General features: G+C 45.2%; 4 protein-coding genes and 1 long non-coding RNA gene across 12 annotated transcripts; 2 read left to right on the forward strand and 3 right to left on the reverse strand.

Moving 5' to 3' along the window:
* The first annotated feature begins 8,674 nt into the window (after window positions 1-8,674).
* Window positions 8,675-47,718, forward strand: FBXO10 (F-box protein 10). Its single transcript, XM_081893921.1, has 11 exons — window positions 8,675-8,824; window positions 13,198-13,788; window positions 16,461-17,318; window positions 27,406-27,555; window positions 30,392-30,528; window positions 33,582-33,652; window positions 35,187-35,339; window positions 36,132-36,407; window positions 37,530-37,840; window positions 43,605-43,786; window positions 43,951-47,718. Exons 2-11 carry the CDS (start codon window positions 13,204-13,206, stop codon window positions 44,126-44,128), a joined length of 2,901 nt encoding a protein of 966 aa, XP_081750047.1. The 5' UTR covers window positions 8,675-8,824; window positions 13,198-13,203; the 3' UTR covers window positions 44,129-47,718.
* LOC309360444 lies at window positions 32,284-33,601 on the reverse strand. The gene is made up of 2 exons (XR_014164155.1): window positions 33,513-33,601; window positions 32,284-32,917 (listed from the first exon to the last, which is right to left on the reverse strand). It is a non-coding gene; the product is annotated as an uncharacterized lncRNA (long non-coding RNA).
* A 2,147-nt stretch (window positions 47,719-49,865) lies between the features above and the next one.
* On the reverse strand, window positions 49,866-69,698 carry POLR1E (RNA polymerase I subunit E). 2 transcript variants are annotated; one of them, XM_081894475.1, is made up of 13 exons: window positions 69,311-69,698; window positions 67,819-68,004; window positions 66,830-66,933; window positions 65,144-65,220; window positions 64,226-64,311; window positions 62,034-62,089; window positions 60,917-61,061; window positions 59,479-59,586; window positions 57,680-57,776; window positions 56,056-56,189; window positions 53,423-53,504; window positions 50,704-50,835; window positions 49,866-50,152 (listed from the first exon to the last, which is right to left on the reverse strand). In XM_081894475.1, exons 1-13 carry the CDS (start codon window positions 69,315-69,317, stop codon window positions 50,005-50,007), a joined length of 1,362 nt encoding a protein of 453 aa, XP_081750601.1. In that variant the 5' UTR covers window positions 69,318-69,698; the 3' UTR covers window positions 49,866-50,004. The 2 variants fall into 2 exon arrangements, with proteins under 2 accessions (XP_081750601.1, XP_081750602.1); XM_081894476.1 differs by having other exon boundaries at window positions 69,349-69,696.
* Window positions 69,699-70,174: 476 nt separating this feature from the next.
* On the forward strand, window positions 70,175-78,842 carry ZBTB5 (zinc finger and BTB domain containing 5). Of its 7 annotated transcripts, XM_081894133.1 has the most exons (4): window positions 70,175-70,480; window positions 71,096-71,472; window positions 72,907-73,087; window positions 75,113-78,018. In XM_081894133.1, the coding sequence occupies exons 3-4, from the start codon at window positions 72,975-72,977 to the stop codon at window positions 77,142-77,144; spliced, it is 2,145 nt and encodes a 714-aa protein (XP_081750259.1). In that variant the 5' UTR covers window positions 70,175-70,480; window positions 71,096-71,472; window positions 72,907-72,974; the 3' UTR covers window positions 77,145-78,018. The 7 variants fall into 7 exon arrangements, with proteins under 7 accessions (XP_081750259.1, XP_081750262.1, XP_081750261.1 ...); XM_081894134.1 differs by lacking the exons at window positions 70,175-70,480; window positions 71,096-71,472 and adding an exon at window positions 71,905-72,621 and having other exon boundaries at window positions 72,652-73,087; XM_081894139.1 differs by lacking the exons at window positions 70,175-70,480; window positions 71,096-71,472 and adding an exon at window positions 78,278-78,842 and having other exon boundaries at window positions 72,960-73,087; window positions 75,113-76,893.
* An 807-nt stretch (window positions 78,843-79,649) lies between these two features.
* Window positions 79,650-92,485, reverse strand: GRHPR (glyoxylate and hydroxypyruvate reductase). Its single transcript, XM_081894831.1, has 9 exons — window positions 92,327-92,485; window positions 88,246-88,370; window positions 86,528-86,600; window positions 86,110-86,226; window positions 84,372-84,460; window positions 83,036-83,140; window positions 81,767-81,902; window positions 80,574-80,704; window positions 79,650-79,868 (listed from the first exon to the last, which is right to left on the reverse strand). The coding sequence occupies exons 1-9, from the start codon at window positions 92,416-92,418 to the stop codon at window positions 79,747-79,749; spliced, it is 990 nt and encodes a 329-aa protein (XP_081750957.1). The 5' UTR covers window positions 92,419-92,485; the 3' UTR covers window positions 79,650-79,746.
* Between the last annotated feature and the right edge of the window lie 34,722 nt (window positions 92,486-127,207).

The raw sequence follows: 127,207 nt of genomic DNA on the forward strand, positions 1-127,207 counted from the left end.
CCCTGCACCTCCCACGCTACGCCACTGGCTGTTTACCTTCCCGCCGGAGCGGTACCTATTTATCTACTTGCACTTTGACGTGCTTTCGAACTGCTAGGTTGGCAGGAGCTGGGACCGAGCAACGGGAGCTCACCCCGTAACGGAGATTCGATCCACTGACCTTCTGATCGGCAAGTCCTAGGCTCTGTAGTTTAACCCACAGCGCCACCCACGTCCCGTAACACCCCATACACCCCTTTTAAAACTGACAGAAGTTAAAATACTGTAACAGATTAAAAGTTACTTTGACTTTACTAAGCATCTGGCTGCATAGGCTTGTCTTAAACAGGAATGTTTTGAGCAGGTGCCGAAAAGATTGCAGCAAGAGTGCTTGCTTGATCTCAACGGGCAGAGTGCAGGTGTTGCAACACTGAACGATCAAGTTCTTACAAATGTGGAATGGGTATTTATGTCACCTGTAGTGGTGCCAATTCTGAGCTGGCGCATGTGAGGTAAGGAGGTCTCGTAGGTAAACTGGTCCCAAGTTGTTAAGGGCTTCATATGCTAATGGTAACACATTGAATTTGCCCCAGTAGGAAACTAACAACCGGTGCAGAGTGAGTGCAGCTTTTATATGCTGACAAGGTCTCACTGCTGTCAGTAATCGTGCTGCAGCATTATGCTTTGCGAGGTTTCTCTCTCTCTCTCTCTCTCTCTCTCACACACACACACACACACGATCTTATTGTCTACAGCAGTGTTTTTCAACCACTGTTCCGCGGCACACTAGATGTTGCCTGGTGTGCCGTGGGAAAAATTGAAAAATTTGAAAGATTTAAAAATAAAGTATTTTATAATTTTTCATATTTCTGTTTACTTACTATTTCACAATAAAGTAATTATAAAATACTTTCTTTGTGTTTATTTGATTCCTATTCAAGAGAATTACTTTATATATAGTCAATATAGGCACAGAGTTAATTTTTTTAACATTTTCTAATGGTGGTGTGCCTCGTGATTTTTTTCATGAAACAAGTGTGCCTTTGCCCAAAAAAGGTCGAAAAACACTGGTCTACAGGGAGTCCCCCCCATAGCAGTGAGCAGTCCCTGTTTACACAGTTAGTGGTGATAATGTGAAATGCATGAAACAAAATTATGGTGGGGCACAAATATTTGTCCATCTGTCACAAAGGCCCAATTTTAAAAAAACAAAACCAGTTGAATTACTCCATTGGTAAAGTATTTCACTTCTGTAAAGTCTGTGTTGGCGACTCAGTTTACTCGCTACTGAGGAGAATGAAGAGTTAAGAAGTGAAATCTTTTATTACTTGATGTTCTAGGATAAGCATGAACTTTAGCTTTTACTGAGCCTTGTGTGTTATCTACAATTAATCTCCAGCATTGCTAATGCAAGCATTATTATGTTTCTCTTTAATTCTCTTCTTTTGATCAAGGGGCACAGGGTCCAGTCCTGCAAGTTCTGACTAATACTAAGAAGAAGGAGGAGGATAGTATTTCGAAGAGCAGAGTCTCCACTGTTGTTTCTCTTTCCTGCTTGTCTTTACAACCAGAGACTGTTTAAACAAGGCACAGTTCCAAATCTAAATTAGTCCGCTGTCTTCAGGAAGACTGAAACTACCAGCAAATAAGTTTAAGCACCAGATATTCTCCCAGAAACAGTCTTTCCTTCCTTATAAAGCATTTCTGGAGCAGTCAAACTGAAGACGAAAAAGTGTAATGCAAAGAATAATCCCAAAAGCCTCACAGACTACTCAAATGGCCTTGTTCTTTGTTTTTTGTCTGTGACTTCTAAAATATTTCCTCCAAGGTCTTCATATGTATTTATTTATTATATTCAGTGCTTTTTTTGGGGGGGGTTCGCCTACACGTTTTGTGAATCTTTGTCCTTTTGACCATTTACTGTATTTATTTCCCCCGATTCGAACTATAAAATGGTGATTTTCTTGAATCAAAATGAGAGTGCCCCTAAACATTTTTAAAAGAAAAAAAGCACTGATTATTTATGTTCTTTATACAGTGGTACCTCGGGTTAAGTACTCAATTCGTTCCGGAGGTCCGTTCTTTAACCTGAAACTGTTCTTAACCTGAAGCACCACTTTAGCTAATGGGGCCTCCTGCTGCTGCTGCGCCGCTGGAGCACGATTTCTGTTCTTATCCTGAAGCAAAGTTCTTAAGCTGAAGCACTATTTCTGGGTTAGTGGAGTCTGTAACCTAAAGTGTATGTAACCCAAGGTACTACTGTACTCTGCCTCACCATAATTATATGTGGATCTGCTAACAAATTGAAACTTGTTCAAAGCAACGGCAACGAACACACTGAAAATGAATGTAACAAACATAAAAAGGAAGGTTAACCAGTTTGTCTTTTACTTGCAGTTTGTACTTACTGCCTTTTGCGCATGGAAGTATATTCTAGTTTTTCCAGTTTAACAAGTTAAAGCATGGGGGTGGGGAATAACACTTGCGGTCACCATCAACAAATATCAGCAGAGTAAAAAACCAAACCAAACTGGTTAACCTTCCTTTTTAAGTTTGTTACAATCATTTCCAGTGTGTTCGGGCAAACCAAAAGACAGTTAATTTAGTTTTATCAGGCAAAAGTGGGATCTACAAAAAAAAAAAAATTGACACTATAGAATGCTACTGTTTCAGGATCAAGACCCTCAATTCCATTTCCCCTTCTTCCTCTGTACAGCAGCAGTCAGCTGAGCAAACTCAGTCCTCACTGAGCTGTTTTCCCCCTTAGGGAAAACACCCCTTACCCATAAATATTTTTAAAATTAAAAAAGCACTGTGTATCTCTCAGCATTTCCACCTCAACTTTCTGCTGAAAAACACACTTATCGTTCATTGAGACCATTTTAAATGAACAATGAATGTAGACTATAAAAGCAACAAACAAAAGACCAGATATTCTAGCGAAGCAGTAGGGCCAAATGCCTCTTGAAACAAAACCACCTAAAGGAAAGTAAGAAATGAAGACAGGTGGACATAGGTACCATGAGAGGGAGGGCACTTAAACATATTGGTGTCAAAACTGAAAAGGCTGTGCTCTTTGTAAAGGTAAAAGTAAAGGGACCCCTGACCATTAGGTCCAGTCGTGGCCGACTCTGGGGTTTAGGTATGCTTTGAAAGCGAAGTGTGGGGAAATCACAAATTAATTTTCCTACAAACCCCAGTTTTCTGTTTTCATTGCTACTGCTTCGTTTTAAAGAAAGCAAGAAACCTTATGGTGATGATGATATGCCTGCAGGTATACAGAGGCAACGGATGCCTGGTGACTTGAAACCAGGGGAGAGGCGGGAGAAGTTTTTCAATGGTCGTAGGTTTGGTGTTTCAATACCCTTCAAATATCCTGGTCCTTGTCATTCTCCATAACTAGTAAGGAAAAGGTAAAGGGACCCCTGACCATTAGGTCCAGTTGTGACAGACTCTGGGGTTGCAGCGCTCATCTCGCTTTATTTGCCAAGGGAACCGGCGTACAGCTTCTGTGTCATGTGGCCAGCATGACTAAGCCGCTTCTGGCAAACCAGAGCAGTGCACGGAAACGCCATTTACCTTCCCGCCGGAGTGGTACCTATTTATCTACTTGCACTTTGACGTGCTTTTGAACTGCTAGGTTGGCAGGAGCAGGGACCGAGCAACGGGAGCTCACCCCGTTGCAGGGATTCGAATCGCCGACCTTCTGATCAGCAAGTCCTAGGCTCTGTGGTTTAACCCACAGCGCCACCTGCGTCCCTTGTGCTCTTTGTTCTTGTTGCCATTTCCATTGGCAGAGGAATATCCTTGCAATGAATGCATGCCCACATTTTCTTGCAGCTCTGCATTGCATGAGAAGATCGGTCGTTTTGAAAAGCTCAGTTATACACCACTGCTAGTATACTTAAGTAACCCCCGGTACACTTCTGTGGACTCCTATATTCATGCGGAACACAGTTTGAAAACTACTGCTTTAGAATTGCATCATCATGGCAAACTTTATTTTTATTTTTTATTGTAATATTTTTTATCTGATTTTACAAGTACAGAGCTACAACAATACAAAATACATATCCATATTTGGAGATTTCTCTGAATCTCCAGACTTCCCACATTCCCCTCCATTGTGTCCTATTATAAACCTTTTCAACTGCATATTATTTCAGCATCCAAATTTCATGTTTCTCCTTTTTATCCACAATATCTTCTGCATTACAAGTGTTACTGCAATCCTGCTAATGTTTTCATCTGCTTACAGTGGCCTCTCCAGTAAATTATAAATTTTTCCCATTCTTTAAGTTTTGGTCTTCTTGGTTCCTGAGCTTTCCGGTCAGTTTTGCCATAGCTTATTTTGCCATTCTTCTCTTGGCAAACTTTACTACCACAATTCTATCAGCACTTACATAGGGATTATAACATCTTGGACAGAGCTACCTTGATTTCCAGTTTTGCAGGTATTAATCCCTTCCTACATCTCACGTAATCAATGCTGATCAATCAAGGCGATGAGGTTCTGCTGCCATCTGATGGCTAAGCCTCTACATTTCACAATTTGCGCTGGTGCCCACACTTCATAGGAGCATCGGAAGCTGCCCTGAACTGACCCTCGTCAGTGCAGGTAAGAAAAAAACTTAATTTTACTTTTTATCATCTACAATACTGTCTTATTTATTTAATAGTACAGTACATTATTGCTTTCATATTATGGATTAATGGTCTTGTTAGATAGTAAAAATTGTGTTAAATTGCTGTTTCAGGGGTTGTTTTTAAAAGTCTGGACGGATTAATCCATTTTGCATTACTTTCTACGGGAAAACGTGCCTTGGTTCTGGAACGCTTTGGTTTTGGAATGGACTTCTGGAACGGATTAAGTTTGAGAACCAAGGTACCACTGTATTACAAATACATACACTGATATTAGTCTGAGAGACATAAATTACACTACCAGCTTCACAGTATGTTCTCTTATCTGCTAGATATTAAGCGAGATGAGCACCACACTCCATAGTCGCCTTTGACTGGACTTAACTGTCCAGGGGTCCTTTACCTATTTTTTTTAACCTATTGGACACAACACTTCTCAAAACCTAGATTAACTAGGTCTTTACAACACAGACTTCTCCACCCAAGTCTGTCCAATTCAACAAGCTCCTAACAAGCTCCATCATCAAATTGGTCATCAGAATGTATTTGTATCTAGATAGATAAAGGTAAAGGGACCTCTGGCCATTAGGTCCAGTCGTGACCGACTCTGGGGTTGCGGCGCTCATCTCGCTTTACTGGCCGAGGGAGCCAGTGTACAGCTTCCGGGTCGTGTGGCCAGCATGACTAAGCTGCTTCTGGCGAACCAGAGCAGCGCACAGAAACACCGTTTACCTTCCCGCCGAAGCGGTACCTATTTATCTACTTGCACTTTGACGTGGTTTTGAACTGCTAGGTTGGCAGGAGCAGGGACCGAGCAACGGGAGCTCACCCCGTCACGGGGATTTTAATCACGACCTTCTGATCGGCAAGCCCTAGGCTCTGTGGTTTAACCCACAGCGCCACCTGCGTCCCTTATAGATAGATATCTAGTACCAATTCCTTTACTCTGATGACAATAAAGCAGAGCCGCATTTTGAGTACAGAGAAGGCTTTCATAAAAGCATGTTCAACCCCATGAAACGGAAATGAACTTGCACAACAACTTCACAAGCCCATCAAAAAAATATGAGAGAGAGAGGAGATCCCAGCAGACTTTAGGGATGCCAAAATTTCAATCCTTTTTTTAAAAAAAGGTGACAGAACGGGTTGCAGAAACTATTGAGGCATCTCTTTATTAGCTGCCTTTGACCAAATTCTTGCAAGGATCTTAGCAAACCATCTCTTAACAATATCTGGGCAACCCTTCCTGAATCCCAAAATGGTTTTAGACCTGCTAGAGCCAGTGTGGTGTAGTGATTAAGAGCGGTAGTCTTGTAATCTGGGGAACGGGGTTCAAGTCTCCGCTCCTCCACATGCAGCTGCTGGGTGACCTTGGGCCAGTCCCACTTCTCTGAAGCCTCTCAGCCCCACTCACCTCACAGAGTGTTTGTTGTGGGGGAGGAAGGGAAAGGAGAATGTGAGCCACTTTGAGACTCCTTTAGGTAGTGATAAAGCGGGATATCAAATCCAAACTCTTCTTCTTCTTCTTCTTCTTCTGCTAGGGCAGGTATGTCCAAAGTATTTTTTTAAAAATAAAAGTTATTTTGAACATCCTTTTCAATTCATTGTATATCATTTCCCAGTAACCTTACTACAGGACTGCCACATATGATGAAAAGAACCCTCTTTCTAGTTACATTTCCAACACTTGTTCGATTTAGATTTACAGTTGTACCTCTACTTACATTCACCTCCGGTTACGTATCCTTTGGGATACATGCACAGCAAACCCGGAAGTATTTTTCCGGGTTTCGTCCTGTGTGCATGTGCAGAAGCACTAAAATGCACTGTGCGCACGTGCAGAAGCAGCACCTCCAGATATACACACCTTGGGATCCGACCGGAGCTCTGGAATAGATCCCGTGCGCAACCAGAAGTACCACTGTATACATTTTTGACCGTTTATGCGGTGTTAGATACCAACGATGTATCATTTTCATATTATTTTCTCTTAGACCATAACATGCTGTCAATTTTATATCCCACAATCGTTCCCGTGCTTCCATACCTATATTATGACCAATATAGAGAACAACAACTACCAGACTTTTAGAAGACGTCTGAAAGCAGCTCTGTTTAGGGAAGCTTTTAATGTTGGATGCATTACTGTATTTTAATATTTTGTTGGCAAGCCACCCAGAGTGGCTGGGGAGGCCCGGCCAGATGGGCGGGGTATAAATCATCATCATCATCATCATCATCATCTATTGCCCAGGACATCATTGAGTGTATCATTATCATCTGTCTGGCTCTGTCTAGCAGTGTGTTTCCCAAACTTGGGTCTCCAGCTGTTTTTGGACTACAATTCCCATCATCCCTGACCACTGGTCCTGCTAACTAGGGATGATGGGGGTTGTAGTCTGAAAACAGCTGGCGACCCAAGTTTGGGAAACACTGGTCTAGCAGATTTGGAATGAAATGTCTCAACTTCAGTTGCTTGAAATTACTTTCTTTTGACCCCCAAGTGCTCAGGGGGGAAAAACCCTCTCAAAACCTACACTGAGTTAGGTATTTTTATTTATTTACTTGATTGTGGGGGCAGCAGCCCCGTCCCCAGCTACGCCCGTGCATAGCTGTCAACCGTCCCTTATTTGGTGGGAAACTCCCTTATCCCAGCGCCGTGTCCCGCTGCTGTCCCTTATTGATGATGTCCCTTAAATTTCCCGGGTTTCATGCTCGCCCGGCTCGGGAGGGAAGCAGCGGCTCGGGGTCCTCCTCAAGAGAGAGCGCACGCACGAGCTGCCGCGTCTTTGTCTCTCCCTTTCCCCCCTCAGAGGTGCGTCCTGAGGAGACGGGTGGCGGCAGGCGGGCCAGGGGAAGCCAGAGGCGGTGGCTGAGGAGGCGGCCTGAGGGAGGAGGAAGAGGAGGGATGGGGAGGGACGCAGAAGGGCGGTGCTTCAGCGGCCGCCGCAACCGCCTCATGCCGGACATGCGGGCGGCGTGGACGAAAGTCTCTCTCCCTCCCTCCCTCTCTCTCGGGCGGGGAAGGGCCGATGGAACTCCTCGCGCCAGGACGACGGCAGCCCTAACGTGCTGCTTAGCATCCCCTCCAAACAGTGCAACATCTTAATGTAGTGATTTCCCCCTCTGCGTCCCTTTCATAACTCTATTTTTATAAATCATTTGTCCATCCAAAGTTCAAATTTTTACTACAAGTTTTCTGTCAATCCTACCAATGTATCAGTTACAGATAGGTAGCCGTGTTGGTCTGCCATAGTCAAAACAAGACAAATTCCTTCCAGTAGCACCTTAAAGACCAACTAAGTTAGTTCTTGGTATGAGCTTTCGTGTGCATGCACACTTCTTCAGATAGGAGTATCTGAAGAAGTGTGCATGCACACGAAAGCTCATACCAAGAATTAACTTAGTTGGTCTTTAAGGTGCTACTGGAAGGAATTTTTTTTGTTTCTACCAATGTATGTAACTCTTGACAATAGCTTTTCAACTAAATGATAAACTTTCCCCATTCTTTATTAAAGAGGTCCTCTTCCTGGTTTCTAATTCTGCCTGGAAGCTTTGCCATCTCGACGTCGTTCATCCGTTTTGTCTGCCCCTCTTCTTGGGTGGGAGTTGTAGACCCTTAGGATCATCTAGTCCAACCCCCTGCAAAACACAGTCAGTGGCAGCCAAAGCAGCATGGCTCCATCAGTGCCGGATTTCTGTATAAACTAAGCCAAAATCCCTTATTTTGGCTGCTGATCCCTTATTTTCAAGGCTGCTGGTCCCTTATTTTCAAATCTGCAAGCCGACAGCTATGCCTGCCCTATCATGGAAGTGAGTTTTCCGGAGACTGCCCTGTGCACACGTGACGAGCCTGAGCCCCCGAGGCTACTTAGAAACAACATCGCCAAAGATACACGCGTGTGCGTGAACGTGGCTGGGCTGCAAAGACATTGGCGACCCCGCTTCCTCCAAACCAGGCTCCCCCCCTCTCCTCCCCCCTTTGCTGCAGCCGATCTCTCTCCTCCAGGACCCCGGCGACCATGTGATCGCCATGATCTTAGTGCGCCTCCCTTCCTTGGGAAGATCTCTATGATCGGCGCGGCCGTGCGCGCCGGAGCCGGGGGAGTGGCTCCGATCCCGGGGTGTTTCCAGCAGCCTCCGGGCTCGGCTCGTTGGCGGAGAGGCGCTTTCTCGCCGGAGACCGGGATGCCGTCATAAGGTAACGGAACAAAAGAGCAAAACCAGATCGGGAAACTCATGTTTGGTGGTGCGTTTTTTTGTGTGCACTTTCTTAGCTCTGCTAGCAAGCGGGGCTGGGGGGCGCACGGTGCAACCCGCTTGGCTTTTGCAGATCTTCAGGGTCGGCTGCATGCATGGTTTTTCCTCGGGATGTGTTTTTCTGCATGCATAGTTTTTCTTGGTGTGTGTTTTTCTGCATGCATAGTTTTTCTCGGGATGCGTTTTTCTGCATGCATAGTTCTCCTCGGGGCGTGTTTTTCTGCATGCATAGTTGTTGTTTTTCTCGGGATGTGTTTTTCCTGCCCGTGCACACACTTCTTCTCTTGGAGCAAGTCCCCTCGGGACAGCAAACATGGAGCGGGTTGCACAACGCGCTCACAAAATGCCATCTGTGGTTGTTGTCCGGATGTGCTTCTGATTTCTGGGTGGTTTTGGGTGATATTTTTGGAGGGGAGGAAGGCGGGATTTCCCCCCCTCCACACAATGGCTTTAGACTTGTTGGCTTCGCTCTTTGTGCTCAGAGCATCAATCCCTATGTTTGAAAACCCGGTGGGCTCCCCACTTTTTTGAGGGGCAATAGCAATGTATATGCACAAGGTTTTCAAGTGGTAGATCTGTGCATAGGATGTGCTTTGCAAGACGCACATAAAATGCGTTTGATTAGTATTTTTTATTATTATTAATAGCACAGGAGATAATAGAAATGCAATTTGCAAGCAGATCCTAGGAACCTAGGTGAAATATACTCTGAGTCGAGTGTGAATTTCATGCTCTTTATTCAGCTCATAGTAGCAATGGATGAAACTTTCCCCCAGAAACGTCTAGCTATATATACATTATTTACACAATGGGCCCCGCGTGATTGGCTAATTCCGGGGTGCTCCTGTAGGCCAATCAGGTTGCGGATCCACCACCTCCAGAAGCCTGATTGGCTGTTCCTGCAGGCCAATCCGGTCGCTAATTCACTTCCACCTGGAGCTGGATTGGGTGGCTCTTGCGGACCAATCAGACTGCTGCACTCTGGATCCTATTGTTCTAGGATTCAGCTCAGTAGATAACACTAGGAAAATGCTTTATAGTAAACCAGACCAGTGGTCCATCTAACTATAGCCTTGGTTACTGTCCCCAAGCCCTGCCTGGAGATGACAAGGACTGAGCTTGGGACCTTTTGCTCTAGCACTGAGCTGCCACCCTTTCTTAAAATGTTACCGTGGTTTACCTGCCTTGGAAGAAGTCTGGGTGCTTAACAGTTCCCCTACAACAGGTAGATTATGATCCCGTGGTACATCACTGGACGTCTTCTTTGGTAGATTGCGGTAGACCTCCCCCCCCCCGAAAAACCTTTGGCTCTCCCCAGATAAGCTCAGCAACTTTGCCTCGCCTAAAAAAAGCTCAACAACCTTGCCTGTCAATAACAATGGGTAGCACATTCTTTCCTTCAAAGAATTCTGGGACCTGTACAGTGGTACCTCGGGTTACATACGCTTCAGGTTACATACGCTTCAGGTTAGACTCCACTAACCCAGAAATAGTGCTTCAGGTTAAGAACTTTGCTTCAGGATGAGAACAGAAATCATGCTCCAGTGGCGCAGGATGTCCCATTAGCTAAAGTGGTGCTTCAGGCTAAGAACAGTTTCAGGTTAAGTACGGACCTCTGGAACGAATTAAGTACTTAACCCGAGGTACCACTGTAGATCACAGTCTCTTGGGAGTTGGACGTGCCTGCCCTACAATAAAGGAGCGAGCTAGAGAGAGACCTTGATGTTAAGGAAGCTGATCCGTGTTTTAGTTTGCATTGGTAAAACACTTTTCTTTCCACCCTTAGGGGCTCATGCGACTGTGTGGCCTTTGCTTTCCTCTTAGGCTTAATTAGGCTTCCAATTAACCATCTTGCTATACTTGCAGTTCCGGATAATGAAAGGGTGCGTTTTATTTTTGCACACAGTGTGTATCCAGCATTCGAAATTTGCCAGGCGCATTTTGCACCTGCCTATCGGCCACATGCAACCAAGTGAAGATGCCCGGGCGTCAGGATGGTGTCTGAAGTCTCCACCATCTGGAGCTGCATGCCTTCAAGATCCTTGGATTTTTTTTCTTTTTTAAGCAGCTACATACAAATTCAATAAAACAGAGAATACAGCACAAAGCAATACATAGTGTTACAATAGCATTTCCAAAGCAGCTCCAAAAACCAGCCACAATGTGTTGATTAAAAACCAGAGGAAACAAAATAGTTTTTCAACTACCTGCCTATATTATACGAAGCAGGTGCCAAATTTCATTTTACATGGATCCTTGGATCTTGACTACTTTCACACGCTAGCAGTGCACCCTGCAGAATTCTAACCATTACAGTGGTACCTCTAGTTACAAACGCCTCAGGTTACAAATGCTTCGGGTTACAAACTCCGCAAACCCACAAGTAGTTGCTCCAGGTTGCGAACTTTGCCCCAGGATGAGAACAAAAATCACGCGCCAGTGGCGTGGCGGCAGCGGGAGGCCCCATTAGCGAAAGCGTGCCTCAGGTTAACAATGGTTTCGGGTTAAGAACGGACCTCGGAACAAATTAAGTTCGTAACCCAAGTTACCACTGTGTATTTTATCGGCACAATCAAAATTGATTTCAAGGAACCAAAACGTCGGATTGAAAAATGCAGATTTTGAGCTGGTCTGGTACCAAAATGGCAACTGGACATTCTGTTTTGGCAACTGCAATTCTGATTTAAGGACCCATTTGGCGCCCAGTTTATATACCTGAGTTTCTAGCACTAATACAGTGGTACCTCAGGTTACATACGCTTCAGGTTACAGACTCGGCTAACCCAGAAATAGTGCTTCAGGTTAAGAACTTTGCTTCAGGATGAGAACAGAAATTGTGCTCCGGCGGCGCGGCGGCAGCGGGGGGTCCCATTAGCTAAAGTGGTGCTTCAGGTTAAGAACAGTTTCAGGTTAAGTACAGACCTCTGGAACGAATTAAGTACTTAACCTGAGGTACCAGTGTATCTGGAGGGTTAAGTGGGACATCTACCTTGCTTTAATGGTGTTGCATGTGGATCCTGGGAGCTGTTGAGCCGTGGGGTATGTTTGAAATGCTGATACCCCACAAGCCACCACTTTGATTAAAGTGGGACTAATAGCTGCTTTCAGGAGATGTGGGCGACTTCAGTCTAAAAAGCAACGCCTCCTTGCCCAGCACCACCTGCTCTGAGCCAATTTGGCAGCTTTGAGCTTTTTATTTTTTATGTAAAGACATTGAGATGTTCAACAATAGATCTCCTGCTTCATGTGTGGTTCAGCTCTGAATGTGCATGTCAGTGGTGGCCTTGAGGAACTGCTTTTAGCAGAGCCGAGAAACTACAGTATAGCAATTTACCTCCAGCTTTAAAAAAATAACAATTTCCTTCCAGTGAAGCTAGTGATTCATGTTCTTTTGAGCCCCCATAGAGCGGCAAAAACAAGAAGGGGGGGGAAAAGGATTCCACTTTAGAGGGTGGGGGGGTGTGAGTTCCCCCCTGAAAAAATGAAAATGAAGGCTAACGGTCAATGAGATCAGAAGGTGATGGTAAAAGAAAGTACTTGGTAAAATTCGTTTGGCAGTAATGGAAGAGAACGTACACAACAAACTGTCAATAGTGTTAGAAACTCGGATAGATAATTTAGGCTCCGAATGGCTCCTTAAACCATGGTTACAGTCACCAAAATGGAATATCTAGTTGCCATTTTTGGGCAAGACGGCTCAAATCACGGGCTGACTGCGATGGATTATCAGTTCAACATCTGGCTAGTACAAATGACAACCTTGAGCTGGGTTAAGAACAGGCACCCCCAAACTCGGCCCTCCAGCTGTTTTGGGGACTACAACTCCCATCATTCCTAGCTAACAGGACCAGTGGTCAGGGATGATGGGAACTGCAGTGCTGAAACAGCTGGAGGGCCAGGTTTGGGGATGCCTGGTTAAGAACTTTGAGAACCGAAAGAATAAAAGTCTCTTTATCCAGGAACAGTCCACAAAACATAAACAACAAAGACAAAAATCACAGGAACCCATTAATATATTATCAGAACTAGCAAATAGACAAAACCCCCATCAAGGTGCTGTATAATAACAAACAGTTATATTTTTATCTGCACAGTCAGAATGAATTTCTGGAACCAAAATGCTTTTTCCCGTGCAGCCTGAGCCTGTTAATCTTGCCAGTTCCACCTACTCCATCATTTTCAAAAGCCATTTACAGTTATTTGATTCTCTGGTCCCCATCCCTCATGCAACCTTTGAAAGGAAGGGGCAGAAAGAGGTGAGCATCTCCTATTAAGTCCAGAGAGTAATGAGTCTTTGTGCCTTGCCGTTCATAGGTGACGATGGAAATCAGTGGCTTGCCACTGGAGTTGTGGCGCCTGATATTGTCCTACTTGCGCCTTCCGGACCTTGGCCGCTGCAGCTTGGTGTGCAGAGCGTGGTACGAGCTCATCCTCAGCCTGGACAACACGCGGTGGAGGCAGCTTTGCCTCGGCTGCATCGAGTGCCGTCACCCAAATTGGCCCAACCAGCCTGACGTGGAGCCCTGGTCGTGGAGAGAAGCCTTCAAACAGCATTACCTCGCTTCGAAAACCTGGACCAAGAACAGCCAGGACCTCGAATCCTCCAACTGCTTCTACCTGTTCAGAAGGAAGAAGGACCGGCGCGTCCTTTGCGTGGGTCCCGGCTGCGAGTTCGAAAACCTCCGGAGCGCCTTGGTTTCGGCGTGTGTTTATGACCGGATCGTCCTGTTGCCCGGAGTGTACGAAGAGCAGGGCGAAGTCTTCCTTAAGGTCCCTGTGGAAATTATGGGGAGGGGCAAACTCGGAGATGTAGCTCTCCTGGTGAGCTTCGACCAGCACTGTCCAACCGTGAGGTTATGCAATTTGGTCTTCATGCCGGCTTGGTTCACGCCCATCATATATAAGGTGAGTGCGAATGGGTTGGAGGCCTGTAAGGTTCTCCAGATACCGCTGGACTATCACGCCCATCATCCTGATGACTGGGGCTGATGGGACTTGGAGTCCAACTTGAGAGCCAGTGTGGTGTAGTGGTTAAGAGCGGTAGTCTCGTAATCTGGTGAACCGGGTTCACTTCCCCGCTCCTCCACATGCAGCTGCTGGGTGACCTTGGGCTAGTCACACTTCTTTGAAGTCTCTCAGCCCCACTCACCTCACAGAGTGTTTGTTGTGGGGGAGGAAGGGAAAGGAGAATGTTAGCCGCTTTGAGACTCCTGAAGGGGAGTGAGAGGTGGGATATCAAATCCAAATCCAACATCTGGAGCTACCACCACCTTGTCTACCACTTACCTTTGCGGATCAAGCAGTGAACTCTGGGCACCACTAAGAATAACTATGGGCAATGAATGGATCTTAACCAAGTGACGCAGTCCATTGAAGGTTCTCCTGCTCAGGTTGTAGCACATTGAACGAGAGCTTCGCGAGAGCATGATGGTTTCTGTTTCAGGCATGAAAATGTCAGATCGGTCCGGCAGCAAGGGTAGGTTGGGATCATGCTTCAGTCATAGGTTTCTGCTCCCCCCAGGACAGGTAGAAGACCAAGAGTCAACTGGGAGGTCCTGTGCTTATGACTATTACTTTTAAAAATATGTTTTTATTAAAAGGTTTTCTTGGGTAACAAAGGTACACACAGGTTCTCAGTTTTCAGATCATAGAGTCCTTTGTACAGAGACATTACTGTTGTAGGCAGTATGGGGTTGGTGGGTGAGAGAGGTGGGGAGAGAGGGGAGGAAAAAGAAGGGGAGAGACAGTAAAGATCCATTCTTGATTAATAAATTTATTTGGTTTTTCAAATTAGAGTTTTACAGTCACATATCCAGCATACAACATGAAAACTAGATTCCAAAGAATCTCCTGGACTTTTCTCCTCCCCTTGGCAGGTCCTATTATTAATCATTTTCTCCTGCATCTTTTATAATAATCCAAATCTTTTACATCTCCCATTATATCCAAAATTCACCGTTAAACTACAAGTGTTATTCCAATCCTACTAACAATTTTGTTTACAATGGTTTTTAAGGTAAATCATAAATTTCCCCATGTTTCATTCTTTTACATAGTGTACAAGTAGAAGTTTTGTGTTGGCATCACTTGAGTAGGTATCTTTATTTTTTGCTGGCGGTGCAAGAAATCAGGAAGCCCAGCGCATGGCCAGTTGTAGCTGGTGGGTTGCAGTGTGTTTTGTTTGCGTGTGTGTGATGGGAATGGAACCATATCAAATTAGCCGTATTGATTTGTGTGCTGTTGGGGGATCAGTCATTGTCTTGTTGGCCTACATATGTAATAAAGGGGAGCCACACCGGGGTGAAGGCATCTTCCTTCGTTTGTCCCCATTGGTTAGCTACTGTCAGGGAACTGCCATTGGAGCCAGGAGTGGAGGTAAGGCTCCCCAGCGATGCCGGAGAAGGGCCCAGCAGGGAGAGAGGGAACTCATCCACTGAGAAAGGAAATCAGCATGACACCAGGAAGAAAGGGGAGCAGGGAAGGACTTCGGAGAGATGTCTCCAGGACTCTTCCACAGAAACTAGCGGGGAGAGCACAGGTCCTCCACTGGCCACGCCCACCCTGCGCAGAAGACCTCCGCGCAGAGAGGCTAGGCAGAGACTTGGCGTCAAAGAACTTTTATGCTGGAAGAAGTTCAGGAAACGCCCACTGACGGATTCTGCCAGTGACTGACACAGCCGCGGAGTAAGGGCTGTGCAGCCAGGGAAAGGTTTAACCAGGCAACTTTCCCAAGAGTAGAGGCAACTTGCGCACAAGCAACCCCAATTCCCATTACAGCTACCTTTCTAGTAGAGCAGCTTCCCATGCAGTCTCCCTTGTGTTCGTTTGGTAATCTTCTTGGTGTCTGTTGTGAAATTGTTTTGTGACTGTGAAATAGTAGTACAGTGGTACCTCGGGTTAAGTACTTAATTTGTTCCAGAGGTCCGTACTTAACCTGAAACTGTTCTTAACCTGAAGCACCACTTTAGCTAATGGGGCCTCCAGCTGCCGCCACGCCGCTGGAGCCCAATTTTCTGTTCTTATCCTGAAGCAAAGTTCTTAAGCTGAAGCACTATTTCTGGGTTAGCGGAGTCTGTAACCTGAAGTGTATGTAACCTGAAGCGTATGTAACCTGAGGTACCACTGCACAGTCATACCTCAGGTTACAGACACTTCAGGGTGCGTGTTTTTGGGATACGGACGCGCCAAAACCCGGAAGTACCGGAATGGGTTACTTCCAGGTTTCAGGACTCACAGATGCACAGAAGCACTAAATCGCGCTTTGCACATGCACAGAAGTGCCGAATCGCAAGCTGCGCGTGCGCAGACACGGCGCTGCGGGTTGCGAACGTGCCTCCCGCATGGATCACGTTCGCAACCCGAGCGTCCACTGTAGTATTATTAATAATAATGATGATGATGATAATCATAATAATCATAATAATCATAATAATAATAATAATTTTATGCCACCTATCTGACTGGGTTGCCCCAGCCACTTGGGCGGCTTCCAACAAAATGTGAAAAACACAAGAAAACGTCAGCCATTAAAAACTTCCCTGAACATATATTGATCTGGTGTTATTCTTTTTCTCTAGACAAACTCGGGCCACGTCCAGTTTGACAACTGCAACTTTGAGAATGGACAGCTTCAGATCCATGCCCCGGGCACTTGCCAAGTTAAATTCTGCACTTTCAACCAGTCCACCATCAATTTCCACAGCGTAGCCATCTGCCTGCTGGAAAACTGTGAGTTTGTGGGCAGTGAAAACGCCTCAGTGACTGTGGATGGCTGCCCATCTGTGGACAGGAACTGGGCCTGTAAGCACTTGAGCACATTGGCCAAATCCTGCTCCGCTTCGCTACAAACGCCGGAGCCACAGACGCATTGCGGCGCGTCGAAGCTGGAGAGCCGGGGGCCTCTGCTGACAAGCGTACGGACCTGTGAAATTGTGGTGGGTGGGGACCCTGGCAACGCGCTGCCTGCTTCTCACCCCCCAGCAATGCCGAAGAAAGGGTGCGAGAAAGGGAGCGATGTCGCTGGGCATCTGCAGGGGGCCAACAAGGAGGAGGCTGCGACAATGGAGACGGATTCTAGCGACAGCGAGCTGAGCATGAGCAGCGAGAACGAGGAGGACGACGAGTCGATGTGCCGGCTGCCTTACCAGGCCCACAGCCTGAGCCACATGCTGGCCAAAGTGACTGACGGCAGGCCGCAGGCCGACGGATTGGCGGCGCTTCCGAGCGACTACGAGCTGAAAACTCTGCAGCAGGAGCTTCAGAAAGACAAGGAGGCACAGTCTCTTGCCAACGACATGCAAGGATGCCTCATTCGGAAGTGCCTCTTCAGGGATGGCAAAGGCGGCGTCTTTCTTTGCTCCCAGGGGCAAGCGAGAGTGGAAGGGAGCATCTTCCGGGACTTGACCTATGCCGTGCGATGCATACAAAACAGTAAGGTGCCGTACAAGACGAGGAGCAAAATCTTGCATGCCTGGGTTAAGTCGGCGGTAGCGTTCGGTTGGTTTGGGATTTCCTTTTATAGGCAAACATTTTATAACAATCTTGAGCTTCACGCCTCTTAATAGCTGGGGATGTCGGCCTCCTAATTTATGTTGCGACTTGGAATAATTTATGCCTGCCGTTCCTCCCTAAGGAGATGAGAGCGTTGTGTGCTGGAAACAGTAGAACACCGCAGAATACAGTCATACCTCGGGTTGAATATGCTTCGAGTTGAGCGTGTTCGAGTTGCGCTCCGCGGCAACCCGGAAGTAATTGAGCGCGTTACTTCCAGGTTTCGCCGCTTGCGCATGCGCAAATGCTCAAAATGATGTCACACGCATGCGCAGAAGAGGCGAAAACGAGACGCGCATGCACAGACGTGCCGTCACTAGTTACGTTTACCTCTAGATGCGAACAGGGCTCCGGAACGGATCCCGTTCGTATCTAGAGGTACCACTGTATAAGAAAAATGGTAGAAAGCAGTAAAGCAGCAGCAGCTCAAGTAAGCTAAGATTAAATAAAGGACCGATTAAATAGGAAAGTTTTCACCCAAACAGAGGCAGCAAAGAAGCCAGGAAGAAGAGTTTGGATTTGATATCCCGCTTAATCACTACCCTAAGGAGTGATAAGCCAAATGGAGGTTGAATTGTAGAGTTGGAAGGGACCACAAGAAACATCTAGTCCAGCCCCCTGTTATGCAGGAAACTTTCGTCCAACTGGAGCAACCCAGTCAGTTGGGCAGGGTACAGATAATAAAATTATTATTATTATTATTATTATTATTATTATAACGTGGGACTCGAACCCACAACCCTCAGATAAAGAGTCTCATTCTCTACCGACTGAGCTATCCCACATCAGTCTACTTTAAAACAAGTAGGCCAGTAATTCTGCCATCTGTATAAATTATACAGATTAAGATAATTCACATCAGTATTTATTATTTTTCTCAGCTGAATTTTTCAACACTGTTTTTGCTCATTTTTTTTGTATACTTGTACTAGTTAGGAAAGGGACGCGGGTGGCACTGTGAGTTAAACCACAGAGCCTAGGGCTTGCTGTTCAGAAGGTCAGCGGTTCGAATCCCCGCAACGGGGTGAGCTCCCGTTGCTCGTTCCCTGCTCCTGCCAACCTGGCAGTTCGAAAGCACAAAGTGCAAGTAGATAAATAGGTACCGCTCCGGCGGGAAGGTAAACGGCGTTTCCGTGCGCTGCTCTGGTTCGCCAGAAGCAGCTTAGTCATGCTGGCCACATGACCCGGAAGCTGTACGCTGGCTCCCTCGGCCAATAAAGCGAGATGAGCGCTGCAACCCCAGAGTCAATCACGACTGGACCTAATGGTCCAGGGGTCCCTTTACCTTTACCCTACTAGTTATGGAGAATGACAAGGACCAGGATATTTGAAGGGTATTGAAACACCAAACCTACGACCGTTGAAAAACTTCTCCCGCCTCTCCCCTGGTTTCAAGTCACCAGGCATCCGTTATACCTGCAGGCATATTATCATCACCATAAGATTTCTTGCTTTCTTTAAAACGAAGCAGTAGCAATGAAAATAGAAAACAGGGGTTTGTAGGAAAATTAATTTGCGATTTCCCCACACTTCGCTTTCAAAGCATACCTAAAGCTTGCCCGCCTTTTTTGCCAGCCCCTCAACCAGAAAGCTCATTTGAGCGCTTGGTTGTGGGGTGCATTTAGTTGTGGAGACCTGGCCAAAAAGCAGATTTCACCCAGCCACCCTCCTTGGAAGTCAGAGATCAAAATACGGAGAGATTCTATTTTCAGTGTTCTTATGGTAAGGTAAATGTATGAATGCATGTCCCCACTGCCCTGATTTGAAATTGGTTGGTCTGTCAGTCCAGCTCTCACCATGCTGGAACTCAGGAGTGTGTGCCAACCTGGACCCACCCCCAGATGTTGGCAGTCCAGAACATCTGGAGGGCTCCAGGTTGCTGAAGGTGTGTCATTCCTCAGAGAAGAGGGCTCTGGGGAGAAAGGCAGAGGTGCCGGAGTCTTCCTTGGTTGCTGTTTCCACGCCAAAGAATTCAGAGGTCTAGCCAAGGTAGTTTTGAAAGGGCTTGGGAGATGTTATGTGAATTGTAATATGCAATTTATCGTGCCTTCAACCATTTATGACTAGGTCTTAAGTCCTGCGCGTATCTCTTCAACAATCTGTCGAGCGTGGTGCTGCTCCTTGCTTAGCAACCTTTAAAAAGGAAGCCTTTGTGTAGGGAGCTGTTGAGATTTTAGGATCCTAATTATTCAGAGACAGTGGCCAGGATATTGGCAGCTCCTGGGTATGGAAAAAAGAAACTGGGCCATGTTAATTGCTTATGCTGCACCCTTCATCCATGAATGCTTTGCTGCAGGGCTGGCTGACCTATTTTTGGGAGTGAGGGCCACATTTGACCTTTGCCAAGCATCTGAGGGCCACGGGATGTGGCCACCCACACACCTGCACACACATTTTTCCATGCACACACACACACAAACACACACACACACAGCACTCCTTCCTTATTTAATTGTGACAAGGAGGAGAGGGTTGTTGACCCATCCCCAATCTGATGACTGGTGAGGGGGCTATTTGCATCCCTGTCAGGGGGCTGGTCTGGGCAGGCACCCAGCCCCCCTTCTTTCTGCAGCTTCCAAAACAGTAGAACTGTTTCCTTGGAATCCGTTCCCCCAGGGGGACAGCGGCTAGGGGTCTGCCGCTTTTTACAACAAAGGTATTGAGTCGTACCTTTGATGGCCGACAAATTTATGGTAGCATAAGTTTTTGTGGACCACAGTCCTCTTCATCAAATGCATGAATTGTTATCCTCGGTTGCAGATATACCCGTGGGTTGTGTTTTCATCTTGGGGTGTGCGTGTTACAAGCAGTGAATTCAGAGGGAAACAAAATTCAGGAAATATGGTGATGATTGCATCATTAATACCAGCAATTCTCGAAACAGTAGCAGATGATGCAGTGATCCTGGCACCAGTCACACAAGTAATGCATGCAGCGTGGTGAAAACCTGTTGTCCTGATTCAGTCCGGAACTGATGGCATTGAATTTCTTGATGAATTCAGTGGTTCCATATCACAGTCTCCCTTGGAAGGTTGCTTCTTCATCTATTAAGGATAGCACTTCATGCATCTCAGCTGGTCAGAGTGTGGTGGTGCTAACGCCAAGGTTGCAGGTTCGATCCCTGTATGGGGAAGCTGCATATTCCTGCATTGGACTCCCTCAGGGTCCTTCCCAATTATACAACACTGATTCTGTCTGATGCCATGTGATGTACAGTGGTACCTCGGGTTAAGTACTTAATTCGTTCCGGAGGTCCTTTCTTAACCTCAAACTGTTCTTAACCTGAAGCACCACTTTGGCTAATGGGGACTCCTGCTGTCGCCGTGCCGCCGGAGCATGATTTCTGTTCTCATCTTGAAGCAAAGTTCTTAACCTGAAGCATTATTTCTGGGTTAGTGGAGTCTGTAACCTGAAGCGTCTGTAACCCGAGGTACCACTATAGTCAACAGTACAGTGGTACCTCGGGTTACATACACTTCAGGTTACAGACTCCGCTAACCCAGAAATATTACCTCGGGTTAAGAACTTTGCTTCAGGATAAGAACAAAAATCACACGGCGGCAGCAGCAGGAGGCCCCATTAGCTAAAGTGGTGCTTCAGGTTGAGAAAAGATTCAGGTTAAGAACAGACCTCCAGAACGAATTAAGTTCTTAATCTGAGGTACCACTTTCGTTTATACCAGCGCTAGCCAGTGTGATGCCTTCTAGCTCTTTTGGGCTACAGCACCCATCAGCCTAAGCCAGCATAGTTAATGGTCAGGGATGGTGGGAGTTGAAGTCTGCAACACTGGCTACTTCCAGCTTATGCCATAACGGGTTTGTAAGCCTTAAGGTATCACAGGAGTCTTTGTCGATGTTGCTGCACCAGCCTCAACATGATGCCTCTTCTGGGAACATGGAAATGGAGGGATGGTCTCCGCAGATTGTGGAGGACGGTGTAAGCATTCTCTGTCTCTCCCCTGGATTTGTTCCTTTGCAATAACAGCATCGAGAAGTGCAGAAGTCAAACCGGGAGATGTCATTTGTCTTTTTTTTTTTAAAGATTTTAAAAAAGTTTTTCAAAAGTTATATAAAAACAAAACAAGACAGTTATAAAAAACAGACAAATAAAACAAGACAAAAGAAAAAACAAGTATAATTTCATTCCCTTTTTTTCTTATACCTTACTTTCCCGACTTCCCCATACCTCCCCTCTCTGTATTCCAATTTCTATTTTATTAATTCAGCAAATCCTTTCCCTTAATTTTGTTTAGTTTTTAACCCTTCATTTCTTACTACTTATCCAATCCGGCTGGAAACCACATAGTTTCTAAACCAATGTCATTCTAACATTCATTAATTTTGCAATATTTCTTGAGATAGTCCTTAAATTTCTTCCAATCTTCTTCCGCTGTCTCTCTTCCCTGGTCTCGGATTCTGCCAGTCATTTCTGCCAGTCCCATATAGTCTATCACCTTCATCTGCCATTCTTCCAAGGTGGGTAGATCTTGTGTCTTCCAATACTTTGCGATGAGTAGTCTTGCTGCTGTTGTAGCATACATAAAGAATGTTCTATCCTTCTTTGGCACCGTTTGGCCGACACCGTTTGGGAGATGTCATTTGTCAGTGCAGGACTCCTGCGCTCTGCGCGTTCAGCTTAGCTGATGAGTGAAACATTAAGTGGGGGTTTATGTGCCGTTCGTTACGCAGCTATTGTTCCCCGGGTGAAATGCTCTGCAATTACACCTGCATTTTTCTGAGCAGCGTTCAGCCTGCCGTTCCAAGCCAGCAATTTGCTGCTCGTTTGTTTCACAGAGGAGGAAGGGAGGAGAGGAAGCAGAGGGAAGTTTGTTTTCTTGGTTTTTAAGAACAGAACTTTGAACAGAAGCAGAGGCTTTTTTCTTAAAGGAATGTGTACTTTTTAAGATGGAATCCCATTTGTTTTGATTCCTAGTCCACTACATTCCCAAAACCTAGAAGGGCACTGGGAAACAACTCTGTATCTCATTAATTCTCATTACACTGTGAAGTGCAGTTTAAGTTGCAGGAGTGAAGTTACAGGGAACCAGGCAGAGGGTTTTCTCGGCAGTGGCACCTTCCCATCAGATGTCAAGGAGATTTAAGTAACTATATAACTTTTAGGAGACATCTGAAGGCAGCCCTGTATCGGGAAGTTTTGTTTGCGTTTTATTATGTTTATACGTGCATTGGAGGGACGCGGGTGGCGCTGTGGGTTAAACCACAGAGCCTAGGACTTGCCGATCAGAAGGTCAGCAGTTCGAATCCCCGCAACGGGGTGAGCTCCTGTTGCTCAGTCCCTGCTCCTGCCAACCTAGCAGTTCAAAAGCATGTCAAAGTGCAAGTAGATAAATAGGTACCACTCCAGCGGGAAGGTAAACGGCGTTTCCGTGCGCTGCTCTGGTTCTCCAGAAGCGGCTTAGTCATGCTGGCCACATGACCTGGAAGCTGTACGCCGGCTCCCTCGGCCAGTAAAGCAAGATGAGCGCCACAACCCCATTCGCTGCTGGACTTAATGGTCAGGGGTCCCTTTACCTTTACCTTTATAGCACATGTTGCTTTCTTGATCTGCATAAAGGGCCAGATTCAACTAACCCGTTCCGCTAGTGCAGGGCAGTCCAACTTTTCATACCAAGTGGGTCGCAAGAGTACTTAGACATGGAACCTGTGGCCGCACATTGCCTTGTTGGGTGGGGGAGCAAGGCGAAAATATGAGCCCCCTGCCCCCATCCCTCTTGATGTGTCTACAAAGCTGGAGACACCGGGTTTGGAGAAGGAGGTGTAAGGCTCTGGCAGGGTCCTTCCAAATCTGGGAAAGCTCTAACTAGGCTTTGGGAAGGAGGAGGGAAAACTCTAGGACCCTGCCAGAGCCCTCATGCGTCCTTCCCAAAGCCCAGTGCCTCCCTTAGTCAGCTTTGAGATGGCAGCATGAGAGTTGAAGGGCGTGTGTCACCAGCTAGACTGGTGACTGGGAGCGGCCGCCGAGACCATATAACACTGGTCTTGAAAGACCTACACTGGCTCCCAGTACGTTTCCGAGCACAATTCAAAGTGTTGGTGTTGACCTTTAAAGCCCTAAATGGCCTCGGTCCAGTATACCTGAAGGAGCATCTCCACCCCCATCGTTCTGCCCGGACACTGAGGTCCAGCTCTGAGGGCCTTCTGGCGGTTCCCTCCCTGCGAGAAGCCAAGTTACAGGGAACCAATCAGAGGGCCTTCTCGGTAGTGGCACCCACCCTGTGGAACGCCCTCCCACCAGATGTGAAAGAGAAAAATAACTACCTGACATTCAGAAGACATTTTAAGGCAGCTTAAGGGAAGTTTTTAATGTTTAATAGGTTATTGTATTTTAGTGTTTTGTTGGAAGCCACCCAGAGTGGCTGGGGGGACCCAGCCAGATGGATGGGCGGGGTATAAATAAATTATTATTATTATTATTATTATTATTATTATTATTATTATTATTATTATTTTGACGAGAGCTGCATGTTGGATCGCCCTGCTCTAGTGGAAGCCGGTGTAAGGATGCCCATTAGGATTTCCTTCCCCTCCCAAATTTGCCACGAACCCCCGGAAACTGTGCAGATGGAGGAGAGGGGAGATCGTCCCGTCAGCGGGAATGCTTGCATTGATGGACCGATCGCATCAGTGTGATGTGGAATTCCACCCAAAGCCTCCGTTCAACCATACAGGACATACGTCACGATATACCTAATAAAAATGTTGGTATTTACATATTTAGGACGTACGATTACATGGAGAGTGGCTCGCGAATCGGTAGCTAGATTACCGACTGCCTGGCTCTCACCAAACAGTTGTTGCAGGCCAGTAACCTGTGTGGCGTTGCTTACGAGACTGACCTTGGCGTCCGTCTCCTCCACCCCTGGCCCGGCTGAATGATTCCGTAAGTCCCTGAGGTGGATCCGTTCCGGTCAGAAATTAAGAGAGCTGTAAACACCTGTCATCCTATTAACTGTTATGGGGATAACCACAGTATTTTCTGTTAATGCGTTGGAGAGCCAAGCTTAGTATTCTAATCGGAGCTTGACCTCCATGCCAGGTCAATGGTGAGTGACTAATAAGGAGAGGAGCACAGCCATCTCTCTCCCCCCCCTGGCTCCAGCATTTTAATTAACGGATTGGGGGGCGAGCCACCTTTTCAAATGAGCAAATAAAGGCGGCGTAATTTAATTATAATCTTTGATACGCGGCGCTTACCAAGGCGAGGATATTGCAATTTGTAGATTTATTCCTTTACGCTTGTCAGACATGGGTTTAAAGGTTTATTCGACTGGAATGGAATTAGGCAGCGTGGTACGCATGAATATCTAAACCACTTACATGCGCAAATAAAACAATGGCAGGATTGAAAGCGTCTCCTCACTTTTCACTTTCGCCAGCCTGCGTAGATTATGATGCTCCAGGGGTGTGTGTGTGTGTGTGTGTGTGTGTGTGTTTGCTTTCGGGTCTCCTCTTGCTCTGTAAACCAGGAACATCAGAACTGTGTGTGGTGGGACTGCTGGCATACTGTGAGTTCAAAGTGTCCCCGCACTGAGGAGGCGGCCTGCCGCTTCTCTGCATGATTTACTGCTCTCGTCTTGCTTCCTTCTGCACAGCTTTCGTTCTGTCGTTCTTAATGCACATAAGGTATTCACCTGTGAGGAGTGCACCACCTGTATGTTTTCTACTCAGTCACTGTTCTGAAAACAGTGATGTGGTGCGGAAAATTTTCTGGAATATTTTCCAGTGCTTTGTCCTTCCACAGAGAACGTTCTGTTTCCTAAGTTCCTATGCAAGAATGAACGGGTGTCAGCTTTTAATAAATATCGGACGAGCTTGGCAGGTTCAGCGTTTTCCTAAACTTTCTTTACTAAATGCGAGTAAAACAAATGGGCTTAATTTAGATCCCTCTCTAGGTCAGTGGTAGTCAACATCGTGCCCTGTGACTGTCATTGGACTCCAACTCTGATCATCCCTAACCAAGAATGGTAATTGATCAGGGATGATGGGATCTGTAGTCCAGCAACATCTGAATGGCACCACATTGGCCATCCCTGCTCTAGGGCATCAGAACAATTTCTGAGTCAAATTATTCCATGCAAATTACTCTAACCTGCATAAGACTTTTTAAACAGTGCAAGGTTGAACAACAAAAAAACACCCAGCTTATGCTCCCCCACCCTTTTCAGAGTCTTCGGAGTAAGACCATCAAGTTTTGTCCAGAGCATATGATTTCTCCCAGAGTCTTTTCCCTGAGAACTCCTCTCCATAACTATCTGGGAATTTTTTCCAACTCAACCTTCCCTCCCTGCGAGAAGTGAAGCTACAGAGAACCAGGCAGAGGGCCTTCTCGGTAGTGGCGCCCGCCCTGTGGAATGCCCTCCCACCAGATGTCAAGGAAATAAACAACTATATGACATTTAGAAGACATCTGAAGGCGGCCCTGTTTAGGGAAGTTTTTAATGTTTGGTGTTTTATCGCTTTACAGTGGTACCTCAGGTTAAGTACTTAATTCGTTCTGGAGGTCCATTCTTAACCTGAAACTGTTCTTAACCTGAAGCACCACTTTAACTAATGGGGCCTCCTGCTACCGCCGCACCGCTGGAGCACATTTCTGTTCTCATCCTGAAGCAAAGTTCTTAACCCGAGGTACTATTTCTGGGTTAGCGGAGTCCGTAACCTGAAGCGTATGTAACTCGAGGTACCACTGTATTATTATTAATAATATTCTGCTGGCAGCCACCCAGAGTGGCTGGGGAAACCCAGCCAGATGGGTGGAGTATAAATAATAAATTATTATTATTATTAATTATTAAGAGCATGGAATGGGTCCCTCCAAAGTCAGAAAGTTCTGTAGTCTCTGTATTGAGAGTAACTGGATTTTTCAGCATACAGCAACCTGCCCCCTCTGTGTCTCTGCATGAGTCATTGCTCTGAGTTTGCTGCTTTCGGATCCTGCCTCTTGACTGGGCACTGACTCGTGCGGCAGAGAAATCGGGGCAGGTTTCCTTGAGGGCAAGTATGGAGGAATCCTGTTGCTTCCAAAGAACAATTACTTGCCACCGGAGGAGTCCACCCGCTTTGTCTCTGTATGGGATACTGCTTTGGAATTGCCTCCTTGTCAAGAAGCATGCCAGCGCAGTGATGACTCATGCAGAGACACAACGAGGTGGGCCTCCCAGGAGAAGGCAACTCTGCTTCATACTGTAAAAGTCAACTTGTTTCTGGATACGGGAGTGAAGCGTGCTTCCATTTTAATTCAGAAAATTACGCACCTCAGCTGCGAGAAGTCTGGGAAATAATTATGCAGGCACTGTAAAACAGGGAGCAGATGAGCTGGGGTGCTGACTCTCATTTCCCCTCGATGCACAAGTGGTAAGGGTGGCTGGATAGTGTCAAAGGAGAATAGGGACTTCCCTAAGGCCATCAAGGGCCTAAGGACACGGGTGGTGCTGTGGGTTAAACCACAGAGCCTAGGACTTGCCATTCAGAAGGTCGGCGGTTCGAATCCCCACGACGGGGTGAGCTCCTGTTGCTCGGTCCCTGCTCCTGTCAACCTAGCAGTTCGAAAGCACAAAGTGCAAGTAGATAAATAGGTACCGCTCTGGCAGGAAGGTAAACGGCGTTTCCGTGCGCTGCTCTGGTTCGCCAGAAGCGGCTTAGTCATGCTGGCCACATGACCCGGAAGCTGTATGCCGGTTCCCTCGGCCAATAAAGCGAGATGAGCGCCGCAACCCCTGAGTCGGTCATGACTGGACCTAATGGTCAGGGGTCCCTTTACCTTTACCTTTTAAGGCCATCAAAGCAATTTGAGGCAGAGACAAGATTCAGATCAGAGATTTCTTGCGTCACAGCTCAAGTCTCGACACTGTTTTGTTTGACCATCTCAGCCTGACAAACGCTGATGTTTGTGCGCTCGTAGCAAGCTCCTCCTCCACCTTTATCTAGAAATGCATTTGCCTTTTCTTTCCTTTAGATCGTCATGCTGAAGAATGACATTCACCACTGCAAGACCTCGGGGATATTTCTGCGCCTCGGGGCTGGAGGCTTGATTGCAGAAAACAACATCCATTCCAACTGCGAAGCCGGCGTGGACATTCGGAAGGGAGCCAACCCTCTGATCCTGGTATTGACCCTTGCACGCTCATGTTTTTACCCAAAGAGCTTGAAGCAACAAACTTGGGATTCGCCCAACACAAAGAAGCAGCAGGCGGGAGGCAGGTGCTTACCCCTCCCCCTGCAAGTCTCCCTCCCCGGCGCACTTTTCCTCCTAGCTGGAGTCTTAAGCTGGAAAAAGGGCCTGGAAGGAAATGAGCCTGGGGCAGAGGTTGCATGGAGGGGTGTAACGCCAAGCAGTCACACCCGTAAACACTTCTCCCCAGTGTATGCCTCCCCAAATTCACATTATGCTGCAGCCAGAGGCTTAGGAATCTCATGTTTCTTGCATAACATGACAGCCGCTTTTGATCTAAGGCTACCGTATTTTTCGCTCTATAAGATGCACCAGACCACAAGACGCACCTAGTTTTTGGAGGAGGAAAACAAGAAAAAAAATATTCTGAATCTCAGAAGCCAGAACAGCAAGAGGGATCGCTGCGCAGTGAAAGCTTCTTGATAGCTGCACAGCCTGCATTCACTCCATAACACACACACATTTCCCCTTACTTTTTAGAAGGGAAAAAGTGAGTCCTATAGAGCAAAAAATACGGTACTTGTTTTATCCTCAAATTCTTCTTCCTATGTTTGCATGAAAAGCCTGTTGTTCTCAGCTACTCCCAGTAAGTTTTAGGTTATCCCCATGCCATGCTAAAGATGTTGGAACTTCATAATGATCAAGTAGCTTTCATTGCCGTCCAAGAGTTATTAATTAGTTATTAATTAGTTATTATTGGGACATTATCTTAAACCACAGAGCCTAAGACTTGCCGATCAGAAGGTCGGCGGTTCGAATCCCCGCAACGGGGTGAGCTCCCATTGCTCGGTCCCTGCTCCTGCCAACCTAGCAGTTCGAAAGCACGTCAAAGTGCAAGTAGATAAATAGGTACCGCTCTGGTGGGAAGGTAAACGGCGTTTCCGTGCGCTGCTTTGGTTTGCCAAAAGCGGCTTAGTCATGCTGGCCACATGACCCGGAAGCTGTACGCCGGCTTCCTCGGCCAATAAAGCGAGATGAGTGCTGCAACCCCAGAGTCGGCCACGACTGGACCTAATGGTCAGGGGTCCCTTTACCTTTAATTAGTTATTATTAGGGAAGTTTTTAATGTTTGAAGTTTCATCATGTTTTAAATATTCTGCTGGAAGGCACCCAGAGTGGCTAGGGAAACCCAGCCAGATGGGCGGGGTATAAATAATAAATTATTATTATTATTATTATTGGTTTGTGTTCTGTCCCCACTACTGTAGAGCTTTTCCTAGTATTGTGCAAGAGGGAGGCACCATTAGTGAGAGGCTCCATCCTTGCACAATTCAAGCAGGTGTGGACCTAGGTTTTCTGATGGACAGCAGCCTTCCTTTAAGGAGGAGCAAGCAATTCAAAATTGAATCAGCTGCCCAAGACAAGGGCTGGAGGGACTGGAGACACGTCCCATTCCTTCTGACATGTCAGTGCAAGGAGGTTTCCTTCCTTGTGGTTCATTCTCATGCATTCTTTCCCCACCCTTCTTTGGGTAGAAAACAGAGCGGACCAAACCTTTTCCTGTCCATTGTGGTCCTGATTCCTCACAATACAGTGGCATGGGATGATAGGTTGGTGACGTTTCATGGCTCATTCAGATATGTGCCTGTATGAGCCAGTGTGGTGTAGTGGTTAAGAGCGGTGGACTCGTAATCTGGTGAACCGGGTTCGCGTCTCCGCTCCTCCACATGCAGCTGCTGGGTGACCTTGGGCCAGTCACACTTCTCTGAAGTCTCTCAGCCCCACTTGCCTCACAGAGTGTTTGTTGTGGGGGAGGAAGGGAAAGGAGAATGTTAGCCGCTTTGAGGCTCCTTAAAGGGAGTGAAAGGCGGGATATCAAATCCAAACCCTTCTTCCTCTTCTTTATAAAAAGCATTTATCCTATCCTCAGTCAAACTGTTCTCAGGACAGTGTCAAAGAACCCATTTAAAGCAATACTGTAATTCCACCAGGAAAACAGAAAGCTGGCAAAAGAACAAATAATCTTAGAGCACTGAGTAGCTGATTTCTGTTATTACATAGAGGAATGGTAATTCAAAAATGCCTGAGAAAATTGCCATGTTTTAACCTGGTGTCCAAATTGAGCTGATATTGGGGCTAGGCTGGCCTCAGAGCGGAGGGTGTTCTGAAATTGGGGAGAAAATTGAGGAGACCTGGCAAGATGATCTCCAACATTGGCCTGTGGATGCCATTATTCTCTCTGTCCGCAGGAGCTAGGGTTTCTAACTGACCAGGAAAGGAAGAAGAAATCCTGCCTGGCCAACTCCTGTGCCTTTTTAACAGCAGTTTAATCTGCAGAAATCAGTTAGGTGAGGCTTTTTACACAGCAAGAAACTAAAACATCACCACTTGCTAATGAGTGCATATTAAAAGCCTCAGCTGAGACACAACTGAGAAGCTGCTAAGTGCTGGTTGATCCAATAAGCCTTTGCCCTCTCCTTTATTCCTGTCCAGCAAAATTGAGAATTGGTGGATGAAATTATGTATTTATCTGAGTTAACGGGGCCAAGGTAGGATGGGAGCCCTTTTGATTTCCAAATCGAGTGGCCGCTATAGAGGCAGAAGGCTTAGTCGCAGCCGAAATGCCAGGCCTTCTCCAAGGAGACACAAAACTGGGCTCTTCCACTCGAAAACAAACCACTTCCAGCTTTGAAAGAGCTGGGCGCTTTTGTCCGGAGGCTTGCTGACCTTTCTGCTATTGTACTGAGTCCTTGACTTTTCTGTGGCTGATCTCCCTCTCTTGCTTTCTGTTTTTCATTCCTCTTGTGCTTGTGCATAAATCAAACGGCAGTGTAATAGGATCCACGGCGGCCTTCGCTCCGGCATCGTTGTCCTTGGCAACGGGAAAGGCATCATCCGTAGCAATCAAATATATGGAAATAAAGAGGCTGGCATTTACATCCTGTATAACGGAAACCCTCTGGTGAGGTAAGTTATTCAACAGCAGCATTTCTTGCCGTTTTTTGGATGTCGGTTTGAAACAATACACCCACACGTCCTCCATGCAGCTAAAGAGCAGGAAAGTTTATTATTATTATTATTATTATTATTATTATTATTATTAAGAACACTGACAGGGAGATGAAGTCTTTAGGCCAATGTACCTACACGGGTGGCACTGTGGGTTAAACCACAGAGCCAAGACTTGCCATTCAGAAGGTCGGCGGTTCGAATCCCCACGATGGGGTGAGCTCCTGTTGCTCGGTCCCTGCTCCTGCCAACCTAGCAGTTCGAAAGCACCTCAAAGTGCAAGTAGATAAATAGGTACCGGTCCGGCAGGAAGGTAAACGGCGTTTCCGTGCGCTGCTCTGGTTCACCAGAAGCGGCTTAGTCATACTGGCCACATGACCCAGAAGCTGTACGCCGGCTCCCTCAGCCAATAAAGCGAGATGAGCGTCGCAACCCCAGAGTCGCCCATGACTGGACCTAGTGGTCAGGGGTCCCTTTCCCTTTACCTTTGTCTTTGCAGTCGCTTTGTGGGGAAGTAGCTTTCATACTGTATGTTCTGGGCAACTCAAAGGTTGCTGATCTAGAATGGTGATCAATGTTTCCCACTCTATGTGGGGAGCTACCTTTGAAGGTGACTCGGAAACTACAACTAATCCAGAATGCAGCAGCTAGACTAGTGGCCGCCAAGTGGCCGCCAAGACCATATAACACCAGTCCTGAAAGACCTACATTGACTCCCAGTACATTTCCGAGCACAATTTAGAGTGTTGGTACTGACCTTTAAAGCCCTAAACAGCCTCGGCCCAGTATACCTGAAGGAGCATCTCCACCTCCATCGTTCAGCCTGGACACTGAGGTCCACTTCTGAGGGCCGTCTGGCAGTTCCCTCACTGCAAGAAGCAAAGTTACAGGGAACCAGGCAGAGGGCCTTCTCAGTAGTGGCCCCCTCCCTGTGGAACACTCTGCTGTCAGATCTCAAGGAAATAAACAGGTATCTGGCTTTTAGGAGACATCTGAAGGCAGCCCTGTTTAGGGAAGTTTATAATGTTTGATTTCTTGCTATGTTTTAATTTGTTGGAAGCCACCCAGAGTGGCCAGGGTAACCCAGTCAGATGGGCAGCATATCAAAAATGGTTGTTCTTCCCAGAATGGCGGCTTTCCCTCACCCAGTCCTGCAGCAGCGGATCGTGGTTCATGCAAGGGCAGTGGTACATCCCAATGGGACATGGACTGAGGGTGTGTAGCGAAGGGGTGGGGAATCTGTGGCTCTTCAGACATTGCTAGCTTCAAAGTCGTGGCAGTTTCAGACCACTTTGCCAACGCAGAAAGGGTTGATGGGAGCCATACTCTGACAGTAGCTGAATGGCCCCAGTGTTCTCCATCCCTGGCACAGGGCTACTTTGGGTAGGCAGTCGATAGAGCCAGTGTGGCGAAATGGCTAGAGTTCGAATAAACCAGAGTTTGAATCCCAACTTGGCCGTGAAGTTCAGTTCATCACCCTCCAGGTTGTGGAGTTTTCAAACTTGGGAGTCTATAGGGCATGCAAACCTGCTCCTGATTTATTGGCTGTTCTTGTTTTGAGATAAATGTCGGAGCTGTGCTGCGAATGCAACAGCAGACACTTCTTGCAGGAAAACAACAGCCCCACAACGCTCTTCCGAAACACAAAGCAACCTAGACAGGCTTAAGCATCCATTTGGGAACGGCTTGTTCCAGCATAATAGCTCGACTGACAAGTGTGAAACAGATTTTATTAATCTGCAAAGCATAAGGGTCACGACTGGGCTGAAACAGACCTGTCAAATAAGTAGCAATTTCTAAATAGGCAGCTGTCTTGTCTGGTGATTATGATGCAGCGAATGAAGTCTAGAGGAAATGAACATAAAAGAAGAAGGGAGCTCAGAGCGGAGACGTAATTTCTCTTCCTAGACAACGCTGTCAGCAGCATGCTCATCAAAACAAAAAAAACCCTGCAAGTCTGTTATAATTGAGATCAGTTTGTCCCTGCTAAAACAAGAGGCATTTGACTTGATCTTGCCTAGTTTTTGTTGTTGTGGGAGATGAGGCTTGTTATTCTTAGGAAGATATTATTGCTAGTCTAATTATTCCCAAGCAGCCCTGAATGTATTTCAAACAGAAGTCTCACTTGGGTCTTTGGACCAATCGGAAAGCTTGTTTCTCCGGTATTTTTTCTTAAAAGCTTCAATCCCAGAGGAATCCAGAGAATGGCTCCAGGAGATTCTCTCTAGGTTGACAGAGATCTCACCACACTATTATTCCCCCACACAGATCATTTTCAGAGAAGGGATGGGGACAGGGTGGAAATAAGCCCTGCTCATTCTCCTTGATCTCTCAGCAGCTTTCAATACTGATTTAAAAAAAAATAATAATAAATTTTAATTGAAGTAAGCAAATCAATACTATAAAAAACTCCCAGAATATTCAAGGGCTCAAGCTGTCATAATGAAAAACAACTGGTTCATGTTAAGGAGACTCAGCTACCATACTCTTTGCTGATACCTTTTGGAACTTCTGTCTTCAGTCTGACAACAGCAAAGTTTAAGATAATGACTTTTTGAATTCAGATTTAGTCACTTATTGGCATCTGGTGACAATCAAAATCATTTTTGGGTTACCACTAAAATAAAACTGCTGTAATATTTTCTCCTATGGAAGTGTTGGCAGGCATTTGTTGAGGTGGGTAAACTCTATAGTAAAATCTCTTTAAAAAAAGATAGTCAGTACTGTAAAAATAATAGCAGTACAAATGCAAAAAATGAAACGGTATATTCTGGGAACTGCTCTGAGATGTTGTGATGGGCGATATATAAATTTAATTAATTAATTATCCAAAAAAGACATAAGCCAAGTACTTAGGACTATTAGGAAAGCCAAATTTCACAGAGGGAGTTCTTTGTGTTTGCACTTGTGTAGAAGATAAAATCCTACCACTATTTTCTCACCTTGTGCTGTTATACAAATAAGCAAACTGTATAAAACACTGACAGTGTCTCTACCACTTTTCATTCCAGTGGGAACCACATCTTCCAAGGCCTTGCTGCTGGCATCGCTGTGAATGAGAACGGAAGAGGCCAAATAACAGGTGTGGGAAGGAAAGCATTTCTGGGGCATGGGTTTGGGTTGGGCAAAAAATAACCTCCAAATAGTGAATCCTCACTTCAGTTTTGGCAGGGTTTTTGGCACACACACACACACCCCACTACACTCCTGGGCAGGAAGGTCCCTAGCTCAGTGGCTGAGCAAGTAAGACTGGGAATGAATGTCAATTGCCTGAGCCACCCCCCTGGAGCTGCTGGCAGTCAGTGTAGACAATGCTGAGTTTGATATGGCTGATTCTGTATTGGGCAGCTTCCTCCACTTCTGTGCTTCAAATTTCATGTGACAAGGTCTTGTGGTCCTTTCCCATAACCCTGTAAGGTAGGCCAGTGTGCACATCCCCATCTTACAGAAGAGAGACTCTGGCTGCTTGCCTAAAGCCACTTTTTGACTTCATGGCTGAAGTGCTGTTTGGTCCATGGGTTTCCTAGCTCATAGGAGAGTCACCTCAGAACTGCTGCAGCTCTGAACAACAAAAGTCTGGTGACCACTTCATGGTTATTTCTCTTGTCCGTTTGGCGCCACCTGCCTCTCAGAACTTCCCTTTTTGAGCACGGTCAGAGCATTTCCTTAGTGCAGAGCTTTCCAGACTTTTCACGTTGGTGACACACTTTTTGGACGTGCATCATTCCACGACACAGCAGTTCAGTTTTGCATCATTTCACGACACAGCAGTTCAGTTTTACTAGCAAGCCAGAGGTTAAACGAATGCTTTCCAGCCCCAGGAGGAGTGTGGGGAGCATTTGTGCGACACACCTACTCACTGCAGCCGACACACCAATGTGTTGTGGCACACAATTTGGAAAGCTTTCCCTTAGTGGTCTGTCACTGGGGCTCCCAGTCTGTCATAGTAGCCAAGGATCTGCGCTGGAAAGAGAAAGAAAAAGCTCTCCTCCTTTCTCCTATTCCCCCTTCTTCTCAAAACAAAAAAGGGTAAAGGACCCCTGGACGGTTAAGTCCAGTCAGAGCTGACTATGGGGTTGTGGTGCCCTTCTCGCTTTCCGGCCGAGGGAGCCGGCGTTTGTCCACAGACAGCTTTTTTGGGTCATGTGGCCAGCATGACTAAACTGCTTCTGGCACAACAGAGCACCGTGGCAGAAGCCAGAGTGCATGGAAATCCCATTTACCTTCCCGCCACAGTGGTAGCTATTTATCTACTTTCACTGGTATGCTTTTGGACTGCTAAGTTGGCAGGAGCTGGGGCAGAGCAACGGGAGCTCACCCCGTCGTGGGGATTCGAACCTCCGACCTTCTGATAGTCAATCCCAAGAGTCTCAGTGGTTTAGACCACAGCGCCATCCTCGTCCTTCATAACAAACACAATAATAACCTTTCATAACAACAAGCATTTGACTAGCTACAAGCTGGATGATGACACAGCCTTGGGCTGCCTCAGGTTGATACAGAAGTCGAGGTAGAAACTGGCTTGACGTGAAATAGTCTTTTCACTTCATTCCTTCAGTGCTCCTTTGTATAGTTGGCAATCCTTTGTTTACCATTCCTTCCTTAAACTGCTTTAGAAAACGTCATCCGGGAGAACCAGTGGGGAGGTACAGACATCCGCCGTGGAGGTGACCCTGTCCTCAGAAGTAACCTGATCTGCTGTGGCTATTCAGACGGCGTGGTGGTCGGGGAGCGTGGGAAAGGACTCATAGAAGGGAACACCATTTATGGTAAACCTCTGCTGACAGTGGGGTTATCACCCCCTCCGTATCCTTGTTTCCCTGGGTCTTGTGTGCTGAGTGTAGCAGAGCAGCTCTCACTGTTCTAGATTCCAGTTTCAAAATGGAGGATGGCCTGTCAGGGTCTGGCTGGACACAGTGGAATGGTGGGAGGCACCAGCTAGGGAACATCCAAGGGAAAATGGCTCAGAGCCCGGGGTTTGGGGGCTGGACAACAATGAGTCAGAGGGAGAAGATGGGGAAGAGGAGGTGTTGGAAGCTAAAGAGGAAACAAGGCTTAGTGAGCTTGGGAGAGGCTGTGGTAGAGGGAAGTCCGGAATCGGAGGCAGAAGCTGGAGAGGAAGGAGGCCAAGAAGCAGAGATGAGTCTGGCTGGTGAAGAGTCCCAGGTGTCTTCCCCTCCTGCTACAACTAGCTCTCCCTCCTTGTCTCCCAGAACCAGAAGAGGCATGAAAAGGGCGGAGGCTGCATACAGATGCAGTCTCCAATTGCTCGGGGAAACCCTTGGAGAAGAGGGATTTGGATGTCGGTGGGAAGGCAGGGACTTCCTGTTTCAGCAACTGATTTTCATGGAGGAAGACCACCAGGAATGAGCTGTCCTGCTTATTAGGCCTGACACTCAGCCCAGTCTGTGGAGATTCTGCCTCTCACCATTCCTCAGCCTCCAAGCAATTCAGGACACCTAGGACCCAGTTAGCTCCCGGCCCAAGCTTCTTCAGTCTCTTGCACAATGTTACATCAGGAAGACAGGCCAATGTGCTTTCTCCCTCTTCTCTTGGCATAGGGAACAAGGGCTGCGGTGTCTGGATAATGTCCTCCAGCCTCCCGCACATCGCAAACAACCAAATCGGTCACAACAGCATCTATGGGATTGCGGTGTTTTGCCGCAAAGATGATGCTAATGACTACCTTGCCAACCAAGGGGGCAACGAGAACTTCAATGACGAAGGAGAAGCTGCCAACTGGGAGAATGACCTGGAGAGTGAGGATGAACGCGTGGTTATCCGGAGGCCAATCAGCGTGGCTCTCGTGGAGTCGAACAACATCAACCACAATGGAGGTGAGTGCTGGCCGGGAACATTGTGTAGCCAGCCTTGTCCACGGGAAAGGCCAAAGAGGCTCCAATGAAGCTTCTGAGAATTCCTTCTGGGAAATAATAATAATAATTATTATTATTTTGTACTTATACCCCGCGCATCAGGCTGGGTCTCCCTAGCCACTCTGGGTGGTTCACAACAGAATATTAAAAACACAATAAAACATCAAACATTAAAAACTTCAGATGTCTTCTAAAAGTCAGATAGTTGTTTATTTCCTTGACATCTGACAGGAGAGTGTTCCACAGGGCGGGTGCCACTACCGAGAAGGCCCTCTGCCTGGTTCCCTGTAGCTTCACTTCTCGCAGTGAGGGAACTGCCAGAAGGCCCTCGGAGTTGGACCTCAGTGTCTGGGCTGAACGATGGGAGACGTTCCTTCAGGTATACTGGGAAGCTCCTGCAGAAACGCTACGCTTGCCCCACCACCATTTTCGGTGACTTACGATGCCACGATCCACCGCATGGCACCAGTCACTGTGCCGCCTGCAACCTGGAGCAACGTGATGCTGAGCCGCCATGCCAAAACACTATAAAGTGGTGCCGGAACTCAGCAAAGATGTGCCAGGGCTCAGTTCCAGTGAGTTCTGGCTGAAACAAGCCCTGCCAGTTGGTATAATAAAATATCACACCTTCCTTAAAATCAGGATCCTAGCCATATAGCTGGGGTCTGTTTAACTGCGGGCAGTTTTTTGTTTTTAATGCAGATACAGTGGTACCTCGGGTTAAGCACCTAATTCGTTCCAGAGGTCCATACTTAACCTGAAACTGTTCTTAACCTGAAGCACTACTTTAGCTAATGGGGCCTCCTGCTGCCACTGCGCCGCCAGAGCACGATTTCTGTTCTCATCCTGAAGCAAAGTTCTTAACCTAAAACACTATTTCTGGGTTAGCGGAGTCTGTAACCTGAAGCGTATGTAACCCGAGGTACTACTGTATTAACATTGCAGCATCTTAATCGTTTGACTTCAACGTAGGTGCATTTCCGGGTTTCTGTCCCTTCTTGCCCCAGGTTTTTGTCGTAATGGTGGTTGTTGTTTTGGTTAAGATGGGTTATTGATTCAAGGGCGCTTTTCCTCCTCTCGTAGCTGCTGGCTTGTACATCAAGAGCAGCGAAGCCCTGAACATCATCGGAAACGCCATCCACGCCAACCACGACTGCGGGGTCTCCGTCTTCCAAAGCTCGCAGCTCACGAGAATCGCAAACAACAGCATCTCTTGCAATAGCCTGGGGGGAGTGGTGGTGGAAGCAGAGTGCCGGGTGGAGCTCCGTGGGAACGGCATTTACGACAACAGCAGCCACGGGGTGGCCTCCAAGGGCGAGGGAATCGTCACCGAGAATGACATTTTGGGCAATCAGGGCTGTGGCCTCAAGCTGCTTCAGGCAGCCGATATGAAGGTGCGTGGCGAAATAAAAGAGAACAAGCTTGCTTGTTACCAGGGAATCGTGGAGTTGGAATGGACCCCAGTGATCATCCAGTCTAGCCCCTTGCAATACAGGAATTACAGATGAAGAATCCCTGGAGGTGGCCTTCCATAGAGTTACAGAGTTGGAAGAGACCCAAGAGTCATCTAAATAGTCATTAATAATCATTATGATGATTTGTGGTTATTTAGATGACTCATTATGATTATCTATATTTCACCAGTCCTCCATGAAGGGTTGCATGCACAAGTTACCGTATCTATGCTCTATAAGACGCACCAGACCACAAGACGCACCTAGTTTTTGGAGGAGGCAAACAAGAAAAAAAAATATTCTGAATCTCAGAAGCCAGAATAGCAAGAGGGATCGCTGTGCAGTGAAAGCAGCAGTCCCTCTTGCTGTTCTGGCTTCTGGGATAGCTGCGCAGCCTGCATTCGCTCCATGAGACGCACACACATTTCCCCTTACTTTTTAGGAGGGAAAAAGTGAGTCTTATAGAGCAAAAAATACAGTACAGTACCTCATTTTTTCCTTCCAGCAGTGATATTTATATGTGTAAAAGCTGCCCCAGGTTCTTTGGCCATTTAAAAAATATAGTTCTCTTTTTTTCCTCCTAGAAAAGACCAAAAGATTTTCTGTTTAAACATAACATGCTACTTTAATTGGAATACTAAAACATAATTTGTGTGTGTGTACACACAAATATGTTTTAGTATTCTAAATAAAGTAGCCACTTTATATATAAAGGGACGCAGGTGGCACTGTGGGTCTAAACTACTGAGCCTTTTGGGCTTGCCGATCAGAATGTCGGCAGTTCGAATTCCCACGATGGGCTGAGCTCCCATTGGTCTGTCCCAGCTCCTGCCAACCTAGCAGTCCAGAAGCACACCAGTGCTAGTAGATAAATAGGTACCTCTGTGGCAGGAAGGCAAACAGTGTTTCCATGCGCTCTGGTTTCTGTCAGGTGTTCTGTTGTTCCAGAAGCAGGCTAGTCGTGCTGGCCACATGACCCAGAAAGCTGTCTGTGGACAAATGCCAGGTCCCTTGGCCTGAAAGCGAGATGAGCGTCGCAACCCCATAGTCGCCTTTGACTATATATATATATATATATATATATATATATATATATATATATGCAGGTTTTGGTGTCCTCGGGTGTCTTCCCGTGTAAAAGTTGGGGTGTCTAGGCGACGTTTCGACGAGGTCTCACTCGTCATCTTCAGGCTGGTGCTTTCGGGGCTTCTTGTTTACACGGGAAGACACCCGAGGACACCAAAACCTGCATTCCTGTACCCGTGAAAATCTACGAAAGCATATATATATATATATATATATATATATATATATATATATATGCAGGTTTTGGTGTCCTCGGGTGTCTTCCCGTGTAAAAGTTGGGGTGTCTAGGCGACGTTTCGACGAGGTCTCACTCGTCATCTTCAGGCTGGTGCTTTCGGCTTCTTGTTACTGGAACAGAGCAGGATCTCAGTGTTTGAGTTCCTATAAATACTGTTGAGGGGGTGTGGTGTATAGCCTCCAATGTTCTGGGCAGAGAGGAAGTTCCTAGGCTAGTGTGCCTTTTCTTCTTTTGTTCCTTAATTACTTGAGGGATATCTTGAGTGATTTCTTGAGTGATATCCTGAGTACCACTTAGGTGGGTCATTAGGTGTGGATTAGTTGCTAAAGTCTTTGTGTCTTGACCTCTTGAACTTTGTGAAGAGTTTTTCTGAGAAGATGGCTGTACTGCACTTAGTTGTGCTCTGGCTTGGCTTCGTGTATAGGGGCGAGCTGTGGTTTTGTGGCCTGTGTCAGCCAGATCTGTGTAGGGATTGCAGGGGGGTGCAGCATCCGGAGGTGCCACCATGGTTTGGCTACTGGATGGTGTCTGTAATTTATCTGTGGAGAGGGTCTGGGTTTGGGTCTGGTGTGGTTGATTGGTGATGGCGTTCTGTGTGCCTCTGGATCTGGTGTCAGTTTTTGTGGGGAGGGCTAATTTCCAGATGTCTGGCAAGCGGGATGTGTCGTCACGCTTGTTCATGTTGTGGGGGTGTTTCTCTATCTCGATGGCCATCCAGTAGCCAAACCATGGTGGCACCTCCGGATGCTGCACCCCCCTGCAATCCCTACACAGATCTGGCTGACACAGGCCACAAAACCACAGCTCGCCCCTATACACGAAGCCAAGCCAGAGCACAACTAAGTGCAGTACAGCCATCTTCTCAGAAAAACTCTTCACAAAGTTCAAGAGGTCAAGACACAAAGACTTTAGCAACTAATCCACACCTAATGACCCACCTAAGTGGTACTCAGGATATCACTCAAGAAATCACTCAAGATATCCCTCAAGTAATTAAGGAACAAAAGAAGAAAAGGCACACTAGCCTGGGAACTTCCTCTCTGCCCAGAACATTGGAGGCTATACACCACACCCCCTCAACAGTATTTATAGGAACTCAAACACTGAGATCCTGCTCTGTTCCAGTAACAAGAAGCCGAAAGCACCAGCCTGAAGATGACGAGTGAGACCTCGTCGAAACGTCGCCTAGACACCCCAACTTTTACACGGGAAGACACCCGAGGACACCAAAACCTGCATTCCTGTACCCGTGAAAATCTACGAAAGCATATATATATATATATATACACACACACACAGTGGTACCTTGGTTCTCAAACTTAATCTGTTCTGGAGGTCCGTTCCAAAACCAAAGTGTTCCAAAACCAAGATGCACTTTCTCAAAGCAATGATCAATGTACTGTACTATAAAAGAAATAAGACAGTATTGTAGGTGATAAGTGTTAAAAAATTTTTTTTCTTACCTGCACTGATGATAGTCATTGTTTGGATGGGTTTTTTAATCCATTTCCACAGCCGTACAATCAATCAATCAATCAATCTATAGCTGAACTGGGTTCCACACAGTCAATAAAACAAAATAACTGAAAAAGCCTCAAAAACAAAAACGCAAAAACAAAAGCACCAAACTTAATCTGTTCCGGATGTCCGTTTGACTTCTGAAATGTTTCAAAACCAAGGCACAGCTTCTGATTGGTGCAGGCACCCTGGATACAATAGCTGACGGCTGCATCAGATGTTCGGCTTCAACAAAGTGTTTGAAAACTGGAACACTTACTTCCGGGTTTTTGGTGTTTGGGAACCAAGGCATTTGAGAACCAAAGTACCACTGTATATGAACATGAGACACTGACAGACTTATGAGACTTTACAGACTTATTCTGAGGCACATGACAGCGTAAAACAAACTCCTCCTGCTCGCATAGTAAAACTAACACTGTATATTTAATAAGAGACCTAACTGCTCTGGTCAGACCTCACCTGGAGTACTGTGTCCAGTTCTGGGCACCACAGTTCAAGAAGGACACTGACAAACTGGAACGTGTCCAGAGGAGGGCAACCAAAATGGTCAAAGGCCTGGAAACGATGCCTTATGAGGAACGGCTAAGGGAGCTGGGCATGTTTAGCCTGGAGAAGAGGAGGTTAAGGGGTGATATGATAGCCATGTTCAAATATATAAAAGGATGTCACATAGAGGAGGGAGAAAGGTTGTTTTCTGCTGCTCCAGAGAAGCGGACACGGAGCAATGGTTCCAAACTACAAGAAAGAAGATTCCACCTAAACATTAGGAAGAACTTCCTGACAGTAAGAGCTGTTTGACAGTGGAATTTGCTGCCAAGGAGTGTGGTGGAGTCTCCTTCTTTGGAGGTCTTTAAGCAGAGGCTTGACAACCATATGTCAGGAGTGCTCTGATGGTGTTTCCTGCTTAGCAGGGGGTTGGACTCGATGGCCCTTGTGGTCTTTTCCAACTCTAGGATTCTATGATTCTATGAATACTGTCTACTGTGGTGACATCAAAGAATTCTATACTACATTAACTCTTCTCATAGCATTTTGGATGCCCCTGTGAAGCACGTTTGGTTGGCTGCCCATGGTCCTCCCACGAGCTTCTGTGGCAGAGTAGAGATATAAACCCAGGTCTCTGCCCACTAGCACCACTCCAGGTTATTCCCGCTTCCATACAGACACTCTACATAGGGGGTCACCAACCTTCTTGGTTCCTGGAGCACACTTGGAGAGCTAGGAAACTACTGTGAACACTGTAAAATACCTATTTCACAGAAAGGAAGAAAAACTCAATGCTCAGAATCACCACCACCCCGCCCGCAGACACCTACACACAGGTTCCCAAAGAAATAAAACAGACAAACGAGCTATAACAAAACAGCAACAAAATTCCCCCCCCAAAATCCCACATCGCTCAATTAAAAAAAGCAATTGCAAAAATGAGGAGGGGTGCAAAGTGCCCACACACCTCTATATTGATAAGTGAGCACATTTTAATAGAAAGCCTAAGGGTTGTTTGTTGCCTCTGCTGCTGTTTTCTCATTTGCGTTCTGGCAAGAATCCATCGCCTACCCCAAGAGAAGTAGCAGAGCAAGTAAACAGGTTGGAACAGTCCTCAGAGAAGAAAGGGGGAAAGCTGCTGCTGTGGCGAGAAATATCATGTTGAATGCAGTCCCAGAAAATGACAGGCGTGAAGGAGGCAAAAGAAATAAACAAATGGGAGAAGATGAGGATCTACAGATCCATTCACTGACACAAGAGCCCTTAACACGCCAGCAAAACACACACACACACACAAAAACGTGCTAGTTCTGCAGTAGATATTTTTTAAAGGAAATTGTGTCTTCATTTGTCTACTAACCTCCAGGAAATGCTCCCATTTCTTTCTCAGTTCTTGTCGATTTCGGTATCGCCATATAGTGGATTGTGGAATTTGAGTGTGTGTTGCACCACCGGCGGCTGGTAATTTTACACAGTTTCCCACAGAACTGCTGTTGGCCTTTCCAATTCCCTCTTGGATATGGGCAGAACCTGAATTTTTGTTGTGGGGGTGGGGTGGACAGGACACCCACCTGACCTCATCCTCTGTCTGGCTCAGATTTGGAATGAAATCCCGTATTTTTCATCCCATAGGACGCTCCGTCCCATAGGACGCACCTAGTTTTTTGTTGGGGAAATAAAGCAAAAAAAAAAAAAAAATTCCTTTATTTTCCCCCCAAAACCAGGTCGGGGAAACCAAAACAGGTCAGGGAACAGCGGTATGGCGGCGCTCCGCCTCCCCGCTGTCCCCCGAGCTTGTGGGGCTGGCCGATGTCTGCCTGAAGCACGGGGCGCTCTGCTTCAGCACGCCCCCAGGCGGCAGGCTGCTATCTTCCCCCAAGCACCATAATACCACTTTAAGCAGACATGGCTTCTACCACAGAATCCTGGGAACTTTTGTTAAGGGTGCCAGTGGTTTGTTAAGGAGACCCTTATTCCTCAGAGTGACATAACTGTCAGTTCCTCTTCGCAGGGAACAGTCTTCCTGACTTCTAGTTCCTTTAGACCAGGCATAGGCAAACTCGGCCCTCCAGCTGTTTTGGGACTACAACTCCCATCATCCCTAGCTAACAGGACCAGTGATCAGGGATGATGGGAATTGTAGTCTCAAAACAGCTGGAGGGCTGAGTTTGCCTATGCCTGCTTTAGGCTTTTTCTCTCTTGAGGTTCAACTGGCATCAAATTTCCCTATCAAGCTGTCTTGGGTGCTTCTTTTTTAAATCGCCTTCTTCTGGAAAACCAACTCGCTCTTTCTCTTCCCAAATGATGAATCATCTAATTTTGCTAATGGAGTGCTATGTTACCAATAATTGTGTTCTCCTCTTTTCCTTCAAGGTAACCAAGAACAGAATCCACTCCTTTCGAGGATATGCGATTGAGATGCTTGACCGGACCAAGGCCTTGGTACAGGACAATGTGATTTTCCAAGGGAAGTCCAAAAAGAGCATTTTGCAGCAGGCCTCCGACACGGAAGCCTGTGTCGTTCAAAGCAACAAGCTCCTGGCATTCAAGAAAAGGTAAGCCAGGTAGCCCTTTGGGGACTTGAGAATATGAGGACCCTTATTCCATACAGCTGATGCCCTCTACATTTTAAGCATACCGTATTTTTCCATGTGTAAGGCGGAGTCAATTCAGACTAGGTATCTGACAAATGCCTTGTTATGTCTTCCTGTCCTTCCAGGTCGGACGTTGCCTGGACCCTAGAGAACCCCCCAGCGCGGCCTCACATCGAAGGAGCCTCCAGAGGCGTATCAACATCTGGGAATAGTCAGAAAGTCTCAAACATGACCGCCAGGATAGCAGCTAGAGTGGATGGCGGCTGCCATAACAACGGGAGCATCTTTTGTACAATTGTGTGATCCTGGCCTTCCTCAGGGGCCACCCTGGAAAGTCCCTTCCCCATGCGTGCTCGTTGCAGGAGTGAACGAGCTCATGTTCAGTGGCTTTCCAGTGCAGCGGCTACAGTACGATGGGAACGGAAATGATTTTGCTCCCTGGCATGGTTGCTCCCTCACCTGTACCCTTACCTCAGGCCTCAGCTGCTGCCTCCTCCTCTTCCTTGCAGTCCTCTTCAGCTGTAGTCTTGTTTGTGAAGGGGAAAGCAGTGCCTTTGTGACTTCCTCAGCAGCCACCATGCCAATTCTCACTCATGTCTGACTCCTCATTGCCTTTTCCATTAGTGACACTGGCTGCTCAAAATTTGCTCTGGGATTCGCCTAGTGGATGATGTCACAAACCTGGGGAAACCAATACTTTCCCCTGCTACAGCTTTCAAGGAGTGGGGAGACGTTGCAGGGTGCTGTGAAGGGCTGCCTTCTAGGTGGAAGATTGAGAGCTTCCCAAAAAGTCTGTTACTTCCCCATATTTTTGAGTCGGAACTTCTACCCGTAAAAACAAAATGGTGGTGAGTAGGTAATAAATAGAAATGGGAGTGACATCATCATGGAAGATGTTGTCTCTTCTGATAAATAAAGGTAAAGGGACCCCTGACCATTAGGTCCAGTCGTGACCAACTCTGAGGTTGCGGAGCTCATCTCGCTTTATTGGCTGAGGGAGCTGGCGTACAGCTTTCGGGTCATGTGGCCAGCATGACTAAGCTGCTTCTGGCAAACCAGAGCAGTGCACAGAAACGCCGTTTACCTTCCCACCACAGCGGTACCTATTTATCTACTTGCACTGGTATACTTTCTAACTGCTAGGTTGGCAGGAGCAGGGACCGAGCAACGGGAGCTCACTCCATCGCGGGGATTCGAACCACCAACCTTCTGATCGTCAAGTTCTAGGCTCTGTGGTTTAACCCACAGCGCCACCCACCTTTCCTTTCCTTTCCCCCTTCCCTCTTACCTACCTACCTACCTACCTACCTACCTACCTACCTACACACACCCTTTTAGTGATTGCCAAAAAGCCAGCTGGTCAAGTTGTCACAGTAATGTTGACTATTCAGCCACGGAGCTCGTCTTTTTGATAAGACAGTGAACCTTGCTGAGAATGAATCTCCCTTTCCTCTGTTGAATGTTAGTTTTGTTTTCTTCTGTGCTGGGAAGTCCTTGGGCCATGGCAAAATATGCCTATAAAGCAGACAGAATTGGAATATGCCGACTCTTCAAGAAGGCAAACAGATCACTGTTTCTATGCGGTTTTGCTGCGTGAAGTTTCAAGCAGATGAACATAGCATGTCTTGTACATTGCAAGAAGAAAAACCTGTAACTTACACTCTTGACTAGCAATGCCAAAATAACATGGTGTTGGCTTTTAAAATAATGTACAAAAACAACCGACAAAATTGACTCCCAGGCAGCTGGCATCTATTTTCATACCAGGGCAGCTCAGAACTTGAAATGATTTTATGCAAGAGGGCCAAACAGAGTATGGCAGAGCTGCACATTGTGCCTTTGAAAATTATCTGCAAGAGAAAATGGACCTGTACAATTATGGGGGAAAGGTATTCATGGAACTCCTTGGCCTAAATAATGAGTTAGTTGAGTTGCTTCTTATTAGACACACACAAAGCAGAAGCTGGATAGTGGTGAATAAATGGGGAGAAATATTTTGCTGTGCTTTTTTTATGAGACTCTGGGGCTTGGTAGCTGTTCCTCTGGTCAAAGTGGGACTAGGATTAACCCTCTTTTATCTTGTAAGACTCCTCAGTCTTTCAACAGGTACACGGCAGGCAGGCATGCAACAGGTGAAGCCCTCCCTATTACTTTCTGCATGTCAGGATCTGCAAACAGGATTTTTGCTTGTTTGCTTTAGTGAAACTGTTAAAAGCACCAAAACTGGGGGGATTGGTGGGGGTTGCCCAACATTAGGACACAATTCAGATGCTCCGGAGTTGATGGAAGCAAACTGTCCAAGAACCGAAAAGCCACATTAAGCAGGTTAGAGGTGATCATTTTTTGTGTGTGTGCATTCAGAAATGGCAAACAAAGTAGGAATTGAGTTTTGCTGCTTATATTATCCCTTACCCAGCGGTGTCTCCCTGTGACTTGCCTATAGCATAAACACGCAGAGAAGTTTCTTTCTCTATATGTATATAGTTGAATTCTAACTCCCTGGGTTTCTCTGCGAAGTTGCCAGCTTCTTTTCCATTTTAATGGCCTTCACTCTTGTGCCTTTAGCAGCACTTTGGTCTGCAGCAGGAAGGTCACTCGAAGAACTCTGACTTAGAGTGACCACCAGAGTTTGAGGCAGTAGATTGACTATTTCTGCATTAACTTTGCATGTGTAAGCGAAAATTTGTCTGAAAGAAGAATGCATACTATGGGACTTGCTGGACTGCAACTCCCGTGATCCCCGACTGTTGGCCATGTTTGTTGGGGGCTGATGGGAGTCCAACGAGACCTTAAGATCTGTTGGTTCCTCCTCCCTGCCTTACCTCTTGAAGAGAGCCTGAGGCCCCCCTTTTATTGATACAAGAGCTGGATGGGCTGTGGGCTAAGAGAGCAAAGATGGTAGCATTAGTTTTTAGTTGGCAACACATACCAGTGACACGCATGAACAAGGACCGAATTGCCTTTTGTTTATATGTCATCAGTGTGCAAGTTGGACTGGCTTATTCTGATGGCACAACATGGAACAGTTCTCTTGAATGAAAACACTAGCAGACCTACATCCAAGGCAATTCAAAACTGCGTATCCAACAGGCCACGACAATAAATAGCTATGACCTTGCATGGAGCAAAAAAACCTGCCTATAGTCAGACTATTTGCCCTCAAGCCCAAGATTGTCTACTCCAGGGCTGGCTAACCTGTCGCCCTCCAGGTGATATCTTGGATGTCGACTTCATCAAAACAAAAACAAAGGAAAATTTTAAAAATGAATTAAAACAATGTGTACATAAACAACACCTGTGTCATAAGGGAATCTTCTTGGATGCAGAGTAGAAACTGCTCCTGTAGAAATTCCTTGTAGGATGTGGCTGTCATCCTCTCTCTACTTACTCCAGAGGAAGTACCACTGAAATGAGTGGCATATATTTTGGAGTAAAAATGCACTAGACCAGCCCATGTCAGCCATAGAAGCAAACCAAGCTACAAATTATAAATAAGTCCTCTGATGCAGATCAAGATAGTTTGCTATGGACCCATTGAAACTAAATGAATCCTCATTGCTTTAATGATATTTAGGCTATAATCCTATATCTACTTCTTCAGGAGAAAGCCCCCCACAAAATTCAATGGGTCTTACTTTTGAGTAGACACAGAGAGGCTTGCCAGAACTAACCTTGGCTGCATCAGGGCCACAGACATCCCCTTTAAAAGCAACTGGATTTCAATCACAGAAGGCCACTAACCTTTCTAAGAACTTTGTAAGGCTTTTAACTTTATGTCGGATTATGTGTTACAAGTTCCTTTTTTAAAAACAGAAGTTAAACATTCTATGTAAAGTTTTATGAAGGAAAACCTGTATATTGCAAGAATAAAAGGTTCTATTTTAAACACCAAATACTTCTTAATTAACCGGCTTGTTAGATATTGTTAGACATGTTATGCAGACGGCCAGCTGCAAAAGGACAGCATGGCTCCTATAATGTCAGCGGCAGGCATGTGGGTCCAGCTGTGGGAGGGAAGAGGTGCTCTGGGATCTGCTCAGCTACAGCAGGCCAGATCTGGACAGGCTTACAGTACTGATTCCTAGCTGTCATTTCTTTCCATCTCTACAAAGTAGTGGGGATGCTGCAGTGAAACTAGAATTTTTGGTGGCATCAGCATTCAAACTCGGTGGGTCTTGTTTGGAGGAGAGATCAGTGGTGGACTACTAGATAGCATGTCTCATGGATTGGTTGGATGCAGAGGAACGGTGGGAGAACCAGCTGGGGAACTCCCAAGGGAGGAAGGCTGAGTGCCTGCGGAGTGATGGTGGGACAGCGATGCATAGGCAGAGGGAGAAGATGGGGGAAAAGTGGTGTCGGAAGCTGAAGAGGTAATGGGGCTTAGTAAGCTGGGAGAATCTGGCAGACAAAAAGTCCAGAATCAAGAGCTGGAGCAGGAGAGGAGGGATGCCAAGATGTCAGACTGGGGAAGATTCACAGGTGTCTCCCCTTCCTGCTGCAACAAGCAACCCTCCCAGCTGGTCTCCCAGAACCAGAAGAGGCATGAAAAGGGCAGAGGAGAGGTTGGCTTCACATAGGTGCAATCTCCGATTGCTTGGGAAAAGCCCTGGAGAGAAGGGGACTTAGGGTGGCTGTGGGGAAGTGTGGGCCTTCGGTCTTGGCAACTGATCCATGGGGCAAGACCTACCGGGGATGAGCTGTTGGGCTCATTAGGCCTGATACTCAGCCAAGTCTGTGAATATCAGTTTTACTAATAAAGGGTTAACGCCAACTTGAATGGTGTGATTTACTGCTTGCTGGTGTTACCGAGAGCAAATAAATACCAATTGTTGGGAATCGCAGGTGGGGAGGGTGTCACTGCACTCAGGTTGTGTTTGTCGGCTTCCCACCTGTGAGAAGGGCACACTAGACTAGATGAGCCTTGGGCCTGATCCTGCGGGGCTCTTCCGATCATATACAACAACAGGCACATGTATCTCTGTTTATGTGTGAAGAGGGTGGCTGTGTGTGCAGAGGGCCACCAGACCACTTCTGATTACAGTTTGACGGCTGCTTCTCCATCAAAAGCATGGCAGCCTGGTTTGTTGCAATTTGCCTCCCTAGAATAAAGGGCGGGCACACAGAGGGCCTGAAACACGCTGTTCCATACGCTCCAATCAAAACAGTGGGAGGCGGGATACAAGAGGGAGAAATGACAACCAAGTTGATTTTTTTAAAGGCCTTTGCTGTTAAATGTTTTGCAGTATAATAGCAGAAAACGTCTGTCAAATGCCAGCAGCAAAACACAGCCAGGCACACCCACATTCATCATACGGTGAACAGCTTCCACAGTCAGTGGGAGGAGAGCATCAGCTGCCGTTTGTGACATGATTAATAACAGCAGTGGAGTGACGCATGCTGATGCTTCTCATTTTTCTGCCTGGGAAATGGATAGCTATTCTTTTCAAAGACTCGCATACAACATAAAAATAAGACTTCTCAGATCTACTTGCATATAGTAGGTACCTTTGTAGGGTACCAGAAAGCATGACCTTATACGGTAGAAGTTAGCTCTGAGAGGAACAGAACAGAGGTCCATGGGTACAAGGATGTTTTGGTACGAGTCCCAACTATGTGAGGTGATGAGGTGGGAAAGCAGTGTTTCCCAACCTTGGGCCTCCAGGTGTTTTTGGACTACAACTCCCATCATCCCTAGCTAGCAAGACCAGTGGTCAAGGATGATGGGAATTGTAGTCTGAAAACAGCTGGAGGCCCAAGGTTGGGAAACGCTGGTCTAGGGGACAGGAGAGAGCCTCTATAAGAACCAGGAGTGGGGTGGCTAGGGGCCTGGGGTATAGTGTGGAAAAGGATAAAGTGATGGCAAAAGACTGACCGGGGTCAAGGACAGGGATGCATAATTCCTGGCCTTCCAGCTACAGTTGGGGTATTCAGCTTTCCCCACTCTTGGGCCAAGAGAATCTTGAGTGCTGCAAGTTGGCAGTGTTTGTCAAACTTGGGTCCTGAGCCGTTGTTGGACTACAACTCACTCTACAAGAGCAGATGTCGGTCTAATCCTTTATTAAGGCCTTGCCCAGTTCAAGAAGGTGCTCAGCTGCAACAACTGGAAGACCAATTCATTCCTTCAGCCTGGTGTGACACTGGAGAACAGTCAGGGCTCGACAAAGAGTGACAGTCGCCATTTAGTTCGCCTTGCGTTTCCTTCCGCCTGATGGCATTTTGTACACAGGCAAGGGCAGAGACAGTGTCCCCAGTTTGTGTTCATCCAATCCAGAGACGCTTTTGCTTTTGGAGATCTTCAGCCTCATTGCCTTGGCAATGTCAAGTATCCTGACAGGAGAAAATAAAAGATGCATGTAAAGAGACCGATTTACTCATATTTGTGTTCCACCACCTTCACATTGTTAGCCTTGTCTCTAAGGCCAAATACCCAGCATCAGAAAGAAGGGGTAACTTATCCTTCCCGTTTACCTTCCCGCTGGAGTGGTACCTATTTATCTACTTGCACTTTTGACGTGCTTTCGAACTGCTAGGTTGGCGGGAGCTGGGACAGAGAAACAGGAGCTCACTCTGTCGCGGGGATTCGAACCGCCAACCTTCTGATTGACAAGCCCAAGAAGCTCAGTGGTTTAGACCGCAGAGCCACCCACATCTTTGTAAGCTGTTCTGAGAGACACTTTTGGCTGAAAACTCTGATAAAGAAAATCTTCAAATTTTAAAAAAAATCCCCATATCTGGATCAGAAGATAATAGGCCTTGAGACCAACACTGAAGTCAATGGTGGGGTGTGGAAAGAGTCTTTTTAAGGTTCTCCAGGAAGCACTGGAGGTGCTACAGAAGCCATGAAGGACTCGCATGAGTACAGTCAAGGTTAATCTCACCTGGAATCCCGCATTTTCAGGTCCCGCTGTAACACTGTCAGGTCTGTTTGGAAGTTGTTAATATGCAAAGCCAGTGCTATGGCATAGGCCGTAATCTTCACTTTCATGGAAGCAGAAACTTGATTCTGTAGCCTAAGACACCAAAAGAGGAGAGGGTGAATCAGGGCAGTGTACACCCCACAGGCCAAACCACAATCAGAAAGAACAAAACAGAAGACCTTCACCATAAAAAAACAACTTACATTTCGGGATTAAAGATGAATTCTGCAGCTGCAAATTGGAATCATTTCCCCCATTTTGCATAAATGTTCAGCAGTTTTTACTCCTTTACAGTGGTACCTCGGGTTACATATGCTTCAGGTTACATATGCTTCAGGTTACAGACTCCGCTAACCCAGAAATATTACCTTGGGTTAAGAACTTTGCTTCAGGATGAGAACAGAAATCGTGCTCCGGCGGCGCAGCAGCAGCAGGAGGCCGCATTTGTTAAAGTGGTGCTTCAGGTTAAGAACGGACCTCCGGAACGAATTACATAAGTACTTAACCCGAGGTACCATTGTACTTCGTATGCTCTATGCTTTGTCCTGAAGTGTGAAATCTTGGTCCACATACAGGCCTGAGTACATCATGGCTTGGGGGAAAGTGGTGCTTGTTAGCAGGGCGGTATTTTAAGATAAGCAGCAAGTTTTGCTTTGTACGAACCAGAGCAATGTATATCTGATGATTCATAGCATTCGTCAGATGCAGAATTTAGCTTCTGGAGTACTTCCTTCCTTTTTTCTAAAAAAAAGCAAGACCCAGACTCCGAAGGATGCAGCCAATGTGTGGCGAGATCTCTGAAGCCAGGAGGGGATGCTTAAGATTTCCACAGGTCAGGGAGTAGCGCTTTTACACCCTGCAGATCATTTACTCCCCGCGACTAACGGAAGAACACTAAATAGATACATATGTTTGCCTTTTGCCAGCTTCATCTCGTTCACCAGCTACAGCCGTTCCTAGGCAGAGATAGCCCATGTATTGGAAACCTTCGAGACTGGACTACTGTATTGAGCTCTATGTGGGGCTGCCCTTGGGTCAGGTTCAGAAACTCCAGCTGCTGCAGACATCTGGCCGAGAACACATGGCACCATTATTTTTGAAAAAAACAATCTGTACTTTCTGTCCATCTACTACAGAGCCAGGTTTAAAGTCCTTCTATTGATTTACAAAGCCCAGAGCAACTTGAGTCCAGGGTACTTGAGATATTGCCTGAACCCTTATATTCTCGCTCAGTCGCAGAGATCACCTGTAGGAACATTGCTGGGTGTTCCCCGAGTTGGCGAGGCTCATCAGACAACAAGGAATTTAGCAATAAATACCCCACCACCACCGAAATATATTCCTGTATACAGCTGAAATGCACTGGGAAGGAAGAACATACATATGCTCTCCTGGAAAGAGCTGTTTGGTCCTTGTTGTGTTAGGGTACTGCAAAATCCCGGCTTAGCGAGTGACCAAAGCCTAGCCAGTTCAAATTAAGATCAACACGTTTTGATAGACAATACAAGGCGAAAGATTTATACGTTCTGAAGAGAAACCAGAATGGGAAACTGTTTTAACTGCTATAACAAGGGTGTCTCTGGATCTTAAATTGAGGCTCATACAACAACAACAAAGTATTTAGAATATACTGGACCCCATTACGTTTGTTTAAAAAAGGGCTATCTAAGGTATCTAAGCGGGACGCGGGTGGCGCTGTGGTCTAAATCACTGAGCCTCCTGGGCTTGCCGGTCAGAAGGTTGGTGGTTTGAATCCCCGTGACGGGGTGAGCTCCCGTTGCTCTGTCCCAGCTCCTGTCAACCTAGCAGTTCGAAAGCATGTCAAAGAGCAAGTACATAAATGAGTACCGATCCAGTGGGAAGGTAAATGGCATTTCCATGCACTGCTCTGGTTTCGCCAGATGCGGCTTAGTCATGCTGGCCACATGACCCAGAAAAACTGTCTGCGGACAAATGTAAGCTCCCATGGCCAGTAAAGCAAGATGAGTGCCGCAACTCCACAGTCGTTCACGACTGGACTTAACTGTCAGGGGTCCTTTACCTTTAAGGTATCTAACTGTTGGCGATTCAATAGGGATAATGCTTCTCAAAAACTTATGTTTCACCATTGTTCTATATTGAAAGATTTTTGGCAGAAGGTAACTGAAAACACCAACAGAACTGTAGAGAACAACCTTACATTTAAAGAGCAACGTATCCTCTTGAATAATATACCCAGCACAAAAGGACAATATGAGTGGACTCTCTGTGCCCTTACTACAGCAAAAGGACTGATACTGATGAACTGGAAAAATAAAAATGTGGCTCCCTTCTACGATAGGATTGAAGATTTATACAAACTCGCAACATATGAACAACTTGCATATAAATGCAGACTTGCCATGGACAAATTCAATGATATTTGGAATCCATTCTTACAAATACTGTAATAGGTTAAGATCTGGTGAAGTACAACAACCACCTTGTAAAATATACAATTTTGGGTTCCTCCCCTCCCCCCTTTGTTGTACCTTTTACACGGGTTCTGTTTCTCTTTCTCTTTTTTTGTTTGTGACTCACCATGTTTGGTGCACATCCAGTTGTGCACTTTTTGAACTTTCAATAAATATGTTAATTTTTTTAAAAAAGATTTTTTTTTAAAAAAAAATGATAGATGTAAGAGCAAAGTAGTATGTTTTACCTGCCGTTGCCAAAGGATAGTGCTGTAAAGGTTTTCACAAGTTGGTTGCTGACAATATGTGGACAATCGGGTCCCAGTGCAACTAGAACAAGAAGCATTGTAAAGTTAGTTCACCCCCCAAAAAACCCACTTTATCTGGATATATGGCAAATATATTGTATATACAAATACTGTAAGGTACAACCCGGCAGTGCTCACTGCAGAGTTGAGCATGCACATCAAAATGACAGAATAAGGACACAGGATCTACCCACTCTGGAAGAATGGCAGATGAAGGTGATGGACTATATGGGATTGGCAGAAATGACTGGCAGAATCCGAGACCAGGGAGAAGAGTCGGAGGAAGAAGATTGGAAGAAATTTAAAGACTATTTACAGAAATATTGCAAAATTAATGAATGTTAGAATGATGTTGGATAGAAATTAAGTGGTTTCCAGCTGTAATGCCTTAGGATATATGGAAAATAAGGTTTAGAAATAGGTTAAAATTTATTGATAAGGATTTGCTGAACTAACAATTTGAATTGGAATACAAAAAAGGGAGGTATGAGGAGGTCTGGGAAATAAGTTAATGGAAAATAAGTAATGGAAATTTTGTGTGCTTTTAATTATTTTCATTTTTGTATTTTTGTTAATTTTTTTCTTTTTTCTTTTTGATTTTTATTGTATTACTATTGAAAACTTTAATAAATATTCTTTAAAAAACAACAACAAATTGACAGAATAAGCTGTTGGGCATACAACACAACATCCAGAAAAATCTCAACTTCCATTTAAAAAAAGCAAGACATTCGTCCTTCCAGCTGAAAGTATAAATCTGAAAACAGAAGCCAGAGGACAGCTCTGTAGGTTCATGGCATAGTTGCCCCTCCCCTTGATTAGCAGATTAAACAAGCTTAACTTGCATAAAACTCATGCAGGTTGCAAAAATTCCCAGCCTCCCAAGTTTCCAGAAAGATCAGCTGGGTCTCCTCAAGAGCAGAAGCTCAACCTCTCTACATCTGCGTGTTGTCCACATGCTTCCAAGACCTGCTCAAAGATATCTGCTTAAATCTTTGCAGCACAGAACGTCCTGTAGGCTTAAATTACCATTTTGAAATCCACAGTTACCTTTATGTTGTGAAACGCTGTGGACATATTGCAGTCAACGTGAACTGGTCCCCAGCCATTGCGCTTATTTGCCAGATATAGTATGTGAACAGCAAAAATCAGATTTTTTATACTGCATAGCTGATACAGTGGTATCTCGGTTTTTGAACAGCTTAGTTCACGAACAACTTGGAATTCGAATGCTACAAATCCGATTTGCAAACTTTGCCTCGGAAGCGGAATGTGCCCTGTTTTGAGTCCTGAGCTTCCGTCTTTACTGTTGCAATGCTAATTTGCATCCCCCCATTGCAATTGAAATGGGACGCCGGTGGCGCTGTGGGTTAAACCACAGAGCCTAGGACTTGCTGATCAGAAGGTCGGCGGTTCGAATCCCCGCGACGGGGTGAGCTCCCGTTGCTCAGTCCCTGCTCCTGCCAACCTAGCAGTTCGAAAGCACATCAAAGTGCAAGCAGATAAATAACTCCAGCGGAAAGGTAAATGGAGTTTCCGTGCGCTGCTCTGGTTCGCCAGAAGTGGCTTAGTCATGCTGGCCACATGACCCGGAAGCTGTACGCCGGCTCCCTCAGCCAGTAAAGCGAGATGAGCGCCGCAACCCCAGAGTCGGCCACTACTGGACCTAATGGTGAGGGGTCCCTTTAACTTTATCTATTGCAATTGAAGGCTTCCCTTTCCGTCTTTATTGCTGCACTGCTAATTTGCGCCCCCCTCCATTGTAATTGCAGTGTTCTGAGGTGATATTTGGAGCTTATATTTGGAGCTTTTGTTTTTGCTATTTATTTTTTTGCTATTTTGTTTTCGAGGCTTTTGTGGGGTTAATTTGTTTTTGTGACTGTGCGCACTGATTGGGATGGGGAGAGCGGAAAAACTCCACAGCCCAGCTGATTTGAGGAGAAATCGCGCGCTGGCTTGTGGGGGAGAGCTGCCCGCCCGCCCAACCTGCACCCACCCCAGCCCCTTGGGGGAAGTTGGATATGCCTGATCTACAATACTGTTTTATTTATTTTATAGTACAGTATATTTGCTTACATCTTATGTATCAATGGCCTTGTTAGATAGCAAAATTCATGTTAAATTGCTGCTTTAGGGGTTGTTTTCAAAAGTCTGAAACGGATTTTTAAAAGGGGTTTTATTTTTTTGCTATTTTGTTTTCGAGGCTTTTTTGGGGGTTAATTTGTTTTTGTGACTAGGGGTTGTTTTTAAAAGTCTGAAACGGATTAATCAGTTTTGCATTACTTTCTATGGGAAAGCGCACCTTGGTTTTGGAACGCTTTGGTTTTGGAACGGACTTCCGGAACGGATTAAGTTTGAGAACCAAGGTACCACTGTATAAGTAGCTGCAAAACATGTAAAAAGAGCATGCGATACGTGACGGCAAAGAGATTTTTTCACACTGCCCATGGCACCTCTGCAGATGAGGTGTGGTTCTCAATGAGAATCAAAAGCCAAGTGGGTTAAAAGGAATACAGGTGACATGAATCGATTATCTTTCAGGTAAGTAAGAGGTGCAAGGAGGGAAATCTTACGTTTCTTTTTAACTACCCTTTGTGAGCTCAGCTTGACAAGACAATCCAAATACCAAAGACATCGAGCCTTGTGATCACGCCTCTTCTCATCCAGAGGCATGGCCTTAAGTTCATCCAGGACAAAGGAGCAGTATCTAGGGAAGACAGAAGAGGCTGTCATTAGGCCAAAATGCATCTGAAACAGAAGTAGCTTCTCTGGCTACTGCAAATTAGCAGAATTCTGTGTGATTTGAAAGCAAGCGTAGTCTTACATGAACAGAAGCTGCCCTGTTAAAACGAAGATATTGGGTTGCGACCAGTGTTAGTCCTTTTCAGAGTAGATCCATGGAAAGAAATGAACTTCTTCTTATTCATTTCAATGAGTATACTCCGATTAGAATTGACTTTGGACATCATCTACTGTTCTGTGAAACCTACTGTTGCTTGTTTATGCCCTGGCACCCTCTATAATTAGGACTAAGGAACACGGATTTAAGAAGCTGGATGGATATCCAGCTCATTGTACAGTGGTGCCTTGCAAGACGAAAATAATCCGTTCCGCGAGTCTCTTCGTCTAGCGGTTTTTTCGTCTTGCGAAGCAACCCTATTAGCGGTTTAGCGGCTTAGCGGCTATTAAAGGCTTAGCGGCTTAGCAGCTAAAAGGCTATTAGCGGCTTAGCGGCTTAGAAAAAGGGGGGAAAGCGAAAAAAATCGCAAGACTCGTAAGACGTTTTCGTCTTGCAAAGCAAGCCCATAGGGAAAGTCGTCTTGCGAAGCGCATCGAAAAACGGAAAACCCTTTCGTCTAGCGGGTTTTTCGTCTTGCGAGGCATTCGTCTTGCGGGGCACCACTGTACCTCTCTAATCATGCCCACCTGTATAGCGTTCCTCATCCTGCTATGCCTCTCAGCCCCCACCAGGCTATTCCCAATTCCTTTTTCTTTTCTTGTCTTTCAAGAAAGCTTGGTTTATTACAGAATTAGGAGAGACAGAATATATAAAAATGCTGCTTTAGACAGCAAAGTTACAGTCTAAGCAGGTAGCAAATTACAATACATAACACACCTTGATTAAAGAGTAAAAGATTCCCTAACTATTCCGAAAGCTTACAGTAGCATGGCATGACAATTTCGCCATAAACCCACACTAGGAGGAGGAAAAAAGGAAAGTATACCTGTCCCCGTCTCTCTCTCTCTCTCTCTCTCTCTCTCTCTCTCTCTCTCTCTCTCTCTCTCTGTGTAATTTTTATTAAATTCTGTTTTACAATTTAGAATAATCATTTAAACAACCTTAAAACGTCAATGACTTCCCTTCTTCTCTTTCCACTGTTCATTTTGCATATCATAAATCCCTGCATATTTAACATAAACTAAACCATTCAGTATTCCATCCATCAAAACTTATCTACCCTGTTGAATTTATCTTAATTCTGCCAGCGTTTTCAGCTGTACACAGTTTTCACCCATATATTCGGTAAACATTTTCCAGGCTTCTTTAAATGTATGTTCTTCTTGTTTTCTTATTCTATATGTTAAGACTGCAAGCTGCACATATTCTGTCAACTTAAGCTGCAACTCTTCTTTGGTTAGCGCAAGGCAGTATTTCAATACTCCCTCTCCTCAGCAAAACGTTAAGACTGCCCATACCTTTTCTCTTCTGCCATTTTGAGGATTTCTTCTGAGGTTACGTTCATGAAAGCTGCAGCAGGAGCCTGAAGCGCCTCATACTCAGCAGGTGGAATAACTAGAGCCTTTTTCAGAAAAACAACAACAACACAGCTGGATTCTGATGACTTCCTAAGGTAAAGGGACCCCTGACCATTCGGTCCAGTTGTGGATGACTCTGGGGTTGCGGTGCTCATCTCGCTTTATTGGCCAAGGGAGCCGGCATACAGCTTCCGGGTCATGTGGCCAACATGACTAAGCCGCTTCTGGCGAACCAGAGCAGTGCACGGAAACGCAGTTTACCTTCCCACCAGAGTGGTACCTATTTATCTACTTGCACCGGTGTGCTTTCGAACTTCTAGGTTGGCAGGAGCAGGGACCGAGCAACGGGAGCTCACCCCATCGCAGGGATTCGAACCACTGACCTTCTGATCGGCAAGTCCTAGGGTCTGTAAGGTTTAACCCACAGCGCCACCTGCGATGACTTCCTATGGTCCTCCAAATGCTAACTGAGATTTAGCTCCCAGAGGCAGCCCTACCATGAGGCAAAGTGACGAGAGGTGGGACACCATTAAGAATGGCAGCCAGCCCATCAGGACTGCACCACCCCCATTCATTTCAGCTAGGCACATGTAGGAGAACTTTCTAATTAGTGGGGAAAGACAAAACGTCTTTCGCCAGATCTATTTAGCCTATAAGGGAGGGATGCTCTCTACTGTACCAATGAAAAATGCTTTCTAAGTATTCTATTACAGTTGTACCTTGGTTCTTGAACGCCTTGGCGCTCGGATGTTCTGGCTCCCAAACGCCACAAACCCAGAAGTGAGTGTTCCGGTTTGCGAACGTTTTTTGGAAGTTGAACGTCTGTTTCGGCTGTCGGCATTTTTTCCGGGGTGAATCAGGCAGTCAGAAGCCGTGCCTTGGTTTGCCAACGTTTTGGAAGTCGAACGGACTTCCGGAACAGATTCCGTTCGCCAACCAAGGTACGACTGTACCAACCCAGTATATTTTCTTTTAATTGTTGGATGATCCTGTGTACATTGCGGCAGCCTTTGGCTATGTGGAGTAAAACTGACTGACTGTATAGCAAAGCAGATTATAGCACAACCATGAGTGAACTCCAGTATATTTCTGATTTTGAGCTAATGTCTCAGGGTCATTTATTTTTACCAGAATCTAGCCCTCATCCCTCAAAGAACCAGTTTCAGCTATAGCATCACTTCAAGATTTATGAAAAGACAGAGCAATCTAGCCAGGTACGGGGATACTCAACACTCTCTCACACAATAAATCTATATGTTGGGGGGGGGGTTCACTTCGCTATCCAATCACTGTCATCACCATGATTATGGAACAGTGAAATCTGGGGCAGATCGATTTTATGGAAGCTGAGAGAACCTTCAACCTGCCAGACCAAGGCAAGGATACCATTTAGGTAAGGAGAAAAATGCTTCCTTTTCCTACAATGGTTAAGCTTATTTGTGATCAGACTTCACGAGTGCCCAAATCTCTAGCCTACACATTAGTTCAATGCTACCATCGTACTATTTCCCACTAAAACTGAGCTTCTGAAATCCCCAACACATTAGTCCGCTCTTTCTTATCACACCCAAAGAGATCCAACGTGTAAGTCTAACAGGCTAATGAGCCATCTGTGGTTGAACTAGGAATACTCCTGGCCACACACACTTTCTCTTCTCCTGCCCCGTGACACTGAAGCCTATTCCTTTACATTAAGGTTGGGCTCTGCCCACATTGCAACGCAAGCTTATAAAGGATACTGTCCTCGAGCCTGTAGACATCCTCTGGTCTGCCAGCATCTTCGTGGCATGGGGGAAGAACGAGAGAGACATCGGCCTTATCACCCTCTGCCGCATCGCTGACCAAAGCTATGAAGGCAAACGGAATGTTATCCCGAGAAGCAGGGAGAATGTGCAACACCGAAATGCAATAGCTGTAACAGCCACTGTGGTCTGCCACTGCATTGGCTCCCAACTAATGTGAATGCACAGTGAGCATGCAGACTGTAGTTCTGGTGACCATGAGCAATTTGGGTATGAGTGGTTGATTGGGCAGGGTATAAATAAAATAAAATAAAAATAATAATTATGATGATGATGTGTGGAGGAGTCCCTGGTCCTGAATGGGGTAATTGTGCCACTGAAAGACCAGGTGCGCAGCCTGGGAGACATTTTGGACTCACAGCTGTTCCATGAAGGTGCAGGTCAATTCTGTGTCCAGGGCAGCTCTCTACTAGCTCCATCTGGTAGGCAGGCAGACTGTCTTGCCAGAGTGGTGCATGCTCTGGTTATCTCCCGCTTGGACTACTGCAATGTGCTCTACGTGGAGCTACCTTTGAAGGTGACCCAGAAACTGCAATTAATCCAGAATGTGGCAGCTAGACTGGTGACTGGGAGTGGCTGCTGAGACCATATAACACCGGTCCTGAAAGACCTACACTGGCTCCCAGTATGTTTCTGAGCACAATTCAAAGTATTCGTGCTGACCTTTAAGCCCTAAATGGTCTCAGCCCAGTATATCTGAAGGAGTGTCTCCACCCCAATTGTTCAGCCCGGACACTGAGGTCCAGCGCCGAGGGCCTTCTGGCGGTTCCCTCACTGTGAGAAGTGAGGCTACAGGGAACCAGGCAGAGGGCCCGCCCTGTGAAATGCCCTCTCATCAGATGTCAGGTAGTTGCTTATCTCCTTGACTTTTAGAAGACATCCAAAGACAACCCTGTTTAGGGAAGTTTTTAATGTTTGATGTTTTGTTGTGTTGTGTTGTTAATATTCTGTTGGTAAGCCGCCCAGTGTGGCTGAGGAAACCCAGCCAGATGGGTGGGAGTATAAATAAATTATTATTATTATTATTATCATTATTATTATTATCATTATTATTATTTGCATGGGTGGTGAAAGAGATGCTATGAAAGTGGTTGTGTGAACAGTGTTTATGCTGCCTAATAATTTCCTTTGATTTTTGTCATATAGTTATGGATACGGTTAATACAGATTTGGTTTTTTCTTAACGTAAATAATCAGAACTGCGTTGACTGTATTATCTGTGTGCTTCGACTATGCACTCTGTTTTTTTCTTCTTGTAAACCATGTCTGTTAATAGATCAAATATATAAGTTCAGAGACTGAAATGGACTCTGGGAAATCTATTAAGACAGGCTTGGTGCTCCAATTTTTCTTCTCCAAAGCTGTCGTTACTTACCAGCAACCCCCTTTGTCTCTATAATTTCTTCTGCCGCTTTGGTTACGGCCTTATTCAACACCTCCTTGCCAACTTCATTCATCCTCCGAGAATTCAGGGCTCTTCTCTGCTTGTTGGTTCCAAAGGCTTCAATGCACATATCTATCTGCAAATGCATAATCAAGAAATTGCTGCACCAACACCAGAAGTCTATTCTCACTGGAATAGGTCACACGGCAACCTCACTTTGGGGGCAGCTAATAAGGTGCTAATAATAAGTTTCGTATTTCAAACCTATTGAAGGCATTGGAATTATGAGACGGCAACCAGGGAATTAAATTATTCCAAATTATCTGGCAAACACTGTTTAAACAAAACATACCCATTCTCTTCCCAGTTACAGCTGGGTCATCTTTTTAGATTCAGCAACATAAAAACAGCTTGTTATGTAGTGATTTCTAGAAACATTGCTGAAGCAATAATCCACAGCAAAACAAACCATTAAACTATGAGCAGACGTATACTATTGCCAGAGATTCTATTGAGCTTCTATTGCTAGAATCAAAAACTGTGAAATTAATGGCAGTTAAACACTCCAGGAAGACCCTGTGTGAGGGCAAAAGTAGGAATGAGAAGTCATTCACATACTTTAATAGGAACCTATGAGTCTTTCTGGTAAAGGCAAAGGACTGCTGGACGATTAAAGGTAAAGGTACCCCTGACTGTTGGGTCCAGTCATGGCCGACTCTGGGTTTGCGGCACTCATCTTGCTTTACTGGCCGAGGGAGCCAGCATACAGCTTCCAGGTCACGTGGCCAGCATGACTAAGCCGCTTCTGGGGAACCAGAGCAGCGCACGGAAACACCGTTTATCTTCCTGCCGGAGCGGTACCTATTTATCTACTTGCACTTCGACGTGCTTTCAAACTGCTAACTTGGCAGGAGCAGGGACCGAGCAATGGGAGCTCACCCCGTTGTGGGGATTCGAACCGCCGACTTTCTGATTAGCAAGCCCTAGGTTCTGTAGTTTAGACCACAGTGCCACCTGTGTCCAGTCAAAGGTGACTATAGGGTTGCGGCATCTCATTTTTAGGCCAAGGGAGCCAGCATTTGTCCACAGACAACTTTGTGACTTGTACCTTCTCTCGATAGGATTTAGTCAAATATTCTGACAAGTCATCATCAGCTACACCATCTGTTAAAAGAAATGAGACGGAGAACAATTTAGCAAAATCAGGACCGACAGCCCTCAAAGTCAGTCTGGCCATGATCCCCACCAAAGGGAACTTGAATCATGGGGAAATGAAAGCATCTACATTACAACACCACGAATCACAATGAAACTGTTGTTACAGGTCCTCTCATCAAAATGGCTTTCCTGTAGGATCTCTTTGCGCTGCCAATCAGAGGTCAGTGAGGTCACCATGTTCTCTTTGGCCAAAAAGGGGTTCTAAAGTGCTGTCCAAGAACCAACTTAAACTTTCAGAAAAAAAGCATGTACGTAACCAGGATTAGGAAGTGCATGTTTTAATATCCTCCCAAATCATAGAATTGTAGAGTTGGCAGGTACAGTGAGGGGGGGGGGGAAGTATTTGATCCTCTGCTAAATGTGCCCGTTTGCCCTCTGACGAAGAATTGACCAGTCCATAATTTCAATGGTAGGTTTATTGTAGCTGTGGGAGACAGAAAAACAACAGGAAACCCCCCAGAAACCCAGAAGAGATTGATGTGCATTGTAATGAGTGAAATAAGTATTTAATCCCCTATCAAGCAGCCAGATGTCAGGCTACCTGGTATCTTCACTGTATGTAACGAGCTGAGATTAGAAGCACTGCTGTAAGGGAGAGGTCTTACCTATAATCCCAGCTTGTTACAGTACCTGTACATAAGACACCTGTCGACAGAAGCAATCAATCTCATAGGAATCTGCTTCACAGTCAAACAGCTCTTACAGTCATAAAGTTTTTCCTGATGTTTAGGCGGAATCTCCTTTCTTGTAACTTGAAGCCATTGGTTTGGGTCCCAGGCCCTACCCTGAGCAAGAGAAGACGGGCTTTCTCTATCTCCCCTGTGACAACCCTTTAAATATTTGAAGATGGCTATCCTATCTCCTCTCAGTTTTCTCTTATCCAGGCTAAAAATACCCAACTCCTTCAACCGTTCCTCATAAGGCTTGGTTTCCAGACCCTTGATCACCTTGGTTGCCTTCCGATTCCCACGTTCCAGCTTTATCCTTCTTAAAATTGTAGCAGAATATTAGCTTGTCTGGGAAACTAGCCTAGAACCCTTTGTCTCTCACGTACTTGCATTTCTCAGGCAGGGAATGTTTGATGTGGAAGGTCCACGTGACTGATTTGCCACCTGCATTCATGTGTTGGCAGGTTCTCAGCAAGCTTCCAGAAGACCAAAACAAGTCATTCCAATCTTCCAAGCAGTGGGCAGGAAGAAGATACCATGAAGAAACAACTGCATCTCACATGGCTTGATGCATCTGTGTGAGTGTAATCCATATTTGACCATAGAAACCCACCTCAATACCAAGAGAGCAGGAGTGAGGCAACAGCAGTGCATCTGGGTTTCATTTAAACCAAAAAGAAATACACCAAACCTTGCCTTCTAGCCTGAAACTGCAGGTAATGGCTCCTCATAGGCTGCACGCTCCTCTTTAGCGCTGATCTACATTGTTAGCAGCCACATGTGACATGCCTCTGGCTAGATTGTATTGCTTCACAGTACAGTGGTACCTCGGGTTAAGTACTTAATTCGTTCCGGAGGTCCGTACTTAACCTGAAACTGTTCTTAACTTGAAGCACCACTTTAGCTAATGGGGCCTCCTGCTGCTGCCACACCGCCGGAGCCCAATTTCTGTTCTCATCCTGAAGCAAAGTTCTTAACCTGAAGCACTATTTCTGGGTTAGCGGAGTCTGTAACCTGAAGCGTATGTAACCTGAAGTACCACTGTACTGAAGGGAGGGGGAAATCACATACTTGAATGTCTCTTCATATTAAAGGAATCCTGCACACAGAAAAGTCGCATATAAGGGAGAAGTATTCCTTACTAGCCTTTCTCCCTGACAGGCTAGGTTTTTATTTTTAACACGCAACAGCGTTCAAGCCAGAACAATCCGGCAAGGAGTGTGTCATACAGTTGGGGTGATGATGCAGCTTGCTTCTTAGAAAGCCCCAACTTTTTCTTTGAGAACCGCAATCAAAATGCAACCTAGACAACATTCAGTATATATTACCTGAGTCTGTGTTAGTACAGGCCACCAGGAATATAAGCAGCGCCCCTCAAATCCACTATAAATATGAAGAAGCGTATTTTACCCACCTGAAATCAATGGCTGCATGTTGAATAACTCTGCATTATAGACTTCCATTTGTCCAGAGTTCTTGTCTAATACACCAACAAAGTATCTAATGGAAGAGATAATATTTAATCTCAAAAGTTAACCGGCTGTACTATTTTTTCCTAGTTTAGTAATCGCTAGCACATTGCATAGGGAGGACATCTTTTGTTTTCTACAGCAATTGTAGCCGTTAGCCAGACTTATTATTTTAGTGGTTTTTGTGTCTATGTAAGAATAGTATTTCTTACTTGAAATCACTGTACTGTAAGCCTCCTTAGGACCTGTTTCTGTGGCAAAATTATTATTTGGTTCTTCGCATTCCTTGGCTGCCTCTTAGAATGACTACAGCTTTATTTACTTTCATCTTCCTCCCTGTCCCTGCTCCATTTTTATTGCAACCATTACATTAAAAACCATTATTTTGAACTGTGAACCACCTTCAATCAATGCATTGGCAGAAAGGCAGCATATAAATGTTGCAGACAGAATAATGAAACAGGCAATTAGCCAATAAACAAACCAACCCACAAGAAGCAATAAAGAGAACTATTGAATAATAATCTAAAGTGGTGCCTAAACTTGCAAGGCTTTTTAAATTTGTCATTTCCACTGGTGATTTACCAAGGGGCTGGGAACTATAAATATAAGCATCATTATGGTATTATGCTCTAAGACATGCACGGTTGTCTGATTTTATAGTCTATGGTGTCTGAAGTTTTTGAAACTACATATTTGTCTTTGTGACTCAAACACTCCATTTAAATGTTAAGAAACAAAGATTGCTATCTTGAACCAATTCAAACTTACAAAAACATTTACAACCAGCATTGTGCTGACAGTCTAAAGAAAGCAAACATACTGCTATACTCATGCATTTTAGACAGCTTCACAAATTATACCTGCATGGAGTCCTGCTTTTCATAGCTCCTGTGCTAAAGTTATTTCCTACATAAGAGAGCCTTTCTGTTTCCGCATTCTAAACAGGAAGGAAGAAAAGAAAGAGTGAGTTCTGGGTGCAGGTTTTCTAGGTGAAAGCAGATTTCCACACCGGCTTAAATACTCCTGAAAGCTCCATTTTTTTTCACCTCAGAATGGGGATTTGCTAACCTCAAGACCCAAATAAACGATAACACACGTGGTGGCCCAGTAATCAAACACACAATTTTCTCCTATTTCACCTTTCCTTCCAGCTAGAGGCTTACTGAGTCCAGTCAGAAGACGACTAGCTGGAAAGATACACAACTTTTGTTGCCCCGGCATTGTAAAGCGGAGCCAGCTGTTCTCCCTCCTTGAGCCAGGTTGTACCCATAGGCTGCCAATCCCTGACTCTTAGTCAACGTAATAAATAAGTTTTTTTAAAGAAAACTTTAAAATTTTGACAAAAATAGCATTGGCAAGGCAACTGCCAGTACTTGGCACCACCAATGCCATGGGCCCTTTCTTAGGCAGCCACTTTCCCTGCAAAAAACAATCACAGGTTCTGTTATTTTCCTGTGGGTTTTAGATTTTGTAAGCCTCGCTCCAGAGGTAGCATTATTATCAATTGACGCTGGGGTGGAAGGTTCGCAGGCTATGAAGGACAAATTTATTGACAGCTGCACAAATTATGATGGCTAGGAAGTGGAAGGGGCAAGCAGAATATAAAATGGAAGAATGGTATAAAGAGGTGTGGGATATAGCTATTAATGATAAATTAACATGTGCCATTAAGGTAAGATGGGGAAGATGCAGGAGGAATGATTTTGAGAAGATATGGAGGGTGTAGAACAGTTAAAATGGAAAGGGGTCAAACCATCGCAAGAGGTGTTGAAATTGTGGGAGGGTGGGGTGCACATTTTTATTCTTATTCGTTTATTCCTTCTACCACACTCTCAAAATCTGCTCCAAAACCTTGAAGGATTTTCTGCAGCAGATTGAAGAGGTAAAGTGCTGCAGCAGAGGAAGCGGAAGTCCCATCGCATCCACTGACAATTGCCCTGAGAATTGCATTTTCCCAATGAGGGAATGTTGACATGGGTGAGCTGGAAAAATCTGTCAAAAACAAGATTTTTTGAAATTGCAACTTGTCCCATTAACCCTTTGTTCTGGTGGGAGAAAATGTACCTCCTGAACCTGTCTTTTCTATACAACTATTAAGATTAAGCAGGCTCATGTATTACCACTATGTTCAAACAAACAAATGGCACAGTAATGGCAATATGTGTGCACACATGAATCAACTCCTTTTAACACATCTTAAGATGTGGCCTACATCAGCACAGCTGTGGTTTTTAAAAAGTATTATGAAGTCGTGTTTCGGGATCTCAGATCTCACCCTGGGCAGAATTCCCAACTTCCTATCACTGGAATATAACAGAAATGTTATGGTTGAGGCCTTTCCCAGAGATTATTACAAAAAGCCTCATGAGAAAACCACCGGAGCCCTACATAAACCTCTGAAAGCTTAATAAAGGAAAAACAGAATGTACATAATAAAACTAATACTACAAACAAACAAACAAACAAACAAACAAACAAACAAACAAACACATATACAGTTCCACAGAAACATAAAACGGAACCTGTATTATGGGAATGTCACTTACCAACATTCGTTTATTTTTCTTTTTGGGGTTATGGGTGTCTTTGTTTCTGTACAAGGTAAAATTCATATTTTCTGAACTCTTCAACTTCCCATTTGTAAACTGAACTGTAAGCAAATAGTGAGAACAAACCAATGAGTCTAAAGAGAAAGGGTGGGGAAGAAACACAGTAATAATAATATAAGAGGTAAAAAGATAAAGGACTCCTGGATGGTTAAATCCAACAAAGGTGACTGTGGGGTGTGCGCTCAACTTGCTTTTCAGGCCGAGGGAGCCAGCGTTTGTCCACAGACAGCTTTCCAGGTCATGTGGCCAGCAGGACTAAACTGCTTCTGGCACAACGGGGCACCATGACAGAAGCCAGAGTGCATGGAAACACTGTTTACCTTCCTGCCACAGTGATACCTAGTTATCTACTTGGACTGGTGTGCTTTCGAACTGCTATGTTGGCAGGAGCTGGGACAGAGAAACAGGAGCTCACACTGTCCTATGGATTTGAACCAACAACCTTCTGATTGGCAAGCCCAAGAGGCTCCATGATTTAGACCACAGCACCACCAGCAATAATATTATATAAAAGGACAACACAACACAAGATTTGGCATTCTTATACCTATTGAAAGAAGAGGGCTTGGAGAGGTTTAATTTTATTTTTAACTGTGTCCAACATCGAAGGTCGTGCCGCAACGCCAAACCACACTGGAGGAACATCTTCCTAACCTTCATGCCCAATGCTAACGCAACCCTTGATCGCGCTTCTTGGTCCTAATCCTTTCAATCGGTTTTCTATCTCCATTTTCACCTGCCCAGGAGGGAAGCTCGGCTGCCGGCTGCCCTAGGGGCAAATGCACGCCAGATCTCTTGCACGCTGCCAGGCTACGCATTCCCACGTGGAGCAGAGGAAGGTTGAAAAGTTATCATTGCGCAGTTGGAAGGAGAAGAGGGTACAAGAGCATTGCCTTCGGCTTCTCCCTCCTTCTCCCCGGCCTTACCGAGCGGAGCGCGCTGTTCCTCCTGGGGATCCCCCCGGTAGCACCACCTGGCCTCGGCTGCCATGGCAAAACACGCAAGAACTCCCGGGTCTCCCGGCTGATTTTCCTCCAGCGTCCAGGAAGAGGAGGAGTGATCTGACTCGAGGTTCTTCCGCCTGTGCTGCTCACTTAAGCCTCTCTCGCCACCTGCAGACGAGAAAGAGCCACTGAACTGACTCCAGATCCCTTCCCAAAGGAGATCGCGTTCACGTGTAGTTCCCGTCTTAGCCCATCTCGAGGATCCAGGAGTCCATTCTGAGATTTTCCGTCCAGTCTTCTTGGCTCGATTCCCAGGACATCATTGTTTCTGGAGAAGATTGGCTTTTAAAAAGAGCAAGCTGCCTTATGGATACAAAAGCTGGGTTGTTTGGGGTACCCCTTGCAGCATCTCATAACTAGCTGAAGAACAAATTATGCAAAATAAGTAAAAATATATAAATCTGCATCATTTCTATAGGTTGCGTTGCGGCATTCAGCTTTTCTGCGTGGATTTTTAAACATCTCTAGTCCTGATTATATAAAGACCATTTTATAAGTTGCTTTTGAAGCCAGACGGACCAAGGAAAAGACCAAAAACCACTTGAAGCAAAACAGTTATAATTTACCAAGGAATTAAAAACATATTCATCCACAGGGAAAACTAAAAATTATTTGTTTTTTAACAGCTGCAAGGGTATCATAAATAAGCAGATGACACCCAGCTCTCTCTTTCAGTCCCAGCTTCCGATCCCAAGGAGGAAGCACAGGGTCTTGAAAAAGTGTCTTTTAGATGGATGGGCAAGCTAAAATTTAATCAAGGCATGACAGGAGCACCGTTAGTTTCAGGTTTAGTACCGGTGATCCTGGATTGAGCCTGATCTGAACAGAACTGCAGTCACTTTTAAGCAACAAGTTTGGAGCCTGGAAGATTTCTTGGACCCAGACGTGCAAATGGATGGCCACAAGTGTTTTACCAACTCCATCTTGCACGGGCCCCCCAAAGTCGATAGGCAATGCCATTCAAATGGTGTCTATGCACCTCAACATGTGATCGATTATGCAGGAGGGCGCATAATGCCCCCCCCCGCATTTTATTGAAGTTGCATGTCAATAGCTCGCTTTCCTGGAGAAATTTGACCTGATCTCCGCCAGTCCTGTTTCTGTCATCTCCAGGATTGCTTACAGTAATGCGCTTTACAAGGATCTACTCTTGAAGACAGAAGTTAAAACCGATCTGGAATGCAGCTGCGGAGATTCTTGACAGGAGCTGTAAATTGTTTAAGTTGAGTTTTATTATGAATTATATTATCTTCGCAAGCTAGCTTGTGTACCGTGTTTAAAAAAGCAGGGTATAAATAACCCAAGTTGTGGCAGAATATACTCAATTTTTAAAATACTTTTTTATTAATTTTCAATTACAATCCAATATTAGCCTCATTATAACAATACCAAATTATAATGCAATTACTAATACCAATCATAGAATATACTCAGTATAACAGGCACGGATACCCAGCTCACATCTTTAGCTGTTTATAGTGTTAATTTTGAAGTTTGCGGACGCGTAACAGCCGCCAAGTTATAAAGCGAGTCAAACGGGGATGCGCAAGAGCCAAATCTTTCTCCGCTTCGCACTGAATTCTCAGTAAATTACTGAGTGCCTGCGTCCTGTCCAATCACCGAGCCGTTTGTTGGGGGAATCCCGCCCCTCTCCTCGCATGCTCCCAATCCGTTTTCGCAACCAGCCCGAACGCCCACCCCATTGGCCGAAGCCCAAGCATGGGTAGCAGCTAGCCGTTGCGACGGTTAGGCCGTTCAGACGGGTTCTGGGTTGCCGTCTGTGGGGAGCGACGTCACTTCCGCCCGGAATCCGCTGAGGGGGGGGGGAGAGAAAAGCGCAGCCATTCGGCGAAGGCGGAGACTCGGCGGACGGCTGAGCCCGCCCCTCTCCCGCCTCTGAGGAGCGGAAGGAAGGACAAGCGGGCAGCGCCAGAGCCGAGAACAAGGGGCGCCCCTCCCTCCCGGAGATACGGGGGCTCGGGACGGGAGGGGACCGTCGACGCCGACGCCGCCCTCCCCTCCCCCCCCGCCCAGGTGAGAGAGGCCGCCAGAGCAGGAGGGAAACGGCCGTTGGCCGCGCGCGCCCCCGCGTGCTGCGCCGTGATTGGGCCGTGACATGCGAGTGTTCTGTGGGGGGAGCGCGCGAGGGAGGGGCGTGGCAGGCGGCGGCGGGCGCGCGGCCTCGCCATTGGCTGCGGGGCGCGCGGCGGGGGTGGGGCGAGGCGAGGCGTGCTGCGGTTGGGTGGCCGCGGGGTCGCGGGAGGTGTGTGTGTCGGGGGGGGAGGGGTTGGTTGGTGTTCCTTCGCGAGCACGCGCACTTGAGGAAGCCCGTTGAGGGCGGTTGGCCGAGACGGCTTGCTTTCCATCCCCTCAGCGCGGCCTGTTTCGGAGAGGGGGGGGGCGAGGCGGGCTCTTTCGGCGCAGGTGCGCATGCTCCGCGGTGGTCCGAGGGGCGGCGTGATTCCGTGACAGACGTTGGCCGGGCTGTCAACGGAGAGGGAGCGCGAGGTTCCTGCCGCCACGCCCCCTTTCTCCCCTCCCCCTCCCCCTGGGCTCCCTCCCGGCGAGGGCGGGGCATGGACTGGTGAGTGGCCTGTGGGGAGGGGCGCCTCCTGCCCTAGACGGGGGGGGGCTTCCCCTCCTTCTCTGTCATCGGCCCGCTTTGCATAGGCCTAACTGACGGGGGTGGGAGGGGGCCGCACTTGAGAGCCTCCATTGTGTCGCTCTTCTGCCCTTTGAAGGGAGGGGGCTGTGAAACGTTTAGTGTTTGGGTTTTGTTTTAAAAGAAATCATGCCTCGAATGCTAATTTAGAAAGGCAGGATCTCAACAGATGCATGAAATCAAGTGTCTTCTTTGGCCATCCCTCGTAGCCAAGTCAGATTGTCTTCCATGAACATGGTTTTAACAGTGAGTCTGTAAGTGGAGGGCAATTCTGGATCCACATGTCCTTCCATAGGTTTCCAGGTGGGGGTTGATCACAGTGAGGGTTTGCCAAGCGTGCCTTCCTCTTAGCACGTTTCTCCCCAAGCGTCTTCGAAACCCATGACACCTTTGGTAAAGGCTATTCAGGACACAGTCGTCTTTGAACACTTCCCCCCGCCCCCCTTCGCAGAAAAAGCTTGAATTGGGGGCAGGGGAGTTGGCAGGCCTAATTTCAAGTAGGCTCGGGTGCCTTGTAACATTGTCTTTCTCTTGCAGTTCGTAAGGGCATGGCGGGGCTATAAATAGGCCAGCATGGTCCTTGTGAAAACAAGCCTCAGGACCCAATGCTGACATCAGCTTGCAGTGTATTCAGTGTTTTGGAAAGAGCTGCACTTTACTCTTAACTTTCGTTTGCCCTGCTGAGTAAAAGATACAGGAGCCATCCCAGATTCCTTTGCATGGAGTAAATAAGTATTGGTGCTGCTTCCTTTGAAAAGACCCCACTGTTCTACTGGCATTATCCAAGAAGACAGGCATAGTTGCATTCTGTTCTAGAACTGTCCACACTTCTATTTCAATTGTGGAAAGACACCAGATGAGACTGCAGGGATTGTCAGGTGTGGACTTATGCTGAGGTACCCAAGAACCAGTTGGTAACTATAAATCTTCAATAGTTTTGTCATGGGGGTATTTTGGATGTAAAGGTCTCCTTTCATCTAGGACTGAAACTATTTCAGAATAATTTCTGCTGTGTTGCCTTTTTTCTCAGACATGTTGTCCATAAACATACTATTTCTTGGAAATTCTTTATGCAATTAAGTTCTTATCACTGAACGTCAGTTGCAATTTGCCACATAAAAAGTCCCTTGAAAAGGAAGCTGCCTTATCCTAAATTGGACCATTGGTTTATCTAGCTCAAGATTGTATATACTGATTGGCAGCAACTCCTGAGTATTTCAGACACTACCTAGATGTGCTACGGATCGAACCTATAACCTTCTTTATATAAAACATATACTCTACCATTGAGCCATGGCTCTTCCCCAGCTACTACTAATTATTATTAAATAGGAACATGAGGAATGACCACAAAGACTAGAAAGTATTGAAAACAAATATTCATGTTTTAGCCATGGTGCAGTTCATGGTGTCTTTAGCTGTAGTCTATCTCTCAAAACAATGAGCAGGGAAAAGCTATTTTCTAAGCTTTTTTATCAGCTTAGAAAACGTGGCCTTAAGTTAGATGCTGGAAGCCACGACAAACTGTAAAATGTGATTGTGTTTTGCTGTTGTAACATTATAATGTTATTTTTTAGGGTGACTTTTACTAACTTTAAACAAGCATGTTTTACACGCTAAGAGCACAATTGATCTCTGGAACTTATATAACCAGGTTCCCTCCATATGTTTTGCATTACAACTCATAGTAGCCTCAGCTAGCACAGCAGATGGTTAGCTAATGTGGTGGTAGTACAAAATATCTGGAGGGCACCAGGTTGGGGAAAAGTGAATTACAGCATATGACAGTTGCACATAGCCAAGTAAGAGTCACTAGCTCACAATGCCTTAGTTTTTTAGCACTCTGAATTATAAATTGAAATGCTTGGAGCACACTTAATCTTAGTAAGAGTCACAAAGCATTCCCCTTTGAGAGCTGGACATGATTAAGCAAGACTAGTTCTCTTACTGTTTTTCCCTAAAGCAGGAGAGTTGAATTCAAAACAGATTAAAGGGCCAAATTCCCTACCCAACAGATGTCCAGAGGCCACATCCACCCCTTTTCATCAAAAATAAGTAATTTTGTACCAAACTGTCCACTCCACCTTAATTAGGCACCAAATTTTTACAAAACAGGAATGGCTACCATAGTTCTAGCAAGTTACCTGTGTAATGTTAACAGTATCTTAAGATAGCAAATGCATACTTCGTAAGAATACTTTGCTGTGTCATGGAATAACATCCATGAATGAGTCAGTCCCTTTAACTATTATGGGCATCAGCTTTCAATTCCTAAAGATAGAATTCTTTTGTCAAAAAGTAAACACAATGAGTCTTCAATTCTGCATTAAATCTTATCATACTTGCAGCTGGCACAGCTGTTGCATTATCCAGAGGTTGTTCTTGGAGACTTGGCCACTATTGGAAATGGGATTAGATGGACCTTCTTGCAGAAACCAGCAGAGTACATGGAAGCAGCCACTTGTCATTCCAGATTATGGTCACTGAGTTCCTAGTACCCAATGGAGGAGCATCCCTCACTTTGTCACAGTATTTCTTTAATTATTCTTAACACTTTGAAGTGAGGAAATAATTGGTTTATTCAGTTTTGATTTCTTTTGACATTTTGTTCAGCCTAATAAAAACATTGCCCAATTTGGATTTTGAAATCTTATGAAACAACGTATCTGCTTTTTATATTAGATATATAGTTATCAGTAGACTTATTTGTTTGATTCCGTTAGTGCATATGTATTTAACTGAATGACAGAAGTGGTAAATATAGTATTAGTTATTCATGAATATAGCCTGGTGAATATTTTCTGAATAAGAACAAAAATGAAACTTAATGATTGGCATAAAGGAAATTGGCCATTTTAACAAAAATATTTTTACCAGTTGAAAAAAAGACTTCAAACTGGCAGTTTCAAAAAAGGCAATCGAAAGAGAATTCAGTTGTTGTTCTCTGACTTGATGGCAATTTGCTGAGCACTAAAGCCTTTAAAGCTAAGAACTGGCATATTTTGGACCCAAGTAGATGGAGGGGGAAACTTTTTCAAAGGGGAAGGTGGCAGGGAAAACCCCTTTAAAATTTCAGTTTTCAGCTATGCGTATGAATTGTTCATTTTAAAAAATAATTCAAAATATTTTCAAACTAAAATAAATTATTTGATAAACTGACTCAACAAAGTATAAGCAACAAGCACAGAGTATAAGCAGATCTTGAACGGTTCACATATTTCAAATGCCATAGCTAAACCTGTTACCTTTATTATCAGGATAAGAGCCTCTTTCTAGAAACAGCTGGAAAGTGGTCTTCCATCTTCATGGTCCTTGGTTCCCCTCCCTGAGGGTTCCCAACTACCCAAGTGGCTTTAGTAATTGGTCTTCAGTGTTCTCTGACATGCACAAGGGGCATCTGGCCACAGGAATTGACCAGGTTCTGGCACGTTTTGTGGAGTAGAAGCCCACAAGGGCAGTAGAGAGTCAAACCTGTTGTGTGCTGTGTTTCCTGGGCAGCCAGTTCTACTTGCCACTGGCAAACTGCAAAACTGCACTCAATTACTCACTCTCTCTTGGCTAATCCCAGAATTTCTTCAGAGTTGAAGAAATGATTATTAATGAGCAGTGACAAATCTAGCCCTAGGGCCAGATTGTACAGCAAACCATGACATAAGACAGGCTTCTGTTGGGTCTGCTGAGTGCTGAATAAAGTAACCTGTTGCAGCCCATGCAACTCAAGCTGCTAGTTGTCCTATGGCCTTGTTATATATGCAGCTATTGAGTGTGCTGGGAATTCAGACATTTCTTTTGTGGGTGTTTCATCTGTCTGCTTGCTCAGCTGTTAACATTCCTCCCCTTCTTGGTAATTTCTTACAACTAATTGCATCTGAGTATTTTGTATAGGTATCTTATACTTCTCTCCAGCACAGTCTCCGCAGTCTAACATTAAACAAGCCACATGCTCCTAAACTGATTTCCTGGACTTGCACAGCTCTTTTGTATTGCAGTCTAAACTTTGGTTTCCATTTCCAAGCAGAATCCCATTGTGTATCTCAGGCCTGAAGCCGTTGCATTCACATTCCTACAAACTAAGGAAATCATGTGTATTTCAATATGGTGGTGATAAGTTTTAAAAACAAGCCTAGTACAGGAGCTTCTGTTATCAAACGTCTACTATATTGGCCTGAATATAAGCCGCACTTTCCCCCCCAAATTCTGACCGTGAAAAGTTAAAGTGTGGCTTTTATTCACGACCTTACAGAATGTAGCCAGGAGTTCAGCGAAGTGGTACCCGCCCCGCGCGTAGTCCCCTGTCCTCTCTCCCAAGGCTGGGAAGGGAGAGAATGAGGAAGGGGAAAGGACGCCGGCAACACAGCACGGCCCCTCCCCCCAGTATGCAGCCAGGAGCAGCGAGGAAGGGAGCGGCTTATATTTGGGTATTTTTTCTTCCCCCCCCCCATTTTAAAGGTGCGGCTTATATTTGGGCCAATACGGTATATTTTGTGCCCCATTTGTGTGCTAAAAACCAGAAGTTTGGTCCTTGTTTTTACATCATATTTTCTCTTTTCGTAGGATCATGGATTTTCCAGGGCACTTCGAGCAAATCTTTCAGCAGTTGAACTATCAGCGGCTTCATGGTCAGCTGTGTGACTGTGTCATTGTGGTGGGGAACCGGCACTTCAAAGCACATCGCTCCGTCTTGGCAGCATGCAGCACACACTTCCGTGCTCTTTTCACCGTAGCAGAAGGAGATCAGACCATGAACATGATCCAGTTGGACAGTGAAGTAGTGACAGCTGAAGCTTTTGCTGCTCTCATTGATATGATGTACACTTCCACACTCATGCTTGGAGAGAGCAATGTTATGGATGTGTTGCTAGCAGCTTCTCACCTCCATTTGAACTCTGTGGTTAAAGCCTGCAAACACTACCTTACTACAAGGACACTACCAATGTCTCCACCAAACGATAGAGTGCAGGAGCAGAACGCACGCATGCAGCGGTCTTTCATGCTTCAGCAGCTGGGATTGAGCATAGTGAGCTCTGCATTAACTTCTACCCAAAGCACAGAAGAACAGGCAAATTCTATGAGCTCATCAATCAGAAGTAACATAGAGCAACGGAGTGCTTTTCCGATCAGACGTCTCCATAAACGTAAGCAGACTTCTGAAGAAAGAGCGAGACAACGCATTAGGGCTCCCATAGATGATTCTATCATGTCAGATGTTACTCCAGAGAGCGCGCAGACTGTGGTTCATTCACGAGATGAATTTTTTTCCCCAGACTCGCTGAAAATTGTAGACAATTCTAAACCCGATGGTGTAACTGACAACCAGGAAGATAATACTATTATGTTTGACCAGTCTTTTGGTGCCCAAGAAGATGCACAAGTGCCAAGCCAGTCGGACAACAGTGGGGGGAATATTTCTCAAATGTCTATGGCATCACAGGCAACTCAAGTGGAAACTAGCTTTGATCAGGAAACAGCTTCCCAAAAAAATACCTTTCAGTGTGAGAATCCTGAGGTTGGACTAAATGAAAAAGAACACATGAGGGTAGTGGTGAAATCTGAGCCTTTGAGTTCTCCAGAGCCCCAGGATGAAGTGAGCGATGTGACTTCCCAAGCAGAGGGAAGCGAGTCTGTTGAAGTGGAAGGCGGAGGACCAAGTGCTGAAAAGATAGAACTGAGCCCCGAGAGTAGCGACCGCAGCTTCTCTGACCCGCAATCTAGTACCGACAGGGTAGGAGATATCCATATCATGGAAGTAGCAAATAACCTGGAACACAAATCTACCTTCAGTATTTCAAATTTTCTGAATAAGAGCAGAGCCAGCAGTTTTGGTGCTGGCCCAAATAATGAGGACAACATTCCAAATACAACCAGTGACTGTAGAATGGATAGTGATGCATCGTATTTAATTAGCCAAGAATCTGGGCCTGCTAATGGTCATTCCTCTGCCACTGTCTCTCATGTAGAGAATCCGTTCAACGAGAGTGCAGACTCCCATTTTGTCAGGCCTATGCAGGATGTAATGGGTCTTCCTTGTGTACAGACTTCCGGCTACCGGGCAGCAGAGCAGTTTGGAATGGACTTCCCCAGATCTGGCTTGGGGTTGCATTCTTTATCGAGGGCAGTCATGAACTCGAGAGGCGGTGCCACCACCTTTCCTGGGTATCGCCGCATAGCTCCCAAAATGCCTGTAGTGACCTCTGTTCGGAGCGCTCAGATTCCGGACAATGCTTCGAATTCTCAGCTGATGATGAACGGAGCCACTTCCTCTTTTGAAAACGGGCATTCTTCCCAACCTGGCCCACCGCAGCTGACCAGAGCGTCTGCTGATGTTCTTTCAAAATGTAAGAAAGCCTTATCTGAACATAACGTCTTGGTAGTAGAAGGTGCCCGCAAGTATGCCTGCAAAATCTGCTGCAAGACTTTTCTAACTTTAACAGACTGCAAGAAGCACATCCGTGTGCATACAGGCGAGAAGCCCTATGCCTGTTTAAAGTGTGGCAAGAGGTTTAGTCAGTCAAGCCATTTGTATAAACATTCCAAAACTACTTGCCTACGCTGGCAAAGCAGCAATCTACCCAGCACTTTGCTTTAACTTTCTTCCTCCGTTCCATGATGCCAATACAGATTTTTAATAATCCATGGAACACAAGAGGCGAACATTTGCAGTGTGATTGTGCCACACACGCAAAAAAAAAAAAAAGGCTTCTTTTTAATACTTGTACCATACCTACCTCACAGGGGTTTTGTGAGGCCTGAACAACTTCTAAAAAGCGCTTTGAAATTCTCCAGCTCTGACACAAATGTAGTTCTGAGAATGCAGTCGTAACACACATTTGGGAGTAAGCCCCATTGAACTCTCTGGGATTTGCTCCCAAATAAACATGCTTAGGATTGGACTGCATGTATTATATATGGATACAATGCTTAGTGTCATTAGTTCTAAGAGTAGGAGAAGGGTTGGAAGAATGAAAGTGTAGCTAGCACATAACTAACTAGCATGTTTCAAAAAGCTGAAGTGGAACCTTTGTAATGGTTTTTTTAAAAAATGATGTGAAAGCATTTATCTGTAAAATAGGTTGCTACATGGAGTGTGTGAACAACGTTACTAAGAGCTCTTTATTGTGAGACTGCATATCTTGAAGAGAAATGACCTTTGCACCTCAAAGTGCTTTTGGAGTGTGTTATAGAATAACATAGTTTTAGGGGTTCTGAATGTATTTTTGGTTGTTTTGCAGTAACATACACTGTGTAATGAAGGTGCTTACCTTGAGTCCAATGCAAGTAACTTTTAGACTGTCTGATATATGTATGTGTGTATATACTTTTGAATACAGCAAAATCTAGGTGTTTCATAGTTTCTCTTTTTGTAAGATCTTGTACTGAAAAGTAAAGTGTGTTTGTGTCATGCTTGGTAGTGTTTCTAATCAATTTGTATTTCATGTGTTAAACTCAACATTACGTCGTAATTGATCCGTCTACTGTTGTTATTTCAAAAGGCATTCTTGTAAGTCCTTTGACAGTGAAAGTTGCCTTTTCAAGTTCTGCTGGTCAAGTTCGTCTGAATTTATGGTACCATTTTCAAATACTTTTTTCCTTCTTTAATGTGCATTTTAATATTAAAAGTCAGTGGTGGCTAGGAACATTTTGATGTGGTAGGGCTAGAGTTTTTAATCTTGCTTTTTTCCTCACAATAGGACTCATATGGTACTTTTTTTTTTTTTTTAGGAACGCGTGCCATTACACCAAGTGCAGAGTTCCATTGCCTTACCACTGAAAACCATCCATGACTCTCTGCACATCTTTGTAGGGGGCAGAGCTTCCGAGTTTGGTTTCAGCCTTCCCTAGCCCTAAGGCTACCAGAGCCTCAACAAGTAGGAGAGCACTCGCACCCTCCTTTTAAGTTCAGGCTGTTGAAAACAGATACACATCCATTTTGGGGGAATGCTTTGGAACTGCACGTGGCAGAGGCTATTACACAGAGGGCAGGCTTTTTCGGGGGGGGAGGGGAGAAAGAGGTGAGCCACAGAAATTGGTGTGGGTACTAGCAGGAGGCAGAAGCAGATAGTGGGCTTGAAGCAGCACAATGCAAGCGACTTGATTGACTTCGACAGTGGAATTATGGTTTGAGGGGTGGATGGGAGAGAGAGAGATAAAATGTGTGGGAGGGTACCACCCCATTTAGACCTAACAACAAGAATTACTGTATATGGCAGTTTAAAGACAACTTTGTAAATCCATCCTCAGCAACTGTAGGCAATCTTACTATTTCAAGTAAATTACAGTGATTTTTCTCTCTGTGGCAGGCATCCCCAAAATCGGCCCTCCAGATGTTTGGGGACTACAACTCCCATCATCCCTAGCTAACAGGACCAGTGGTCAGGGATGATGGGAATTGTAGTCCCCAAACATCTGGAAGGCTGAGTTTGGCCATGCCTGCTCTACGGCATCCCCAACATTCATTTAAAAAAATTAAGATGTAGATGCTCTAAGAGTTTAAAGTCTGACAACTTGCTCTTGTTTTAGGCCTGTGCATGATCAAAACTGTAAGACGCATCTATACTGTAATAATGCATAGATTTTCACTGCAAACCTTTTGGCAGCAACAGAACACACTCAGTTCTGCTTCTGAGAGTGGGGAAGTTGTCATTTGGACGGAACTCAAGTTGCATTGACCTCAGGGACCAAAGAAGCTGCTTGGGGTTGGCAGAGGGCTGAACACAGTGTAAAAACTGCCATGACAGCTGGACATTTAATCAAATATCAATAAGGCAGGATGAGAAACCATCAGTTCTCAGTAATTTGTCGATTGGCCACAGTTGCGGAAGCCTGGAAGTCCTTTTAAAACAGGTCATGGTAACAGCTCCCCCACTGAAGCCTATGACAAAGTAACTTCCAACAGTAGAGGCCACTATGGGAGGGGGCAGGGAGAAATGCTCATTATTTTCAGTCTGCTGCTTTCTGTTTGCTTCTGATTGAACGGTTGTAGAAAACATACCCGTACACAGCATCTTAATTACTTTGTATAAGATATAGAGTATTGCTTTTAAAAAATAGGTGTGAACTGGAACCTTTTGCTATAATACACAAAAGTCTGCCGCTGTTTTAATGCTTTATTTGAAAGACAGTTTGTCCCATTTAATATCCATTTGGGGCAAAAAGTAAAAAATCATTCAAAGCTCTTCCAGTCTTGCTTCTCACAGCTTGAGTTCGCTTGGCATGCTTTCTCCTTTCAGTCCAGCCAGAAGATTGTTGGCAGCCAACACGGACATGGCATTCCTTGTGGCGTAGGTGGCGCTTCCAATATGAGGCAAAATTACTGCTCAAGACACGGGGGGGGGGGGGGGGGAAGCAATTTAGGAAACGAGCCAGTATTTATCGACTTGTAATCACTAGTTCATGAATATATTGTTTTATCAGATACTATATCTTGATTCATGAAATCACTTGCTCATGCCAACCCCTTCCCTCTGTATTCTATTTCCAGGGCCCCATCTCTGTTAGATCAGTGTTTAAAGATATTATCTGTCTTTTGCAGGGCATGCCAATCCAGTTACAGCCCAAAGACGCAGGAGCAGGAGTGCAAAATTCAGAGGATGCCCTCTGCATTTTATTTCTTGCTTTACCCATGCACATACTTAGAGCAACATCGTGGGAGAGAGTATAGAAATGCCACAGGATGTGGCAGCAGGCATAGATTTCTTTTAAGAACAACTCCCAATTTAGAAAAGAACGACCCACAAGTTTCTAGTCCTTATCATTGCAAAGATGTTCTTTTGACACATTTCCACAAGGAAAAACCTCTGCTTGCTATTGAGCCTTGCCGGTTCAGTGCAAGTGAGACTTGAGCAGCACCTGTCTGTTTCTGAAAGGCAGCCGTTAATTCCCCAGGAGGAGACGGTGCAGAAATGGCCATGTGCACATTAAGTCTTTAGCGGAGATTCCTGCATTGCAGGGGGTTGGGCTAGATGACCGTTTGGGTCCCTTCCAACTCTACAATTCTATGAAATTAACGTCAGCTTACCACAGTTCTTGAGGGAAAGAAGCGGATTATCAGTAGGCAGAGGTTCTGGGGTTGTAACATCCAAGCCCGCTGCTGCGATGTGGCCATTGACTAGAGCTTCGTATAGGTCCTTTTGATTGACAACAGTGCCCCTAACAGAGCAAAGGGAGAAAACGTGGGTTGTGAAGGTGTTATTGCTGCATTAAATAATTCAACAAGACTCTCATGGGGGAAATACAGATTATGGCTTTTCTTGACAGCTTAATACTACCACACTGTTTATGCCTTGCCTGAAGTAGCAAGGGTGCTGCTTTGCCGGGCTGCATCCCCCATCACTCTGGTACTCTAGGAAATTGTATGGGGGGGGGCAGCTTCCCCCATTCGGTGCAAGCAGCAGTGACTTGGAACGGTGCTAAGGATTAAATGACTCCCAGGGTCATTTACTTACTATTCAATGCATTGCACTAACGGAAGACAGCACAATGATTCGTGCTAGTGCAGTGAGACTTCCCTTCTCCCACTGCACCCAAGCTTCTTGGCGGGGGGGGGGGGGAGGGGGAGAGAGACTGTTATGTCAAGGAAACAGAAATGCTTGAACTGATGGGACCTTAGCATTATGCAGAATACAACCTGCTGATATTGTACATGCTAAGTTTTCTATTTTGGCTGGTGTTTGCTGCTTTAAAAATGCAATAAGTATGGAGCTAGGCAACCAGTTATTAGACAGACTGAGCAATATACAGCACTCACAGGAGCAATGAACATCCTGTCTAAGGGAAGGACTGCAGAATATTAGTTTTGAGTGGTGCAGGCCTGGATAGTGATAGACCTCGAGAGAGATCCAGCTAGTTAAGTGTTTTGAATATGGAAAGCTTATTTCCACAATTGCAGCTTCTTTACAAAACCAGGGCAAATGTCTCATAAAGGAAGCACGACTGCAAGGGAAGATATGGCGTCTTGTACTGCAATGTATTTATCGTGCAGTGAAGAGATTTGGACACGGTGGAGGCCCTTAATTAAAACGGGGAGGGGGAATGATTTGTGCATTTTAAAAAACTCGCGATAGACAAGGGTATGTTGCAAATCTAGGCTCACGCTCCTCCATACTGTCATGTTACTTCGGTCATGCTATGCAGTAGCACTGGGACTTGGCATTGTCTTGGGGGATGTGCCCCCGATTCCCAGCCTCCACTCTGGGCCACATCTGGTTTTACCTGCTTGTGTTGATGAACACAGACGTCTTCTTCATCTTGCAAAAGAAGTCCCTATTGCACATCCCCTGAGTGTCGGGTGTCAGAGAACATGTCACAATGACAAAGTCCGACTCTTCTGCTAGCTTGGCAAGGGGCACTGGAGAAAAGAAAGAAAGAGGAAACTCACTGTGGTCTGTTTAAGAGGTTTACCTACTTTCACGAGCTTTTCCTATTGACCAAAACAGCAAGGGTCCTTCTGAATAGAGTCAGGAGAGCAGGGATGATTCAGGCATGCTTGAGTCTGCACAATTACGCTTTTGGCACTCCTTGAAGCCTGTTGCGGCATTCATATGAGCCAAGTCAAATGGGAGGAATTGCCCTATTTCTGTTTTCAGAGTGTACTGTTCTACCCAACACCATGAGGACGATGATGTACAGCGATGTGTGCATATCCAAGTATTCTGTTCTTTCAAAAGGATCCTGTTTGACTCATTGAACTACGTGGCACTCTGGGCTCTGAACAACAACCTAACAATCATCCAGTTTGTGCTGTACTTTGCCTGAAGGGATGGATGACTGATCTTCCAAAACACGCCTGTGTAAGGTGCATGTGGCTGCCATGTTTGTTCCATATCGACTCTTGACTTGCGGTGCAGCAGTCGGTATGTCTCGTTGTAAACAGCATGTCTCCAGAAGGGAATTGCTGTTCTCTAAGCGAGACTAAGGTTAACTGGTGATGGCTGGGTCCCTGCTTTGGCAATGCTTGCATGACCAAATGACTTAGGAGGTGGGGTGCATAGCCCTGATTTACGAAGGGATATATACTCCTCACTTTTAACTATGGTCACCGGGAACAGGAACAAATTAATCTTAAGGTTTTGTCAAACTGAAACAATCGTTCTCATTTGCAGGAATTGAGTGAATCCTCTTTTCAACCAACATAACACCAAGTCTTCTCATTTCAGAGATTTTTTCCCCCCTCACTGAAGTGACTTACAAAAAGCCATACTGGATCAGGCCCCTGGTCCATCTAGTCCCAATGTCCTGAGAGGAGCCTGCAAGCAGGTACTGAGCATCAGGGCACTTTCTCTGCTACAGTTTCAAGCAACAAGTATTCAGAAGCATGCTGTCTCTGACCTATGGAGGCAGTGAATAGCCTCCATTGTGCCCAGTAGCCACTGATAGGACTTCAACTTCAGTTTTCTACTCCGCATCAATGGGGGCGGGAGGCGGAATGTAGTATTGATCACACATAAAGTAATCCCACTAATACAAAGATAGAACTCTCACCAAACTCGGCTTTCAGTTCCATAGCAGCTTCAGGTTTGGGGTGACGTCCTGCATACAAAAACTTCTTGACTCCAAATGGCTTCAGACGATGTGCTACAGCCTGCCCTAGAAACATGAGGAACCAAAGGATATCACATCACTCGCTAGGCAAGGGTGTTTCATCCTTCAAGACAGAGAAATGGGGCTTCTGAAAATGGTGTTAGCACTTCAAAGGTACATGCAAAATTCACATAATCAGAGGCTTTCTTTAACACTGAACGCCCAAATCAAAACTTAGCACTTGAGCATTCTCGGATAGAGAAGCAGATGAGAAAAATTGGTAAATCGAGGTAGATACAATCATTTTACCACATCTGCATACCTGATCCATGGTTAAAATCTTACCCTTTGGCAATAGGATAATTTTGCCACATGGTTACACACAAACTGTGTACAGTAAAACTTTGGTTTTCGAATGTAATCTGTTCCAGAATGCTGTTTGACTTCCGAAACGTTCAAAAATCAAGGGTCAATGGGCGGTTGACAAAATCCATTGAAAAAATGGAAAAACATGCAGTTGAAGCTGTTCAACTTCCGAGGCGCATTCGAAAACGGAAGGTATTACTTCTGGGTTTTCAGCGTTCGGCTTCCAAATTGTTTGGCTTATGAGACACTAGAAAACCAAGGTTCCACTGTATTCGGAAAACTGCAGTCCCAGCCATGCCTCAGAGTAGGCTACAATGAATACAATGGGACTTCCTTCTCAGTAAACACATCTAGGATTGAACTACTACCCAGTGTTGAGTGAAATCTTTCCAGGTTAGAGGCCACAACTATTCTGAACTCAGTTTCTCCAGTTCCCCAGTTGGTCCATTGGCAGATGAGCCATGAGCAGAACTTAAGCTCTTGCTGTTCCCAGTGAATTATCGTGCCGACGGGCAGAAGAATGGGCGGGCTACCAGCAGCTCTATGTTGAAAAGGCAACGGCAATGGCTGCGCTAAAGGCACTTGTGGCGCCATATATCTCAAAAGTCGGGTATGTGAGAGAGACAACATCAAACACTGCACGGCTCCTTTGGGGGTCATGGATATTTGTTCAAAGAGACAATCAATAGTAGAAAGTCCACGTTGCGATAAAGTGAACAGTACAAGCTTTAGGACTGATAACCTGAGCCTAATCTCAGATGCTCAGTTCTGCAGAGATTGTGCAGTTAAATGTCTCCACACAGATGCAGCAGATACCTCCTTCAGGGTGGCGACTTGAGGTTTGGACCTAGACACGTGTGTAATGCAAAGACATGATAGTCAAACCAGTGGTGGAAGGGCAGGCTGAGAATGAATGTACAACTCAGCTTACCTATTCTTCCTAGCCCTATAATCCCAACGGTGCTGTTAGAAAGTCCATAGCCACACATCCAGAGGGGTTTCCATGTGGTCCAGCCACCACTGCAAAAAGGACATCAAATTACAATGGGAACAGCCCCAGAGCTTAGCAGACAAGCATTAATGTAACGGCAAGAAAAAGCTGCATTGGCTAAACAGGTTCTTAGCTAAAATTCCAGAAATGAGCCGCTGTAGACAATGGCAACCCACAGACACTGTTATCTTGTTACCTTAGACAAAGGAAGAAATCCTGCTTTAAAAGCTTTGATCCACCCTTTATCTTGCAAGGCCCACATTGATTTCAGGCCTAATCCCATTCTCTACTCTCTAGCCCCATATCAGTTGGGTGGACTCCGGAAAATAACAGACAAATATCAAATGGGCACTGGAACCAACATCTGTCTTATAATGTCCAGGGATAGATGATAATTCTGCCAGTTGAGTAGCCCACATCTAGCTATCAGTGGTTCAGCAGCGTACACTTAGATACCTTGATCCAGTGTTTCCCAAACTTGGGTCTCTTGCTGTTTTTGGACTACAACTCAGTACCTAGCTAGCAAGACCAGTGGTCAGGGATGATGGGAACTGTAGTCTGAAAACAGCTGGAGACCCAAGTTTGGGGAACACTGCCTTACTAGATTTGCACCACCCTGTCACCACAATATAACTAAAGCATTTATTCAACTGTAACTAGGATTATTATATACTCTTTAAGAATGCTTAAAAGGAAAGCAACACTTCATGCACACTCTCTCATTCATCTGTACAACAACCCTGTAATGTAGGTCACTATTATTACTTCTCATATTGCAGGGTGAAGCTGAGAGTTCAGGATGTTGCATGCAGCTATCTGATGAGTTCATGGCAAAAAGCAAGATTTGGACTGGGGTTTTTCCACTTCACAGTTCAGCCTCAGGGACCTGGTTCAGACTGTAGTTGTACTGCAACTGAACTCTGCTGCAAGTGTCAGCTTGCATAGCTGAATGGAAATAAAACCAGATGCCAAAGACAAAATAGCTTGAAGCCCAAAGTTCAGGGGACTTTGTCACCTTCTGGAAACTAGTTTTCAATGTGCATGGATTTTTAAATCGTGTGTGTGTGTGTGTATACAGGGTGCTCCTCCTTAGCACAGTCCAGCAATACAGTGGTACCTCGGGTTAAGTACTTAATTCATTCTGGAGGTCCGCACTTAACCTGAAACTGTTCTTAACCTGAAGCACCACTTTAGCTAATGGGGCCTCCTGCTGCTGTCGTGCCGCCGGAGCACGATTTCTGTTCTCATCCTGAAGCAAAGTTCTTAACCTGAAGCACTATTTCTGGGTTAGGGTTAGGGTCTGTAACCTGAAGTGTATGTAACCTGAAGCATATGTAACCCGAGGTACCACTGTAGTTGTTATAAGTGCATCCACAGTTTCTGTGAAGCACATAGAGGATCTTCTTTGCATGCAAAAGGTAAGTGGCATTTCCAGGTAGGGTGCCCAAGAAGCCCACCTAAAACCCTGGAGAACTGTCATTCAGAGTAGACAACACTCAACTAGACAGACTAACCATCTGACTTTGATTAAGCCACCTTCCTACTTTGCTGTGAGCCACAGTTGCCTTTTTTAATATGCTGAATGAGGTTAAAAGACAAAATAGGACACGGCCACCCTCTCCAAGCAGTCCAAACAGTGTGGTGTGGAAGTCCCATAAATACCACTTTGGACACTCACTTCTTCACTTCCTCCACAGATTCTGGCAGCCTGCGGGACGTTGCTAGGAGCAAAGCTACTGTGAGTTCAGCCGTGGCATCTGTCAGGATGTCTGGCGTGTATCCCACACGGATCCCACTAGAATTTGAAAGAAGCAGTCAGATCTTCTGTGTTTTGAGCCACAAGGCACTTACTGACTAGTTTTGTGGTACTCATCAATTCTTCAACATAGGGGTAGCCTGAGCATCAATTGTTTGGTCCATAGGCCAGTTGGGCAATGGCATGCATTTAAACCCCAGCCGCTAATTTTCCTAGGGGAAAGCTGCTCTGGGAAGAGGCGATTTTCAACAGAGAAGCCTCTGGGGAACATCTTTTCTCCCTGTCAGGATAAGATGTAGTTTGCCTCTAAGAATCACCTTTAAAAAGATGTGAGTCTTACCGCTTTTTTATTTCCTCAATGGCAAGATGGTCATATCCCACGGACAACGTACTGATTACTTTCAGAGATGGTCCTGAAAAAGATGAAGATCACATGCTCAGAACAAAAGGTCATTAAGAGGAAGGCAACTAGTGTGGAAGTAGCAGGGTATGAGAAGGGGTTAATCTCCTTTAATGTGCATAAATTACCCCAAGGATGAGCTAATAATGGGTGCAAGGTCAGTCAAGCCAATTGCTATGGTAACGGCCCAGTGCCCCAACTATATGATTAATGCCCATCAGTCTGTTAGTTTGCAATTCGTCTGTGAGTCGTCAGTCTGTTGGTGTAACTTGTCCAGTGTTACATCTTGAATTGCTGGAGTTTATTTGGAGCAATGGAAATATTTTGTACTTGAATGTATCTGTATATGTCTGTATCTACATTCAAAACTGTTTTAGCGAGCCTTATCTTCTGCAACAGTAAACTATTTGGACCTTAAGCTTCTTCCATGTGGTGACTGGTACTGGGAGCAACTTGCACTGCGTGGATATCTCACCTGAGATTCCCAACAACTAGTTGGAAGAGAAAAGCAGTGAAGTGCTCACCTCAAACACAAAAGCTCCTACCAGCTTCAGAAAGCATTAAAAGTTAAAGAAGTTGGCAGCAACAGACTTGTCAAGCCTTTGGCTGGTTACTAATAAACACAGAGAAATGAAGAAGGCGATTTTTGATGAGGTTTCACAAGGTCCTGCTTGAAAAGAAACAAAATAATAAAAGAATTAAATAGCTGTGAGCTTTCATTCATTAATCTGTGCAATTGACCAACAAAATACAGAGGTACCTTGGTTCTCAAAAGCCTTGGTACTCAAACAACTTGGAACCCACACACTGCAAAACCGGAAGTAAGTGTTCTGGTTTGTGAACTTATTCAGAAGCTGAACGTGCTTCGTTTTGAGTGTTACGCTTCTGGTTTGAGTGTTACGCTGAGGTCTGTCTGTTTTTGCTATTTATTTTTTGTTTTTGTGGCTCTTTTTTGTTTTTGTGACTGTGTGGAACCCAGATCAGCCTCTAATTCATTGATTGTGTGACTGCAGTACATTGTTTATTGCTTTCATTTTATAGATCAATGGTCTCATTAGATCGTAAAATTCATGTTAAAATGCTGTTTTAGGGTTGTTTTTAAAAGTCTGGAGCGGATTAATCCATTTTGCATTACTTTCTATGGGAAAGTGTGCCTTGGTTTTGGAATGCTTTGGTTTTGGAATGGACTTCTAGAACAGACTAAGTTTGAGAACTAAGGTACCACTGTATTGCACTGAGGATTATCCACACACCCAGAATAGTCAGTGGGGTAACAACAACCCACAGATACAAACACAGTATAAAAATGGGATTTAACAGCACATTTGCCTCATGGAACTTTCCCCCCAGATACAGACTGTTTGGCCAAATAATCCTGAATGCAAACCTTCACCAAAAGGAGATAAGAAGAAGAATGAGGCTGGGGTTGAAGCCAGTCCCATAAATTTATTCCAGTGCCACCTCTTGAAAAGAATTAGGCACCAACTTCAGCTTTATACAGATGCAGGGCTTTGGTCTGCATTGGCACCAGTATCTGGGGAGCAGCCAATAACTTTCCCTGCCCAGGTTGTCACATGGATTGGCAAGTCACTGGCCGTGTTAATGTTTCTACAGCCCACTCTGACACCATTCCGCTGAGCTCCCACCCAAGGTCTCACCTGCAGCATCCAGGACTTCCTTGTCAATCCGGTCAGACAAGAGGCACAGGAGCCCGTCCTTGCCAGCCACCCCCGCCAGCAACTCCGACTGTGGGATTGGTTCATCTGAATCCCATTGCTGGACGCTGCAGCATCAGAGGAAGCAAGAAAGGCAGAATCACACAGAGCAGATCACAAGTCGACACGAGGCCTGTGGGTCCTCAGATGTTCTTGAACTACAACTCCCATCACCCCTAGCTAGCAAGGCCAGGGATGATGGGAGTTGTAGTCCAACAACATCTGGGGACCCACAGGTTGAGAACCGCTGCGCTAGAGCAGTGTTTCTCAACCCTGGGCTTCCAGCTGATTTTGGACTACAACTCCCATTATCCCTAGCAAGACCAGTGGTCAGGGATGATGGGAACTGTAGTCCAAAAATAGCTGGAGGCCCAAGGTTGAGAAACACTGCGCTAGAGGCTGCACAGCTTTCGCCACTTTAGGTCTTCAGTTTTAATTGGCAAGGACAAACTTCAGTAAGATTGGGCACCAGTTGCTTAACCTGGAAGCTGTTCTATCGCAGGAGTGTTGTGTATTATAACAGGGGACGAATGAAGATACTAAATTATATCACTCATGCTGAAGAAAAAAGGTAAAGGGACCTCTGAGCATTAGGTCCAGTCGTGGCTGACTCTGGGGTTGCGGCGCTCATCTCGCTTTATTGGCCGAGGGAGCCGGCGTACAGCTTCCGGGTCATGTGGCCAGCATGACTAAGCCGCTTCTGGCGAACCAGAGCAGAGCACGGAAATGCCGTTTACCTTCCCACCAGAGTGGTACCTATTTATCTACTTGCACTTTGACGTGCTTTCGAACTGGATATGTGACTGTAAAATTCTAATCTGAAAAACCAAATGAAGAAATTTTAAAAAATGAAATGGGCAGCAGCATGCGAAGAGAGACTCAGATTGCAAGCAGGGAGAGGAGAGTTGGCAGGTAGATGTGGAGATGTTCCACTTCCACAACAGCTGCTTGCCGAGGTTTTCAGCCAGATCCCCTCCTCCTCCTCCTCTCCGCTGAGTTGCCAGGCATGTGGAGGATTTGTGGAGTGGGCAATGAGGTCTTTCATGCGGCCCAGGGCAGAATGAGTCTCTCGCACTACTTCTGCCTGTGATGAAGTCCAGTGCAACCTGAGAAACACCCACCCCTCTCCAGCATGTGTGGGAGGGGGGATTTGGGGTAGGGAATTCACATCACCCTGAGCTACGGCAGGACACAGAAGCAAGGCCACCCACCCCAGGGGTGGCGCGAAGGGGAAGCATCAATAGGGACCACAAGTTATGGCTTAGATACTGATCCCAGCCAATTTTAGTCTCCTGGTTTGCACAAATGATTAACCATTAGCTGGCCTGGAACAATGGCAGTCTTATTTGAATGTAGTCAGCTGGTCAGCACAAATAACAGTTTAAACAGACAAAATTACTCCAAGGCAGGGTGGATAAAAATCAATGTGTTTTTTTAGAATAAAAAATAGGATTTTTTTATTTAAATCAGATTTTTTAAAATATAAATTGGATTTTAAAAATGCTTTTGGAGGGAAAATCTTTCTAAAGATAGTTTTCTATTTAAGTTACATTATAGTCCAAATGCTATTCATCAGGAGATGTGGGTTTATTTTATTTTGGGGGGATAAAAATGTAGATGTTTATATACGTGCGTGTTTGTGTGTACACACTTTCAATACTGTTATTAAGTATGGTGTCAGGAGATGGTACCCACTTTATCTGGACATATATATATATGTGTGTGTGTGTGTGTGTGTGAGAGAGAGAGAGAGAGAGAGAGAGAGAGAGAGAGAGAGAGAGACTATAAAGAAGGCTGATCACCGAATAATTGATGCTTTTGAATGATGGTGCTGGAGGAGACTCTTGAGAGTCCCATGGACCGCAAGAAGATCAAACCTCTCCATTCTGAAGGAAATCAGCCCTGAGTGCTCACTGGAAGGACAGATCGTGAAGCTGAGGCTCCAATACTTTGGCCACCTCATGAGAAGAGAAGACTCCCTGGAAAAGACCCTGATGTTGGGAAAGATGGAGGGCACAAGGAGAAGGGGACGACAGAGGACGAGATGGTTGGACAGTGTTCTTGAAGCTACTAGCATGAGTTTGACCAAGCTGCGGGAGGCAGTGGAAGACAGAAGTGTCTGGCGTGCTCTGGTCCATGGGTCACGAAGAGGCAGACACGACTAAATGACTAAACAACAACTATATATGCACCCTGGGTCCAATGCAGGGATGGAAAACCAATGGCCCTGCAACTGCTGTTGGGACCATCGATCCCGTTGTCTGTTGGGCATGCTGGCTGGGACAGATGCAACCACTGGAGTGCTGCAAGTTTCTTATCTCTGCTCTAATGCTCCAGACAGGCCTGCTCTGCTTTGTAAGTCGCCCATCCACCATTTTATTTTTGCAGGCCCCCTTTCCACAGTTCAAACCTCGCTCGAGGCGGCTTACAATATGGAGGTGGGGGGTGGGGAATACATAGGCACAACATAACAAAGATCGTCCTGAACAATAATAAAACATTTAAAAGATGAGCAACTGCAAGTCATAAATCACAAGGAGATCCAGATACAAAAAAGTGACAGCAGCAAACAAAAGAACAAAAAGCCTCAAAAACACACACACACACACACACGATTTCCATAGCTGTCAACTGTCCCTTATTTGGCGGGAAACTCCCTTATCCCAGCGCCGTTTCCTGCTGCTGTCCCTTATTGATGATGTCCCTTAAATTTCCCAGGTTTCATGCTCGCCCGGCTCGGGAGGGAAGCAGCGGCTCGGGATCCTCCGCCGCGAGAGAGCGAGAGAGAGCGTGCACACGGGCTGCCGCGTCCCCGTCTCTCCGTTTTCCCTCTCAGGGGCGCGTCGTGAGGAGACGGGTGGCGGCGGGCAGGCAGCCCCTCTCTTGCGAGACTTCCGCCACGCTGCCAGGGGAAGCCGGAGGCGGCAGTGGCGGCTGAGGAGGCGACCTGAGGGAGGAGGAAGAGGAGGGATGGGGAGAGACGCAGAAAGGCGGCACTTCAGTGGCTGCCACGGCGCCACAACCGCCTCATGCCGGGCTGGCGGGCGGCGTGGGCGAGAGTCCCTCTCCCTCTCTCCCTCTTTCTCTAACCAGGAAGGGCCGATGGAACTTCTTGCTCCAAGACGACGGCAGCCCCGACGTGCTGCTTAGCATATCCTCCAACCAGCGCAGCATCTTAATGTAGTGATTTCCCCCTCTGCACCCCTTTCATAACTCTATTTTTATAGATCATTTGTCCACCCATAGTTCAAATTTTTACTACAAGTTTTCTGTCAAGCCTACCAATCTTTACAATAGCTTTTCAAATGAATCATAAACTTTCCCCATTCTTTATTAAAGAGGTCCTCTTCCTGGTTTCTAATTCTGCCTGGAAGCTTTGCCATCTCGACGTCGTTCATCCGTTTTGTCTGCGCCTCTTCTTGGGTGGGAGTTGTAGACCCTTAGGAACATCTAGTCCAACCCCCTGCAAAACACAGTCAGTGGCAGCCAAAGCAGCCTGGCTCCATCAGTGCCAGATTTCTGTATAAACTAAGCCAAAATCCCTTATTTTGGCTGCTGGTCCCTTATTTTCAAATCTGTAAGTTGACAGCTATTGGGCATGCTGGCTGGGACGCATGCAACCTCTGAAGGGCTGCAAGTTTCTTATCCCTGCTCTAATGCTCCAGACAGGCCTGCTTTGCTTAGTAAGCTGTCCAAGCACCATTTTATTTTTGCAGGCTGCCTTTCCACAGTTCAAAGCACGCTCGAGGCGGCTTACAATATGGGGCGGGGAATACATAGGCACAACGTAACAAAGGTCGTCCATAACAATACAAAAAAGCGACAGCAGCAAACGAAAAGCAGCAAACACACACAAACACACGATTTCCCAAAGGTGAACACGCAAGAGAAGGAAAGAGGGGGGTTCACACGTGCGTGTAAGCAGCCAGAGTCAGGGGAGCAGCCCTGCGACCTTTCCAAGGGGAGAAGGGGGGGGGTGTTTCTCCCTTGCACCACCAGCCCGTCTCCCCGCCAGCCCACTTACTCTCCGGCCCGGCTCAAGGCCGCCAGCCCCTCGGGGGGGATCCTCCGCGTCACGAAGACCTTCATGAGTCTCTGCACGGCCGCCGCTCTCATGCGCCGCGTTGCAAAGGCGACTCCGGGCGAAGCGGCTCCTTCCCCGCCCCGTAACCCTTGGCCCCGGCGGCGTCCGGCGGAGAGCGGCTTGTTCGGCAGCGCCCCCTGGTGCCCATCCGCGGCCACGTCCAAAGCGCGCAGACGGCTCGCCTCGCCCAGATGTTGGCGCGTGTTCTTCTAAAACAAAAATCCTTGTCACTGTGTGAATCCTGCGGGTGAATGGGGCTGAGGCTAAGCAAAATAACATTGGTGGGGTTCTTTTCCAAAGGGCAATCTCCTTTTGACTGTTTACTTCCTAGCTGTCGCGCTTTTTTACTGGGGGTACGCAAGGGTACGCAGACCCTAAACATTTTGTGGATCTTTGTACTTTGGTTCATTTGCTTTATTTTTCCCCCCAGTTTGAACTATGAAATGGTGATTTTCTTGAGTCAAAATGAGAGTAGCCCTAAACATTCTTTAAGAAAAAAAAAGCACTTGGTTGCAAGCAGGGCCGGATTTAGGTTTGATGAGGTCCTAAGCTTCTGAAGGTAATGGGGCCCTTTATATTTCCAGCTGTCCTTTGTCAACAACAAATTGTGGCTGTTTTTTGTGTTGAATATATGCTATATATGGTAATTTATGGACCTAGTAGGTATCTAGATATGTATTTTATCAAAGTAATTGTTGAACTGAAATACAATTAAGAAGAAGTATATTAATAGTGAAATAATTATTAAGCTCTAACTAAAAATGATTTTTTATTCATAACAAACTTAATAATGCAAACACATTGACATTTGGCAATAACAAAAGTTCCTTTAGAAACACAATTTACAAAGGCCCATTACTTACATCATAAGAGCCTACACAACACAAAACACTGTTGCTATATGTAGGTTTTTTAGGGACGCAGGTGGCGCTGTGGTCTAAAACACAGAGCCTAGGGCTTGCCGATCAGAAGGTTGGTGGTTCGAATCCCTGCGACGGGGTGAACTCCCATTGCTTGGTCCCTGCTCCTGCCAACCTAGCAGTTTGAAAGCACATCAAAGTGAAGTAGATAAATAGGTAACGCTCCAGTGGGAAGGTAAACGGCATTTCCGTGAGCTGCTCCGGTTCGCCAGAAGCGGCTTAGTCATGCTGGCCACATGAGCCGGAAGCTGTACACCGGCTCCCTCGGCCAGTAAAGCGAGATGAGCGCTGCAACCCCAGAGTCGGCCACAACTGGACCTCATGGTCAGGGGTCCCTTTACCTTTACCTATATGTAGGTTTTGTTTTATTTATTTAATTTTATTTGTTTTTTATCTTCTATTTTGGAAATGTACATCCAGTTTTTTTCCTCTTTAATTTTTTTGGGGGCCCCCAAGAGAGTGGGGCCCTAAGCTATAGCTTGTTTAGCTTATACGTAAATCTGGCACTGGTTGCAAGTGGCATATCAGGAGTGGCACTGCCAGTTCCTTCATACCTGTAAGGTTATTTATTGGCTGGCTTTTTAATTGTGGAGTGAAAGAATTGGCAGCTTTTTAGTTTTTTAATTAATGGAGACTTTCCTTGTAAGATGGCAACAGTGGCAGAGATGGGATGCCGTCCTTCCAACTATCCAATAGTCACCGCGAACCCATATGCAACCTAGATTTGCTAGCGGGGGCAGTCTTCATATTTTAATTATTTCCTTCTTCTTTTTTTTGAAATAATATTTATTAAAGTTTCAAAGAATTACAAAAATAAAAATAAAAATAAAACAGAAAATACAAAATACAAAGAAAAATAAAAACAAATAAAAACAAATCAATTTTTCCATATCTTATCTTTCATTTACTTGTTTCCCTGACCTCCTCACACCTCCCTTTTTTGTATTCTAATTCAGTTAGTTATTTCAGCACATCCTTCCCATTTTTGCTTTTATCTTAATAATTTATCTTAATATATTGTATCTTTACATTCTCACCTATTCTTAATCCAATTTCACTTAATTCTATAACATTACTGCTAAAACCACATAACTTCATTCCAGCATCCTTCTAACATTCGAATGTTTCTGTAAATAGTCTTTAAATTTCCTCCAATCTTCTTCTACCGGCCATATTTTAATTATTTTCACCTGGTTTGTACTTTAGAACTGATTATATGCTTGTTCCCACTTAGAACTTCCTAAGTGTTCTTTTTTGTGGGTTCTCATCTTTAGAGGTGTAAATAGCAGCATTTTTTTAAAAGAAAATACACCACAAATTAATAAACTTTCCCTTCTTTTAGAAAAAAAACCTTTTAACCAGCAAACACAGACAACGTTTTCTTCTTGTTGCTTGATCCTTTCTATTGCACATTCATGAGGCTAGAGGACAGCACAAGTACATACCCTCCAATATTTCTCTGATGAAAATAGGGATGTTCTATTCTATTATTATTATTATTATTATTATTATTATTATTATTATTATTATTACCCCGCCCCTCTGACTGGGTTGCCCCATCTACTCTGGGTGGCTTCCAACATATAAAAACGTAATAAAGCATTAAACATTTTAAAATCTTCCCTATACACAAGACTGCCTTCAGATGCCTTCTAAAGGTTGGTGGTGGAGCTGGTTCTCTGTCCATCTGGACGGAGAACCTTCTGGAAAGAGGCAGCGTTGAGAGTATTTTGAACTAGGACCTTGGAGCCCGGGGTTCAAAACTCCACTCAGCTCTGAAGCTCCCTGGGTGACCTTAGGGCAGTCGCTGTCTCTCAGCCTAACCTACCTGACCAGGGGTGTTGTGAAGATAACATGAACAGAGGGGGAAACATGTTGATCTGGAACACCCTCCTCTGAACACTGGGCTGTATGATAAAAGGATTTAAACACACACACACACACACACACACACACACACACACGGAGCCTCACTCGCTCCTGAGCCTTTAGCAGCAGCCTTAAGAGGGGGTGGGGATGTTGCCAGCATTATCTGACCCATGCCTTCCAGCTGAAATATCTCCCTTGCAAGTACCGTATTTTTTGCTCTATAAGACTCACTTTTTCCCTCCTAAAAAGTAAGGGGAAATGTGTGTGCGTCTTATGGAGCGAATGCAGGCTGCGCAGCTATCCCAGAAGCCAGAACAGCAAGAGGGATTGCTGCTTTCACTGCGCAGCGATCCCTCTTGCTGTTCTGGCTTCTGGGATTCAGAATTTTTTTTTTCTGGTTTTCCTCCTCCAACAACTAGGTGCGTCTTGTGGTCTGGTGCGTCTTATAGAGCAAAAAATACAATCTTTTATTGAGATCACGCTGCCTATGAAAAGCTGGAAACAGTTCCTGCTGCTTTCAATGTGCCTTCTTCTAGTAAGAAACTAGCCAGTGGCGTAGCGTGAGGGGTGCAGGGGGGCAGGCCGCACCGGGCGCAACATCTGGGAGGCGCACTCGCACTTGCAACTCTCTGCCCCTACCTGGCTCGGGTAGGGTTAGGGCAGTGGCGTAGCGTGGGGGGTGCAGGGGGGGCCGGCCGCACCGGGCGCAACATCTGGGGGTTAGGCTTAGGGGGCGCAAATCCACGGGTTAGGGGACACAAATTACTTGCCTTGCCCCGGGTGCTGACAACCCACGCTACGCCACTGGGTTAGGGGGCACATATTACTTGCCTTGCCCCGGGTGCTGACAACCCACGCTACGCCACTGAAACTAGCTGAAGCTTTGAGGCACTAAAACAGGGAAGCAACCTAAGGACATTTTAGATTTAGAACACTCTCCCCTGAACACTTTAAAATGAACACATGAGAATTCGTCAGTGTTTTAGTGTGCGTTGCTCCCAATAAACCCATGCTTGTTTTAATATACAAATTTTTGCAAGACTTACAAAAATGTAATCTTGCGTTGTGTCATGGGCTCTGTTATAGCCAGAGGTGGCTGGACCCAGAGGTTGTTTTAGGGTAGCATGACTAGTTTGGCAGCACTGGCTTCTGGCGCTGCAGAGGGCACAGCGACAATGATGTAGGGGGCAAGGGGCACTGAATTTTAGCACCGCACAGGGTGCTCCTGAAATTTGAGAGCCCCAAATCCTCCACTGCTGCTCTCCCCCCTTTACCTGTTAGCCAACCCCAATAGCAAATTATCGTAGCAAAGCACAATTTTAAGAATAGCTGTGTTGCCATTTGCAAACTGGTTTGAGAGGCGCAAATTAGGTAGTTTCGCATTAAAATGCGAACCAAATCAAATTTCTGCCCCTTCCCTAGCAGAATGCCCCCATTTACCTGCACACACAGAGGCCAATATCCTTCTGCCGATGTTACTAAAAGGGCAAGGATGCGGTGACCTGCACACTGAAATAAGTTGACAAGGAAGATTATAATGTAAATAAACACTTTGCTTCCATTGATGGAAATGCTAAGTGACGGGAAGTAAATCAGCTCTGCGATATTGTGGCTTTCAAATCCTCACCCCTTTTACCTTTCCTCTCCTGTTTCTCATCCTGCCCGGTTGAATATACAGGATGCCTACACAGCTGTGATGAGAAACGAGGAATGGGCATTGATAGGATTCAGAAGCGATACATAAATCATATTAGAACAAAGCTGCTGCTGTTTATGTAAATAACCACAGACAGGATCCAATTGGCGGAGGAATGCTGAGCAAGCGGGAAAGTGACTAATAAATGCTATTAAACATGGGTAAATCTGACGTTTCCTCAGTGATGAATAAAAAAACAACAAAGCACCATCGAGCGAAAAATATGCAGAGGGAATACATTTAAACGAAGCCCTTCCAGGGCTGTGCCAGGAATTATGTAGATGCGAAACTTTTGCCTTTGAAGAACAAATACATATACAATTAAAGAAAATAGCATTGATAAATACTGAGGTGGTTCCCCCCTCCCCCCTTTCAGGAGGCTTTTGATCACTAAAAAATTTGTGGACGAAGAAAGAGGAGGACCTACATCAATATGAGACAGGAGATGCAGAGGTCATTTCCTGCATGGTTACGTACGCTCAGTCTATGGACCAACATTTAGTCTGATACCATACCTCATAGTGCAGAAGGTGGGGAACCCAGAACTCTCCAATGTTGTTGGGACTCCAGCCCCCATCATCCTCAGCCAACATGGCCAATGGTCAGGGATGATGGGAATTGTAGTTCAACAATGCCTGGAAAGCCACAGGATTCCTGTTCCAGGTCTATGCTGACAGACAGTGGCTCTGCAGAAGGAATGGGCAATACAGTGGATGCTCGGGTTGCGAAAGTGATCCATGTGGGATGCACGTTTGCAACCCGCAGCATCCACAACCCTCAGTGACACAGGTTGCAATTCGGTGCTTCTGCACATGCGCAAAGTGCGATTTAGCGCTTCTGCACATGCGCAACCGCCGAAACCCGGAAGTAACCCGTTCCGGTACTTCCGGGTTTCGGAGGTCCGCAACCCGAAAAAACGCAACCTGAAGCGTCTGTAACCCGAGGTATGACTGTATCTGGTTTTCAACTTTGTGAATAAGCTATGGTTTTCCCAGTAGTGATGTATGGAAGTGAGAGCTGGACCATAAAGAAGGCTGATCACCGAAGAATTGATGCTTTTGAATTCTGGTGCTGGAGGAAACTCTTGAGAGTCCCATGGACTGCAAGAAGATCAAACCTATCCATTCTGAAGGAAATCAGCCCTGAGGGCTCACTGGAAGGACAGATCCTGAAGCTGAGCTCCACCTCATGAGAAGAGAAGACTCCCTGGAAAAGACCCTGATGTTGGGAAAGATGGAGGGCAGAAGGAGAAGGGGACGACAGAGGACGAGATGGTTGGACAGTGTTCTCGAAGCCACAAACATGAGTCTGACCAAACTGCGGGAGGCAGTGGAAGACAGGAGTGCCCGGCGTGCTCTGGTCCAGGGGGTCACGAAGAGTCGGACACGACTAAACGACTAAACAACAACAACAAAACATCACGGTATCTATCACAATGTCTGAAATAAGGATGGAGCTATGTTGTGGCATCGGCTGGCTTAATGGTTTCCCCTGCATCGTGATTTTTGAATCACTCCCCCCCCCCCATGATTCACAATATGTTGCCATGTCATAAATTACAAAACTGATAGCACAATATAGACTTCAAACGGGTTTGATGTGACACATCACCCAGCCCTCCTCTGCAGGATTTCAGGCAGGATTTACCGGTACTTCCAGCACTGCCTGGATATGTTGGGCTGAACTTGGAGTCTTCTACGTGAGCGAAGCAGGCAACCCCATTAAGATTCATATGAATTCTGAATAAGAGCGAGCATGGAGCAGATTTCTGGGAGGCATGTGCGCATGTGTGTGTGGTGCATGAACACATATGCATACATATTTCATAAAGGGAATAAGCATTCAGATTGGTGTCGCCGAAGGTTTGGTCTGCACAAACATTCAGCAACTAGTTTTCGCAAGTTATTTTCACTCGGTGTGTTGCGAAGCATCCCTGGAGAATATTCAAATATAGCTCGGCTAGCCATGACTGGTCAGAGTCTCCGTGTGGCAGATTGCTGCTCAGTGGTTTCGCTGCGCCGCTAAGTGATTTTTGCTGGAAACAAATTTATAGTAGCATATCTGTTTCCTCAGAAATCTCAGGCAGGCAACTTGCAAATCCCAATGTCACGCATATTTGCCCCGCTAAGAATGAATTGCATGAGGAATGTTTGCAGAAAGGGGGATGCAAATAGAGCTTCGGGTCTGTCATAGAGTCAGCGCGGTGTAGCAGGGGGCTAGAATGTGGGACTTTATTAGAGTTTGGTCAGAGGCCAAAGTAGGCTTTATTTCACTCGGGTCAAAGACCCTGTTTGGCAGTCCCCTATGTGTGTTTACGCGCGCACACACACACAGGCTGGGAGCCTCAATGGTGCCCCTCTGGAGGCTTCACCCGGGGAATAATAATAATAATAATAATAATAATAATAATTTATTTATTTATACCCTGCCCATCTGGCTGGGTTTCCTCAGCCACTCTGGGCTGCTCCCAAAGTAATATTAATAATGATAATAATAATAAAAAAGCAACAAAACATGAAACATTAAAAACTTCCCTAAACAGGGCTGCCTTCAGATGTCTTCTAAAAGTCAGATAGTTGTTTATTTCCTTGACATCTGATGGGAGGGCGTTCCTGGCTAACCCCACCCCCTCCAGCTACAGCTCTGGTTGTGTATATACAAATTGTAGAAAAGCGCAGAAAACAATAGTCTGGTAAAAACATAAAAGCAATAGCCAACCAGATGACTTTGGGAAGCCTGAGAGCAGGATCTGTGCACAGGAGCACTCTTTTCTCCTGTGTTTTCCAGAAACTGGTATTCAGAAGCATATAGTCTCCAACCATGAGGGCAGAGAATTGCCATCATTGCTATCTAACCTTATAGTCTTATCCTTCATGAATTTGTCTAATCCTCTTTTAAAGCGATACAAGGTTTTGGCCATCACTGCATCTGGTGGCAATGATGTACATAATTAACTATGTGCTGCTTTCTTTTACCTGTCCTGAATCTTTTAATATTCAGAATAATAATAATAATTACCGTATTTTTCGTTCTATAAGACACACCAGACCACAAGACGCACCTAGTTTTTGGAGGAGGAAAACAAGGATGAGAACAGAAATTGTGGGGCGGCAGCAGCAGGAAGCCCCATTAGCTAAAGTGGTGCTTCAGGTTAAGAACAGTTACAGGTTAAGAACGGACCTCCGGAACGAATTAAGTTCGTAATCAGAGGTACCACTGTAATAGGGGAAAGATGGAGCTGAGAAAAATGAAATGAATTAGAAAAAAGAAACAAATTAGAAGGAGTTACAGTGCTTTCACAGCAATTTGATGCTCTTTATATATATATATATATATATATATATATATATATATATATGCTGTTTTAATGAAACAAGAACAAAGAAAAGAACAGATGACTGATATTTCAATATGATTAGCTACTCAGTAATTTTGGTGCCCCTTCCCTAAAACCAGTAAGTAAATAAGTAAATATTCACACTATCGGCCACTAGGTGTCTCCATGACATTCCCACCCTAACTTTGTGTCTTTGTCGCCAGAGGTTTTCGGGTTTAGATAAAGGACAACCAGGGCAAGGTGTGTGTGTGTGTGTGTGTGTGTGTGTGTGTGGTATAAAATTACGAGTGGTAATTCTTGTTGTTGTTTTACTTGTACCCCAACCATCTGACTGGGTTGCCCCAGCCACTCTGGGCGGCTTCCAACGTATGTAAAAACATAATAAAACATTACACCTTAAAAGGTTTCCCTATACAGGGCTGGCATGGCAAGGGAACCCATGGCTTGTATCAAGGGTGTTGCGGAGTTTACAGAAAGGCTTCTGTCAAGGGAACAGAGAAGTGAAGCAGTGTTTGGCAAATGGCAAAATTGCCCCTGCAGCAAAACCCACCCCTAGTGCCTGGAAACTGGTCTGGAGAATTGGGACACCACCCAAAGCAGATCTGGGTGAGGAGCTGCAATTGGGGAGGCAGGGAAGGGGGCAGAATCAACGAAACATGCTTCCCTCCCTGTTTTGCTGGCAGGATGCGACCCAGTGCTTATTTACATGACGAAACTGAGATTATCCACACACACAATTCTGCAGTGTACGACTGCGGTGTCTGGAAGTCGCTCCTCCACTTGGGGGGAACATGCCAAGGAGCCTTGGACAGCAAATTCACGGCGGAACAGTCATCAATAGCTATTATCTATGTTGTTTAACCAAGGGACGCGGGTGGCGCTGTGGGTTAAACCACAGAGCCTAGGGCTTGCCACTCAGAAGGTCGGCGGTTCAAATCCCCGCGACGGGGTGAGCTTCTGTTGCTCGGTCCCTGCTCCTGCCAACCTAGCAGTTCAAAAGCACGTCAAAGTGCAAGTAGATAAATAGGTACCACTCCGGTGGGAAGGTAAACGGCATTTCCGTGCGCTGCTCTGGTTCGCCAGAAGCGGCTTAGTCATGCTGGCCACATGACCCGGAAGCTGTATGCCGGTTCCCTCGGCCAATAAAGCGAGATGAGCACCGCAACCCCAGAGTCGGCTACAATTGGACCTAATGCTCAGGGGTCCCTTTATCTTTATGTTGTTTAAAAGAGCTTCCATCTTCAGAGGCAGAGTACCAGAGACTGGTGATTAATGACAGGAGATGATGGTTGAGTTCATGCTATGCTTATAAGCTTCCCAGACACTTCCGGATGGTCACAGTTGTTTAAAAGTATGTTTTGCTTAATGGTCCTTCAATCTAATACCCAGCAAAGACTTTTCCTCTTGTAAATATTTCTTGCTGGGTAGGGAACCCAAATGGGACACAGGGAGATCCTGGCTTCATAATGTAAACAATCCCCACAGAGCTAAATTTCCAGGCGTAGCTTTTATACCCCGTGGGGCAAATTGCTTTGAAAGCAAGTGTACACAGAAGACCACTTTTAAAAGATAGTGTGATCTTTTGGCTTCATTTAAAGGATGAAACCCAGGGACTTTCAAGGTTTTGCAAACCCTCTTTAATGCAGGAGACAACCCCAAGGTCTCTTTGTATTTGAGGAAGGAAAGGCTCTTTGAAAGTTCCCCTGCAAGAGAACATTAGCTGAATTGTCTTTCTATATACACAAAGAAAATGGAAAGTAAAAAAGTGCCAAGGTTGATAAGATGTAGAATATTTTATTTTATTTTATTTCTGGGAATGTGCCCATTCTTTAAATGCAAATATATTGGAGATCGTCCCTGCAGATTGCTCTAATGCTTAGTAAGAAATACAGATAATTTTAATGAACTGGCTCCCCCTTCGCAAATGCCAACTTGGCTTTTTCTTCTTCTCTGTCTCTCTCTCCCTCTCCCCCCCCCTTTTTTAAAAAAGGTCACATTCTAAAAAGATTGCTTATCTCTCGGTGACATTCATGTTCCACAATGAGCAGAACAGCAGCAGCAACATCCCTGCTAATGTCAGAGCCTGTGTCTACAGGCCTGGCGGCATGGCTAAAAGCTTTGGAGAGACACAGAGCAATATGTAATTAATTAGAAAAAGCTATGTTTAACACAAGTTACGCTTGATAGGATTCATCATTTGCCAAGAGGCAAGGAAAACGGCCGGGAAGGAGCTGCTCCAGCCTCCTTGACCGCTGCTCAGTGATTTTCTACATCCATTATCTATATAAGACACTGTTATCTGGGTCTGTAGGAGTCAATCTGTTACTCCTCCCTCCCTTTTTAATGCTACTTCAGGGATACTCACTGGAAATATTTTACACTTGCTCCCTGCAATATATATATATATATATATATTGTTTACAAAAATTGGGGCACTTCAGGGCAGAGTGCCTCTGAGCACAGGCAAAATCCCTTCCTCCCAAGGGGGAAAGAAGCCTTTCAAAGGGACTTCAGCAAAGTGCACACACCATATGCAGACAGCCTGCATGAAAGTCTTAATCCCAGAGTTGTGGATTCGAGTTCCACACTGGGCAAAATATTCCTACATTGCAGGGGGTGGAGTAGATGGCCCTAGTGGTCCCTTCCAACTGCACAACTCCACGATTCTATTGCCAATATGTGTTGTGAGCCCTGAGTTCTAAGTCAGATGAGGAGAGTCAAAGACAGTGGTTTTTTTTGGGGGGGGGGAGATGGGGGAACTCACCACAAAGTTTGTTGTTGTTTTTTATTACGGGCCCAGTTGCAGTGCCACGCACCCATAGCTGTCAACTTTTCCCTTTTCTTGCGAGGAATCCTATTCGGAATAAGGGAATTTCCCTTAGAAAAGGGAAAAGTTGACAGCTATCCACCCACCCCCTGCCCTGACAGTGGCTAAATGTAAGAGGTGATTAATAAACTCAAGCAGACAATGATCTGGATTAGAAGCGGCCAAAACATTATTGATTACAGATATAGGTAGATTGTTGGCTCAGGCATTCGGTGTATACCTGTTCCAGCCCCAGCCCAAAGAAAAAATAATTATTCTTTAATTTTTTTATGGTACTGGGAATATTTTCTCCTTGTAGGTTCATTGTCCTTCTAGAGTCCCCTCCACAAATTTATTTTCCTCCTAGATTTTCTCCCAAATCTCATCTTCCTTGTAATTCCATCACATTGATTTCCCGCCCAAATTACCCATAGAATTAATTCTTCAAAACAAAACCCAATTTCTTCCCAGATTCTCCCACTCCTGCTTCTTGCTCCTCTGTCCCCAGTGTTACCTTTCTTCACCCTGCAACGAAATCAAAATCCCTGCTTTTCTTGCTCATACATCCAGCTCTGCCTTGGGAGTTAATCCCACTCTAGGAGCTAAAATCAAATCAGCTGATCGCCAGGGTTGTGGAGTGCTGTGCATCCGGCTTCACAACCTCCAGTGATCAGCAGGTCATTGGTGGTTTGTTGGGTGTGCCTCTGCTGGGTCAGGTGTCACTTTGATATCCGGTGATTGACAGGGGCGGCAGCCCAGGTGGGGTTAGGGAGATAGGGGTACAGACCTCAAGTCAGATCAAATTCCACACCCGTCATATAACCTCCCTGCAAACAAAACAAACAAACGCTTAGCAAACAGCCCATGTCCTCTAACTTCCCCACATAAAAGGTAAAGGGACCCCTGACCATTAGGTCCAGTCGTGGCCGACTCTGGGGTTGCAGTGCTCATCTCGCTTTACTGGCCGAGGGAGCCGGCGTACAGCTTCCGGGTCATGTGGCCAGCATGACTAAGCCGCTTCTGGCGAACCGGAGCAGCGCACGGAAACGCCGTTTACCTTCCCGCCGGAGTGGTACCTATTTATCTACTTCCACTTTGACGTGCTTTCAAACTGCTAGGTTGGCAGGAGCAGGGACCGAGAAATGGGAGCTCACCCCGTTGCGGGGATTCGAACCGCCATCCTTCTGATCGGCAAGTCCTAGGCTCTGTTGTTTAACCCACAGTGCCACCCACGTCCCGAACTTCCCCACATACTTTGTACTAAAAATCAGGATGGAAACCCACCAAACAGACCATCTGCAAGTGACTCAAGTCTCCATTTCTGGTTGGGTCAATACCTTCTTTTTAGCTGGAAACTCTGTTCTAAGCTCTCTGAAGGCCAGCGATGCCTAAGAATGTTCAGACATGTTCTACTTAGGTTTGATAAAATAACCTAGGCGTGTGCCTAGAAAAGTTGATGGTGGCAGCTGTTGGTTATCACTAGTCACTACTCAAAAGTTATTTCCCCCACTGGATTCCTCCCCAGTTCCCCACCTTTCCTCCCCAGCTACACAATATGGGATCCTGCAGTTATTTCTAGCTACCTACTCCATTGCTCTCGTCTTTTGTGGGATCAAGGGAGCAGCAACACACCTCTAACTAAATGAGCAAATGGACAAACTCAAGGCTGGTTTAAGGGAGGAGTCGGGCCATGCTAAATCACAAGAACGAGCACACAGGAGATCTGATGGCCATAAAGCATTCTCTGTTCTTCTGAGAATCAGCCCATTCTTTCTCTAGATTAAGGAAACAATGGTGCTTTCAATCAGCAGCTGGTCTGACAGCTTGTCATTAAAGCAAAATGTAAATGAACACAAACCTATGGGCGGCGGCAGGTCTCCCACATTACCACAATGTCACGGGACCTTTGCAGCTCAAACGCTGTGCAACAATGAGAGACTGCATTAATCCAAGCAAGATGTTTGTCTGGGTTTGGAGTCTATCGGACCAAATCTTGCTCCACCAGCCCTTCCGTTTCCATTCTCCAAAGAGTGGCACCATCTTGAATGTAAGGTTGTTATCCATTGATGGACCAGTTGTGTTTGGCGGCTTCTTCAGGAGATACTGAAACGGTCTTTATTCCCCTGACATTTTATTTTAAAAATCAAGGTAACCGTCTAGTGCACCCAAAATAGTCCCATTGTATCCTGCCTTCCATTTTGAAGGTGTGTGTTTTTGGTTGGGATGGGGGCACCCCTGGAGAAAAAAGGGGTTTTTTTCTAAGAAATGAATTGCGTGTGTAGAGCATGGTGAGTTTCTTTTTTTATGTCACTTCCATTCCAAAACTTGAATTACCCGGTACTTTATTAGATAACAGGAACTATACATACAGTGCTCCCTTGGTTCTCGAACTTAATCCGTTCCGGGAGTCCATTTGACTCCCAAAAACGTTCAAAAACCAAGGCACAGCTTCCGATTGCCTGCAGGAGCTTCCTGCACTCAAGCGCAAGTTGTGTTGGACGTTTGGTCTCTGAAAAACAATCACAAACTGGAACACATACTTTTGGGTTTGCAGTGTTTGGGAGCCGATTTGTTCGGCAACTAAGCTGTTCTGGAACCAAGGTACCACTGTACTTACCATTAGGCAATAATGGTTGGTTTTCCAGCTTCACATGATCTGTGACCATATTACGATTGTTATCAGGAGCTGCCGGGGCTTGGACAAAGAGTCTTTGAATGTCATTGACTGGTTGGATGGAGAGGAATGGTGGGAGAACCAGCTGGGGAACCTCCAAGGGAAGAAGGCTCAGAGTCCAGGGATTGGGGGTGGGATGAGTGGTCAGAGAGAGAAGATGCAAAAGAGGAGGTGTCAGAAGGTGAAGAATTGACAGGGCTGGGTGAGAAGGGAGAGTCTGTGGCAGAGGGAGGTCCAGAATCAGGTATAGTTGCTTCTGACATCTTAAGGCAGGAGCTGCAACCTGACCACCTAATAATACCATACTTTTCCGTGTATAAGACGAGTAGTTTTTATAAAAAAGATATGTTAAAAATTGGGGATCTTCTTATACATTGATAGTTCATAGGCGGGACGTGGGATTGGTTGCTGCTGCGAGCCGTAGATTGTTGTTGGCTATTGGGCGTGTGATTGGTGGCTGTGGCAAGTGCTGTTGATAGGTGGGTTTTGCAATGCATGCGAGTGGCAGCAGCGTAGGTCAGGCATGTGAGCGATATTTGGCAATCCTGCCTAAAGGAAGCTCAACAACTTGGGGTCACCCCCCCCCAAAAAAGCCGAACGATTATGGGCAACCCTCCTCCCGAAAAGCTCAGCAACTCTGGGCAATCTCCCCCCATTTTCTTAATTTGGAGCCCCCCAAAATAGGGGGTGTTTTATAAATGGGGGTGTGTTATATACGGAAAAATACAGTAATAATAATAATAATAATAATAATAATAATAATAATAATAATAGATGCTGCCCATCTGAGTGGGTTGCCCTAGCCACTCTGGAAGACTTCGAAGAAATTAAAACATTAAAGCACCCAGGCTCATAACTTCTTTTCAATTTCATGAAGGGATGGGGCAAACCTGTCAATTTCAGTTTCTCTCCTTTTTTTCATTTTTTGATTCTTAAGTTCAGTCCTCCACAATTCCACATCTGTATGCAATTTTTTTTATTGAAAAAAAACTACTCGCGAAAGTTCATCTGAAATCCATTAGTGTGCATTTCTTCTCATATACACATATTTGTACGCAATTTGTACATATTTTCGCAAAGCCGTTTCCCCTAATAAAATGCAGATATATGCATCTTATTTTCACCAGTCAATGCATTTCTATGCACACTTTAGCTCATTTTTGTATACGGTAGTTGGACTGAGAACTGTGTTGCAAAACGTGGAAAATTGGATTTTGAAGGAGGGCTATTCTCGTGTTTTCATATTGCTTCGGAATATGTCCTTTTTAGGCATGCTCACCTTTAAATGCGAACTTATCCTCTGTTCCTACATGTCAGGGAAAAGGAAATAACTATCTTCCACCCAATTTCTGGACATCCTCTCTCTGATGCTGATGGAGCACCTAGGAGCATCAGATACCAGGGAAAAGCTTTTAACAACAGGTCTGTCTACAGCGTGAAGTGTTCGTCAGCTTTAATAAACTCAGAGACCATAGGCTTACTGTAGTATATCTCCCCCCACTATGAATTGCACATAGTATTACGTGTGAGATCAGCTTATCTAATGAGACTGAAGCCTCCTGATAGGATTTTCGTTTTATCGCTTATCCATCACTTATTCCGCCATCCTGCACATTGTCAGATTACTCAGACTTAAGCCTTTTATTTTTAATAATTGCTTTAAAAGTTGATTATTTTCAAAAAATGGGGCTGGGATGTGTAGTGTGGAGCTTATCTTCCTATGTGATCAAGGAGGGGATTTATGTCAGAAGTGTATATCCGCTTGGTGACATCTTTGTGTTTATCTCTTTGGAGTGCTGTGTGCAGGGAATCCCACCCCCCTCCCCCCTGCCCTTCCTTTTTACAGTTTAACAGGCTATTGGAACAAGCGCTTCAGTCACAGAAGCCCAAGGGTCAAAACATCAACACTTGACAGCGACACCTACATCCTTGAATATCCATCCTTTCTGCTCTTAGGCAGGAGGAACCAGATGCACAAATACAGGATGGGGGGCATCTGACTTACTAGCAGTACATGTGAAAAGGATCTAGAAGTATTGGTGGACCATGAGCTCAACATGAGCCAACAGTGTGATGCAGCAGCAAAAAAAGCCAATGCTGTTCTAGGCTGCATCAACAGAAGTATAGTGTCTAGATCAAGGGAAGTAATGTAAAGGTAAAGGGACCCCTGACCATTAGGTCCAGTCGTGGCCGACTCTGGGGTTGCGGCGCTCATCTCACTTTATTGGCCGAGGAAGCTGGCGTACAGCTGGTCATGTGGCCAGCATGACTAAGCCACTTCTGGCGAACCAGAGCAGCACACAAAAATGCCGTTTACCTTCCCGCTGGAGCGGTACCTATTTATCTACTTGCACTTTGACATGCTTTCGAACTGCTAGGTTGGCAGGAGCTGGGACCGAGCAACGGGAGCTCACCCCGTCATGGGGATTCGAACCGCCGACCTTCTGATTGGCAAGTCCTAGGCTCTGTGGTTTAACCCACAGCGCCACCCACGTCCCTTAAGGGAAGTAATAGTACCACTCTATTCTGCCTTGGTCAGACCACACCTGGAATACTGTGTTCAATTCTGGGCACCACAATTTAAGAAGGATGTTGACAAGCTGGAATGTGTGCAGAGGAGGGAAACCAAGATGACCAAGGGTCTGGAAACTAAGCCTTACAAGGAACAGCTGAAGGAGCTGAGTATGTTTAGTCTGGAAAAGAGGAGCCTGAGGGTAGATATGATAGCCATCTTCAAATATCTTAAAGGCTGTCACATGCAAGAGGGAACATGTTTGTTTTCTCCTGCTCTGGAGGGTAGGACTTGAACCAACGGCTTCAAGTTACTGGAAGGGAGATTCCGACTAAACACCAGAAAGAACTTTCTGACAGTAAGAGCAGCAGACCTCTCCATGTCTCCCCTCTGCTTTGCTGGGGGGTGGAGTGGGGAAGCAAATGAGGCCTGCCTTCATTTTCCAGCTAAGCAGCTGTAGGCTCCCCAGCCAGCAAAACCCCACGGAAGGAAACTACCTTGCCTCTTTTGCAAGACGGGAGAGGAAGCACACAAGGACACTGGAGAGAGTGCAGCTTAACTACCTTGGTCCTAGGGATGGCTGGAATTCAGCTTTTTAATTTAGCTTTCAAATGGGAAATTTGCTTCTAAGAATCAGCGTCAAGTCTGCCTTGTTAAAGCGTCGACACAAAGCATGTTGAGCGGCGGCATTCTGCGCCATGCGCGTTGCCAGAGATTTTTGCATACAGAATCAGAAAGCTGGCACCTTTTGTCTGGGAATTTGTGACACTCAGAAGTCCATTACCCAGACGGAAGTCTGTGCTCACTGGAGTGCAAATGTATGTGTTGGGGCTGTTTGAAAGGTTACAGAAATAATCTCAGCCTAATAAGTTTAAAGTTTCCTGTAGGGGGGAAATAAAATAATAAAATAAAAAACAAAACGTGTTGCCTCCACTGGGGATATTAACCTGATCATTTAATCCTTTGCTCAGCGCTACGGAGATTTTGTAATTAGCTAGTTGCAAACAACATTTGGGGGCAATTATATTGTAAGGAGCAATCTTCTATTTTTCTTTCTTTTGTAAGGCAAGCAAGACACTACCCTTTCTTTTCTTTTTTTTAAATTTCCCAGACCTCACATGTCACAATTTCAGCATTAGGTCTAACACCTAGCCTCAAAACAGCCAGAAAGAATTTGGTGGGTAGTAACATTGCTGAGCTTAGGCCTGCCCAGTGCCTGGCTGGGTGTCATCTTAAACACACACAGAGCTGGCCCACCCACGAGGCAAGGTGAGTGGACCTCCTCAGGCAGCAGGATCCACGGGGTCAGCAAATCCTGATGCAGATCCTTATTCCCTCCCTTGTTCCTGATGAGATCTTCACTCACCCCCTTCTTCTCTGGTGGGGAAAGGGGCACCATTTTGTGGTTTGCCTCAGGTGCCAAAATATCTTGGGCTGACCCTGAACACACCCACACACCCCTCAACTCCTTAGAGCAGCCATCTTCCAACTTTTCCAGACCCAGGAGGTTCCACCTTTGACCACAACATAAAATACAGGTTCTATTTTTAATACACTTTTATTTATTTTTTACAACTATGTCTCCCTCTCTTCCTTTTCTCATCTGCTTCCGTCAGTTTTTCTCCTGCTCTGTTCACAGTTCTTCCACCCTTTCCCCTTCTCTTTCCAAATGATATTTGCATTGATGGTGAGACTAGGGTTGCCATATTTCAAACGGGGGGAGGGGGGGATAGCTGTCAACAGTCCCTTATTTGGCAGGAAAGTCCCTTATCCCTGCGCCGTTTCCCGGTGCTGTCCCTTATTGATGATGTCCCTTAAATTTCCCGGGTTTCAAAGGAAGCAGCTCCTCTCCCTCCCTGCTAGCCAGGGAGGAGGGAGGCTCCAACTGTGTTGCTTGGCTGCGTTGCTCACCCAATAAGGAGCCTAAGAACGACTGTGGGATGGAGCTTGCATGCCTTGTGCCGATCAAATCGGCCGTGTTGCCTGGAGACTCGCCTTTGCTCAGCGCTTCCCAGCGGAGAGGTGACAGTGGTTTTCCTTGCTGCATCCCCTTTGCTGGGTTGCTGCGCTGTGGGAACCACCGCTTGAGGCTTCGTTTGGCTGATGGCTGGGCTTTCTGCCTTTGGCTCGGAGGGGCTCAGAAGTTGAACATACCTGTGCTCTGAAAATCCCTTATTTTGGCTACTGGTCCCTTATTTTCAAATCTGTAAGTTGACAGCTATGGGGGGGGGATGACTATAATGGGCCATCTCAGTCCAACTTCCTGCTTTCCCCCAGCCAAATAGTTAATTAACTTTTCTGTAATTACCTCCCATGAAGGAATGCTACCGTTCCTCTAGGCAGTTTGTCCCAGTGTTCTGAGGCTTTAGGATGCCCATCTTTGCTTTTTATAGGGCTGACATGTGCCGGACGGGACACCATTCAAGTCTGAGAGCTCCCACAGCTGCTTGCTGTCAGAGGGGTAGTCCTGGCAGAGTGTCTTTCTAACTGGGTCCAGGCTGACGGGCACTGGCAGGGTGGCTACAAGACAGAGGTGGCATCGTGCCTTCTACCATCCTGCCAAACCAATTAGGATCTGACTTGCAGTAAAAAGCAGATTCAGTACTTAACAAAACAATGTACATATATATAAAAAGAACAGAACTCCCAGGTGGCAGTTTAGAGCTAGAAATTATGTATGCTGCAAATACTAATGCCAGGGACTGGCAATGGGTCTTCCCTCTCCCCTCCGTTACACAGGGATTGTCAATCTCTGACCAGGCCAGGCAGATTGAATTAATTCATTGCTAGACTAAGGACAGCAATCCTCCATATTTGTTTTGGTGGGCCAGCCAGGCAATTTTCAATACTCCTTGGAATTCAAAAGTGTTTCAGGTTACGGACTTGTCAGCAGGAAATATTTGGAGTTGCCCAGAGGTCCAGGATTCACAAAGGAAGCTGGTCTGTTCTAAGTTTGTTAAACTTTTGGGACTTTGTTGATCCTGCCCTGGGAGGAACCGCACCACCAGGTGCTTTGTAAAAAAAAAGAAAGGTAAAGGTAAAGGACACCTGGAAGGTTACGTCCAGTCAAAGGTGACTATGGGGTTGTGGCGCTCATCTCGCTTTCAGGCTGAGGGAAGCGGTGTTTGTCCACAGACAGCTTTCCAGGTCATGTGGCCAGCATGACTAAACTGTTTCTGGAACAATGTAATATTGTGATGGAAACCAGAGCACCCGGAAACACTGTTTTTCTTCCCGCTGCAGCAGTACCTATTTATCTACTTGCACTGGCATGCTTTTGGATTGCTAGGTTGGCAGGAGCTGGGACAGAGCGACGGGAGCTTACCACCACCACCACCACCACCACCACACAGATTTGAACCGCTGACCTTCTGATCAGCAAGCCCAAGAGACTCAGTGGTTTAGACCACAGCGCCACCCGCGTCCCTGTCAGCTGCTTTGTGGAGTCATAGCCTTCAATATGAAGCGGATCAAATCTGGGGCATCTTCTGGGGCTACACAAGTCACATGACCCATGCGAGATCGCAGCTCCCCCGAAAAGCATTTCCCCCAGACATAGCACCCCAAAACACATTTTGGGGCACCATGCAAGATTGCTGGCCCCAAAAAGTACTTTTTCAGGGTGAGCATGTGGTCTGAAATAGCATGAGACAGTGGCGGTTATTTGGGCCATGGTCCTCTCGTGAGAAAAAATAAGATGCCCCGTTTTTTCTGGGACAGTTGACTGGTATGTGGAGGCTGTGCGAATGCTATTCATTTAAAGCACGCACACCCCAAGAATCCTGGGACTGTAGTTTGTTGAGGGTGCTGGGAATTGTACCCCTGTGAGGGGTAAATTGCAGCTCCCAGCAGTCTTTGGGGAGTAGACCACACTTTGCATGTGCAGTGTGTGCACAACTGGAGCCTATGTCTAAATACCTTTCAGGAACACATTATGGATGGGTTAAACCATGTTTCATCATTATGGAAACAAGTACCAGGAAATCCCAGGTGCAGCCACAAGGAGGAGATTGGAAGCATATGTTTAGCCTGGAAACTCTGGTTAGCTTAAAATATGGTGTTTTTTAAAAACAAGCTAGAGTTATAAACCAGAGTTTGATTTGGGCTTGTTTTAGTAACCAATAGTTTAGACTTACCACAGTTTGCCCTTTCAGGGCATAACAATAAACCATGGTTAATTTGAACCAGGAAGCACATGTTCCCAATTTCCTACTCGTGGCCATGCTGGAATGGAAAGGGGAGAGGGAAGTGCGCAAGTCCAAGGCTCAATCATTCAGCGCACAGTTATGTCCTAAACAGGCCTAAGACTCTGGAATTCCCTTTCTCAAAGGAAACAGATCTTTCAAAGGTTGCCCTCAACTCCCCACTGCTTTATAAACGGGGCGGGGGGGGGATGAGAAAACATCTCAGCAAGGAACTCCATTGAAGAACTGCTTGCTATGTAATGGTGTCTCTGTGATCAACCATTTGTACTTTTAATAAACTGCCCATGATGTGGCGCTTTTTCCTGCTGTGGAACAACAGAAGTAGAGAGATCGATCTCTGCAGAAGAAAGCAACCTCGAATTAACAATAGTACATTCAGAGAAAAGAGAGCGAGAAAAACCCCAAGGCAGATGGCATGAATATTAGTGTATGAAAATGACTAACACACTGAGAATTTCCCAGTGTACTTTTCCCTTGTTTTTGGCTTGCTTCTATAATTAATTTATGGAAAGCACCTAAATTGGGAATAAACACCATCTCGCAAATCCCCTCTAATCTCTGCCTGTATTTCTGAAACGATACCCTTAAGGTATAGTCTCCTACAATGATTAAACTCTTTCACTCCCTTTTTACAAATGTTTCTAAGAAGACCTTTTTAATTTTTATAGGCAGTTGTGTACAGGGTATTAGCGGTCTGGACTGTACTCAGCGCTATTTGGGATGCAATTTATCAGTGCCAGTTGTCTTGAAGAATGCTGCTGTCGCTCTGCCTGCCAAAATGTTTGTCTTGGGGCATGTATGAACAGCAGCTGTCTGCTCTCTTATTATGGGGTAGGGCTACCTATGAAGGTGACTTGGAAACGACGACTAATCCAGAATGTGGTAGCTAGACTGGTGACTGGGAGCAGTCGATGGGACCATATAACACCTACATTGGCTCCTAGTACATTTTCAAGCACAGTTCAAAGTGTTGGTGCTGACCTTTAAAGCCCTAAACGGCCTCGGTCCTGTATACCTGAAGGAGCGTCTCCACCCTCATCATTCAGTCCAGACACTGAGGTCTAGCTCAGAGGGCCTTCTGGTGGTTCCCTCACTGTGAGAGGTGTAGCCACAGGGAACCAGGCAGAAGGCCTTCTTGGTAGTTGTGACTACTCTGTGGAACTCCCTCCCATCAGATGTCAAGGAACTATTATATTATAAACAACAATGACTTTTAGAAGTCATCTGAAGGCAGCCCTGTATAGGGAAGTTTTAAACATCTGAGTTTTTACTGTGTTTCGTGTTTTAATTTGTTGGAAACCACCTAGAGTAGCTGGGGCAACCATATAAATAGTATATCATCATCATCATCATTAACATCATAAAACATTAAACATAAAAAAACTTCCCTATACAGGGCTGTTTTCCCTTGTCTTCTAAAGTTTGTATAGTTACTTATCTCCTTGGCTTGGGGGTCGCATAACTCCATACCCTCCAACATTCCACCGATGAAAACTGGGACGCCCCAAGGAAAAGCGGGACATTCTGGGATCGAAACGGGTGGCTTCTGTAAGTCTGTCCCTTGGAAGGTCTGCAAGTGTAGAGTCAAAACCAGACAACTAGAGAGAAAAAGATGTAGTATGAATGTGCTTTTCGTTATAATAGGAGGGCAGTCAACAGTTCCTTGGCTTGAGAAGGCTCTGTAGGACCAAAACTTGAGAATGCCTGAAAGAAGAAAATCTCAGTGTAAGGAGTTTATGAAAACAAGCCCTGCCCCAAGCTTGCATAAGACAGTCCCCATCAGGAAAGTAGTCTCTCTCTCTCTGTTCCCCTGCAAGAGACAATGTCAGGGGTAATTGAGCCATCTGCAGCGGACACCAGAGAAACCTATGGGCTGCTGTTTCACATGAATGCTTTTCATTTTATTGCCTGCTTGTATGTTTCTTATGAAGTCTCTGAGACTGACCAGGGCGGCTAAGGAGTATTCACTGGGAGAATGTTGCCTCCTGCACTGCATCCTTCATTGCACATGGGCTCTTCCTAGGAAACATGTGTCATTAAAAGTAGAGGCGACCCACTCCACTGATCTTGTACTTTGTCTAACTGCAGGGCAGATCTAGCAACAGAGATGCAATATGATCAGTTAACTGCATGCAGTGAATAGACAATACTTTGTAAGTGACTAAGTGTGGAATTAACATTTATGAAAATATACGCATGTTGAATATTCATCAGTTCAGTGGGCTTCCCCAGAGCCAAAATACACACTGAAAAATTGATTTTGTAAAGGAAAGCAAACTAGGCTGCCAAATAATGAGAATATTTCTTTGGGACCGTTTCCCCTGGAAGTTGACCAGATGGTGCAAGGGTTGTGTGTATCCCATTTATTTCAGTGACATTGTGGTGGGGGTACCCCAAGTGGCTTGGGGCATGTGTTTTGTTTTGGTGGCAATCATTGGCATGTATTTCAGGGTCAAGTATGCCTGTGATTGGTTAGAAATAGCAAAATGCTCACCTACATCTGTAAATGACGTGGTCACATGGCTATTTTGCATTCCTGAGTCTTATTCAGAAGCAACAGTGCTCAATAGCACCAACTATCGAACATTTTGTTTAAGCTGCACTGTCTCCTGTTTACAGCATTTTGTAACATATGACTATGAATTATTTTATAAATAAAATAAATAATAAAATTCACACATTTTGTTACTTATTTCAAAGACAATCCTGCACCAGGGAGCTGTACGAGATTTACAGAAAGGATAAAGGTAAAGGATCCCTGACAGTTAAGTCTAGTCGCAAACGACTCTGGGGTTACGGCGCTCATCTTGCTTTACTGGCCAAGGGAGCTGACGTTTGTCCGCAGACAGTTTTTCCAGGTCATGTGGCCAACATGACTAATCTGCTTCTGGCGAAACCAGATACATTGCCATATAATAAAAAAAATAATACAGGGGAGTCATAAAAATGATTGGTTCATTTTAACAATTTAAACCACCTAATAGGCCTGTTGACATTTTTAAAACAAAAAAAAAAAAGAAGAATCTTCAAACATGTCTTCTGAACAACTGACCTTCTTTTGGGACCGCTACTCCTTTTTTATTGTCCCCAGTTGGGTGATGAGTGCAGAAACACACCTCTGGGACTGGGCTTTAAGGAAGACCAAGAAGGGATGAAGTCCCTACAGGAAGATGCAGATTTGGAAGGGGGCCTGGATGAAGATCAGTAACTCCTTCTGCTTAAGCCACCAGAACGAATTCAGTGCCGCTGCTTCCTGCAGGCTTCCTGCCCAGCTTACTACAGTCTTAAGTTTCTACAACTCTCTGCTGTCAAGGAAACTTGTCCTGGAATGTCTTACAAGTTGGGGAAACAGGGAACAAGAACCAGTGTCCTAGATTAAGTGCAGCAGAAATACTCAGTTCACAGAGTTGAGTTATTTGCTACATGTGACACTCAAATCTTGTGCGGTGGCTTTCATGGAGGGGGAAAATGACTAAAATGCCATCTGCTTTTATAGGAGACACACAAACAAACACACACACACACACACACACACACACACACACACAGAGAGAGAGAGAGAGAGAGAGAGAGAGAGAGAGAGAGAGAGGTGGTGGTGGTGGTGATGGGTTCAAATTTCCAGATTCTTGTAGAAGACCCTCAAAACAAGAGTGGCAGCCATGTTTGTAGTGAGGCAAAACTCTACTATCAGGTATGCATTTCTGTTCCCTAGACAGGTGTGTCTCAGAAGGATTCTCCCTTTCTCCCAAATAATTATTATGCATTAAAATGTATGATACATATTTAAATATGCATTTGGTAGTTCAAGTAAATACTTGGGTGAATATGCATGTTACAAAAATACATATTTAACTAATAGTGTAATTAATTGGGTAAACTACTTATTACTTATGGGAGCAGAGCATCCTCAAAAGTGTTTTAATTACTGGAATCCAAATTGGAGGGGAGAAAAATGGGAGTGATCAGGATCTTTAAAACAATATCAAAATGTTCCAATTAAAAAAGGAAAGAAAAAGAAATGCCCCCTATTGCTCCAGCCCTTCAGAGTAATTCTAATTTAATAAATCTTGCAGTCCTAGATTAAACATGGGGAAAAGTTAGATGCAAACTAATTCCATAGAAATATTTTATGGCCACAGCTTTTTGTTGTTGTTGTGCTAAATGACTTTGGCCCTTGCAAAGAAAGGCAATTCTTTCTGGATAGCTGTCAAAGTCATTTCCCTTGTAAATACTGGAATCTTACAGGGCATTTTGTAATACCAAAGTGTTTACAATAGGGATGGAGGGCAAATTCATTTGGTCCACTGAGCTAATTTTTCAGTCCTGGACTTTTATGCAGAGTGGAATACAACCACTGATTGGATTATGCACACCTGTGAATTTTGCGGTACTATTTCAGTTCAAAAGTTGTGCACAAAAATGTGCATTTTATGGGGGAAAGTGCATACAGAAATGCTTACCTTAGGGGGGAATGCATTGAAAAGCATACCAAAAATGCATAGTCCAGGGGAAGAATGTGTGTAAAATGCATACAAAATGTGTACAATTTAAATTATTCATGTCTTTTTTAATCTACAAAAATACGGAAGGGAACAGACCTATGGTTGAGTGCATGCAAAACTAACCTGAAACAGAATGGGCTTTTTTCTAGAAAAATAGGTCTGATACTCACCATACAAGTTGTTACAGTATGTGCCACAATTTTTAACAAGAAGATGTGCCGGTACTACGTACCCCCCCCCCCCCGAGTACCCTCTGAAAACAAAAAGCACGATCCATCCCTAATTTACAAATATGAGCATTATGGTACAAGTGGAGTCTCTTGCTTCTGTATAGGATTGTCTTGTTCCAAAATATCTCCCTGTGAGCAACAAAAGCAAACCCTTTCACTTAGCACAGACTCATCCATGAACTGAGACCCAGCAAATCTGCCCGTAAAGTTGGCCTTGGAACAGGCAAGATTCCTCTAAAGACTACCATTAGGTCTAGGATCTCCAATATCCTAATTGTAACCAATCCCCCCCCCCTTCCAGAGCTTCAAACACGCCACAGCCTTTTGATTCCTCACCTGTATTGTCCGCCAGCCTATCCACACCACTTTGGATGTCCAAACCTTCACAACCCATTCCTATCAATTTCTAATGACTGAATCAGTCGCTACAAAGTCTCTTCCCTGCTTGCCTAGAAAAAAAAAGTCGTTTCACAGGGCCAGCCCTACTGTTAGGCAGAGTGAGGGAGCTCCCTCAGGTGGCCAATGGTGGGATGCAGGGAGCAGTTGCACTTTGTGTGGCACAGAGCTGTGAGCAGTTGTCAGGGAAGTTGAGAGCTGGTCTCTGTCCCCCCCCCTTCCTCCCGCTTGCCCGGTGAGCAGCTTGGAAGTGTGAGCAAAGGAGTGAGTGAGCGAGAAGGCAGGCAGTGTGAGTGGCACCACTCCCTGGGCCAAGTCCTGCCTGTTCCTCAACAGTGAGTGGGTTGGCTTCCCATGCTGTGTGCAGCTGCCCTCTTCTCCTCTCTCCTCCTCCCCCTTCCCCTAATTCTCTCTCTTTTCCCTTACCCCAACGGGCATTAGGAGCCGCAGCAGCAGATAGACTGCAGGGATGCCGCAGAAAGAATGTAGTTAGTCAAGGGAGCGTGGACTAAGTTGAAAATCTCTGACTATTGCAAACTGCACACTGGGGGAACTTCATCAGAATCAGAAGAATCTTTATTTGCATCAGCCACCAGCCATAGCCTGTTGTCTTTGTCCATGGAGTTTTCTTGGCAGGGATACTGGAGTGGCTTGCCGGTTCCTGCTGCAGGTGGATCACGTTTGGTCAAAACTCTCCACTATGACCTGTCCATCTTGGGTGGCCCTGCACGGCATAGCTCATGGCTTCTCTGAGTTATTCAAGCCCCTTTGCCACGGCAAGGCAGCAGAGACATCACCTTGCCAATAAAGGTCCGTATAGTTAAAGCTATGGTTTTCCCAGTAGTGATGTATGGAAGTGAGAGCTGGACCATAAAGATGGCTGATCGCTGAAGAATTGATGCTTTTGAATTATGGTGCTGGAGGAGACTCTTGAGAGTCCCATGGACTGCAAGAAGATCAAACCTCTCCATTCTGAAGGAAATCAGTCCTGAGTGCTTACTGGAAGGACAGATCCTGACGCTGAGACTCCAATACTTTGGCCACCTCATGAGCAGAGAAGACTCCCTGGAAAAGACCGTGATGCTGGGAAAGATTGAGGGCACAAGGAGAAGGGGACAATAGAGGAGAGATGGTTGGATAGTGCTCTCGAAGCTACAAGCATGAGTTTGACCAAACTGCGGGAGGCAGTGGAGGACAGAAGTGCCTGGCGTGCTCTGGTCCATGGGGTCACGAAGAGTCGGACATGACTAAATGACTAAACAACAACAACTAGCCATAGCAATAAAATGAAATAAAATGTACTGGAGATAGAGGTAAAAACTTACTACAGAAAATACATTTTGGGGGTTTACATCAATAATCAAATAATATATCTTATTCCAATTGCCCCCGCTAAAAACCTTGCAGTTTTTGCTGTCATCTTGATCTGCTAAAAGAAAGCAATCATTGAGCGACCTGACACGGACATTAATAGAGGGGCAGTCACTCCAGACTGCAGGGCCAATGGCCACGGATGATGGGAGTCGGAGTACAGCAAGCTCTGAAAGTATCACAGGTTAGCTGCCTTCGCTCTTGTCTATGCCAGCTTTATTGAAATCTGCCATTACTTTCCATTCTTGAAAACGCCTACTTTTCAAAGCACTGGGGGTTATTTTTTGCGTCTATGTTCTGAATTCCTAATGCCCCTCAGTCTCAGGAAAAATAAATATCGGGCTTTATCTCTGCAGTTACATGTACTTAAACAGCCAGCAAGGCAGCCTTTAAAATGCTCCGTGAAGCTTGCTGCTTTCTAGCCAGCTCGACAACCCGTAAGTCAATTTGCATTGGATAATTATTTTCTATTAAGTGATAACAATCCTGTTCCATATGGAAATAATCTTGTCCAGAGGCCAAATAGTTTATCCAGAGGAGGAAACAAGTCTTCAGATTTGTGAAACAGTAGAACATTGTGTTGCTATTAGCAGCACTAGGAATAGTAGAGTAGGGAGGGAGGAAGTAATGTGGTAATGGGGGCGGGAGAACAGTCTCATGAAGACCACAGCACTATGAAAGGCACCGCAGCAACGAACAGATCTTCGCTTCCCTTTTTCAAAGAACCTGTGCAGTTTCATGGCTGAAATGTTGGACCAGGTTAAAAACTCCATGTCAGTTATGAAGCTCACTGGGTGATCTTGACCCAGTTGTTACGTTTCCGGTAGGATTGCTAACTGAATGCCCTTTTGATGTCGTTGGATTACATCTCCCATCATTCCCAGCCAGCATGGCCAAAGGTGGGGGGATTAAAGTGAGGGGAGAGCATAAGAATCGGTGCCACTACCCTGAGTTCCTCAGACACAGTGGCTGATAGAATAAAACACTTCAGGGACAATACTGCTACATTTCCGGTTTAAAAATCATGCTGACCAAGGTAACGGGTCACCCCAATCAATTTAAAATAGCATGCAAGTGTGTCTGAATACTTAAACAACTGGGAAGATGGAGTTTGCTTAATTTTAAATGAACAGGCAGATGCCAAAGGACTAGGCAACACATTTTCCTCCGTCGATTATTTCATTGTTTTCCATGTTGGGGTTGCATCCGTTATAATTATATCCCTCCTTAATGGTCAAATAAGCCTTCAGGGCTGCTCACAACCATAGCAACGAAACAATACCTCCAATAACCCAATATATTATTTAAATTCAAAGTAATGTAAACAAATACAGCACCCTAAAACACATGAAGGTTAAGAGTCATATAAGAGTCTTTGAGCTTGGTGCTACTCTTCTCAGGCACAATCTTAAGCAACACAACACAACACAACAAAAACATCTAAAAGGTGGAGAGAGACAATTTAAGAAGGATATTGACAAGCTAGAACATGTGCAGTGGAGGGAGAGCAAGATGATAAAGTGTCTGGAAACTAAGTCTTCAGAGGAAGGGTCAAGGGAGCTGGGGATGTTTAGCCTGGAAAAGAGGAGACTGAGAAGAGATATGGTAGCCATCTTCAAATATCTAAAGGACTGTCACGTAGAAGATGGAGCAAGCTTCTTTTCTCTTGGCTCCAGAGGCTACGACCCAAAGCAATGGATTCAAGTTACAAGACAGGAGATTCTTATACTCTTACAAACAAACAAACAAACAAACAAACCAAAAGATGCAACAGAGGCGATGCATAGGCCAAATTAAAGGCAAGGGCAACGTTTCAAGGGCAGTCATATTTATATAGTACCATTAATATATATGTGGTCCTTTATAGAGTAAAATCAGCAAAAATAAATTATATTTCAATCTGAATTATAAGGGAAGACGAAAAGGAAGCGGGAGGGAAGAGAGAGGCAAGAATCCTCCTATGGAATGGTAGTTCCTCTTAGAGATTAAAGGTAAAGGGACCCCTGACCATTAGGTCCAGTCATGACCAACTCTGGGGTTGCGGTGCTCATCTCGCTTTATAGGCCGAGGGAGCCAGTGTACAGCTTCCGGGTCATGTGGCCAGCATGACTAAGCCGCTTCTGGCGAACCAGAGCAGTGCACGGAAACGCCGTTTACCTTCCCACCACAGCGGTACTATTTATCTACTTGCACTTTGACATGCTTTCGAACTGCTAGGTTGGCAGGAGCAGGGACCGAGCAATGGGAGCTCACCCCGTCGCAGGGATTCGAACCGCCGACCTTCTGATCGGCAAGTCCTAGGCTCTGTGGTTTAATCCACAGCGCCACCCGCGTCCCTTCTTAGAGATTAGGTGGTTTCAAAACAGGATTAGACAGATTTATGGAGGATGGATCCACCATAATAACTAAATGGGGGCTTCTTCATGATCAGAGGTGGCATTTATTTGAATATCATATTCTGGGGGCAAACTACAGGGAACAGTCATTGCTTTTATGCCTTGATGGTAAGCATTCTCAAAGCACTTGGTTGAGCAATGTAGAGGATTTTTGCATTTTATTTTTTCAACACTCACATGTGTTGGGCTGGGCAGAGAGCGATTACTGGTGTAAGATCATTTAATGAGCACAGCTGCCACATAAAATGTGAAGATTTATTTTTTAGCTTACTTGATTTCACATTTACCAATATTTTTGCAATTTTTTTCTGACCAGGATAACAGTTTTGAAATAAGTGATTGATGCTTCCCTTTGTTAAATAAACTTACATTTTGAAATACATTGGGTTCAATACTATTCATACTTAACATGTATGTAAACCATGTTGAATTTAATGGGCTATAATATGGGATCAGGTAGCTTTAAAAAAAAAACCCAACCCCAAACACCATAATTTGAATTACTCATTTGTAATAGAGATCTATGCTGGCATGTAGAGCAGATATTTTCACAAAGGACAATTAGGCATACACAAATATATTCCTGGTTAAAATCTATCAATTTCCTTCACATTTGTCAGGAATTAATTTTTTCAGGCTATATAAACAAAACTTCCTTTTTAAATACAGTCAGCTCCCTCTACATATAAAAATTAAATTTGCTTTGATAATGAACTGAAGTGCTAATAATCATTTTTGCAATGCAAAAAGACTAATTACGGACTGTCACACAATACAGTGTCGATTCCTACTGTTACTCGTTTTCCAAGGTACATTTAGTATAACAGGGAGATTGTGAAATTTAGCAAAACACTTTAGATGGTGAGGTTCGTGCTTTGGGTTTCTTCACAGTAACAGCAGGAGGCAGAGATTTTTCTGTATCTTTGAGCAGAGACTCTCGTTTCAAATAAAGAACAGGAGGACACCCAAGTTCAGGAAAAAGTTTCACATTTGCTCTCATTCACCTTTCATCCCAGGTACATGAACTATGATATAACATGCACATTTGCTGTAAGGAACAGATTCAGGTGACACCAAACCAGCTACTGGATAGCTGTGGCTTTAGTAAGAAACGATTGATTTGTGTTTTGGGCTGAAATTACTTCCTTCTTGGCAAAACTACCACCTGATCTGCCCTGGGAAGTCACAGTATTAACATTTACAGGACTACTGAGGAACTAATCAAACCACAACAATATGGTTATCAAGAGGCATTTCCCCCACCACCCCAGAGGCCACAAATTCAACTAAGCATAAGTTTACTGTGCTTCCTACCCAATGCGTACATACGCCAGGAAAAGCCTCCCAAGAAAGTAACAGAGAGATTGAGAGAAGTCCAGCTGGCTTCAATGCCACTTGCTGTCTGGCAGAGCAAAGACAAGAGGCTTTTTGGGATGCTCCCATTCCTTTTCCAAGCACAATTCAAAGTGCTAGTGCTTACCTTCAAAGCCCTAAATGACCTCGGTCCAGTATATCTGAAGGAGCGTCTCCACCTCCATCGTTCAGCCCGGGCACTGAGGTCCAGCTCCCTCCCTGCGGGAAGGGAGGTTACAGGGAACTAGGCAGAGGGCCTTTTCGGTAGTGGCGCCCACCCTGTGGAACACCCTCCCTTCAGATGTCAAGGAGATAAACAACTGACTTTTGGAAGACATCTGAAGGCAGCCCTGTTTAGGGAAGTTTTTAATGTCTGAAGTTTTATTTTGTTGTAGTGTTCTGTTGGGAGCTGCACAGAGTCGCTGGGGAAGCCCAGCCAGATGGGCGGGGTATAAATAATAATAAATTATGATGGTGATGGTGATGCTCTGAACGTCGCTGCTGCTGTTTTTATTATCTTCTGCCTTGTTAGTTTTTAGATTAATTTTAATGGATGATTAAAAGACAGCATCTTAAAAAGTAGAGACATCACCTTGCCAACAAAGGTCCATATAGTTAAAGCTATGGTTTTCCCAGTAGTGATGTATGGAAGTGAGAGCTGGACCATAAAGAAGGCTGATCGCCGAAGAATTGATGCTTTTGAATTATGGTGCTGGAGGAGACTCTTGAGAGTCCCGTGGACTGCAGGAAGATCAAACTTCTCCATTCTGAAGGAAATCAGCCCTGAGTGCTCACTGGAAGGACAGATCGTGAAGCTGAGACTCCAATACTTTGGCCACCTCATGAGAAGAGAAGACTCCCTGGAAAAGACCCTGATGCTGGGAAAGATTGAGGGCACAAGGAGAAGGGGACGACAGAGGACGAGATGGTTAGTGTTCTCGAAGCTACCAGCATGAGTTTGACCAAACTGTGGGAGGCAGTGGAAGACAGGGGTGCCTGGCATGCTCTGGCCCATGGGGTCATGAAGAGTCACACGACTAAACAACAACAACAATGGATGATGTTGTGGTTTTGTTGATACTGTGAGCATTTTTTTTATACCAGGTTCAGTCCCAGCATCTGCAGGTAGAGCTGGGAAATACCCGCTCTGAAATCTCAAAGAGCTGCTGCCAGCCAGTGTTGACAATACTGAGATAGATGGACCAATTGTATAAGACAGCTTCCTATGTTCCTTAACATACAGGCCAGCCATTTTGAATGGAATTTTCTCAAGTTTTTAATTAGTTTTCCAGAAGTCAATTTAATTTCTCTCTCTTAAGGTCCACACATTTCTATTCTTTTAAAAGCTTGGTTGTTACTTTGTTCTTTTGTTAAAAGTAATTCATTAAAGTAAAAAATTAAAAGGCAAAATGAAAATCCACAGTGCATAGAAAATCCAGCTGGAGTTCAATAGAACCTCTTAAGACGTATGCTGCTCAGCAAGTGGTGAATTTGCCATACACTATGGCTCCTGAAGCTTAGAATCTGTGTAAGCCCTAAACAACAGGATAAAAAAATGTATTTTTAGGTAAGCGTCACCTCTTTTATGGAATGATTAGGAAGTCAAATTATGGGAGATTCAGCACCTCAAAGACCAGAGTCCTAATTAACATTGCCTTTTAAAAAGTTTTTTTTTTTTTTTTAAGTATGCTTGTTGAGATTGCAAGTCAAAACAGCTTATAACAAGCCCACATAGCTTTCATGGTTAATTGACTAATAGCTGGATTTAAACAAATAATTCTGAATGGTCTGGATTTGATGGCTGAGGGCCTCCTCTTTGGGTCCTTCAGTTCTGCACATTAAGAACTTATTGAACTTCCTGAAGAAAAACAATGTAGAGAGGAGCACTGTTCTGACACCAACACCAGGCCTGAACTATGTGCTACACCTCACGAGCGGACGATATGTGGCAAATTGTGTATGTGCCTTTAAGAGAAGGGTGTGCAAAGGAAGATCACTAGATGTCCAGTGCTACCTGAGAACTGATCCTGAAGGAAACTTAAGTATAAAGCGGACAAAGGATGGACATTCATGAAAATGTAGTTGTTGTGCTATCATCTTAGATTGTGGAAGAAACAAAGCACTGTTTCCAGATGTCAGGAAGATGAGAGGAAGTGGTGCTTCTTCTTCAATAGACTTTCTTGCACCCTTTTCCCTTCCATTAGCTGTCATCTCCATCACTTTCCTATCTGAGGGACTGGAGCATCTTCAGCTCCTTGTTGGGACCTGGCAGGGCTGGAATGCAGAGGAACTTGAATTTGCTTTCCATAAAGTTTCTTTTGGCAACCAGCTTTTTGAGCCTGGCTTCGTATCTTGGCTAGTAATCTGAAATTAAACTAGTTTCCTGGTCTGGATGTCAGAGGAGACTGTCTTAAACAAACCAGGATAGAAGTGTCAAACAGAGAGAGGTGTGAAAGAGGCACAGGCATGGCTTTCATTCTCAGTTTAATAAACTATAGTATATTAAACCAAGATTGTTATATCTAAAGTAGCCCAAAGTGTCAGCCTAGCCTTAACAATTCAGTAACAATTTATTGCCTTCTCCCATCACTATCTCATGTGAAATAAATTATGTAAAATAACCCAAAATATGCAGATTCAATGTGGATAATGTTGACATGTCACAGTTTGTTTGTTTTTCTCTGCAACAGGGCCTTTTTTCAGACTGCCATACCTCACCATCTTTGAACATGTCATTTACTCTCTCCCACTCTGCATTTCTGCGTTAAGTTTGGGAAACCAAATTACACAAAATTAGATGAATCATGAAAATATGCCGAAGTTTCATCAGCAACAGAGTTTGCAGAAGACAGCTTCTTCTCCTTGTTGTGGAATTTAGACAATTGTGGCATGGATTTTTATTCTTTTTTACCTTGTTTCGTCATCCCTGATCATACTGAAATGCTAACACCACATACAGGATGCCTTTGTCATTTCTGTTGTATGTCCATTGTAGTATTAAACCTCAGCAGCTTTGAAAGTAAGTGTTCCAACGCCTTAGCATTTCTTGTCTCCTTGTCAATTCAATTCCTCAGAATTCATATTCTGCTACAAGCAGAAGATAAGCAGACTTCAGAAATTGCTGCATGTTTTCCTCTTACAGAACTATCCACCTGAAGCCCACAGCAAATAATTAACTAAGTATATTCTTGCCACTTGTTCATACCTTGAACAATTCCCCACCCAAACCACTGCAGAACCAGATCATTCCTGCTTCCCAACTCCTCTCGCTAAATGGAAGCCCCTTATTTATTCTTACAATGGAGAGTCCCTCGTGATACTTTGCCAGTGCACGTCAACTGCAACCTTGAGACATCTTCCTCTCCGGGGATAAGAATGTTATTCAGTTCCAGGCAACTTCAGGGTAAAGACTAAGAGTTCTTTAAAAAGAAACAAAACCCAACACATGGGGATGACATATAGCTTTGAAGAGATAAAATAGGAACTGGTAATTTATACTGACCCAAAATAAACATGTAGAGGACAGACATGCCATTGAACAGAATTGTGCAGGATACTCATACAGTTTAAATACTGCCTAAATATTGCAGCTTATCATCCTACCTTGCTAAGATTATTGCTACATGTTTGTTCTTCTTTACTGTTTTGAAAGTTGCTTCTCATCTAATTTTTCAAGCCAGCCAATATGATGTCATCTAGCTCCACTATTTGTATCTTATTTATGGGCTCCAAGTTGTTAAGCTCTTTTTCGACTCTGCCTCCTCACTCCTGTAACTTGCACGCATGGTGTTCTGCATAATCACAATTATATTTATATGTCAGTTTCTACAACCTCACAGACTGGGTAGACCAGGGGTCAGCAAACTTTTCCAGGAGGAAAAGGGGGGGCTGGACTGTATTTTTTTTTTTTGCTGGACTGTATTTTGAAAAAATAATAAATGAATGAATTCCTATGCCCCACAGTTAACCCAGAGATACATTTTAAATAAAAGGACACATTCTACTCATGCAAAAACACGCTGATTCCCAGACTGTCCGTGGGCTGGATTTAGAAGGCGATTGGGCCGCATATGGCCCCTAGGCCTTAGTTTGCCTACCCATGGGGTAGACCATCCCATTATGTTGTCTAGGCACCAGAACAGAACTAGCCCAATAAGATTATATTGTGGTGGGTTTATATTCATTTTCATTTTCAACCAAGAAGATCAAGTTGCTGGAGAAATTCCTGTATGAGGATATGAAGCTTGGAGCTTTTTTGGTTTAGGGAAAAAATGGTGTGTAAGGGAGGGGGAGGTTGAAATAGAAGCTATAAAATTATACATGGTGCTAAGACAGTGGAAAGAAAGAAGTTTTGAATGCTCTCCTATAATTGAAGCCACGGTCATCCAATGAATGCTGAAAGACTCGGGACAGACAAAAAGAAATACAGTATTTTTCGCCCTATAGGGCGCACCGGCCCATAGGGCGCACTAGTTTTTTTTGGGGGGGGGAATAAAGAAAAAAAAATATTTCCCCCCCAGGCGCGGGGCTGGGGCGGGGGAAGCCCGAGCTTCC

Source organism: Podarcis melisellensis (genome assembly GCF_964234715.1).
Source record: "Podarcis melisellensis genome assembly, chromosome: 17".
Taxonomy (NCBI): Eukaryota; Metazoa; Chordata; class Lepidosauria; order Squamata; family Lacertidae; genus Podarcis; species Podarcis melisellensis.

Bases quoted from the DNA above. Each gene is read 5' to 3' on its own strand.
- FBXO10 (XM_081893921.1), top strand. From the start codon at position 13,204: ATGGAAATCAGTGGCTTGCCACTGGAGTTGTGGCGCCTGATATTGTCC. The intron at 35,340-36,131 runs GTAAACCTCTGC...CTCTTGGCATAG, and splicing joins AGAAGGGAACACCATTTATG to GGAACAAGGGCTGCGGTGTC. The intron at 37,841-43,604 runs GTGCGTGGCGAA...TTTTCCTTCAAG, and splicing joins TTCAGGCAGCCGATATGAAG to GTAACCAAGAACAGAATCCA.
- POLR1E (XM_081894475.1), bottom strand. The intron at 57,777-59,478 runs GTATCCTTTATA...AAAAGGCTCTAG, and splicing joins TGTCTACAGGCTCGAGGACA to TTATTCCACCTGCTGAGTAT. The intron at 50,836-53,422 runs GTAAAACATACT...TTGGTGTCTTAG, and splicing joins CTATCCTTTGGCAACGGCAG to GCTACAGAATCAAGTTTCTG.
- ZBTB5 (XM_081894133.1), top strand. From the start codon at position 72,975: ATGGACCTTCTTGCAGAAACCAGCAGAGTACATGGAAGCAGCCACTTG. The intron at 73,088-75,112 runs GTATTTCTTTAA...CTCTTTTCGTAG, and splicing joins GCATCCCTCACTTTGTCACA to GATCATGGATTTTCCAGGGC.
- GRHPR (XM_081894831.1), bottom strand. From the start codon at position 92,418: ATGAGAGCGGCGGCCGTGCAGAGACTCATGAAGGTCTTCGTGACGCGG. The intron at 81,903-83,035 runs GTGAGAGTTCTA...TCTTTTCTCCAG, and splicing joins GGAACTGAAAGCCGAGTTTG to TGCCCCTTGCCAAGCTAGCA. The intron at 80,705-81,766 runs GTAAAACCAGAT...TTGCTCTGTTAG, and splicing joins GTGTTCATCAACACAAGCAG to GGGCACTGTTGTCAATCAAA.